At 38.5% G+C, this 144,179-nt stretch overlaps 1 protein-coding gene across 1 annotated transcript; it reads left to right on the forward strand.

Annotated features, from left to right (window-relative positions):
• Positions 1-23,747: 23,747 nt before the first annotated feature.
• Positions 23,748-97,871, forward strand: VEGFC (vascular endothelial growth factor C; the record flags this gene model as incomplete). Its single annotated transcript, XM_084263731.1, has 7 exons — positions 23,748-23,891; positions 78,451-78,664; positions 80,046-80,236; positions 89,503-89,654; positions 93,495-93,604; positions 93,842-94,172; positions 97,392-97,871. 7 exons carry the CDS (start codon positions 23,748-23,750, stop codon positions 97,504-97,506), a joined length of 1,257 nt encoding a protein of 418 aa, XP_084119857.1. The 3' UTR covers positions 97,507-97,871.
• Between the last annotated feature and the right edge of the window lie 46,308 nt (positions 97,872-144,179).

Here is a 144,179-nt window from a genome sequence, read left to right on the forward strand (position 1 = left end):
ATATCAAATTGTATATAAATTGTAGTCAATAAATAAAGTAATAACACAGATAAAGTGTATGGAGTCTATCAAAATTTGTACTTGCAAGAAAAGTGCAAGATTTACTGGTCTATAGGATTTTGTTGCTCATATTTGGCTGAAAATAAATTACCTAGCACTCAGAAGGTTGTGATGTCTATCCTGTTCTCATACAAAAGCAGCCTGTGTGCTGTAAGCCTTTAACGGATCAAATGGACAGAGAGTGTTGCATCAGAATGTCAATGTGCCATAATCATTCCCTTTGTTTGAACCCAGTTCTTGTATGGTCTGCAGTTGCAAGGCAGTCAGTGAGGAAAAAGCAGTCCCTTCATCAGGGAGGGAGGACTTAAGTCTCAGACTCTTAAGACTAGTTTCAGATAACCACATGTCCCAATAACCAATTCAGTAACCAATAAAGAGATATTCATACAACTGGGATAGCAGATGTGAAATATAATGTGGCTACTAAATAGACAACTGAAATAAATGGGTTAGGCATCTCTTAAAAGACCTTGGAATCATTTAAAATGTTTAAGCACTTTGTGTGGAGCTTTTCTAGAATTTGATGGGAGTCTTCTAGAGTATTGTATGGTACATTGGTCTCTGAGTGGGATTTGTTGATGTATAAAAGAAGGAACAGGAAACAAAAGTTACTGAGTTTTAAGAAATCCAGCATATAGTCAAAAGCTGTGAAAATTTGGATAATTTGCAACTTGAATACATTTCTTGATGGAGTTTTTACTTTTGTAATCACTCTGGAAGATTCTGTTAAAAATTTTTTACAATAATTGTGTTGGGTTTGAATTTTAAGCAGCAATTATTTTAAAGACCTAAGACTTTAAGCCTTCATTCATTATTAGCTAAACCTAATTCACTTCATTTGGGGAAAAAAAAATCTGGTTATTTTAGGTAGTATAGCTACAAGAAGCTTTAGGTGAACCAATATACTCCTTGGCACTCAAACAGGATTAACTATTCCTGTAGCATTCTTAACTGAAGTTTGTGTAGCAGTGTTCTTAACCTCTGAAGTGGAAGACTTCCTAGCTTTTCCAAGCAATTTGTTGTGGTGCTGAGGGGTTCATTGAAAATTTCTAGTTTGAATCTTCCATACAGGACCATTGCTTCTTAACTTATTTCCGTGGACAAAGAGACAATTCTTTTCAGCTTTGCAGCAGTTTTTAAAGGCTGCCATGTTCTCCTCCTGTTATCTCTCCTGGTTTTTAAACAGCTCAAACTTTTACTCATTTTTTCCCTACAGGTTAGTCAAACAAAAAATAAGAGAGTGAGCTCAGTTGTGTGTGGTGGGAAGTACATGCTCTTCAAGATATTTCTTGGTCAGAAATGTCATAATTATATTGGAATAGTATATTTCAAAGTGACACTTCCTTCACATAAAATATTATTTTGGCTCTAAAGATGAATTATGCTAAATAACACTTTATGGAAAGTATGTTTATATAAAGGAACACTTTCTGGGACTGGGTTATTTCTTATTATAGTGTCTAATTTTATTACATCTATTTAACTTTCATTTCTGGCATAATGCTGTTGACCTTAATGTTCATGCAATGAAAAGATGTACTCAGAAGCCAGGTATCACTCAACACTAAGAAATCTAATAGCGTGAGAACTCTTTTATTTGAGAACTCTTTAAATTAGTGTTCAAGAAGTTAAGAACTTTATAAAAGTCAAATACTGTTCAAGCCTCGTATGCTATCTAGTTTAGTGGAATCCTATGATCATGTATTTGTTGGGGGTTTTTTTCACATTAGTTTCTTACACGGTTTCAAATGTGCTTATCTTGATGCCAATCAAAAGTTATTAATTTCCATGTCTACAGCCAAGGCTATGTTTGTATACACTGCTCGAGTGTTAAATGGAGATTTACGTTACATTAAACAGTGTTTAACATAAGATCTTGAAGATCAAAAGGTTGTATGTGAAATAAGAGAGGATATTTTGTTACCTATAAGCCTGAAGCTAAATGCTGTACTATTTTTCAAAGAGCTTTATAAGTGTCATCAAAAACTTTATTAAGCCCTTCCTCTTGTAGTTAGATGTATAGAACGAATATTAAGTCACAAGTTGATCAACTCTGTGGATTTGCTTCCACGGAAATTAAGTGACAGAATTATAGAACTTCTTGATAACCTTCTGGTAAAGTTTGGGCTTCTAGTTGCACTTTAAAATGTAAGACATTTTAGACTACTGAATACGTAACACTAAGATGATGTTTCAAAACTCCATGGCAATATGAATTGGAAACACCTAGACAAGCTGCTATTCTAACTTGCATTTTTCTTCTGTTTCAACATCGGACTTTAACTATTTATTTGTGACCATCTAAGGGTAAAGCAGTGAAGCACTGCATTCAGCTAAAACAAGAAACTGTAAAAAAAATTGGAGATAGAGAGCTGTTGCATTTTGGTTTTTCATCTACTGTGTAATACTTCTAATTTAAGAAAAAAATAAACTGAATTGAATGTTTATGGTGACTCATACCAGCTTTGTTGTTTTAGGAACTTAGCAGCATCATTATCTGCTATTCTAAAACTGAATCATCATGCCATTGCTCAGGCATTGTTTAAAAGGCTTAAGTAGACTTCCCAGGGAGGCTCATTTCCATCCAAATCAAATCTATGGCAAGTGTAACCCCACCCTATTTGTAATGCCTGGTGGGACACTCGGGGCTTCTGTTGTTTATGAAGTATTGCAGTGCAAGTAATTTGCCTGCGTAAGAGATCTATAGCTTGAAGGTCAAAGGTCTTGATTGCCTGTGACCCAGAAACAAGAAATGTTTAGCCTTTCTGGGTACAGAAAGTTTCGCCACTTCAAAACCTTTTGAACGTGCCTGTGCTGTGCCCTTGCAGCTTTATGCGACTTTTCTCTCGACCGTCATTGTTTTTAAAATTCCTTTAAAGACAGTACCTCGTTGGGACTGCTTAGCATCCGGAAGCATGAATAAAAAAATATGTTCGCTGTCACAATCAAGCCATCGGGAGTGAATAATACACTCTCTTGATCATCTGTTGCTTTAGGTTACTGTGTAAGCAGTAGCCTAAGCTGTGATTTAAAAGATATTATGTATCTTCATCGTCTTAATGACCTGTGTACCTTTGGGTATAGTAATTAGCCTTGCTGTTTTTCCTGTGTTCCATAAAATCTCAGTTTACAAGAATGCAGTTGGCATAAATAACTTACACATTACTTGAGAAAAGAACTTAGTTTGGTTAACCTCAGGTATCTTTCGGATGCAAGAAAGGATTTTCCCAAATGATCTGGAATTTATCACTGTAGCTGCTGGATCAGGCAGCAAGGGAAATTAATCCAAAAATATGCTAACAATTTGAACACAGGGAATTTAGTACAGTCTTCTTCACAATCTTTTAACTTTTGGTTGGGATTTGCGTACGTTGTTTGTTTGATAAATACACTAACCACTCTGTGATAGTCTTTCAAGGTTCTTGGCAATGAGATCTTTTCTATGGTGACTTGAATCTCTCCCTTACCTTGGGGGTCTGTGTTAGTTCTTATTAATATTTTGGTGGAGTACTGCTTTGCTACTAAGACCCCTGCTAGAAATATATAGCCTAAAATCTCTCACAGGCTAAATAGTTCTGAAGATGGTCAGTCAAATCTCCTTAGGCCTCCAATTTGCAGGTTTCCTTCTTTTCACTACTCATGAATGGATTCTGATAGCAAAACAGGGTTTGAAGAGTGAAAACCCCATTATGTGGTGGAACTTGCAAATGGGTTAATGGGGACAGCCGGGCTCCTCATCTCTCAGTTGTTTACAGATCAAACTTATTTTCAATTCCAAGCAGAAAAGCCCTGTATGACCTTATCCCAGCAAAGAGCTTATTTTATGCAGCCATGTTGGTCTTTCTTGCTGTGTACAGCTAAAACAGTGCACTACATGGTGAGCAAGTTGTGGTGAAATGCAGTTTGGGTAAGAGTTCACGCCTGGAACCTTCTAGCGATTCTAGAACAACTCATCCAGACCTGGTGTTTAATGGGTGTTCTACAGAAATAGTGTCCACATTGCTCCAGTTACATGCTTAGTTAGCTGTTTTAGCATGCAAGCCAATTAAATTATTTGACTTAAGTTTAACTGTGCGTTCAATCTCTGACATATTTCCTTCTCAAACTTTTCATAAGCTTCTCTTCTCTTTTTTTTTTTTCCCCAACATTTTCTTATGGAGAGAGGAACTAAAGACAAGCAAGTTTCAATTTTTCAAATTTTTATATTTTCTTGGGCTGTGGTAAAGATAGGAAGAAAAAGCATTATGTGATCATAAATAGCTGTAATATATGTGAAGCAAATATGTTTAATTCATAGCTATGCCTTGTTGTAAATTATTAATAACTCAGTTCTATTTTTCCTCTGGTTATCTCAAACTTCAGAAAAATATTTTAATTAATGTAATTAGGCTAAATACCTTATTATTTAAAGTTCTACAATTAAACAGACTTTTGTGCGGTTAAACAATAGTTCCAAACAGTGGGACTGAATGTACAGTTTTATGGAGTTTTAAAAGGTTTCTGTCCCCTTGCAGCTTTTGTTATATCCAAACTGGCTAGAGGTAGCGTGACAACTGACAAAGGGAGGTGAAAAGAAGAGCTTGGGTTACAAGTCACAAAAGTGACTTGCTCTGCATGCAGTTTGTAAATTATTTACATTGTTATTCTGTTTGTTTCAGTGATATTAAGTTGTCCTTGATACAGAGAAGTCCTGTGAATAGGAATTTAATGTGCTTTTTTAACTGCATCTTATTTCCATAGCATGATGTGCTTTAGCAGTAGATACTAGTGCAGTCTTACATGGAAAAGGAAAGATGTAGAGTAAGTACCAAGATAATCAGGTTAACCATAATTCTGAGACAGACATGCTGTGTGTGCATTTACTGATTGTCACAGCTTAACTTTCATTTTTAGAGCTGACAATGTTTTATCTCATTTATACATGGCTCTTAGTCCTACATAGATCCAACTATTAATTTCCATTGAAGGGATGGGCACTTAACAGGTCAATGCTGACTTTAAATTACTATTTACTTTTAAATGAAGTTGAGTAGTCTGGTGAACATATGAGCTCCTCTTTGCTTTGGGAGATACTCATAACAGTAATGCTATTTGTTACTTTAGGAATATGACCTGAGTTCTGAGACCCAAGTAGCAAATAAACATTTGTGTCTCTTGGGAATAGTACTACTAGCCTACTACTAACTCTGGCTTATTATACCAAGATCATTGAACAGTTAGTCCTTTTGATGTACTGTGTATGTGATATCTGAGAATGAGTGAAGCGAGTGGGTGTTGCTTGGAAATGTTCTCTGTTCAGCCATAACATAAACACGCCATACTTAGTGGTCCCTAGGTAACCAGTTTCTGTCTCAGTGTTCAATCTGCAGTGTCCTGGAAAGATTGTGTAAATGGACTTAATTCTGTTTGTATTAGAAAATTATCTAGTATGTAGAAATTCTAATAATTTATTATACAGGATTCTAGCGTATAGAACCTAAATTGAATGCCTCTATTAACTCCTTTACTCTGTATACCATAGATGCTTAAGCAATGAATCATTCTAATCTTTGTGTTAGGTAGTATCCAACAAACCTAAATAACATTTTCTTTGTCTTTTAAAGACTACATCCAGTAAATTGAAGTTTATTAACTCACGAGCTAATACTCTGTTGCTTTTCCTAGCTCTCTACTCCTTAATCCTATACTGTCTTCTGGTTTTTGTATATTTATTAATGAGTTCTGTGCAGTAAATAGTCACATTATAGCGACTAAAAAAATTTCTTCCCATTTTCCATTATCCCAGACCCCTAAAATTAGAAAACAGAATGCCAGAAGAGAGTGAGGAGTCTGTGCTTAATCAGTTATATTTTTCTCGTTGTATTCTTAGTGTCTATTTACATTGTACTTACAGCCTCATGCATTGACAGTATTATATAAAACTTTTAGTTTAACATATGTTTAAATGCATTGATGTCTTATACCCTGCGATTCCCAAAAGGTAATAGCAACTTTTGACTGTTCTTTCTAGAAATAAAATATAATTTTAAAAGTTTACAATTCTAAAGTAAATACTCTTCTTGTTAGGTAGGACCTTAGAGGCACTTCAAATACCAGCCAAGAAGTAGAACATTGCAGAAATAAGACTTACTATCTGTTTGTTTGGTACTAGGACAAACTGGGTTCCTGATGTGACAGTGTATGCAGATTGTGAGTGTCATTTAAACTGTGCTTGCATGTGTGCTCCATTCCAGGCAGCTGAAAAGAATCAGAGAAGTGGCAAGAATGGCAAGCTACAACTGCCCACTTGGTAATTAATATAGCCAGAGCTCAGATAAGAGCTGGAGCTCCTAAAAAACTTGTAGGATGAATGCAATTAGAAGCATACTGAAATTTCTGATCCCATATTACTTACAACTTTGAGTGCTGCGGGCTTAAACAGTAATAAATGTTTTCCATTTCATAGCCTCTCTTGCTGAGTATTTTGATGCCAAAAAGCACTAGTAAATATTCTACATTCATACTTATACCATCCTAAAGAAGGATAATATGCCTTTCAAATCCTTGCCACACACTGTATATTGTCAGCTAGGAGACCAAGGTCATCTGATTAAAAAATAAACCTTGTACTAATGAGTAAATATTTTGTATTTCTAGATTTACTGGGATTGAAAGATGGTGAGGAATTTAAACAAACAACTTAGTTTATCAGATTTAAATGGGATCAGATCAGCAGAACACAATATGTAATAATTTGTTACCTTGAGTTTTGTAACCTAGAACACGTCTTAAAAGAGTATTTAAATCTGACTAGAAGGCTTGTGGTGGTGGTTGTTTCAGTGAGTGTCATGGTTGCTAATTACAAGTTGATGTCTTATTTTCATTAGTACTTGCTTTAGTTTGGGCTTGCAACAGACTGCATTTTCCTTGGTCAGTTGTTTCCTGCTCTTGAAATAAATTTCAAGTCAAGAGTACTTAATATTATCTTTTATGGTATAACATAGGGCTTAAAATGTCGTTGCTGCTGTCAGTTCCCAAAGATTTATGGTTTTCAGTTTAACCACAAAACCAACTGAATATTTTATCTTCCTATACAGCTCTTTGCCTATGAGTGTAACTTTCCAGAAATGACCATCAGTTGAGTTACTTTGACAGATGTCCTTGTCAGTTGCTCATCAGGCAAAACCACCTCTGATGTGCTGACTAGTACATTGCCTTCAGCCCTTACGCTTGCAGTAGTACATTCACCTTCTGTGTTTTTCTTGCCTTGCTTTTAGTCCAGTGGGATAACAGGACCAGTAGCACCAGATCTTACTCTAGCAGCAGTAGTACTGATAGCCCCTCTCACGGACCGTAGTGCCATTTTAAGTCTTATTCGCAGAGGGGAGGTCTAAATATTAGTGTGTCTTCATTTCTTTGGGAAGCTTGTGCTTATAAGAAGTGTGTGTGAGTCAGATAAGACTTCAGGAAGAAGGACTCTTTGCAGCATTAGTAGCCTATGCTGCAAATGTTAAACTACTACTTAACAAGGGCAGGCTTTGTGATATTAGCAAATTAGGCACTTTCCTTAAAGCATCACTTCATCTTTTAAATTCTAAAGCCAAGTATAGCATCAGTAACTTTGCAGTGAGCCATAGGCTTAACATAAAAAGCTGTATGACTTGCAATGTGAAAGCATTTTTGCTCATTAGTTTAGGTTTGGTTTTTTTTTTTGTCTGTTCAGATTTCTCTTGAGGAGTGCAACGATATAAGGAACTTTCCTTGACTTCATGTTTAGAAACAAAGAAATCAATGTTAAGGTTTTTTTAGGTGTATAATAGAAGAATTAAATAGGAAGCAGTGTGATTATTTAAAACTAACAAACACACAAGAACTGCATACAGACCTTTTTTTCTGTCTCTGTTATGGATGAAAGAAATTTAGAGAATGATGAAAAAGATGAGCAAATGTACAAAATTATCCTGCATGGAAAAAAAAAGCATACCAAACTAGGAACTGTCAGGGAAGAAAATAAAGAAAGCTAATGGGTATATATGGAAGGAGGTTTACAACATCCAAAGTGTAGTGAAGGTGGGTAGGGGGTTGTTTTTGTTCTGCCATAAGAATGAGAAGCATACAACAAAATAAAACCAGTGGTATTCAGAGCAAACCAAAGAAGATGGTTCTTCACGTAACATGTTATTAAGTTGTCGTGTGGTATAGCAGATAATTAAAATTTATGTGCTCTCAAAGGGTGACGGTTCAGATTCCTGGAAGAAAAATAACTTCAGAACTGCTATATAGAAAAGATAACATTTCTGCTCAAGAAGGTTTTTTAGCTGCTTCTTGCTGAGATCTACAAAATATTCCTGAGAAGTAGAGCAATGTGCTTGCCTTCATCTTCCCCAGGTACCTGCTGTTGGTCACTGTAAGGGTCAAGATAGTAGGCAGATGGATTCTGCCCAGTATTTTCACTCCACGTATGATCTGCATCTATTTCAGAAATATTTGAGGAAAATGGGAAATAGGAAAACATTTTATACTTTATGCAAAAATTTACCTCTGAGGGGGGGGAAAAGTCTTGCCTCTTACATTACTTTGTGGATACAGCAGTTTCAAATAAGCTTATGGTTTTGGTGTTTATTGATTCTCAGTCACTTCTGGTTCAAACAAGGTTTTTCGGCCAAAAAATATTTCTATGGGAGTGATGTAGGCAGCTATGTATTCTGGTGGCAGTTGGGGTAGGATGGTAGGCAATGCCTTTAGTGGTATGAGTGGTACAAGAATCCATAAACAGTTCTTAACCTATACAGGCTAATCTTGTATGAAAGCAACTATATTTTGATTTAATCAGCTAATTTTTAAATGATATATTGCATTAAACAGACTTGCATTTTTAAAAAAAAATACTTGCTTGGATTCTTTCCTGTCCTTACTGGTTTCCTTCGTTGACATTTTACATAGCTTTAATTGTTATCCTATTTGGACAACAATGTATTTCATATTCTTTTTTTTGTAAATGGACAATAAACCCAAGTTTCTAATGGTATTTGTTGTATGAGTTATTTTGCTCATATGTAATTTGATACATGCTGCCTGACTTATTGCTATTATTATTGATGTGTCTCCTGCTTCTCATTCATTACTGATTTAAGTTAAAATATTGTGGCAATATGAGAGATGAATTATTTGTTAAATAGGGAAAATAAAGATCACTTGATCTGTCAAGTACTGAGGTGTTTGGTTTTTTGCTTTCCTCTTAACTAAAATCACTTTTTTGTTGTTACTAGTTTATCAGTTTTTCTACTTTATTCCATCAAATGCTTTTTTTCTTTCTTCTTTATATTTTTCCCTATTTTTAGCAGGCAGAAAGTTGGGGGGGGGGGAGGGTTGTCCCAAATCCAAACTAATTTCAGAGAATACAAGTTCAGAATCAACCCCAAACTGTTCTCAGCTAGGATTACATTTTCTTGACACTAAATTATACACTTCACACTTTTTTCTCTGGTCAAAGCAAGGTCATTAAAATTAGCTAATATATAATTTTACAACTAAATGTACAATCTTACAAACTTGAAGTTTATGGGCTAAGGTGGTACACTGTCCCTTTCCTCTGAAAATAACAGACTCCTCTATTAGTGGTTTTGCATGAGACTGGAAGGTAGGACTACATCATATAGTAACTGATACGGGTGATGCAGATGAAGTTTTACATGAAACTAAGGAAAAGAAACTTGCCAATATGTGTGTTTGGGTTTTGATTTATGCCTTGTAGTGGCTTGCAGCAGGTTCCTAGTAATCATCTCTAGCTTTGTTCTTTGAACTTTTCATATGAATTCCCTACTTCTGCTGAAGTTTTATGACTTTTGAAACCCTGCTAAATCAGTTCTACAAATTTGCTGTGGTATTGGGTTCAAAGAGAAAGTGTTAATTTTTGTTTAAAAGAAAAATTAAATCTTAGTCTTAGCCTACTGCTTGGTATCTGCAGAGAAAAGTCCTGAGTTTATAGCCCACTATAGTCTTGCCCTCCCTCTCTGAATATATGCACCTCTGAGTTACCACAGTTTCAAATAGATTATTTTTGTGGAAGCTGTTTGTTAAAACAGTATTAGCTGCCTAGATTCTTGGATTGCTTTCTTCCATTCAAAATAAGTAGTAATTTATAAATGGAAAAGAAAGCATTTTTGTAATGACAGAATCTACTTACTGTAAGTCTCATCTTGTCCTTAAATTACACTTTCATTCCTATAGAATGAAGAAATAGAGATCTTGCTGAGTATGCCAAGTTGGAAAAGGAGCACTTCCCTTGCTTTCAGTACAGGACTGAACTTGATAAGTAATCAGAGATTGGTTTTGAAACACAAAAAGCTGGAGCTACATTGCTACCAATTTTGCCGAGACCAAGGCACTTGAAACCAAATTGCCTATAGTTTCTCTACTGTGCTGCCTGAACAGAAAAACACTAGGGATGAAACTTTCTTGGTGAGGATATTGGAAAATTTTCTTTTTTTTTTTTAATAAACTTTGGATTTTACTGGTGTTGGAATATCAGCTTTTTTTTTTCCCTAAGTAATGAGCACAAGGCTCTAAATTATATTCAGAGTGGGACCCCTTGTAATGCTGTAACTTGAGTTAGATTCACAGATAAAAGCTTACTAAATTTTTCTGCTAATTTAGTACAGCGTAGATTCTTACTTTAACACTTTGGTCTTTGCATTGAAAATAAATTCTTGCTGAAGGGAAACTGGAAAAATAATGGAAATGGAGACAGTAAATCTGTAGAGTAGGAGAAAGCCATGCTTTCAGAGTTAAATATCAGGTGCTGAAAGGGGGAAATAGTGATTTAAATCCCACATTTGCAGAATCCTTATAACTACAACTTTTCTGTATATAACCTGTCTTAAGCAATGTTTTAGCTACATGTTTTATTCACTTTATTTTAACTCTTCTGGTAGCCCGTGTTATGACTGAGAAGCAGTATTTCTTTCATGTACAAAACATTGACCAAATATTAGTGAAACTGCACACCCATTGATCTTTTATTTAAAGAAAAAGAACTGAGAGGTCACAGTAAATCTATTAAAGGTTTTCTTGCTCTCCATTAATGCAGGATGATTACAAGCATAGGAGGATAACAAGCTGAAAATTTCTGATATAAAAATATAAGTAAATATTTCATTAAAATATAAATATACTGTAAGAGTTTTAGCAACAGGCTTTCTGCTTTCCATTGGTGTCTTGTGGCCTTCTTCCTAATCTTTGGAAACAATAAAGGTGACACTGATGTATTTGATGCTATTGTGTCCGTTGTATTGGGGTGGGAGGAAAAGACGACGCTTCAGAATAAGATATTCTGTTTAAGACATATTTAGACAAACCAGGGGGTAAATCTGCCTGGGAAAATGGGATTTAAGTGTCTAGAAAACAAGATTAGCCTTTTCCATTTGATCTTTGGTGAAATCACGTTGAACTGAGATGTTTCAGAGTTGACAGCTCCTAGTGAATTCACTTTTTCTTCATGTTACTGAACTGGAGAGCAGAGGCCATAGGCCCTGCTGCCCTTTTATTGTCTTATAGCTCTGTTGAGTCAATTCTCATGCAAGAACCTGTGTTGCATATATTGAGTAGCTAAGGCTTCACTAATAGCATTTGACATTATAATAGCTTTCTAGCCAAAATTATAGAGAAAGATTAGCGGGATTCAGATCTCTGTGATTAATAGGATATGTTACTTCATGCAATCTTTTTCTTCTTTGAAGTAAGAATACATAATGCATGTCATAATGTAATAGTAATTCTAGGAAGCTGCAAAAACTACAATCTCAAGTGGGAGGCAAGAAAGGTCAATAACTCTCTTTTGTTTTAATAAAAAACAACATCAGCTTCTGCAGTTTGTGCAAAAAGGTTAGATGCTTTTTGACTTAATTCTGTAATGATGAAGGGCTCATACATACTATCACTTAAAATAATACTACTACAGCTGTGAAATTTAGTCTGTGGCAGACCAGCTAAATTCAGGAGAAAAAAAATCAGTGGAATTATCATCTGTCCATAACTTTGTAGGAGGCAATCAACATTCTAAGGAGTGATTAAAAGTACAAAGCCTCCGAGGAATAGATATTTCATGTGGAAGTTGTATCTCAGCTGGTTCTCTTTCTACTCTGCTGTTAATTCAATTGAGCAGTTTGCATTTATTGCACAAGAAAGTTAAGGTTGGTAACTGTAGAATCTCCTTATGCATAGGTAAATATCTGCTGTTTGCAATGAGAACGTATATAGAAGTATTGGGCAGAATTTTCTAAGCTGTGTCTCAAATGTTGTAGAAACCAAGTGTTGCATTTGGAGAAGCTAAACCTAGTACCTCTTAAAACCTGATACTTCTGAAAATGGAACCATTTATATAGATATTTAGCTATAAATGCAAAATACCTGGAACACAGTTTCCTTGTTTCCACGTATTTAAGTCTTGAGATACACAAAGGAAAAGCAGTTCTGTTTAAATTATAAAAAACAAATTTGGTTCCAACAGAAAGAACAGGTCAACTTGTGGGGAGTCTTCACAGATGCTTTGTTGAGAAACCATCCCATAATACACACAAAGTGTAATGAAATTCTGTGAGTTTACTACTTTGAAATTGAGACTCCAAGAAACACCATTCCACAATAGTCTTCAAAAACTGATCTGGATGCATAGTCAGTCATGTACAACTGGACCAGGATCAGTGATGATCAGCATGATGTTTCTTTGTGAGGAGATAGGTATGCAGCAAAAAAAACCTAACCCAAACAAACCACGAGGCCCAATCAGGAATTTTTGACGACTCTTATTATATATTTGCACTTGTAGAAGTCTGAAGCACAAACTTCCTTGTGAGGAGATATTAAGGCTGTATCCACTTTCCCTCAGAAAATGTCTAATTTTCAAATTCTGAGATTATTACGGTCTAATTATTTTTCTAATTGTAATAAAGTAATTGGTGTTTAAAAAGATTTCATACTGATCAAACGTGGGGGGGTTGGTCTCTCTTCTGACCTGGAATCTATTCTTTATCTTTTTGCTCCACTTCAACTTTTAGAGTTTTTCTAACTCTGCTTATTTCTAAAATGCAATTGCCTTCAGTTAATAAGTAGCCTTCTCGATCACTTTGTAGAGCACTTAACAGTCTTTATGGCATGTTTCATAACAGCAAGACTTCATCCTAGAAATAAGATATCAGAAGATAGGAAATTTGGAGCAAAATATGATTACTGCAGACAGAGGTAGGGGAAAAATAAACTTCAAAGCATCCTGCCTGGCCATCTGAAGTACAGATATTGTACCTGACTGTAAGAGCTTTAACTATGCATAATTCCCAAAAAGGACACTAAAATTTTTAATTTCTGATTAACTGTAATCTAGCTTCTATAATCTACATTGTACTTCTAGAAAAGAAATCATACAGACAGATGGTCTCTATAACTCTGCTCCCCAGGGATGGATTTTTTTTTTTGTTGTAGATTCTCAGCATGAGACTTTTCTGTCACTTTTTAGGGATCTCAAGTCACCACATACCCTCTTCCTATTATGAACAGAGGAAAAAAACATACTTTTGTGCATGTCCTGAAATACATGCCAGAGAAATGGTGAATGAGCTCTTTGGAAGAGACCTAGTGCTCTTTGACTGTAATGGGCAACCAAATACTTGCCTTTAGACTAGAACCTCAAGTCTGAGGTGGCAAAAAGGAGGCAAGCTTCTCTTCCATTTGTGTTCCTCTTTCCGGGTGCGGTTAATTTTGCTGAATATCTGCCTGCACATGACTACATTTGAAAACGATTGTAATTCTCCTTTTGGATTGCTCATTCTTTGGCCCTGTGTGAGTCAGTGAATGCTGGTGTGATGCAAGAGGAATATCAAGGCAATGGTGCCCTTGAGGCATCCTGGCTTTTACATGATTTGGGGGATTTCTGTGTATGGTGGGTGTTGGAATAAATACAGTTCAACTGATGAACTGAAGAAAAGGTCAAGCAAGCAGAAACATTTTTTATTTATTTGGTTTTTTAGTCTGTGCATGATAAAAATTAGTAGAAATAGTCTGTAAATTTCTGTTTTTAAGATAAACTATCTCTTTAATGAAAGAAAGCAGTTAAATGTGCTTTGGAATGTCAAACTGACAGCTCTGTTTTCTCAAAAACAAATTATTTGGCTTTGCATCTTAGGAGGGGGAAGAAAGGAGTTTGCTTATAAGGTCAAGTGTTGAAACCAACCTGAAAGAATGAGTAGTGTTACAATTACTCCCGCTGCTGTGAAAACATGAAGCTGACTGATGAAATAAGCCTTCTTAATTATGAACTTTGATATTGTGTGTTTAGGATAAGCTTTTGGAAACGCGCTGAGTTTAATTCCAGCTCTCTTTGACCTTGACCGAGAGCAGATTGAACTCAAAAAGTTGTTGTATGCTTACTGGCACTCAGCATTATTATTTGACAAGGCATCTGCTACATAGTTTAAATAAACAAAGGTCATGCAATAAATACAGAGAAAAACCCTTGAAACTACTGTACTGTAGTGTCTAGACTTTGAAGTTCTGGTTGGAAAAAAGGGATTACACTTTTTCCTCCATAGTTTTACAATTGAAAGGATTTTTGATTCCTATGAATATTAACAGCCTTGCTATTAATATCACTGCACGAATACATCTTTCCCATATGAGTGAAAAAGGCTGTTATCCTTTTTGGATAGATTGTCAACATGCTTGGATAAGAGCAAGAAAAGGAAAATTTGCTTATAAAAATCAGATATGATTTGAAAGAAGCTTATTAAGATGTAAAATTATATAATTACAATTGCTCCTAATTCTCTTTGTATGCTTTGACTACTTCAGTGCAGAACTGTGTACTATAAACATTAGCCTATCAGATGAACAATGCTCTTCATAGTACTAGAACTCCAAAGATCCACCAATAAACCTTTGCTTTCATTATTAGAGAGTTATTAGGAGCAACCCAAGAGCAAAGACCATATGATACAGCCCTCTGCTATCTGCAGTCCCTCATAGGCACAAGAATGCTTATAAAATTATAGTGTAGCACATATCACGTCTCTCGTCTTTGTAGCAGGCAGCAGAGCTATGTAGTTTGGGCTTTCTGAGCTTCTCTATGTTCTTGGACAGTCTGAGCTCCTTTATATCCCACAGCTGGGGCAGCTCAGCACCAGCATGTTCCCTCATCCCCCAGTCTTCCTGCACTACAGAGGCAGACTGGTACCATTTCAAAGGAACAGAGAAGGGAAATGGAAGTGCTACCAGGACTATTCTCCTCTCCTGTTCAGGTGAGATAACTGAGTGGCTCTCTAGTTACCCAAAGGGAATCCTACACAATTATGAATAATCTGCTGGAGTTGCTAGGGAGGAAAACCAAAATCTGGCTCTAAAAAAAGTGATGACAAGGTGACCACTCAAAATTTTAAAGCAGAAAAACTAAGCAAAGGTGACTTCTGTGCATCTCTGAAAGTTATTTTAATGTAGTATTCAGTTGAGGGGAAAAAAAATCAAAAATACAGATTTTTATCTGCACACTTTAGTTTTGTGGCGTTTTTTTTTTGTTTTTGGGGGGAGGGGCCTCTTTATTTTCCCTAATCCTTGTGTCTCTACCTCCTCCTCCTCTGCCCAGATCAGCTAGTGACCCTGGGAAGATGCCATTACGCTGCAGGGAGTCTTATTTAGAAGCTGGGGTTGGTTTTTCATTTTGAATACACTCCAGCTTATATTCATTATCAATAGAGAAGATTAGGTTGAGTTCCACAGCTGGAACCTGCTACTGAAAATGGTCTGCTGCTCTAGCCTTTGCACTTAAGAGTTTTATGCTGGGACAGATTAGTTGAAGTGTCCCTGTGGAGTATAGCTGTAGGTTTTGCGATGGGATAGGAATTTTAAAAATAGATTAGCCCCAGCATGCTGCCCACTTTTTCAATCAGTAGTAGCTGCTTAAATTCAAGTTACAAAGAGATAAGCAACCAGAAGGACAACGGATGTGCTGTACTGACGGCCGCTTTGCCCAGCAGCTGCCTAGTCTAGCCTCAAGTGTTGAGTCAAGAGATCAACAGGTTGTCCTGAAAGGAAGAAACAGTCAGGAACTGGTTTAAGAATGTCTCTTATTGCATAAATTAACTAATGATAAGTGGGGAGGTTAGTAAGGCTTTCACTGTATTACGGGAACTAGGATCTGTGTTGCACAGTGATGAGTGCTTAGGAAAATTAAATTTCCTGGCCAGAAGGTGAAGGTAGGAATTGTTTGTGGCCTCTGATGCAATCTGCGTATCAGTTCACCTTCGTTCTCAAATTCTCTGTCATTGCTGGTTTGGGGGTGTGTGTGGGTTGTTTTTTTTTGCTTAGCAGCTTTCGGAAAATGAAAAGATTAGGGATTGAATTTTGAATTCTTACACATCGTGAGGCTTCATTCTGGTTTTGTGCCTGGGATGTATCATTAGGTCTAATAGCAACAATAACAGTCTCAGTTCAGCATAAAATGTACAACTTTTTGAAGGGAACATTTTATGTTTTTTATTAAACAATTGTTCAGTTGAGAATAAAAGGTTCTTAACCACGTTAAGCATGGTGCCAATTCAAACTATTAGTGATGTCCTGACTGAAAATTGGTATGTAGGTTTCTTGTTTTGCTTTGTCTTATAATTCGGTGGTGTCTTTTTTTTGTTGGGCACTTTTAATAATAAAAATAAATCTGATACTTTTTTTCTGTGATGTGTATCCAAAAGCCAGATACACGCAGTTTATTTTAGTTTGGGTTTTTTCTTTTTAGGATGAAATGATTAAATGTAGTTTCACTGGTGATGGCAATAGCATTCTGTATTCATTTCATTGTAGGGTATAAAGAACACTTTACAGATTGGAATTCCTGCATGTTTTCTTCCAACCCTATCTGTTGGACTGACTTCTGGTGCAATAATGATGTGTAAATATAAGTATTTTTGTTATGACTAAGCGTACATGGTTGGAGCATGAGGCTAAAAGACAAGAACAAATTTACTCTGTGGTTTGGACCTGAACCAGTGAAAAATTGATTCAGTTTCCCTCAAAATATAAGAAATGTCCTATTGGCTCAGGCAACTATCCATCTAGACTGTCTATCTAGTTTTCTGTCTCCAAGAGTTGCAATTGAACATGCTATTTCAGGAGAGCACACAAGACTCTCTGTTTCTGCAGTCTATTTCCTTCATGCTTTTCCAGCATCTGCAGTCATCGAATTAGGTAGGCAATGTTGTACTCCTACTTCTATCTTTTTTTTGGTTTGGTTTTTTTTTTGGTGAGTATCAATTTATTGTCCCAATCTCCTTTAATTTTTCTGATCTATTTTCAAGCCTCATAGTTGTCTGCCTCCAACTTTTCTCACAAGAATAGATTTTAGGAGGTCAATACCTAGTGTATCAAGGAGAAAAACATGAACCACCAAAAAACCCCAAACCAAAAGGCAAACAAAAAAGCCCAAACCAGTCTTTCATCTCTTTTAAACTAATCTCCAACTATCTTCAATTATATGAAAAGTTAAGATGGGCCTAATCAAGAATCTCAGATCTAAATGTTCCCACATGTGGACATTTTTGGCTTTTGAATCGGTACAAGGGGCTGAGGCAAACACTAAAATTTGAACCAGCATCTCAGGAGGGAAGCTGTGACCTTCAGTCAGACCTTGCAATAGGTCTCTCACAATGCTTCTGCTAACCATAAATAATTCAGGGCACCATGCGTGCAATACACCTTTGCTACATTTACAGGTGAGATCTAGCTAGCAAAGACAGCACAGATAGGCTTGAAACTGGAAATCATTTTCATAAGATCAAGAAATGACTTTAAACAAAAAGGTAGTAAACACCTTTCAGTGTGTAGCTGTGGAAATGTGAGCACTCCGCTTACGTTGGAAGAGTCAAATCTTCAACTGCAGGAAAGGGAACATCTGGGTGGATAGGAAACACTCAAAAATGTCTAAGTTACATCTGATTGCAAGCATGTTCACATGAATCTGCTTAATGGGCCAATGTTATCTGGGAAAAACGTATGTACAGAAGAATGACTTGTGGTTCTTCTGCTCCTGTTTGTTCTGCAGAACACAGGTCAGTTTTGAAGTACCCTTTTCCAATGTTGGGCGCCATCTGTCACAGAACCCCTGCTACTAAAGATTATTCAGATGACAGTTATAAGGATAAGCAGAACTTCAGAAAATAAAAATATATGGAAAATTGCTGGGAAAAAAATTGTCTCACCCTTCCTTTCTTGTTTTAAGCAAAGTGGATATGTAAAAGGCTTTTTTCTTTCTAACATATGAGAAAAATTGATTTTGGTAAGGAAAAGCTAATAAATAATTAGGAAAATGAAGCTCATAATCAGCAGTAATACATTATTCTGGGCTTGGAAATTAATTTGTCTCAGTGCTGCTTGAAAATTTTTAAAAGATGTAATACTTCAGCAATTTGCATTTGAAGTGTTTAGCATATTCTTCGTTTCCAGAACAGCCAAAATATTGAACAGAAGGTTTGAAGCACTGAAGAAAGGGGGAGGGCGGAGATGCAGCAGAGTATGCATGAGTGGAGAAGGCTTATGCACAGAAGCAAAGTTAATCAAAACTGCATTTCTTTATGCAAATAATTATTTCTGTCATTGTTTTCACAATTATAGAGAAATGTATCTTGTATTAATTTAGGACTATTTTGGTCTGTTACATTCCCAAATTGTACTTCCAAGGAGGAAAAAAAGAGATTCTGAATATGCTTTTGATCTTGTAGATTGTCACTTGGAAGGCAATTGAACGTATATAACACAAGTGTGTGTATGTGTAGCGGTCATGCGCTGTTAAGTCCTAATATGTTTTGCTGAATCTGAATTTGTTTACATAGAGACATGGCTTCAGTTATACACAGTTTAGATTGTGCACAGTTTTCAGTTAAGAGGCAGAATAAATTTACCATCAGTCATTTTGTTGTTTATAGTCAGAGGTTATAACAATGAACATCACTACGTGGGCAGATTAATCAGCCAACAGGATGTTAAATCAATGTCCTCTGCATACCTGGCCTTGTGTGAGACCTTGCATACAAGAGGGAAGAAAAACTGTGATAAAGAAAGTTCTTAATGTAAGACATCTGAATAAAATGTGTGCTAGGGCTTTCTCCATTCTAAATTTAGGGCCTTTTTAGAGAGATGTAATTTGCTTTGGGTAATCCAAACACTTTTCTTGAGATGCTGCCTTGTGCTGTCCATTTTTGCATCATACTAACCCCTTATTATAGCAAGGGTGGTAAGGGTGTTATGTTACTGCAGTCCTCCAGTCTGTAGCACAGAGAAATTTTAATGTTAGATGCTGATAGTCTTGATTTTAACAGTTTAGAAAGAGAACTACTCAGAACAAAGAAAGCCCAATGATCCTGTAATCCCTGACTATCAACCAGTGTCAAAGGGCTAAAGACTGAGGATTCCTGTCTTGTTAATTTTCAAGAGGGAACAACTTTAAACCAAATGACAAAGAAATTTCTAGATAAAGTGCAGGTTGTTAGGTCAAGCACTGCAGAAAGTTACTTTGCAGCAGTGATGTCTTTCTAATTGAGTAAAAATATTGCCAGGATGAATAACTTTAAGAGGAAAATTAATGATAAAGCTACATTTCAGGATCCCTAGCTGGAGGCTTGGTGTAGACCAGCCTCCCATGGGTTAATTTTTACAGTGAGGATGCCAGACCAAGGTCAAGGAATAGATTTCAGTTGCTCTTGATGATCTTCAAGCCACCATGCTTTGACCCTTTTCTAGGATCATACAAGGAAACACAAGGAATGAAGGAAAGCTATTGTGCATATAATCACTAAAACTGAAATACTCATCATTGTTATGAGTATATGCTAATACTAAATATGTGTTTTATATAAAAGAGGGTTTGAGAAGTGGACCACAGTCTGAAATTTACTGCACCGTGCTTGTTCAGTAGCTAAGTCTTCTGCAGAGCTGGTTGCTCCAAGTGGATAAGCAGTATGATAAGAAACGTGTAATAAAATTTGGGATTGCAAGATTCAGTTGGCAGACAGTGCATTAGCGAGCAGCTGTTCTTGTAGTTTGGCACTGAATCTGCAATGTCTTTTTTCTTTTTTACCCTATATGTTATTGGGCTAATTTACAGTATTTACATAGGGCTTTGGTATTTAAGACACTGATCAATATCCAATTCTCCATCCCCTCTCCACTTTAAGTATGAGATGAAATACAGGGCAGCTCTATCTGTACAGGATCTAAGGACTGAAGCTGACTGGAGTGCCTTTGTCTTTTGGAATGACTCCAGAATGGTGCTTCCATGTTTTTTTGAGTTGCTGCACTCGGGGACCAATGTTTTTTACCACTGAGATTTATGTTAAATATGAATTCTACTGAAACTCACCAGTAAGACTATGTGTGTCAAAAGCAAACCATGCTATCTGTGGGTTTAACTCCTGGGCAGGCCTCTGTATGTATATTTAAAAGGAGTAAGCAAAGGAGATTTGTTTGAATCAAACAAACATTTAAATATAAGGAGAATCACATTCTCTGAAAAAAGAACACAACATTAGTGTTTGTCTCTACAAAAAGCAAAGAGACTGAATAACAATAGTATGCTACTGATTTTTCTGTCTGTTACTGACACTTTTCTGTTCCTTAGTCTCAGCTCATGTTTCTTATAGTGGTTCCTCTCTGACTTTTGGTACCACTAATGAACAGAAATAGGAAACAATCACAAAGGGACACACCAGGTATGTCTAGACACAGGAGAGGAATGTGCTTGACAGATGCATGTTACACCAATTTGAACAACTGAATGGGGGCTGGGGTTTTTTTTAATGCAAATTTAAAAAAAAAAAAAGCAAGAGAATTCATTTGAAGGAATCTTACATCCTTTGTTTGTCAGTAGTTGCTATCGTTGCCATTGAAACATAACAGGGCAAAGACCTAGACCTAGATCTCTAAGCTCTTAGGGGTATCTCTGTAGTCGTTTGTGTTTATAAGGTCAGCTCAGTGTCAGCATACTGAGTGCCACTTGGAACTTTAATTGTCCTGTAAGCTGATTTCTGCTTAATTTGGAGACAAGAAGAGGAATATTAATCATTAGGTGGTGGGAAAGGGAGAAAGGACTTTTGTGTCAGTAAAGCTTTAAATTAGCCATCTCTTACAGGATTGAAAGAAATACAGCCTGAACTGAGGAAAATCTTAGTGTTCCAGAGCCCATGCAGTATTTATTTGTTTGTGAACAAAAGATACAAAGTATCATAGATTTCAAATACTTTATTTTAAACCCCTTTTGATTAGCCTGTGACTGGAGGCACCACGATTACTAGCTTTCAGTTATGATGCTTTAAATTTGCTGTACAGAGCAGTCGGTGGAAATGGTCTCTCACATAAAAGCCTTTGATCCCATGATGGATGTTCTATGAATTGTGGGGGTGGGGGGAAGAATGAAAGTGCTGGGGAAATAAATAATGAAGCTGGGTGATATTATGATGGCACAGCAGGAGCAGTATGTTCCATCCTGTTTTGTGATTTAGTTACGGGGAGCCGGTCCTTGCACGGTGCTCGGTTAGTGAAATAATATTATCTGCGCGTGATTTGTCAGGAGGGTTTTGTTAATGTGCTGCAAAAGAACTTGCTTTCTACACCAGTCTGTGATGTTTCTGAGAGATTTTAACGTTTAAACTCAAACCAGTAACTCTGTGTTTCTGTTTAGGTGGGGTTTGCATCCTGGACTATGCTCTCTTTAGGCTTTAATCTCGTGCTTTGATCCAAGGCGCTGCAAGGGTCCACTGAAGAACAATAGGCTTAATTTATCTACACTATTTTATATCTTCATAATTGTTCAGCTGAACTCCTACCACTGTCTTCACTTGCTTACTGTGTTGTGAAGATGCTAAAAAAAAATTGTTTGTGCTATAATTGCTTCCTAGTAACTATAATTTTTGTTAATTGTAGCCCCACTTAAATTTTAGGCTTCATTCTGTTTGCAAACGAAGTGATTACTTCCTGGCATCAAAATAACCTACTTGTGTAGCAGCGAGCAGAAATACTATCTTGCAAATAAAGAATAAATCAAAAAGAACAGGAGGTACCCATAGGCCTTCTACAGCCACCTTTATGCATAACCCCTGGAACATCGTTCCCTGAATAGGTACATAATAGGATTCCCAAAGAATAACGGCAGTGTAATGTGAGTAGGTTGCCAGCATCCAGCCAGGCCAGTCAGGGATCTGCCCCCACAGTTCCTTTCCATACAGTCTTGTTACCAAAAGATGCGTTAGAGTGATGCAGGACAACATGAAAAGCTTTCTGAATACTACACGGGCTGCAATAACGCTGTTCTCAGAGCAGAAATAACAGTTCAGGAATGTAACTTCTGTCTTTCCCGCAGCTGAGATTTGAGCAGGCTGCAGTATATTATTTTATTAGCAATGCACAAGCTGTTTCTGGTTTACTGTTTGACTTGTTTTGGTGGTGGTTTTTTATTCCCCTTTTAATCACTAACTGAAACACTGTATTGATTCTGTTTTATTTAGGGCTCTGGATGGGGTGTCACTTCCGTTCAGAGGTGTCTTTCTCTAAGTGGCATTGTGGACTCTACAAGTAAACGTGCTGCTCTTTGGGGTCCTCTGTTTCTAACGAGGCAAAACCTTTTTGTCTCCAGCCAAAAAACCCCAGCAAAGCTGCGTACTCTGTCGCATGAAGCTGCCACCGCTGCTCACCAGCAACGGGCTCGGGCTAACGGCACATCTCTTGCGTGACTCCAGGCCGGCTCCGTGTGCGTTTCACCCAACCTCATCGGGCAGTTTCAGAGCCGAACGAAACCAGCCGGGCGCTGTGCTTTCCCCTCGGGGCTGGGACCTACGGCAGGCTTCGTCGCGGCGGAGCCGGGGCTCGGGGCGGGACAAGCCCCACTCTCCGGACCGCCTGTGCCTCTCCGGGCTGCACGGGGGAGGCTCGGGCCTGTCTCGCCTCGCTCTCCCGGCACAGCCCCGACGCGACGCGCCCCGGGCGGCCTTTTGTCCACGATGCGGGGCCATCGGCTCCCTGGGGCGCCAGCGCAGCGCCGGCAGCAGGCGGCGCCGCGGCGGCAGCAGCGGGAGGAGGAGGAGGAGGAGGAGGAAGGCCGCCGCCGACCCCCTCCCGCCGAGCAGAGGCGCAGGCAGAGGGCGCTTTCGCCATGCGCGGTCCCCGCCGCCGCGCACCCCCCGGCAGCGCTGCCGCTGACAGGCGTCCGGAGAGACCTCCGCGGCGGGCGGAGCCGGAGCCCCTCGGCCCGGCCCGGCCCGGCCCGCGCGGGAGGGCGAAGGCGACTGCCCGGGTGCGAGCGGCCGCTCGATCCCTTTCTGCCTCTCGCTCTCCCTCCTTCCCCCCTCCTCTCTGCGCTTCCCACCTCCCCTGCTCCTGAGCGAGTGCAGCCTCGGATGTCCGGTTTCCTGGTGGGTTTTTTACCTGGCAAACTCCGGATAACTTCGGTGAGAATTTGCGAAGCGGTCGGGAAAGTTGGGAACTCCCCTGCCGGCGTCTAGGAGCTGCTGCTACCGCATCTTTTCCATCCCGCGGATTTACTGCCTTGGATATTGCGAGGGGAGGGAGGGGGGAGACGACAGCGAAAGAAGTGGGGAAGAGAGGAAGAGAAGGAGCCTCATAATTTCTCCTGCACGCTCCCAAGCGCACCGCGCCCCGCTCCGCGCCCGCCCTGCCATCTTTGCACAATGCACTTGCTGGAGGTGCTCTCCCTCGGTTGCTGCCTTGCTGCTGGTGCCGTGCTGCTGGGACCCCGGCAGCCGGCCGCCGCCGCCGCCTACGAGTCCGGCCAGGGGTACTACGAGGAGGAGTCCGAGGCGGGGGAGGCAAAGGTAAGCCCCTGCCCCCGCTGCAGATGTCAGCTCGCCGCTCTGGGCATGCGGCTCCGAGTCCGTTTGAACGGACCGCTAGGAAATCCCACCGCGGAAAATACTTAGGGAAAGCTTCTCTAAGTGGGGGATGGTTCGTTAAAACTGGGAGGGGGAGGGGGGGCAATTTCTTTGGGGAGGATTTCTTTAAGGAGGAAAAAACCGCATGCCTGGGGTTTCAGGGTCGCTGGAAGAAAGGTTGTACGGAGAACAGCTGTATTTTACACCTGATGGGCAGACGCGGCCCCAGGGCTCTGATCCTGCCGTGGTGCTGGGGCTGCCCGGTGGGGAGCCGTCCTGCCCGCGGTCCCGCCGTTTGCAGCGGCGCTTGGGCAGAGCTCCAGCCCGGCCCGGCCCGGCCCCGGTGCTGGTAGCCGGGTGCGGTACCCGGGCAGCCTCCGTACCGGCGGAGCTGCGGGGTCCCAGCAGCGGGCTGGGTCGGGGAGCAGCGGGAGGGAGGGAGGGCTGGGAAAAGCTCCGCGGAGCAGCTGTGCGCAGGGACGGAGCGGAGAGGGAGGCGTGGGGGAAGGATGACAACAAAACCTGAGCCTTTCCATTTGTTGAGAAGTCTCTTGGAATTACTGACACTGCTGCTGCGTGACAGAGTTGACGCGAGGTGTAAGGTGACACTCGAGTCTGAAAACTTTGGTTCTGCCCATGCAGACGGTGAAGGTTGGGCTTAAACACTCAGATCTCAGTCACGAATGCTTGCAATTCTGTGTTAATTTTTGTTTGCATAGGAGGTTTCATAATGTAGAATTCCAGTACCTTGGGTGCCTGCGGTTTTGCAGTTCCTGTATGCTGATGCGTAAAAACGATGCGTGCATCGTACGTGGTTGTATAAGCATGTGGCATTGCTGGGAAGGCTTGATGTCTGAGCTTGTAACAGCTCTTACCGTCCTCTCGCTGTTAGGAAGATTTCAGACGTACTTATTGAAAGCAATCATGGCCCGTCTCATTCATTATTCATTTCACCAGAGGGGATGGGGAAGTGTGTGGATTAAAAGTTAAGCCGATATTCTGATTTATTTTTTTTTTCCCTCTGGTGCTTGTTTTACTGAATAGAAGTTTGTAAGATTTTACTGTAAGTCCATGGGATGTCAAGTTTTGGTAGTGTACACTAGCTGTACTTGTTCAAACTGTTGTAGACCATATGTTCACAGAATTTTCTATTTCTTAAATGATGTCCTGCATGGAAAAGGTTACTGACTGTACCGTAGTCTCTCTTCAAATATTTTCATTTCAGCTGAGTTGCGGTGTTCTGAATGCTAGTATGCTGTCGGTGATTGTATTGTTCAAATGTTTATAAACTATTTTTCAAACTTAAATATTTTAAAATAGGAATGAAAAGTCAATTCAGCTGGTGGCTCTTGTCACTCAGAATATTTATTTAAAAAAATGCGGGACTTAATGAAGGGTAAAATACCTCAACCTCTGTCCAGCCCATGACTGTCAGTCAGTTATTTGCTGGGTGAAGCCAGTGTTTGAATTGCAAACCCTTGAGAACAGCTTATGCTGAAAAGGTAGAAAGCATCCAAACTGGAGTGCAGTGCACGCTCAGTACCCTTCAGCTGCTGAGGTAGAACAGCTGGCAGGGAAGATGTGCTCCTAAGTAATGCTGTGTGTTCCCATGCATGTACTGTGGACAGCCTCTGTTTCTTAGAGAAACCTCTAAGGCTTCGGGAGCTGCGCTGTAGTGCATTGTGTAGAAGCACAAGTGCTCCCTGGAAAAAGGGGAATGCTCATCAAACCAAAGGGACCGGGGGGGGGGCGGATAGCATGTGTTAAGCGCTTACGTTACCAGAAAAATGTCTTCGTGACTGACTGCTAATGAGTAGTGCGGGGAGTGAGTGAGAATGACTGGATCCAAGTGAACTTAGTCTTGTTGGAAGTCTTTAGTTGTGAGTTGTTGCTTTTGCTGGAACTGTTTGAGTAAGTACTGTGCATATTTGTTGCTGCGATGAGGGAATGTTGAGATGAATGTCTGAAGTAATTATGAAAGGATTAAATAAGTAAACTGTAAGTAATTGCTTCAAGGAAAGTATGATTATATTGTCAGTAAAAAGTCATCTGCTTGAACATTCTTCACGTCAGTGAGAAATGTGTGATTGTTTCAGTTTGTGTTCATAGATGTTACACTGCTTCTGTCTTTCCATCCATATGCCATGCTGCTGCATATTAAACTGACACCTAAGTGCAGCCTTTTGGGCCAACTCTTTGCAAAATAATTACTTGTCTTTACTCATTTTTTATGCGCTTCAGCTTTAGAAAACTTTTTAGAAGTGTAGATGATGTTGAAGGTGGCCCGACATAGAAGGGAAAGCTGGGCAGAAAATAAGGGTATTAGAGTGGTGTGCAGGTGAGTGTTATGCATTAACCTTGTCCTAGAGACTTGCAGCAGTTTGGAAGCGTTACAGATATAAATAGTAGTAGCTCTTCATGCACAGCTCTTGCAAGGGCATGTTCTGCAGCAAGTGGGCACTGATAAGCTTGTGCAACACTGCTTCCCCACCCCCCTTTTTTCAGTCTAAGGGTAAAGTTCATTATTTAACAAGCTTATGGGGCCCAGATTAGTACTTTTCAGCTGAACTGTCTGCTCAGTGGGATGGGAATGAATCCTGATGAGGCAACCCCCTCGCATCTGCACCCCGCCTCTCCTCTGTTGGGCGGGAGGCAGGGTGGCCCCCCCGCTCCCTGTCTCCATCTGGGTGGCCCACTGCAGAAGACAACCTGGTATTTCAGTTCTTGCTCTGCATAAGGGAAGATTGGGGGGAGTCAGCCCTTCTGCCTTCAGAGTTCCCACAGTTTGGCAGGGACTTGCTGCGTCTCTGTCCTGCTGGCTGGCAGGGACGCTTGGAGCGGCCGTGCAAGGAGAGGGTGAGCAATGGTGTGGCACTGGTGACTCGGGGCTGGAGTTTGTTGTGCTGTCTGCAAATATTTTAATGACTTCTTTAATGTGTGCAGTCTCTAGCTCTTGTTCTTTAGATAATTTTGAATTGGGAATGTTCTGCCTACCTGGGAGGGCAAAGTATTTAATGTAAAGAATTTTATTCTTTATTGTTTGTCTGCTGAAAGCTTCAAAATGAACCAGAGGGAGTGCACAGGCAGTTATAGAAATGAAGGTGTGACAGTAGTGTGTACCTAAACTGCATTAATGCTAACAGGGTAGGAATAGCAGGAGTGGGTAATGATGGCCACAGTAATGATGACAAGGGTGTGGTAACAGTGACTGGCAAGACTGGGAGTGTTGGCTGTACCTGCATCTTCGTTTTGTGGCATAGTCAGATCTTTAGGATTATGTGACTATACAAGAGTGATATTGATCAACTGTTCTGTGCGGTTTTAAGCGGTTTAAAATTATATTTACACAAGGATTCCTATTTTTGTATTAGTGTGGGACTAGCAAAATGTAGTGGCCTGTCCTGAAATGCATCCCTGCTTTTCTGCTCTGAAAACAAGCATAAACCTTGCTCCCAGCGCTCAAGCAGTGCTAAATTGAGTGGGCAGAGAGCGTGTTATTTTTTCTGCTGTTGCTGTTTTGTCTGCTGTAACTTTCCTTTTCGTGTGTGTGTAACCACTCTGTTCTGACACACAAACACACACAGAATGATGCTGTCTTGTTTTGAAGCATGATTTATATCTGATACGATGGGATGAACATAATTAATATAACAGGTCCTGTTATGAAGACTAAGCAGCCCTTCTGCAAACATAATTACTAAACCTCAGCTGAGCCTTTTGTGTGAGTAGAGTACAATACTGAGCTCTGAGAGCTCATGGCAGTTTCTAGTTCTTGGTGTGAGTCTGTGCATTCCTGGGTATCATGTGTAACACACTTGTATGTCAGTGAGGGGCTTCACAGGATTGCTGACAAATAACTGTGCTTCTGAAGGTTTGAGGAGAGCTTTGGGGATCACTTAAACTGCAGCGTTTGGACGCTTACAGAAACATCCCATCAAAAATATTATTTTTACGCTCACTTAGGTTCAGTGTGTGTTTAAACTCTTGCATGTTCTTCAAGGGGGTGTGTCCACTTATTTTAGTGAAAACAAACCGGGACTTGTACTTCAGGCTGCTGTAGCTGAGGGTGAAGGTAATAATTCTCTCCCACCGATACCCTGCATCCAGGATTGGAAGTCTGTTGAGAACCTCGTGTTCAGCTGCTACTTTTTTGATTGTGGTCAGTGATTCATTAAAACAAAATGCTTGCAACAAAGGGAATCCAACTGAAGCCAGACTGGTGTCCTATCAAGTTTAATATCCTTGTTTAATGTAAAAAATGTGCTACAGCTGTTGGTAGAATGTATTGTAAGAAATTCCAAAGAAGGTTGTTATTTGAAAGACGTAAGCTCTTTCAAACTCTTGAGTTGCTTCCGGAGAGTTTTGTTTGGCATGGGATTGAATTTTTAGTGAGTAGGATAGATATAATTGTTTTCATTAACTATTATGAATGTGCAATACCTTCTTTTTTTATTGGGTGGGTTTTTTTTCCAACCCCTCTAATTCCACCTTGCTTCTAATGTGTGTGGTAAATAATACCAAGTTCCTATCCATGTATATGTGTGTCTGTTTCCAGGCAATAAGGGCTGTGTAAATTGCAACAGAATTTTAATTTAAAACATTGATAGCTTGGGGGTTCAGTGGGAGATGGTTTGTTGAATTCCTATTGTATACAAATTTGTCAACTTGTTTTTCTTGTTTTGTGTTTATCTGTCAACAGAAGGCTTTCTGGTGACTTAATGTTTATTTGTTACTGTGTTTTTTCCACCTCTTTGTTGCATTTCAGACTTTTGCTGAATTGCAAGTCATGTATTATTCTGCTCTTCCGCTGCAATCATTGTAATCAATCCCTTTACCTCTGTGGTATTTTAGCTTTTTCTTTTGATCTTTACTGACTTGTCTGATGCGGTTATAGCTCCTTACAAATTGCAATTGCCAGTTGAGTGGATGAATGTTTTGGTAAGATGCGCAGATTTAGCAAAGTAACCAAGAAGAAGGACAGTTCTTGGGGGCAGGAGGAGAAAAATTGCCTGATAACTGAAGGGAAACAAGAAGGTAGTAGTTGGTGTAAGTTGGCTGTATTGTAGTCTTTGAGTATGGGTGAATTCTGTTTTATGGTGAATAAGTTATCTTCCTAGATGCAGTTACTATTGGGATCCTGGTTATGCTTAACTTCAACGAAAAAGGATTTCTTGGACAATTTAATGACATTAATTGTCTGATACTGCTGTCACTGCAACTCTCTAGTACCCCTTCCAAATTAGGATCATTCAGAAGTACAACTGCTGTAGCTTCAGCTTTCTTTGACTGCAGAGTTCAGCAGACCAAATGTCAGTGAAGCTTCATGTGTCGCTGCTGTCTACTTACTAGCATTTATGTAGACAATGAAACATTTGGGGTTTTGTTCATTTGTTCTGTGGGTGTTTTTTGTTTCAAGTTGGCCAAGAGATAGAGCTGGTGAGTAAACCTTGCAGTCTGTTCAAGGAACAGGGTCATTGTGGAGACAGCAGCAATTTTAGAGGTTGAGGTACCTATTACTTCCATGTCAAATGTTAATTTTAGCAGTGCTGCATTCCAACCTATGATTCAAGTAAAAACTATTCACTGCTTTCCATACAGGCAGCTCTGCTCATTACCCTGCAAGTATGGTTTCTGCATATACAAACCTATAAAGAAATGCTGGTATTGCTTGAGGTGTACTGTCTGTGGATGTTGGGATCCACCTTCCTGCTCTGCCCACTGGATTCCTTGTTGTACAGGGTTCTTTCTGAGGAAGCATTGTGAGGGCAGTGTGCAGGAGCTTCCTTCCCCTGTGATCCAGAGTGAGCCGAAATGGGCAGTGCTGTGAAAATGTTTTCCTGTTCATGGAGCGCATATGTATCAAGACCAGGATCTGTGGACTTGGACTCATACCTGCACTTGAAAGTGGTCAAACAAAGCTGAGCTCTGGGAATGGGCCATGTAGGTGCTCTCACTTTTTGCTATATATATATTAAACTCAACATGGATGAAAGAAAAAAAATATTCTTAAGAGCTTAAAACATAAGGAAAGCCTGAGAAGGGAGGAGAGGAAAAAGGGAAAGCGTTTCTTGCCACAATGGTGGAAGTAATTGAGGTTTTTTTTTTTTTTTTTTTTAAATTCCTTTGAAAATGTTACCTTTAGAGCTCTGAACCATAGTCTTGACCTGTCATTCTTCTTGACTAACAACTGCTAAGTATTGCAAACTACATGACGTGTTTCTGACTGCTGTGAATTGGAGACCAGGAGGATGCTATGAAAGTAGGCTTCACTGGACGTCCAAGTGTTTGATTTTTGTTGCCCTGAAACCTGAAGGGGTTGTTGGATCATTCATTATTTGGTGTACTGCTGTGGATGAAATCTCTGCTTATTTGCATGCTCACTATTACTTGGAGAATGTCACTGCTACTGTTTCTTCTTATTAGTAACACAGAAGGCAAGGTAACTTGTGTCTTTCCAGTTCTGGGTGTTTGTAAGCGGCCACAGATGCACTTGACCGAAACATACTTTGCTTGATGTAGTAGTACTGAGGGGTATTAATTTTTACACCTTCTTATAGACTCGCTACTTGTGGTTAGATTAGCAGTGTAATTAACTGAGGAAACTAAGACAGACACTTGTACGGTAGTGTGTTAATGACATATGTCCCTTGCCTAGGGACAGATGTTTCCAAATCGAAGAGGAGCCTAAGACTTCCTCTTCAGCCTAGCCGCTGCCCCACCAATCTTGCATAACAGGCAGGGTGCCACTGTGGTACAAGCATGACCATTTACTTAATTTCATTTTATTCATGGGCGTCAAGGTGCTCGTGTTAGGACTTCCTTTTTTTTTTTTTTTCTTTTTTTTCCTGTAAGGACTTTAAAAAATTTTATTTCCTTTATATCATTAAAATTGAAATATTCTGTGATTTTTTTTTTTTTTTGAGAAAGTGTGACACTGATTAATTAATGGCAGGCATGCAACTCATGTTGAATCTCAGTGGATTTAGTAAACGTGGGCAAGTGTGTTTTCTAGGAAGGAAGATAGCAGAGGACAATTGTTTTTTCTTTCCAGTTGGGCGTGTTTCTGGTTGATCTAGGTTCATTTAAAAACACCAAGAACCGCAGGCTACAGCTTTCAGGAGAACATTAACAGCTGCGTAATGTCCCACTGACAGGATGGAAAGGTGGTGGGTATTGGCCTATCTCCTTTGTAAAGATTTGTTGCCTTTCATGGGGGGGCTTTGTCTGAACTGCCAGGGTGCAGAAGCGAAGAGGCAAAGCTCAAAACCGGGTTCTCAGAGTGCTTGCTGGAGTGTTTGTGATGCTGAGCTCCAGCCTTGTGTTCCCAAGTGCACCCTGAGATGTGGGAACCCAATTTGGGATGGTAGGGAGTCTTCTTGTGTCTTGGTTGAGCCCTTGAAAGTGGGCAGCTCACGGCTGCCTCCATGCATTTTTTTGCCTGCCAGCGATGCCGTACTAATAGTACGGGGCACGTGAGATTGTCTGTACCCCTTTTAGGATGTGATTCACTGTGTCTGTGCTGAGGGAAGTGGATCTGATGAACAGTCTGGTCTCGAACTGAGATCAGGCTACTTTAGAGTGATGAAGTTGTTGATAAAGGGTCATCTCTGCAGTTACAGTTCCATCCAAAGCTGTAGTGCTCATGTCGAAGTAAACGTAGCCTGTAAAACTACAGGCTGTGAAAAGTGACACATAACAAAAATGCTTTTATTTCTCTTGCCCAGAAAGAGCCGCCTATTTTTCTGATCATCAGCTGTGGAAATGATGAGGATCTTTGATTAATGAGAACCCTGCTCCTTTTCTTCCAGGTGGTTGGGCGAGCTGGGAGTTAAATCACTGCTGTAGAGGAGTTCTGACTACTTTCCTTTCCAAAATTAGCTATGGACAGGCTGATAAGGTAGTAAAACAAATGGAACCATGATCTTGGAGCAGGAAGTAGGGGAAGGAGCAGTGATGGATTTTCAGAGGGCAAGGACCATGCTTCAAAGGAAGGATTAGGTGGTTCTATTGCATCAGGTAGAACTAAAGAATTAGGCAAACTCCAAGATGAACAGTCATTACTAATCTGGATTAATACCATAAAAAGGCTCTTTGTAGTAATGAAGCTATTTGAATATCTTAGATAACAGTTTCAGAAAATTAATGAAATTTTCAAATCCTCATCTCTTACGACAGACAGGTGATCTGTATTTTTTTCTTGAGCCTTGTAAGTTGCTGGTTTACTCAGTGATTAGTTGGCTTATGGCATAGTTTGAGTATTGAAGACACACAAGAGTAGAAGAATGTCTGTACCTGGTCAGACAAAACGTCTGGTTAGCACCATATGCCATTTTCAACGCAATCCAACGTGGGCAATCTCAGTGGACAACCCCTGCTGCACAGCTACTAAACATGTATTGTGTGCCCTGCTGTTGCGGCCAAGGAGCATGATGTTTGAAACCTCACGCACAGCACATAATAAAGAGCAGTCTGTCATACCCTCACCCCCTTCCTCCCCAGCTCCTTCCAGGTGAAGGCTGTCATTTGGCCATGGGCATGTCTCTTTCTGCAAGCAGACAGTCCTGACCCTTAATAGTTCTGGTTTTACCTCCTGTCCTATTATCTGTCCTGCTTGTTTCCTCTGAGCGGGGGCTTGTGCAACATTCCACTGATTTGTGCCCAGTGGAAACAGTTTGGAAGATTGATACTCTGGTTGCTTTGTTTCTTCACCTCGCATCTGACAGACCATGTTTGGGAGAAGCTCTAAGACCCCGGTGTGCAAGCATGTACCTGCTACTTGTTCCTTGGCCAGCTGGGGACGTCAGTATGAAAGCTCAACAGCAGGCGTTGGATGTTTGCAGGGTCCCCAGGCTCATCGTGTTTTTTATAGTGAAAGGGCAACCATGGCAACATGCACCTGGCTACAGCCTTCTTCTGGCCCTTCCAGTACCTCTTCGTTAGTCTTTTTTTTGGCTGGACTTCTCTTTTTATTTATGCCCTTACCATCCAAGGCCCTGCCAATTTACAGGACCTACTTGACAACCTCCTTCTGAGCAAAGAAATGGAAAGTGTCACTACATGCTAACAGACTGTTGGCAGGAGGGCAACTTGTAGACTCCCCCTATCTCATCTTTTAAGGCAAGGATTACTTTGAGTTCTCTTATTTAATACATTTCAGTTGATTTTCTCCTGCCTGTTACCTAGGTGCTTATTTAGCTCACAGAAGCTTTTGACATCAACATGTTTCTATATCAAGAAGCTTGGCTTTGAATGGACATTCTGCTTAATAAATCTAACAGTAAATTTAAAAAGAAAAAGCTCCACAACTGGAAGAACCATTTCTTTTGCTTGTCTTCAGCCTGACACCTCTTAATAATGTGTGAAACTTGCCCAGTCCTCATCCTGGTCAAGGCAGGTAACAATTCTGTGATTGTGATTTTATCCAGTCCCCCTCTCCATTGTTGTTTTTCAGGCTAAAAGTTCTTCACTTATGTAACCTGCTTTTTATAATGAAGCTGTTTGTCACCTTTGATCATTCAACTTCATACCTTTCCTAATTCTCTTTAAGACTGCAAAGCAAGGAAGGGGGGAGAGCCAGGAGTGTACACAGGATTCCGGATGTGGGACACCACGGATGCCTGCAGGGGCACAGTGATGTTTTGTTCTCTTTCCCAATGATTCCATGTATATATTTTAAAAACGTGTCTTGACTGGAGAGAATTTTGTATTGTGTCAGACTCAAGTATGATTAAACTACATCTTTTAAAGAACTCTTCATATTTATACTGAAGACCTGGATGGGGGAAGGCATTTCATAGTAATTACTACTTCCTCAAAATTCACATGAAAAGCTGTTTCCAGGAGCTTGTTTCAAGTTGATATATGATTATTTAACCGATGTGTTCATTAAGCTTAGAATGTGTTTTTCTGCCTGCCACACGTGCACAGTGAGCGGTTTAATGGGACTAGCTATCTTGTGAGTTATAAACCTTGAGCTGTGTTTTTAATGGCCTTGATGATTTGTTAAAAAATGAGATGTGCTGTCACAGCAATCTGTGAAATATGCCAGTAAAGGTTGTTTATACCTGGTAACAATAAGATATTACTGTCAGGCAGGATTTTTGAGAGCTTGGTTATGTGCGTTAGCTAGGCACATATGATTAAGTAAAGTTATCAGGGACTTACCCATGCTTGCAGATTTTTAGATATATGTCAAGCCTAGCCTAAAGTGTAAGAATATAAGGAATACCCCACTGGGGCAGACTACTGGTATGCCTAGGCAAGTGTTCAGCTGCTGTCAGTCTCAGAAGCACGTGCTGCTCTGTTGACAAGCACTCAAGCTGCCTGTAGCTCGCTCCCCTCTTGCCCTCCTAACATCCACAGCTGTAGGTGGGGTTACTGTAAGGCATGTCCCTGTGTCTTGCCCTCGCTGTCTGGTTGGGGACATCTTGTCCTTGGATTTGTCTGGTTTCATGCTGGAGGTGCTGTGGGTGCTTAGTAGATCCTCAACTGCTTCATGCTGGGATGGTGCCAGCTTGGGTGCAGGGAAGCTGCTTTGGTTTTGGCAACCTGCAATATCTATTAAAGACTTATTTGAAGTTTGTATTCTCTACTTCTCTTTTATTAGAATCTTCTGTGTTACGCAGACACAAAAGTTATTTTCAGCTTAGAGATACTATCTAATAAGTGAGATATTGAATAAAATTGAAGTTCTTCGGGATAATTTTTTTTTCCTCCAAATGTTTTTGCTAACCTGTTGAATTCTGCCATTATTTTGCATATTCTTTTACAACTGTGAAAACTGTATTTAGCTTTGATTTTTCTTTCCTTCCATAAATAACAGGCACATGCATTGTAATACAGCCCCTAATTTTGGCTAAGACATGCTTTTGTAAAGACGTTTTTCTAATAATTGCATATTTTTAACTCTTTAACTGTAATGAGGAAGCTATTAAAGGAAAGCTTTTCCTGAGCCAAAGCAGGGTGTATTCATTAGTTAACTGGATTCTCTAGAATGGGAATTTCCCTTTCACTTTAAGTTACTGCCATGTTGAAGAATTTAAAGTAAAAGCAAAGTCTTACAAAGATGTGGAATTAATCACTTATATAACTTCCACCGATAGCTGAGTAGCAGTCGTGAAAGAAAAATTGAATTAATAAACCTTCATTTTGGTGGTCATTGCAGTGGCTGAGTTTGGGGCAGAATTGCTCTTACCCTCTGTTCCCTGATTATTTTCCCATGTCCTTTCAGAAAATCACAATTGGTTTGCAACCAGGGGCATGGTGCTCTGAAATGGAAATGCTTTAGCTGGGCTGCAATATTGGCTTCAGAGACTTGCATGACATTGAAAGGAAACAACCAACCAACCCAGCTGACAACCTCTCTGGCTTTACTCAGTGGTGATTGCAAGTGTGAGGAATTTCTGCCACCCCCTTTGAGGGCACTTCCTTTATTTCATTCCAAGCTCTGTCTGAGCTGTACCTGGGAAGGACAAATTATTATTTTAATTTTTTTTTTGTTACTGAAATTGCAGTGTGGTTTTTTTGAAGAGTTGTCTTCAAGTAATTAATTTTCTATAATTATTTTGCTGTTAGCAACACCAATATAAAGGTGTAATTGGCCATACCTTTCTGGGTCCAGCCACAGGCAGTGTGTGTAACAACAGGTTACTGCAGTGCATCTGAGCTATGGTAAATAAGCCTCTATTTGCATCATCAATGTGACAGGCCAGATGCTCCAGCCAGAAGCCCGTCCCGGTTTCCCTGGTGCTTACTCCTACCTCTGCTGGTGCTGGAAACGCTGGTGTGTGGGAGGTAAATCAAAGGTACTACCATTGGCAGCAGCACATATTTGTGCTGGATTATAGCAGTTGTGCAACAGTTGACTTCTGAGTCCTTTTAGTAATGCTCATAAAATATTTTAGGTAAATCACTTCTAGTTACTGGTTTTGCTTTACTGTGTAGAGAAATAAGTAGTCACGTACCTACTTGCATTGATTCTTTTGTGCTTATGGTATCTCCTCACAAACACATCGTCATGAACTGTGACTGCTAATTTGAACAATTTATAAAAGTGTTTTTTCTGTTTACTCTTTGCAAGTAAAGAGGCTGTTTCTGTAGGTCTTACTAAGCAAACTAATTTGGGGGTTTTGCACTTTTTTTCCCCCACTCCTTACATCTGTATAAAATTCAGTGCCATTAAAGTGAAGGGCTGGTAATACTGGACCACAATGCTAATTTAACTTGTCAGCTATTCTTCCTGTGGAAGGTGGGTCAGGATCATATCTTAAGCTCCAACTCGGTACTCTCTGTGATTCGATAGTACTCCAGGTGTGTTCTATGTAGCACCAGAGTGATCAAATTAATGGTGTCTTTTCAAACAGCTTAATTATTGCAACAAAATCCAGGCAGTTCATGAGCAGCTAAACGTACGCTGACTGTTTGCAAGCCCATCTTTTGGTGGGTCGTTATTTGTGTTAGTGTTCAATAGGGGTAGTCATCCGAAATTATTTATGTAGAAGTACTGTAATTAAAGTGATTGTGATCCCTATTAAACTAACAGAAGGACACATAGAGAAGTATTCTTTACATCCAACTTTGTACTTGAACTTTCAGTGACATGGGTTTGGTGTCTGGAAACCTTTCTCTTGCTATGATATGGAGACATATAAAAAATATTTTGCTGTCATTCCACATAAATGATATACTCGCCTTGAGCTGAGATAAATCTAGTAGTATTGACAGGCATTGTAAATCTATGCAGTATATGAATATATATGCTAGTTTGCTACCCCAATACAAATCAAGCGTTCAGAAGTTACATAATGCTAGAGGTAAAAACGGTCTTTTTTGGGATGTTCTAATACTCCTTGGGGCTGCCTGATGTTTAAGGGCATTGAAAAGATAACGAAAGTGGCCACAGTTGCATCATCCCGGGTCCAGAGGACAGTCTTTGGTGGGCATAGGCCTACGTGACTGGTTTCCCAAAGCTTAGGGAGTGCTGCCTTTTCCCTTACCTGCTTCTCGCTGTCCCAGCCAGCTCCATCCTCCTTGTGTAACATGTTCCCTGCCTGCCTGAATGGGGCTTGGTGCAGGGAGGGGGCAAGCAGCTCCAGTGCCCTTGCACATGCTCATGCTAGCCATGCTGAACCCAATTTAAGAGCTGTGAATTCCTAAGGAATCTGATCCAGCTGAAGAGATGGAAGCCCATGTCTCAAAAGACTTCTGGGTGTTTCTTGCCTGTTCGAGGCAGCATTGTGTAAATGTTAAAGTAGCTGAGGGCGGCATCAGGCTGTACCTTCAGGCTTCTGCCTTTCACTTGTGTTCCTGAGCAGCTCAGTTGTAAATCTACCTCTAGTTCCTTGCTGCTATCTCTACTACCTGCTTCTCCTCTTTATCAAACTCTGAATTGATTTGATTTCTCCCTTCCCATCATTTTAACCTTTAATTCCATTTCTCATGCAAATGGTAACAAGGAAGCTGCACCAGGCTGTCACAGCTTTGTTTCCTTTGGCTCTTTTTCTCTGCATGGCAAAGGCAATGCCAACTCTTGTCCATCTTCAGTGTGTCCATCTCTCCCTATCTCCTTCTCTAGTTTCAAGTCACAGCTTTCTTTTCCTGCTTCTCCCACTCTTCTCTGAGATCCAGGTTTAAGCTGCAGCTCTGTTCCCTCTCAGTGTCTTCCCCCCCACCCCGTCCCAGGGAAAACTGAACCTTTTTCAGCTTTCTGTTCCTTTACGCTCAAGTTTCCCCTCTCTTTGCTTTCTGCTCTGGAATAACTGAGAGTACACAAAAGCAGCTCACTGCTGTTGCTTCATGAACTGCTGGTGGTGAGAGCTATACCTGCACAGCAAGTATTGTTCAGCAGCTTCAGGGAATGTGGACTGATCATTCCTTAAACCTTTTTGGGTTTTAGCAGAGCAATCTCCCAAAGTCTTTACTTCACATTCATAACCTGTAATGCTTATTTGTTGGGCAAATTTTACAGAAGATGATAAAATATGCTCCTGAGGCACCCGTCACTTTTTCTTTCTCATCACTGCAGATCATACTTCCCTGTCAGTTTAAGATGCTACAAATCTTCATTGAGCAGGCTGTGCTATTTTAATGTGGATGAGAAACAGGCATTAGGACAGCTCCCCAGTGGAAAAATCAAGCTTCAGGTTAAAGTCTGTCAAAACCTTTAAATAAACAGCTAGAAACAAGGTCTTGTAATAGGAAAACTTGGAGTAGTTCCAGCTGAAGTTAACTACTTAAACCCATGCAGTTCGGTAGTGCTAGCCTGGAGAGTGTTCCCATTGCCCACTTGATTCTTCCTGCCCAGCACAGTCCCTCTCTGAGTGCCAGTGGGAGTATGCAGGATCAGCCTGGGGAGCTGAGTTAGGAACATGATCTGAGTAACAGCTTGCCTGAGGGGAAGGTGTGAGGGAGTACTTGCTGGGGCCACTTTTTTGGTCTTGTTTATTGCTTGGCATCCACACATGCTTGTGTCTGCACAGGAGATGAGGGCTCATGGGAGCACAGAAATAAGCAATTGGGAGTAGAAAGGGTAGAGGTGGGGGTTTTGGGTTTGTTTTTTTGAGGTAGTCTAGGACATTTGTTGATCAATAACTTCAGATCACAGCGGTACTGGTAACTCAGCTGCAAGGGGCTGATTTTCTTTTTACTTAGTAATGGCCTATGGAAAAATAGCCTTAGAGCAGAATGCACCTTGAAGGAGCCAGTAATTCCTTGGAAAACACTTGTGATTATTGGTTGGCTTTATCTCACTTTATCTGCTTAAAGGTTAAGCAACTGAGTCACGCTGTCTGGACTCCTGTTGTAACCAAAAGGCAGAGACGGGCAAGGAATACTTGATGTGACCCCATCAGCCACAGTTTCAAGGTTTCTTCAGAAATTTAAGATTTTAAAAGTTACCGCTTCTAGTGGGCATACTGATTTGGGGGGTGTGTGTGTGTGTTAAATGAGCTAAGTGTATGCATGCCTGTTTATCTTGTAACTATTCGAGTTATGTATTCAGCATTTTCCATATCCTATTTGCTGAAATTGCGGAGGGATTTTTCTTAAGTCCATGAAACTTTTGTCCTCAGAGCAAGCTCAAAAGTTTGCTGAAGTACTGAAGCTTCGCACAGCGTTTAAGTCTCGTTGGTTGGTGCTGAGTTATAAACAGTAAGTGGCCAAGGGAGAAGATGAAAGGGATAAAGAAAAGTAGCAGCAGCAGGGAGAGATGGGAACTGCTGTCCAGTTATTCCTACAGCTTCGGCAACATGTATTTAGAAAGTAAGGTTTATAGGAATGCTATATAGCATATTCTATGCTGAGAGAGTCTAAAGTATATTTCTTTTTTTAAATTGTGTGTTAGATCAACGCATCTGATACCTACCACCAGCTGTTGATTGTGATTCCTGTTCAGTGCTAATACAGTGGAATTAAAGGAGAGATAATTTTAGTGTGGAATTTCCTGAGGTCATATAGTTTTATTTTAATGTATTGTTCTGTGTCCAGATACTGTTGCTTAATTTAGGTCTAACTATAGAGTATACTGGTTCCACCCTTTTATGTATAGATACACACATGCACAAAATATGTCTGTATCTATAGATGTACATGTAGAACCTTTTAAATATGTGTTAGTATTTAATGGGTTTTTAAACCATCAAATAATAATTATGCTATACCTGAAGTAAAATTGCTCAATTTTTTTTTCCATGAAATAATATTTTCTAACTTTATGGTTAGCTATAGGTCAGTTACAATTTACGGAATACAAAATTGTAAATGGAAAATTTTTTTAAATGGAAATGGAGTCTGAAAAATAGTTATTTATTTCAAATTTTTACTTTTGGGGGGTTTAACGGCATATTTATACACAATGCCTAAAACTTTCTTACCAGCTATAACAAGTGGAATGGAAAGACTCTCATTACAGACTGATAAGCCATTTTTCAGGAGCTGGTTATTATGCTTCTTACAGCCTTGATGAGAATATCATACCTAAGCCTATGTTGGCAGTATTAACTTTCTATGTTTATCATTTTATAGACATCAAGGCTTTAAGTCTTTACACTTGTTTAAGTATTCTATTTGAGTCTAGTAGTAGAGTGCAGCAAATGTGTGTTTTCAAGAGAACACGTGTTTTTAGGACAGAATTGTGTATTTGTTTAGAGAAGCCTTTTCTCACCGTATGGTCAAATCATTAGTTTCCTTTCTATCCTATGTGGACAAATAGACTGGGCTGAGCAAATTTGTGCTCCTTTCACTTAAAATATTGTTTTGTATCATATATTACTTCATGAATGAAGTAGAAGTAAGCAACTTAGTAACTTTCCTTTTATTAATCTGGTATCTCTATTTTTCCAGGCCTTTATTTCCTGAGCTTTATAGATTGAAGTACATGCATCATATTAACTTGTTCCATAGTTTATTCTGTAACAAAATGAGACTGTTCAGAAAAGTATCTTTGGATATACTCAGAGACCTTCATGGCATTGCCAGTGAATCAACTGCCTAAGCTCTGCTTACTGAGATGCTCAAGTTTGGGTCCCTCTCACTCCTGCTTCTACCTGCTTGCTTTATCTTCATCCTTCTTCAATAAATGTTATATTCTGAATGGAGAAGGGAGCCATGTTTCTCATGCTCGTTTCAGCTGAGTCAGGAGTGTTTCATAGCTACTCTGTTCTTTTCTTGTATCTGCCCCAAACTGCGAAGCACAACATACTGTCCATCTCTGTTTTAAACAGGAAAAAAAAGTGCTTTTAGTAGACCATGATTACAAAAAAGCGCCTTGCGATTTGTATTTGGAGTGCAGGTCTTTGCCCCAATGCTCCAAGCAATAGTTTCATACAACATAGGACAAATGAGGAGCACTGAATGTGACTCCCTGTGTTCCCCATTCATGTTTTTATGACAAAAGGCTGCTTAACTTTGTTAGGAAGGATGTGGCAGTGAATCAATAAAACCCTTTACATCAAATCTACTAGAGTGCCTTGATTTTTCAGCATGGTAATCCTGACCCTGTCAGGCCTTGTATTTATGATTGGCAGAAGCAAAACTTTAGAGAAAATGTCTTCTTGAAAGCCTGGAAACTTTAACTTAGAGAATAGTTCAGCTGTCATACCGTGCTAGTTTGAGTTGCCATAGTAACAAATTGTAAGCGTTTTATATGGCCTATAAAATGACAACCTATAAAGATAGGGAGGGCAATAAACAAACATATGTTACTGTTGCAGAAGTACTTACTATGTCATTGTTATCTGCTACATCTCACACAAATAATTTCTTTCACCCTGATGTAGTAAAATGCTGGCAGCCCCAAATGTCCCAATTCATGAGTGCAGCAAAATAATGAGACTTTAAAAGTGGGATACTTGAAGCAAATCTGTCATTTGCCTTTGAGTAGCTAAGATGGAATATAATTGTTATGTAACTATAAGACTAAATAATAGAAAGTAGTACTAAAAGAAAGATCAAAAGAGGACTGGGAAAAGCACATGGAAATCTTTGGAAAAGAGAAAATGTAACATGGCAAGCAGCGTAGTGGAGATTAAAAACGGAAGTCAGTGAAATTGTTGGTTTTTTCCCTTTTGAACTGTGTAAGTGCCTAATCTTTGGAATAACCTGTCAGTGGAAGTAGTGACTTTAGAATCTATTTTTATCGTCAGGTCTAGATGCTCTTGGGTAGGAGCCTTCATGTTTCTAAGGTGTTCAATTCAGTGCTGAGTAGATGAAAACGGCTGTTGTATGCGGGAAGTTGGAGTACATGATCTTTGGTGCACCTGACCCTCCAAGCAGTTTACCTCTGTACAGGCATATATAGTATCGCATGCCAAAGTCCTCTTCAGTCTGACCACAAGTATAAAAAACTATTGTAAATGCCACGCTGAAGTCCATCTGGGTTAGTATTTCGTCTGGTTGTGTTGTGAATGCTGAAGGACTGGCTGGAGACCGGCTTTTGTCCAGTTTTGTACCCTGGCTTTCATCAGGCAGCAGATGAGAGCTGAGCCAGGGTAAGTAGCCCACCGAGTTTATTATTCAGCCACATAACCACTCTAATTTTGCTGAATTCCTTTGTTATGGCTGCTTATAGCTTTTTACCTTCACAGTTGTCCAAGCTGGTAAGTTTGAGTTGCGCTGTTTAATTGAGTCTTGGCGGGAAGGTCAAATTTCCCCTCCTCCCCCTTCTTTATTTTAAACCTGATATTTGATTATTTCTTTGGTTTTCATCCAGTTCTTGTTTTGTAAGAAATAGTATATAATAAATATTGCCTCTTAGAATTTTACACTTACAGCTCTCGTTCAGAAACACTTTGACATTGTGGGTGTTCTTTGACTGTCAGATCCTCTTCTCATTTTGAGGTGACGTGATCTGATTAGCACATGATGTGAGAGAAGACAAGGAGTTAAAATCATATAAGACCAAAATGTAGCTGTTTTCTGTCAAATCACCTGATAGCTGGCTATCTTATTCAGGTGACATACCAGACATGACTTTATCCCAAGACATGCTCATACGTGAGTACAGTGGGTGTCTCTCTTCATTGTAATAGCTGTGTAGCTCAGCACCTGATGGGAGATTGTGTTCTGCCTCTTCCATGTCCTTACTTGTCCTCTTACAAGCACACATGCTGCTTTCGTGTGAGTGGATGTTCATCCATCATAAACTGGAGCAGGTATTATCATGGCGTGCCCTGTTTCTAGTTAAGTCAGGAGAGAAGAGTAGTAATCTTTTCATAAACGTTATGACAGGGAACAAGAATAATTCGTGCAGCCCCAGCTTGCCTTCATTTATATCTGGAAGTATCTGAGAAAGAGGAGAGGAGGGAGGAAGCTGTAGCTACGTGCAGAAGGAATTACTTTAGAGAGCCAAATCCAGTCAGTAATTTTGGGCACCTCGGTCCAAATGACCTTTCTGGCTTTGGAAGAAGTATTACATTTTTTGGAGTTTCTGTCGTTGCTGTGTTTTGTATAGAAGCATATGTGAAAGTTTTTGAATTGTGATTGCCTCCAGGAGTTTTAAGTAAAACAGTAAAAGCTCTGTTTGAAGATGAAAATAAGATTTGGCACTATTGCTAACAGGGAAAAAAAATAATTAAGCTTTCAAGCAGTGTATTTAGCCAACAAAGGTAATTTATTTTATGCTAAATTTAAATGCACTGCTTTTTCTAAATAAGCATGCTAAACAACCTGGAATACATTTTGCATATCAAAAATACGTGACTGTTCTGATTTGTTAAGGAGTTTTAAAAACAGTAAACTAAAGTTAGATCTATAAATCTAAGAGTTACTTTGGCTTGTGTTCTTTTATTTCCTCAGTTGTATATCTCAAATAAATGTATTAAGTCAGTAGTTACTCAGGGCTTGTGCTAACGTGAAAACAGAACGCGATCCATGTTTTTGTCTGAATCTGCAGATTTATGTGCAGATCCACGTGTAGAAAGAACCAAAATACATAGCCAGTATCTTCAGTACAAATCTTTAGCCTTATTTTTTGGGGTAAAAGACAAAGGGTCTGATCTTCCAGTGGCAATGAAGGAGGAGAAGGAGCAATCAAGCTGCTAAGGGCCAGATCCTGTGAACCAGGATGACCACGCTCAGGATATCCGTACTTTCCCTCTGGGCACTGAGCCCTGGGCAGCAGCCTACTGCCAAGCAGCACAGTGTGCTGAATCGGGCAGCTGGTGACACTCGCTGGGTGGGTTTGAACTCCTGTCTAAGCTGTGATGGAAAAATGGATCCCCATTTCCTAGGCAAGTGTTCAGGACCCTAAACCATAGCAAAAAGGGGTCACTGCTTCCTTCTAAGTCTGTCTTTTACACGGAAGGGCCAGTTACAGCTTGCACAAAATGCAAGCTTGTCAAGCTATGGGAAATGCCTTCAGAGTGTGCCAACGTAATCAGCTCCCTGGGGAGATTTCTCTTGGGGACCCTTCCATGTGAGTTCAAACTATGTGTGTGGTGAGTGCTAGGACATGCTACCTTTTCACACTGGTGAGCAAGCACAGTTAAGTACGGTGAAATGTCATAGCTGAGGGTATTGAGCATGGTTAGAACAGGCAATGCCAGATCAGTTTGTTATATAGGTAAATGTAGGCAGATTGAGTGCTGCTTAGTGTGGCAGGTAATAGAAATGTTAGATACGTCATTGGTGTGCATCAGATGTTTCTTACAATAGGTCAGAAAAACTCCTGTTATTTTTTGCCATCTGAGAAGGGCACAGAATGTGTAGGTGGGTGCAGGGTGACGGTCAGCCTTAAGGCCCTGAAATGCGAGTTCTGTGAAACAGCTGAGTAAATTAGAGCTGCTTTGAAACTTCAGGCCACAATAGCTGTGGTATGGAAGTTCTGCTGTGGGCATTTGTCCTCCTCCTTTCATTCCCTCGCTAAGAGGCTCTACTTGGAAACCCTGTAGCACTTCGGGTAAAACACTCCTACCCAAGAAAATGCTCCTTTCAGCTAGTGAGTCTCCGTCCCTGCCCATCAATGCAGCTGCAGTGTCATGTACAGAGGACACACTGGGTCAGACTAATTCCCTTTTTGGGAGGCAGTGGGCACCAGCTAGCAACTTGAAAAATATGTAAGAAGCTAGTCTTGGAGAAATCACAAGCAGGGTAGTGAGGGTTGTTGTAATTCTCTTCTTGTTTATGGGAAAAAAAAGCCACAAATCCCCAGAGTGATTCTCTGTTATTCAGTCTGTGAGTTTATGTGTGTATGTAAGGCTGTATTAATTGCTACAGAAAGTGAAGACCCACAGAAACGATTTTTGCTTTGCTTCTGTAATTCTCAACAATTGGCTGCTTAAGAATCACAGTGGGAAGGGAGGGCTGAAAAGCAGTTCGTCGTGAATTTGTCAGAAGGCATCTGTGTTTGCCCCCCTGTTTAAGATAACGAAATGGGGTATTTCTAGGCATGTAGCTTGGGCAGGATGGATCTTGGGGAAAGCCTGCATGGTGTTTCTTGGAAGGATTTTATCCATGCTTAGTTCTGTGTTGCAGCATTAGTACACAAGTAGCAAATTCTCAGTTAACGCATGTATCATTGCAAACTTACCTCCACATTTGTTTGAATTGAAAATAAATGTTCTGATTAAATGTGTCATGTAAAATAGGTGCAGTGAAGACAATGCCAGGCTTTCTTAATTCGTATCTCTCACTGCTGGTTTGAAGGCCTCCTTTGAATATTCAGGCTTTGAGTAACAGCTGCCATATATGCTTGGAATGCTGGTTCCACAAAAATGCTTAAATATGCAGCACGTGGAAGTATATTTCTGAACTCTGTGTATGTAGTGTTGGAGATGTAAACTGCAAGCTGGTAACTTCAGCCCTTTTCTGCCGGCAGTTCTAACTCTGAGATATCTATTCCCACTTTAAAATTACCAGCTACACTTCTGTAGTAGAACTTTCTCGAGCTGATGACCCCATACATGAAGATCATTAGTTCTCTTGGTATTTTTGAGCTTCAAGATCTGATTCAGAGTTTCTAAAGTTAGTGAAAGACATAACAATGGCTTTAGTAGGCTTTGAATTAGTTGTAGTGTGTGTGTAAATAGTTGTTTTAGTGGGACCAAAGTGTGTACTTCAAGATCATTAAAAAAATTTAAAAATACTGCCAAGAAATTCTTTCACCATGACTTGAAGTGGAGCACATTAATAGCATCTGACCAATGGTATAGCAATATGTGAAAATATAAGGTTTTTTTGGTATCTGTTAATTTTAAAAGGCAGTATAGAATAACTTCAAGAGAATTGTCAGGGTTTTTTTCAGTCTACAGAAATGCAGGCATCCTTAGAAACTGAGGGATTTGCAAGATTCTGAGCAAAGGAATAGCTGTTGCGATCTGAGGACTTTAGCATGCTTGTTAAGAGTTGCATTTTGAACGCAGTCCAGCATCTTTAGGCATTAAGCTGAGTGCTGTGTTAGAAACTTGGTCACCCTGTCTTGAGAGCGACCAGGGAGAGGGAACAGCTTCAGAGGATAATGTAACTCATGCAAATTCTAAATTAGCTCCTGGAAGTTCTCTCTGCCCTGATTAAGAAATTGGGAAATCTCAGATTATGTAGTGCCTAAAGTTAAATGGAATGCATGTGTTTTTCAAAAACTTGTTACAAAATCTTCATTTCCCTTAGTAAAGGTCAGATTTATTTCCTATATTGCTTCTATTGAAGGCAGTTGTAAAAATATTGACCTTTCATGACTTGGATACAATTTTTGTTTGTTTGGGTTTGTGGGGGTTTGGAGTCTGTTTAGGAATGTGGGTCTGCTGTACTTGGATCTCACTATGATGGAGCTGCAAAGGCATCTCTTAATCACCGTAAGCTACAACACTGTATCTTACCTTCCGCGTACCTCATCTCTGAGAGCAAAGATCCAGTAGCTTAAACATTTGTTTTCACAAAGCCCAACTGAATGGTTTCTTCTGCTACTGGAGATAGTTGAGTCAATGAGCAACTTGGGGTTTTACCAAGATAAAGAGTTTTAGACACTCTTACAGGGCCTCTCCATGTTCTTGTCTGCTTTAGTTCTGCACCACTACCATTTAGAGAACTTTGGAAGACAACGAAGATTTTTCTGCTTCCAAATGGCTGCTGAGATGGAAGTTTGTTCCTTCTTCCTCAGATGGAGCTATGAAACCACGTTCCTTCACTCTACTGTTCCAGACTTTGTTCCCTCCTGAAACCTCTTGCTATGTGCCTTTGTTTCCCTTACTACCACGCTAATGCAGACCCTCAAGCTGTTTCCACCTGTCGCTGAAAACAAGTTAATTTGATTTGCAGTCTTTGGTTTATTCTGTTGCACCTTCAAACAGTAGTCTAAACAGAAAAATCTAGATGATGTCCTGGGAAATGGGTACACTGAAATGCAACAGAGCTGTGTGGACTTAGACTGCATCTTTAGTGCAGCCACTTTTAGTTAATATTACCTTATCGTTTTCCATATATTTGCTTTTGTGACTTTGTTCACTTTTTTTGGGTACGGATTTTTTGTGTAGATAGCTGACTCACCAGCAATTTATATTGTTTAAAAAAAATGGTGTTCTCTGTTACTTTCAAAACAAAGTCTTTAAAAGCTCAAGTCTTCTGAGAGCTTAGTGCCTCTGCACTCTCACTAATACCTATCATTGCTTATGTAACAAGTTTCCAGCTATTCCGAAATGAAAACAATAATATCAGGAAGAAGTTTAGCTATTAGCAGTATGCCAAGCAAATGTCCACAAACAGGTGGTAGGGATTGCACCTTTTAGTTGACTCAAATCTATTTTCATGCTAGCAGAGCTTTCATTGCTGCTTAGCCAAAACTTACTGAGTTAGGGTTTTGTTAAGTGCGATAAGTAGGAAGGAAAATACCTGTTGGTCAGCTGTGGGAGTATGCCCCTTGAAAGGAAAATAGTTTGAATGTTTAAACACTGTGTCCTGGCAAACCTTAAAGTTTTCTACTGCTGAAGGTTTCTGTTTGTGTTCTTTTCTTCTCACCACATCATATCTGGCATGACTGGAAAATTGTGCAAGTTAGTGACTTCTTTTTAAAATGCGATACCTGGGTAATTTTCTTGTCTGTGCTAGTGCTCACTTAGCTGCAGTAGTGCAACAATTATTGCAATAATAGCATTGTTAGCTGTTATTTACTTCTTTCAGTGGGATTTATCTGCTGCTGCTTTACCTCCTGAAGTAGTAAGAGCAGAACCCTGCTTCAAAGGGCAGAACCCTGCTTCAAAGGGCAGAGGCAGGCAGAAGAGCAATGTCCCTCGAGCCCTTTCAGCAGTTCTGTGTGGATCCCTGTCCATTTCACTCAAACAGTTGTGGGCTGTAGTGTGGCTGTTAATATGGAGGTTTAAAAAAATACTATTTATTTGTTTAGACCAAAACCACAAGGGGATGCATTTTGCAGTATAGTTTCTTGCATGCAAAAAAAGAGGTTGATCTTTGGAGCTTTGCCTTTTAATTTATCTAGAAATGAGCTAGAGTTAAGATTCGATACGGAGTTGTTTCAGAGACCGTTTAAAATTGTGCTTGAGGTTTTTTTAACTTTACTTTTACCAAGTGCTTTAAATAAAATTTGAATTGCATTCAAAGTGCGACCAATAATGATTTTGGGGTTTTTATTCTCCGTACAATTAAGTGATTTATAACTGAGATCAAATGTTTTGCTGTTTTGACATATTAAAAAGTTATAAATGCAACTTCAGCCAGAGCTGCAGTGTTAGTGTCTTTATTATAGGGGAGAATTCTTCCTGAAAAGTCAAGTACTGTAGTTTTTTGACATAATTATTCTGAAAGATGTTGACTCTATTTTATTTCCATGACAATTCAGAGTTAGAATAATGATTTGATTTCAGTATTCGCCTTCATATTAAAGCCATTATGTGATGCTGAGTATATTTTGGTGGGATTGATTCATATCTATATAAATTCTAGAACTTGTGCTGATCAAAAAATTGTAGTATGGTAAAAGCATCTTAGAAAACTAAACTATGCATTCAAATGTCTGATTCAATTTTCAACTCTTGAAATAAAACAACTGGAGTGTTGCTGATGCTATGATTTAAACCACTAATGGAATTTAATACATTATTGTGAAAGAAAGCTACAGAGTTCCCACAGATGTATTCTTGATTATTAGAAATCTAAAATTAGTGATTTGGCTGTCTTCAAATTACTGATCGAATGAATATTGAAGAATTCTCATTGATCATGGTGGTTAATTTGGTTCTGCTTACATTTTTTCCCTCTTGTGGTGATATGTAGGAAAGATAAATTGTATCCCCACACATATGCTAAATGTAAATACAAATTATTGCTACATTCTGGGCTTATTTAAACAAAGGAGGTCTATAGCAAAGGCTCCTTTAAGTGCTCCTGTAAACTCCCTTGAGGAGATGACTAACTGTGGACTCGGCCCATGAATTATTGCAAACAGCAGCAAAGCTGAATGAATTTGGTTAATACCCCTCGTGTTATTTCCTCTTCTTACATCTTCCACTTCAGATCACTTTCTGTATAATCAACAGGCTGAAGACCTTTGGGAGGATGGTAAGTCATGAAGGCAGTGCTTGTGCTTACCATGTCTCAAATGTAGTTCTCTAGATTCCGGCATCCCTTATACATGCTTGGTTCGTCATCTACCAAAGCTAGTAAATATTTCATCATCGATGTCAGTGAGGTTGGACCAAGATTCTGCATTTGTATAGCAATCTCTTGTTCTTTAAAAGCTGGTCTCTCTAATTAGAAGCTTTACTTGTCCAAGTATGGGATGTGGACTCCTGTATTGTTTAGAATGATGTACCAGCTTACGTATGGTGGGGATTTTTTTAAGAGTAGGAGGTATGATTTCTGCTTCTGTGTCCCTGAGCTGCCTCACTTTATATGAAAGCAAGATGGTACTTATATATTACTTAATATTATCTTTTACTTTGTATTTCACCAAAGTAACGAGATTCGTGTTTTTCATTACTTAAGGGCACGACGGTACCTCATTATCTTAAAATATCTTATTAAACAAAATAGGAAAATAATTTTAAAGTCATGCTATAAATTCTTTCAAGATGTTTAGTAAGTTGTAATCATTCTAAATGCAGAGCTCTAACTTCAGAATGATCCCTAGTGTTGCATCAGTAGAAATGTTGGTGTTGAGGTGTATACATTAAGAATGTATTGTTTCATGGCTACATTTTCATCTCCTTCTAAAGAAAGTAAAGGGTTTTGTAGAGGATCAATAAACCAAGCAACTGTAGAAGTGTCTTACACAAAAATCTGGCTTCTGCTGAATGCCTGCATGATGCAAGCTAGAACAGAGGGTCATTTTGTGGCTAAACTGTAGATCTGTTTTTATGTAGACCCAGTGCAGGGACTGGTGGCTCATATCTGAATTCATGAATGGGAAAAGGAGACAGACAGCAGCAAGTGGTCTGCAGGCTGAGAGGTTCCATTTCCCTGCTGTGGCTCACCTTGTATACTTTTATCATCTTAGAGCCTCAACATGTTTCTGCCTGTTTTCCTGTTCACTTTTATATATGCTTATGTGTTGTTACACGGCTGGAGTGGATTTTGTAGTCTGAAAGTCATCATAAATTTTGCATAATTAAATAAAGCTTCTGCATTTTAAATTGCATTACTTTTCCTTGTGAGACTGGTGCTGCAACTTGAGCATTTGGAATTGATTCATTAGTCACAAGAAGGTCTCTTCCTCCCTTACTGTCTTTCTTCTCCCCTGTCCAGGTGGCAATATGATAGGCAAGAGTGCTGATTTTGGAAGAGGTGTCCAAACGACATTTTGTGACTGCAGCACAAAACAATAGTTAGAAGGACTTCATATATTTTCAGAATGAGATTTTGTTGGCTGGTTATATCCAATGCATTTAATGAAAATATCCATTTACTGGATTATTTCTTGTGCTTTTTTAAAGCAACTGCACTTTCCTTCTAATATGTATAAAACTAATTACATACAAGGATGCTTTTTCAAACTCTCACATAGAGCCTGTGTGTAGCTCTCTGTGTGAAGTTTGAAGGAGTATTTGGTCCGCTGAATCTAGTTGAAGCCTGTGAATAAAATAGATTTTGAATCAGCGTGTCCTTACTTTGTTACATGTACTTTGGAATACTTATAACAATTTTTAATAAGATACGCTTTTCTATTTCCATTAGAGAATCTTGTTTTCATTCCTTTCTGTAACTATCTGTGGTGTTACAGTTTTGCCACAAGGCTGGCAGCAAAGCAAGGCACTGACTGACTAGATTAAAGGTAAATGAGAAAAAAAGCCTTGAAAGATCTTTGTAGGGGACAGTAAAGGGAATACCCTTATGAGACAATTAGGGAACTTTGCTTATTTGCATAGATCCCTGAAAAATTTGATTATTCACCACAACTCTTTCTTAGCATTCATTTACAGCACACAATATTAGATGTCCATTAGTATTTGTCCTGGATAATACAGATATGGAAGATGGTTTATTTCCTGCTTTTTTTGTATTTAGCTCTTTACCTCGCCTTAAGCTCTTCATCTTTAGACTAAACAATAGTCCCTTCAGTTTGTTCTTTGTAGATGTTAACTTGTGTTCAGCTTGTGACTCATAGATGGTGTTTCTGAAGAGCTGCTACAGAGTTGGAACTTCTACAGTTTGTGTTTGTCCGGTTGAGTATTCCTGCTTGAAGGATAGAAATTAAAATATCCTGAAGAGTGGAAGTCTCGTAAGAAAATATCATAATCTTTCTTTTTCTTTGAGTTTCAACTGAGTTCCTTTTGAATTCTGATTCTGGCCTCTAAAGTTTTTACAGCCTGTTGCAAAGTAGTAAGATATATATTTTCTTTATATGTCCTTCCACCATGCCCATCCAGAGCGATAATCTTAAAGAACACAGCTGTGTTCACTTTGACTGCGCACCGTTGAGAAACAATGTAGGGTACAGTTTTCCAACAGTTTTGCTTCCCTCTTTGTAGTAACTTCCTCTAGACCATATTTCCTGCGTCTTAGAATATCAAGGAAAAAGTCTTACTGAAGTAAAACTAAATTACAGAGTGGACAAGTTGGGGCTTGTAATTCACTGTGAGGTCACAAGCTTTCCAAGAAAACAAGGATCAAGCATCTGAGCTGGCAGAAAAAAGTGACACAGATTTAATATTTTTTTTTTTCTCAAGAATAATTGTAAGAGGAAGTGCAGCTCCATGACAACTGTTTCTATTTCTTGTAGCCTTTAATCAGAGAAAAGGCCAAGTTTGCTTAGTGCTATCTTTTAGTGGGTCCCTTTGGCCACTGGACTTAACAAAATCATACATGGGCTAGGGTCATGGAAAAAATCCCAAACAAACAAAAATATGTTTTATACGGATGTTTGATGTGCAGCTATAGCAGGGTTTGGCTGCAGACTTTTATTATGCCAGAGAAATAGTGAGTTTAGAAATACTTATGTTCCATCTAGCAGCAGGGGCTATCTGGGTCTAACTGGTGCCTGCATTAGCATGCAGGGACAGTACAAGTTTGGGAGAAGGGTGCTGGGAGCAGTGAGGATGGGCTGTGGACTTGCAGGGACAAAGTCTGTCTCTTCCCCGTGTGAAAATGTTAGAATGCTGCTTAATTCCCATCCAGAGGGTTTATCTGAACTCCTCTGACCCCTACTGCTGCTTCCTTGTGAGAATGAATAATTTCCCTATTGTAACAGAAAAGATGATACTCAGTTGACATGATTTGTGCATTATGCATAGCGGTATCAGATGTTTACAATCTCTTGATGGGTAGAGGGTGAGGATTCTTCTACTTTTCCCACTCTCCAAGAACTTGTAAATAGCTTGTTTGTGTATTGGCTGCTCTGGTGTTTGTGCTGGTGGAGTTAAGCCTGGAGTAGGAACTCTGGTTTTTCCTTTCCAGTCTTCTGAAACCAGCAATCCTCCAGACTGGTTATCCTGCTCAAGGATACCAACTGATAGTTATGCTGTTCCTTCTGCCACAATTTTAGGGAAAACTAGACAAAGTCATTTAGGAAAAAAAAAAAAGCATCCAGATTAATGTGCAGGAGAACGCTTTCCCCGTTTTAGTTGCAGCTCCTTGTTGTGTAGTCATGTCAGCTGCCTGACTGCAATTGACTTTTTTAAAATAGAGCAGATTAAAAAATATACGTGTTGTTTCAGCACAATCTATCAGTAAGCTGCTCCTCTCCATTAGATAGGAGAGGAACTTTCCTTTGAAGGTTAATGGCCTATTCAGTTGAAATCTATTCCCTCCTTCACATTCTGGACTGAGCCCTTCCATGTAGCTTGAGTCAAATTTAGAAATGTTTTGCTCTTGAGTGGTGTTTCTATCCTCTGTACTGAAAATTGCGATAAGCACATGTCAGAAACTTTCTGGACAATCTGTTCTGCTTCATTCTTTCCTTGGCAGATTGGAAAGTTAAAGCACGCTTATTTCCCACTACTAATGTCCCATACACTGGGGTGGGTGGACTGGAGGGGCTGTGTCCTCCTCTTCATCTTTCTGTGGTCCTTGCTACCATCCTTATTCCTCTCAGTCTTGCAACTATCAAGTTGCAGAAGATTGTTTATAAACAGTGTGTGTTGTAGATAAAACAGTGTACAAATTGGTATCTATTGTACTACAGCTGTGACCAAAACCAGCAGTACTTGCTGGTAGTCTGTTGTACTGGTGCTGTTTGTCCTGTGAGAGTGTTCTGGGCAGCACCCAGTCACTTGGCTTAAAAAGAAAAAATAAAATCTGTAAAACCAAAACAAGATAAATTTGTGACTGGTAAATCATTTGAACTGATGAGATGATAGAGGGCCAGGTTTAGAGCTGCACCGCTTTAAGCTAACAATCTGGTCTAGGAAAGGAAAAACAGCTTTGTGTTTATAGGGACATAAGGTAGATTTATCAGAGTTTGTGTTGCTGGTGATTGATGTAGTACATAGACATAATAAGTACCAGCTGTTCCTCCTGCATAAATCAGAAACAATAATATTTCCTTTTATTTCAGTGTGTACTGACTTGCTTGAGTTCTTTTTGGTATTCAAAGGACTTTTTATTTACAGTTACAAGTTAAAAATATATCAACACAAGTGAGAGACACTGTGGCATAAGATTAATGCAACCTGAAAGTAACATCACAAATACCTGCCTATTACCAGGGCTTGCCATCCTTCATGAGCAATGTCAAAAACATTTTTCCATCTCTGCCCATATTTCAGAAATATGCATTTCTGTCTTTCTCCATTAAAGTTGATGTTTGTGGCTGCTCGCATCACTTGGCATTCTAGACATGTATGGAATCATGGTGGTTTTGCATTGTTAACTGAACTCAAAGATTTCACTATTTTATTCCTTTTATCTCACTTTCAAAGTTCCTGCTTTGTCAGCAACTGTTAAGTAAGGGATTTACATGTTTAGCATGAAAAAATCTAGAAGCTCAATGTGCTAATATATAAATCTTATGAGCTAAATTTTACAAGTAGTTATTGTAAACCCATGAATTACCCCTTTTCTTTACTCCTTAAGGAGAGTGCATTTCCTTACTATTTCTTTAGAGTTTTCTGTAAGTAACAGGTGTATTGATAAATGTCATGTGTGATGTAACAGGGTCTTTAAAAAATTGTTACATGTTTGCACAGTGTAAATGGTCGTGGACTGTGTAAAATGGAATGAAGTAAAGCTGAAATAAAACACTTGTTCAATATGCATAGTCATGTAATGCAGCAAGTACATTCCTGCAGCTTGTTAAATCCAATAAATGAGAGTTATCAATGACTGGTATCTGCCTTTATAGTTATCCAAATGAACAACTGGTGCATGGTGACCTTTGATAACTTAATTATATTTAAGTTGCTCTGTATGGTTCTCAGACGGGTTTAGTTAATAAAAAAATAATTCTCCTTGCTGGCAGTCTCACAGATAATGCATGTCTTATGCTGGGTTTGACCTTCAAGTTATGTAATTTTTGTCTTTTCGAAATGAAACCACACTGCTGCCTGTAAAAGAAGACAGGGCTACTCTGTTTCTGAGTGTGACAAGTGGCATCAGTTCCCTTAAAACAGCTTGCTCTGTTCCACCAGTGTTTAAATTCCAGGCACCAATCCTGCTGACATGTCTGTGCTATACATAATGCAAGTTTCACTGAACTGTCAGCTCCAGACTAGGGCAGGACAGATAGCATGAAATGGACAATACTTACTTTCCATTTGCCTTTGAATTGTCTTTTCTAATGTAGAATATGTGGGGGGAAAAAAGTTTTCCTGTTGTGGTGGTTTGACTTTCTCCTGTTCTGAGAAATTAACTAAAGCATTTTTATTTGTGAAAACACACAAAGCTACCATTGGCCTCTTCATCTGAAATGCCAGAATATCATATTATTTTATTCTGTCATACTAATCCATTTACTTTTTCAAAAGTTTATTACAAGTCAGAGGTTCTACCACTTCAGAATGTAAGCTGAAGCTTAATTATTTCATGACTTGTGCTTTTCAGAAATATGTTTCCTTTATTTGACCCTCAGTAACCCTTGAAAGACCTAAGCACAAGTAGCAAGCTAATTACATGAATTGCTTTACTGGAACTTGTTAGGCATTTTCTGTTTATACATTAATGTAATATAAATATAGCTATGGCAACAAAAGCCCTTGGGGCAAATTTATGTCCTGAATAACCCTGTTCGAGTGACCTCAATGGAATTACTCAAAGTCAAGACAGAATTTAAATTGGAAGAGCAGATCTTCAGCTGCTGTAAATAGTTTGAACTCAACTAAAATCAGTGTAGCTGTGGTCACAACAGCTGTAAAGACAGAATTACACCTTCAAGTATATTTTGTCTGTGTTTTTTTCATTTGCAGGCACTTCTAGCAAAGGGGTCAGGATGTCTTTTTTCTCTATAGCTTCAAGGCAAACAGAATTTATCTGTAGAAGTAATTCTGATTTTAGTCTAGAGCTGTTATAATGTTATACAACCTGCTTTTGTCTGAATTTTGGAAAAAAGTCTTCACGGAGTGATGGGGAACATAGCACCTTTTGGTCTTGCATCTTTGGGTTTTTCTGTGTCTTTTCCTGTGCAGTGATTTAGCTTCAAAAATGCTTTCTCTAGTCAAGCAGTTTATAGGAAATTATACTTGACAGTTATATGGTCTTGCTTAAGAGTCTGTAAATGCAGGAATAGGCACCAGGCAATCTCTCTTTGTATTTCATAGCAGCTTTGTTTCAAAAGTTAATTTAAAATAGCGTCTAATCTGTACTCCAACCCAGGGATGTGTCTATCACTTTGCTTTAACCTTGGGGATTACCTTCTTCATTAACTGGGAAAAAAACCATGCTCAGTATTAAGTCTGGATGACAGCGGCTTCACTATTGGAAATTTGGATTTAGAGTATTTTATTTACAAGGAGACAGGAGTGATCTGCAATTTTTATAATAGTATAACAATAACCCATGAACAGCAGTTGTTTGATATGTTTTTCAGTTTAGTGCTCAACACTAACATTGGTTTGGTATTTTGGGGGTTATTTTGGTTTGTTTGGTTTGGTTTTGGGGTTATTTCTGGGTTGGATTTTTTTCAGTACATTGAAATGTGTCTCTTCCTCCTCTCAGATTCTCTGAGCTAACTATAGGGGTCAATAGCATCTTGGTTTTTTAGTGACCTCCACTCACTAAGCAAGTATTAAGTTACCATCAGTCCCTTGACTTGCTGGAAGAGAGACAGCATACATTTCTTATAAACAGGAGCCTGCAATGAGACTCTCATTGCTCTCTAAAGCTTTTCTGAAGGCTTGACCAAGGAAGTGGAATTATAGTTCAGGATATGGGGCTGGTGATCATCACTGAGCTCAGTGTTTCTGTGTCTTGCTGGGCAATAGTGCCAGCAGAACTGAGGACTTGCCTCAGTGTAGGTTTAGGATGTGTTTTCAACTCTGTTGCAAGCCATTCTGTGCCTCTTTTGAAGAGTTAAAGCATCTGCCCTTTCTGCTGTTCTGTGGTGGTGTAGCAGAGTCACCTTTCCTGAGAACCTTTTCATTGTATCATGGTTTTAGACCTGCATGCAGTTCGGCTTCAGAGGGATAACATTGGTCACTTCCAGGTGCTAGAACAGAATATTTTAATTGAAGTGATCTACAAGGGTCATCTAGTCCTATTTGCCTGACCCCTTCAGTGCTGACTGTAAGATAAAGCATGGTGTTAAGAGCATTGTCCAAATGCCTCTTAAACACTGACAGGCTTGGCACACCCATCGGCTTTCCAGGAAACCTGTTCTAGTGTCTGACCACCCTCTTGGTAAGAAATGTTTCCTCATGTCCATTCTGAACATCCCTTGGTGCAGCTTTGAACCATTCCCGTGTGTCCTGTCACTGAGTACCAGGGACAAGAGCTCAGCACCTCCCTCTCCACACCCCCTTCTCAGGAAACTGTAGAGACCCATGAGGTCACCCCTCAGCCTCCTTCTAAACTAGAGAAACCCAAAGTCCTTAGCTATTCCTCATAGGATGTGCCTTCCAGCTCTGTCACCAGCTTTGTTGCCCTCTTCTGGCTACATTCAAAGACCTTCACATCCTTAAATTATGGGGCCCAGCACTGCACGTGGTACTGAAGCTGAGTCCACACCAAAGTTGAATACAGCAAGATAATCACCTCTTTTCACTGGCTGAGCCTCTAGTTCTGCAGAGCTACTCTCCAGCCACTCAACTCACAATTTGTATTTGTTCTGGTGATGCTCCATTTTAGGTGCAGAATCTATCATCTGAACTTAATCACAGAATCATGGGATGGCTTGTGTTGGAAGATACCTTTATGATCATTGAGTTAAAAACTGTGCCATGTGCAGGGACACCCTCCACTAGACCAGGTTTCCCAAAGCCCCATCCACCCTGGTCTTGACCACTGCAAGGGAAGGGACAGCCACAGCTTCTCTGGGCAACCTGTGCCAGTGCCTCGCTACCCTCACAGGGAAGAATTTCTTCCTTATATTTAATCTAAATTTGTCCTTCTCCAGTTAAAGGCAGTTATCCCTTCTATCTCTATACACCCTTGTAACCAGTCCCCCTCCATCTTTTATGTAGGTCCCATTAGCTACTGAAAGGCTGTAATAAGGTCTCTCTCGAGGCTGAACAACTCCAACTCTCACCATGATGCCAGTGAGATGATAGCCCAGCATGTATGAGCATGTCTCCAACTCCTCTTTATTCCCATGCTATGTACACTTGTGTGGAGGCATTTAAGTTGGGCCCCTGGTGAAGCTGACCTACTGGCTGGAATTCCTTTGTACTTCACTTCAGGTATTCTGCTGTGATCCTTTGTCCAGGCTCTGGGCTTTGATTGCATCAAACGGTTAGGAGTGAGAAAGATTGAAATTCCTTTCCTCTGGCAATGTTAATGGTCCTCTTTGCCATCTTGGCAAGCCTATGACTGAAGATGCTCCTCTTCTTCCTCTTTTCTTTAGAATTCATCCCATTACTTATTACCCAATGCTCCAATCTATCTAAATGCTGCAAGGCATCTTGTCACTTGAGAGACCCAACAGCACCTCTGAGCTAGGGGTCCTGTGTCCCCCATCCACAGTGATCACAGGCAAAACAATGAAGTTGGGCATTCTCAGTACTGCAATCTGTAGATATCCCTAGAGTAACTTTTAAATGAGGTTGTCGGAGTGCTACTGCAGGGTAGCTGCACCTATATGTCTGTTCTCTCAATCCAAGATGTTATTTTCACTTTTTTTGGCATATGTGTTTCTGACTGAACATGCTAATGCTTAGACTTCTACAGCTTTTTCATCATTTTAATTTATTGAAGTACAGCTTTCCCAGAATTAGCAATGCTAATTTGAAATTGTGATAGCTGACAGGCAAACTGCTGCTTTGTCAGATTATCTGTACACACTTTTTAATTAATGTTTTCTTACTGGAATGGAGAGGGATAAAACCAGATTTTAAGAAGGAAGAAATTTGTTGGGAGAAAAGATTGCAAAATTTGGATGACAGACAGAAAAGTACTACCAGCAGATGGTCAAATCTGAGGAAGAACTCCAAAGCAAAACATAAATCTTTGGGTTTATAGGCTGTCAAGGAAGAATTGCCTGCACACAGACGCACGCGATTTAGGAATCTATCAGGAGTCGTCAGAGCTCTTCATGCAGACACATCACTAAGGCATCACTGGAACAACTGTGATGGGTGGATATGATAAGAGAGGCAGGGAACAAAGGGTTGGCAGCTTCCCTTTACATGAAGAAGCAGTTTGAGTGGGCAGGTTGCTTGTGGATTAGGGTCAGAGGTGGGGCTGGTATGGTGACATTATGGTGGGCAAATGTAACAGATCATTTGATCAGTATGAGAAAGGGGACAAAACCATATTTAAGCAACTCTGGCACCTTTGTTCTTAGCTAAGCATTGCTGGAGTGCAACATCCTGAGGTGAGGAAGTAGCAGAGTACTCATCCTAGACTCTGAAGCAAACTTTGGTTTATTCAGGAAACTGGTAAATGGGATCCTTTTGCAGGCGGCATGGTTGTACCATGGGGAAGTTTTGCCTGACTAATTTGATCACCATCTATGATGAAACTGCTAGATCTGTGAATGAGGGCAGAGAAATCGTTTTCATCTACCTTGACTTCAGCAAGGCTTTTGACTGTCTCCTGCAGTATCCTTGCATTCAAATAGGTTGTTACAGTGTGGTTGGTTGGAAGACTGTTCCAGAGTGTAGTTAATGGTTCATGCTCTGTAACTTTTCAGTGACTTCTGGGATCTGTCCTATTTTGTTATGACAGTGCACCGTCTTGGATGACTGGAGGTGTGGAGGCACCTAGCCAATAGGCTTCGGGGCAGGATTGGTGTTCAGAGGTGCCTAGGTACGCTGGGGAAATGGACTGCTAGGAACCTGATGAAATTCAGTAAAGATAAATGCGAACTCTCTAACCTGGGATGTGAGAGCTCCATGCAGTGGTAGAGGCTGGGCCCGGCTAGTAAAGGGACCAGCTCTACAGAAAAAGACTTGAGTGGACAGTAAGCTGAATGTGAGCAGATATTGTGCCCTACCAGCAGTGCAGGCTGATGGTGAAACAGGAGATAGCCAAAAAGTGTATGGGGAAGGGAGAAGTTATTGACGTTATCTCTGGAGATAATTAAACATCAGAATGAGTTTCTTAGAGAGGCTGTACATTTTTTGTCTTTGGAGGTTGGATCAGATGGCTATTGGAAGACCTTTCCAACTCAAAAAATTCTGTCATTCTAGGAGTAGAAAGTAACCAGTGTCAGACAGCAGTAAGCAAATAAACAAATGAAAAGAAATGAAACCCAAACCTGCTTCCATGCAGACCCTTTTTTTAAGATGAAATAATAATTTATTGGAATGTGCTGTATATTTATAGGATGCTAATACACCGAGCTCTTACAATCTAGGTGTTTGGTTCGAGTTACTAGTTTACACAGACTATTATTTGGTAAGGGAGAGGGGGAGGCACGTAGAGAGAAGCACATGTATTCCCATTTTTAGAAACCATCAAGTTAATTCCCTACATTCCAGTGGGGAATGTGTAGATGTCAGAAATGTGAAAAAATGTCCAAACCTTGAATGTTGCAGTAAAATTGAGTTATTGTTCTCCAGTTTCCAGGGTTATTTTTTTTCTATTATTTAAGCCTGATAAGGAGACTATTTTTCTACTGCCATTTACCCTTACAGTATTGCTTATGGGAGTCTAATTTCTGTGATGATATCCAAGGGAATGACATAAGAAGGTAAAACACTGCTCTTGAGTCAGTGTTGAAGGAAAGAGGATGACTTTCCGAAGAAATAGATGTTAAATTTGAGCATCCAGGGGAAGGATGGTGATCTATTGAGAGGAGTCCCATAGCACGCACTCAAAACCAATGTGAGAGACAGAAAAGGAAGCTCGTCCATTGTATTGTCGTTTCTTTAAAAATGAAATGTGAATCAATGTTGTGTTTTCATTCGTTGAGAAATTAGAATTTGTCTGTGTAAATCTTGGTGGTGGTAATGCTCACCTGTCTTTCAAGCTGAAGTAACTCCTTTGTGGGATGACATTTCCCAGATCCTGGCTTTCTCAGTCTGCTCTTAACATCTGTCTTTCAAGTGCAGACAATGTAATTAATAGCTTGTATTATATTCTGTATGTTCTTTTTTTTTATAAGCATATGTGTAATAGAAGAATGTATTCCTGTAATAAATTCTACCAAATCTTGTTCTCTAAGAGAATAAGCATTAAGAATAAAGTGTCCCCTTTTAGAGAGTGCAGTTTTCAATATGCAGTTCAACTATTTGTTTATGAAGAGGCCTTTGTTCTCTAGGCTTTCATTTGCACTATTGAATTCTGGATGCTTAGAGCATTGCTGATACATTGAAGCAACTGTCTGATTAATTTTCTATTTTTCTGCGTGGTTCTGTTCCTTTAAGGATTCTTTTTAAACCTGTTACCCACTATCAAGTGACCTTATGTGCGTTTTAAAGAGACAATTTTTTGTAACTGCATCCCAGAATCTGGATTTTTAGTATAAGCTAGAAATGTTGGCAGTGTTTTGAAAGTTTGACTTCTAAATCCGTGTCTTTGTACCACCTTTTTTTCAAAGAAGCTAAATACTTTCTTGTATTTGCAAAATATGTCCTTTTATGTCAGGTACGTGAATAGTCATAAGTAGCAGCCACTCAAATTTCAGGTTTTAGGCTACATTTACCTATTTTAGCAACATTTGGGAAATACTTAAAATGAAATTTGTATTTCCCTGTTCTTCAACTCTTCCCACACGTTGTCTGTCCTTTGCATAACAAAAACGTTTCCATGTGACCCACTAATACATCTGAAATCATGAAAATGTGACTCATTAATTTATCTGTGATAATCCGGCCATTGTGGAAGAGCACATATACACCTATAGATTTGGTTCTGCTGTTCAGACTATTGCTGGATTTGACAGCGCTGCATTGCCTAGTTAATATTTCTTTGGAAAAAAATTGTAAGCGAACTATTTATTTAGGACAATGTGCTGTATTTTCTGCCTGTGTTTATGCTTTCTGACATTGTTTCTTTCTATGATAGCTCATACCGTCTGAGGACCAGGTTACGTATATATCCTGAGGCCATGGCTTTAAATGAAATGGTAAATCAACACCCTTGCAGTATGTTATACCTCCTGATGCAGGATTTTGTTAACAAGGGTAACTTTTGCCTTTAGTTAGCAGGTGTAACACCTTTTATCAGGAATGTTGGTATAGTCAGTTATCGGGTGTTTTGGGTTTCTCTTTTCCAGAAATTCTGTGTTTTCAAGTTGGATGTATTAATAACTAGGAATAATTCTACCTGTCAGAAATGATGGCCGTATCAGAGAACTGAGATGGGGCTTTAGTGAGTGTGATCTCTTGTATTGCTGCTGGGCAGAGCTGTAGGAGCTGATGGCTCACCGTATTCCTTCCTTCCCCACGTATTACTTGCAGTTGCTATTTGAATGCTGAGTTTGAGAATAGTATGGTGAAATGTTGCTGTCGATGGAAGGAATGTCCATCTGTGTTCCAAAACTACCTACCAGGGTGTTTAGCCCTAAGAAGGGTGCTGAGTTTGACAGTGCTGGAGTCTGTGGGCAGAATTGGTAGGTGTAAAGAGCACTGATGTACAGATGGTCTGTGTTGAGAGTCAGGTTTAATCTTAAAGGCCGCTGAGAGGAGTTGTAGGCATCTGTCTTGTGTAAGGAATGCTCTGAGGGAATGCTGGCATTAAGCTCAGGAATCCCACTGCATGTGGTTGCAGAGAAGAGGGATCTGTCCTTAAATGACAAGTATTTGGTAAAAATCTGAAAGAGGCCAAGGATGGAAAAGATACATCTGGACACTTCAGAGGGAAAGTATTTTCTGTTCTGTCTGCAGGCCGCAAGCTGCCGTGGCTTAGCGCAGGCTTTACTGAAAGAAAGTCAGAATAAGCCACACAAGAATTTCAATTCACGGAAAAGATAAAGTTTAAGTTTGCTTTAAAGATGGGCACTTACTTGGCAGGGCTACTTACCTTCCAAAACCTGGATTATTCAGTTCTGATTCATGCTCTCCCCGTGTGTTGCTTACGGGCAGAATAACAGGAGAACACATCTCTCATCTGAATTACAGCAGTCTGGCCTTTGAACCAAAACAATCTGCCAGTGCTTTGCAACCTCCCTTGTTTTTATGTGACCAAATACCCTGATGCTGAAGCAGCATTAGAAGATCTTGTGTAAAGCATCTGCTGATCTCTGCATCGTCTGGCACACAGCCGTGCATCCTACTGCTGCTGTACATGCCACGGGGGGACAGGAGTACGATGGCCAGGCTGGTGCTTTTAATCGCTGTTTCTGCATGAGGTCCAGACCTGATAGCACCTGTGGAGTGAGCCTTGAAGCAGCCACCCAAACTTGGCACTGAGTTCTTGTCCCTGATTTATCAGTAGGAGTCAAGTGCTCTTTTGCATTTAAAGTAAATAGCTGATAAAATCTCCTGACCAGCATGTGCTTTTCAAGCATGAAAAATACTGGTGTGGATGTCGATTGGCAGTGGCTGTTTCACACTGCATTGAACGTGATGTAACCTTGAAAGCGGACCCACCCCGTTAAATAATAGCCTGACCCCTGGCACAGTGATACCAGAGAAATTACACACGGTGAGCAGTGATGATACATCTTCTGTTGCTCACAACTACCTGGTGGCTTTTTAACTGGATGAATATGCTCTACCCAGTGTGTCGCTTCTGTTAATGCTTCTGATTCTCATGTAACCAATTCTTCATCTTTCATCTGCTGCTCAAAAAAACACTCAAATGACAATGAAATTACACCGCAATGCATGTATACCAGAGGATGCAAAATAACTGTAGTTATATGTTTAGTTGGAAAAACATAGAGAAAGGTGTATGATTATTTTTCTCTTACTCCTAAAATGCTGTAATTTACAACTGTATGTAAAAGAGACTTTGCTAACGTGTGGGAGTATTTTCCTTTCGTAAGAAGGAAAAAGAAAAACATCAGTCTGTGACCTCCCAGCTTCTCAGTCTGTGGCACACAGGTGTATTGTGTTGCTCACAAATCAGAAATGAAGAGTTAAAGCTGAGGCAAACAGAGACGTTTGATGTTGCCCAAAGACAACACAAGCTGGAGGCCACTGACCTGGGTAGAAACACAGTCTATAGGAGAACTTATCTGGCCTATCTTTTTTTTTTTTTTTTTTTTTTTTTTCCAAAGCATTTAAGATGTGGTGCTGAGGGATATGGTTTAGTGGTGATTGGCAGGTTAGGGTGATGGCTGGACTGGATGATCTAAATGGTCCCTTCCAATCAAGACAATTCTATGATTCTACCTGGACAGCTCTGGTTGGATTATTTTTGTTATTTTGCTTTAAACAGTTGCAGTAGGAGAAGCTGACTCCTTGATGTGTAAAGTGTTTTGGCATTAATGCTTTTTTTCCGGACAGAAAGTTTAGAATACAGTTGATTAAGGAGCTTGAGGTAGTTACATTTTCACGGACCCCCTGCCTGGGACGCAGTGCTTAGCAGAGGCCCATTTCCTAAAAAACTACCTGGTATGTACCTTGAGAAACAACAGAAAATCAATACGGATCAATACAGTTGTTAGACGAAACTGTAGCACCTTGAAGCTACATGAGGAGTAACTGTGTTGCAAATTGTATGTGTTGTCCTCTAATTACATTGAACCCTTTCACTTTCCTGGGAGTCCCTTTGCAGGGCATTACTTTGGGAGGCATTGGGAGCTGAACAAGGCTTTGAAAAAGGTTGTGCCATGCGTATCTCATGTATATGGCATTTCTTAAGGAAGCAAAGATTGTATCTAGGTAGCCTTTGTGGACTACAGCAGAGATCAAGCTCTAGCTCAGGCTGCTTGGGTATGGATTGATCCTTGTTGATGCTGCCCTGAGCAGGCTGATCATGCATGCATGGCATAGCAGTTTATGGGTGTGTGTGGGAGGGGTGTGTGTGTCTGTCCCAGCTCCATTTACCATCTCTTGTTTTGTTGTTTTGGAGGGTCCTACAGCTCAGATGGATATTTTGTTGGTGTGTTTTGACCGTATTTTGTTTTTTCGAATAGACAAAGGGTGTGTTTCAGCCCCCTGGAAAGGTGTTAGTGGAGCATAATGCTCTGGGAGGTAGAAGGAAGGCTTGTAGCTACCAAAACAGCTGGGATGCGCTGGAGATGAATTTGTGGCATTTTATGTTTGCTCTGTTTGAAGCAGGCCCTTGAGTGAACTGTCCTGTCAGCTGGGTCTGGGTTTCCTCATGCATTCAGCTTGGATGCAGAAGAGACCAACAGGCCTGAGCGTTGAAATTCCCTTGCCTTTGAGTTGTACAGCTGGTTTGATAAAAAAATGATAGCGTGAACTTTTTCTAGATTGTGCGGTTTGCTTAACGATGAAAAAATGTTTTATGAACATATGTTGTAGGGTAAACTAAGGAAGGACAGCAGGCCACCTGATGTAAACATCTCAAAAAAAAAAAAAAAAAAAAAACAACCAACCCAACCTTGGAGTTGAGAATTAAGCATACAAACATGCTTTGACAGGCAGAAACGTTTAGAGAAGTCAACAAAAGCTGCTATGGGCATTGGTCAGATCGTCTTAAAGTCACCAGACTGCTTTAATAAAGAGCTGAAATGTAACCAAGGATTCAGGAAAAAGACTTTGGTGTAGGAAAAATACAGTCTTTGTGTTATAACAGAGTGACTAATACGGTAGCTAGGTCAGTAGGTTTTGAAAGCAAATCAGCATGTTTGAAATGAAAAATAATAGCAGCAGTGGGACAAATGTTGGCTACTGGGTAACTAATTTTCTAAGTCTCATAGTGTTGACCATGGAAGAGCAAAAGAAAGTCAAGTATAACAAACGGAAACCAAGGCTTAAGGCTTTGGAAAGGCGAAAGATTTAAAAAACTCAACATGATATTTAAGGGTAGTAAAGTTACAGTGACCATAGGGACTGAAACGTGCCGCACACAGTGATGTATAGATGCAATACTTAAGCTAGGAGGCGAAATCCTGTAATCCTCACTAAACAAAAATCCCATTGAAGTCGGTAGAAGATTTGGGTGAACAAGGAATGTATAACTGGGCAATTAGAGACAAACTTGCAGCCTGACCTTGACTGGGCCTTTGTGCCTGTGATTAACTGTACCCAGAGCATCTGGGCACATTTGTTTAAAGGCACAGTCATTTTAATGACATCTCAAAAAACCCCACCATTATTCCATAGCTAAGGTTCTAACCGATCCAAATGACAAATGTAAATAATTGCAGAGAGACATATGAAGGCTGTACTTAAAATCTGAGTCCTTTAGAAAGGCAAAACTCTGGATTCTTTGTTTCTTCTCAGCAAAATCAGGAATTCAGTAGATACTGTTCTAGTTTTGCCCCAATTAGGGGTAAAATTCACCAATATAGTGTGACAGTTAGGTATCTTTTTAGACTGTTTAAGATAGTAAGAGCAATTATTGGTTGGGATATCAAAAATAACCTCTAGGTAAAAGAATAAAAATATATACCAGTATCTGCTATATATACTTTTAAATCTACATTAGTAACTACTTTCCAAATTGTTTAAAAGCTATTTTAGTATGAAACAAAACGTTCTTTTTTTCGATCCTGGTTCAAATAAAGTTGAAAATAAACTAAACGCTTTCTTTTGAAACAAAATTTAATTTGGCATGCCAGAAATGTCATTCTCAGTGCCAGTTACTCTAATGAGACGTGTGTTGCCTGTATCTTAATCTACGTTGCTTGAAAAGAGCTGCTGTCTCAAAGCATTGAGGAAATGGCAGCTCTCAGTAAAAGAAACGCGGAGGAACAGACAGAAGTTGTCTCATGCTCTGGTCCTGTGAATGGTAACCTTGGTCACTACAATGTGCTCTTGGTATTTATAAGTCTATGGCCAAAATTCCAATTTCTAGGAGCGTGATCCCTGGGTGCGCTTCATGGCACTGGCAGTAATCTGCTGTGGGAAAAAGGCAAAAGGTGTCCTTCTCCCGCATCAGTTTTGTGTGCATGTGGCTCCATCGTGGCTTTGTATCCAAATCCTTGTAAATCATAGAATCACAGAATGTGTTAGGTCAGAAGGGATCTTTAAAGGTCATCTAGTCCAACCCCGCTGCAGTGAGCAGGGACATCTTCACTAGATTAGGTCGCTCAGAGCCCCATCAAGCATGACCTTGATAATAATCACTGCAGACTGATTTGGGAAGTGGTTGATATGCTTGAAAAAGCGCTTCCTTAAGGGTAGCTGGTAGTGCCACAGAAGTTCTCTCCTGTGTAAATTCTCCTACCTAGCACTTCATTCTGCTAAAAATCTCAAAAATCCCTCTGGAACCTTATATTTTGAGGAAATAATATGGTAAGATCTATATAATTCAGAAAGTCTAGAGTTCTTCACTTTGATCTTGTTGTTTCTTCCTTTTGTATTAGAGTCTGGCACCTTGCGATGTGTACCTTAGCTTCCGAAGAAGAAAATCCCAGGGTGCTCTGAGCCTGGGTGCTAGGTTGCACTGCCCTGGTACTAATCAACCATCACTCCCTAATCTCTTTCCACCCTCACTCCTGTTTTCACCTCACAAACCTGATCCCTGGGCTCGTTTACTTAAACTTATGTTTGAGACTCTGTGACCAGGTGGATACAAAGTGCAGTATGACAAACCCCTTATTATTTTGCCAAGTAACTGTTCCGTTCCGGGAGCAGATAAAAAGCTTAATGTGAGAAAACAGTTCAATGTATGTGTTTAGCTTAATTTAAACATCTTCCTTGCGTCGTCCCACAGGCTTTGAATAACTAGAACCTCTGTTCTCCTTTCTTCTGCTCTCTGTGTGCCTCATTTAATATATATAATCCCTATAAATCCGTTTTCTTTTTCATTAGTTTCTGGGCCTGGATAAGAATGCAGGCAACTCAACAAAGTGGTAAAGGCCACGTTTTACTTAATGATGCCATCGTGGATTTCAAGATACAATATTATAGCTTCTATCAGGGATTATACGTATTCTTGTGGTTAGGTGGAAGTTGATAGCTCAGGGTATATACTCTGTGCATCAGTTCTGGCAAAAACTTATTTCTGCAGTCAAGCCTTCTTCAAAAAGTCTTCTGGTAACATAACTGTGTTCAGCACTGGATTACTCTGTGTCCTGTCAGTATAAATCAGGATCTAGTTTAATACTACTGATGGTCCCTGACTCCCTTTAAGTAATGTTTCAGTATAATACGCTATTCAGAATAATTTAAGCCAAAAATAATGGGCAACGTGTATTTCTTCTGAGTTGGGTGCATGAAAGGGAATTGTGACCAGGTCTCAATCTAGTTCTTGGATTTGCTGTTCTCAAGGATTCCTTTGCTTTTCCCTATCCCTCATGCCTTGCTGACAAATCCCTTAATACCTGTCAGGTTTTACATGGTACAATAACCTTCAGTGGTACGCAAGTGTTATTTCTCATTTGGTGATCAAAACCCCTTGGTTTTTATTTTCCTTCCCTGTAGTTCAGAAGGGAAATGACAGCTCAAGAGATGTTTTACAAGGTAATTTCCACAATGGGCTGGCTCCTTGGCAAGATAAAGTTGCGTCTTACATTGTTTTACCGTGTCTGCAGAGAGTGATACCTCGCCTGCCAATGGCAGTACCTGAAAGCATGTGGCTGGTACAGGCTATTCCAGCATAGGAAGAATAAAGCAGTGTTTTTCCATGCCACACTATTCCATAGTTTTCAGATGTTGATGAGCAGAAGTATTTACTTGGCTTCAGCTAATTTGCCCTTAATGGAACATCATGGCTTTGTGTGGGGGTGAAGGATTTTGTTACCATCCTTTGTTTTTAAAATGCTTTCCATGTAACGTTGTACTTAAAAGCTTGAAAATAATTCTTCTTCGCTTTGTACTGTTTTAATCCATTTGGAATTTTGGGATTAAGCACTTTTCTCCGTTGTCTTGCTGTTTTTTTTTCCTGCAGCATCAAAGGGCAAGGAAAAAAATATTGTAGGCTCAGTGTCTAAACAAGTGGGTTTATTTCTATATAACTTCGCTGTAAGATCTGTCAAATGGTGATCCAGAGGAAGTTCCACACAGAATTTAGGAAGGAACAAATTTCAAACCCAGATTATCAGAGTGGGCGGTGAGTAACAAGTCCTGTGTACCTGCCCTGGGCTGACAAAATTCAGTCTCTTCCTTTTGCCTGTATTAGCAAAGAACCTTTACGTAAAATATTTGGGTAATGCTTTGATAACAACAGTAAAAGCTTCTTCTGGTATTTTGTTTATTAATCTCCCAGTTTAATACCCTGGCTACCAAGAACGCGATGTGTTAGTCTGGTGCATTGACACTTATTAATGACTTGTCTAAAATGAAATGAAGAAACAAGGTGCTAAATAGCATAATCAGAGAATAATCTAACTTTAATGGCCTCTGCTTAGAAACTTTAAAGCTTAATAAGATGCACAGGTTTCTAAGAGCCTTCTATTTATTTTATTTATATATACAGAAGTTTTTAAAACAAAGATTTTTGCAATAGAAATTGCTGTGCTTTAGTTTCCCTGTTATGCTTTAGGTTTTTTGTTGAGTTTGAAGTAGCATTTCGTGTTTATAGCTGGAATATTTGTTGAAAGAGGCAATGTGACAAGGTAGGTGGTCTTCTAATTAATATTTCTGTACAGATCTGTAAACTGTGTAAGGCTTGTTTAACAATACAGAAATTGTGTCCCGTTAGATTAAGGCATTTGTTTAGGAATAAAGTTCAGCTTTTTCTTTGAAATCCAATTGATCTTGTTTCATGGCCTGCGAAATTATTTATTTCAAGGACTGCTTTAAAAGTATAATTGATTCAAGAAATTTCTGTGACCCGTTGCTAGATATTTAGACCACAGATTAATGCCATTGCTCAGGGCTTCAAGTAGCGATTTTAAAAACTCGGTGGGAAGTGACTTAGTAGTGAGAATAATTCTACAACAAGGGTGAGAGGGGATCAGTTAATGTAATCTTTCTGTCCCTTAAATGGCCTCAAAAATTCAAGAATAACCAAAAGCATTGCACTGAAAATTAAATGCTGCCATCACAGTGAGGACAGCCTGTATGCTTTAGCCTAGGCCTTCACCATGACTCTGAGAACGCTCAATTTCTCACCACAGCTCATGGCAAAACCTTTCTGTAGGTGTGGGTGACCCGCAGGATAGAAAACACTACATAAAACCCGGACCTGGTGCCTTCCTGAATCCTATCACTCTGCACGTAGCCAGAATGCTTACTTCTCACTAATTAAGGTCTAGGATGTCTTTGCCTGGCACACCTACTGTGCTGGAGCAGTGTCTCAGACTGGGCTGGCATTCACGTTAAAGTAAAGGGCTTGTCCTTTACTGTTCCATTTAGTGAATCTCCGCTTGATACTGAGAAGCAGTTTTAATTCTCACTGCCTGTGTCACCTCTGCCCTGGTAAGAGTTTTCTGCAAACATTTTCTCCGTACTGGTTTGCTTTTACCGACAAATCTAATGGCAGTTGCTAATAAAGGTAATTATAATGCCAGTGAAAGCACACTAGAGACTGAAAGTAAATAGCCTTCTTATGAAAGGCTCGTAGTTTATACTTGTATACTGATTTTAATGAGAGGTGTCTAACTGTTGGAAAGAAAACAGAAACATGCAGGGCATTAAAAAAACCCACAACAGTAATATTCAAACCATTAAAAAAAATGCCTAACTGGTGTTTTATTGTTTTCTGAGAGAGTAAGATCTTACAGCCAGTAGGAGTTGAATTTCTAAGTATTTAAGTTTTCAGAACTACGTGGTTCAGCTGCTTCGGTTTTGGCTAAAAGTTGCTTAGAGGTCTTTATAAGAACAGCGTGCTCCTTTTCATGTCACATTCTACAGAACTGCCGTGTGGCATCAGCCCAGATGCCTCGCATCTGGGCCGCACGCAATTGGCACCAGTGGTGGTGTTGCAGAAGGCACTAGCTGGCGCGTTCGTGCTGCTAGCAGTCTCCTTTCCAGAAAATGGTTCTAGAAGTCTGTTAGCCACCTTGATAACCCAGTAATTGTCACAGCATTGTCCTTTCTATTTACTTTATGAAAAGATTTTACTCACAAATGTTTATCCTTCTGGTCACGCGTCTAGCCACAGTGATCCTTGCATTGGCCACAACTGATTGCACTATCCGAGGATGACCAGGAAGATAATACAGAAATCTCATCTGATACAGATTGCACTGCCTGATGTCTCCAAGATTTAATCAGATGTAAGCCTTCTGGCAGCAATAATCCAAATCCTGATGGTTCCCAATCTATTTGTAACACTAACTGGAAGCTGCAGTATGAGCCTTTGAACCAAGTGAAGAATGCAGATGCACTTAAACAGCAAACCGTTCTCCCACAAATTTCCATGACTGCTGTGCAGCCTTTGACCTTCAATCTGTGGCCTCATCTAATGTGAGCTCCTGAATAGTGAATCGTGTCTATTGATAACGGGCTTGATTTTCGTAATTTCTTTTGCAGTTACAGCTTGCTGTGTTCAAAAATAGTCTGCAGGGAGTTAGGAGCACAGGATGAAGATTACTGCTGTGCAACAATGCGAATTTCAAAGATCAGGCTGAAGTGCTTACAAACCTTTTTTTGTTACTACAATTCAGTTGTGAAATTGCTTCAAAAAGTATTGTGGGTATTCAGGCTCTGGCTGAGGTGCTAACAACCTCTTAGAATCACAGAATATGCTTGGTTGGAAGGCACCTTTAAAGGCCATCTAGTCCAACCCCCTGCAGTAAACAGGGACACCTTTAACTAGATTAGATTGCTCAGAGCTTTATCAAGCCTGACCTTGAATTTCTTCGGGGTTGGGGCCTCCACCACCTCTCTGGGAAACCTGTTCCAGTGTCTTACCAGCCTCATAGTGAAGAGCTTCTTCCTAACGTCTAATCTAAACCTACCGTGCTCTAGTTTAAAACCATTTCCCCTTGTCCTATCACTGCATGCACTTACAAACAGCCCCCACAGCTTTCCTTTAGGACCCCTTCAGGTACTGAAAGGCTGCTGTTAGGTCACTCCAGAGCTTTCTCTTCTCTGGGCTCAACAAACCCAACTCTCTCAGCCTGTCTTCACAGGAGAGGTGCTCCAGTGCCCAGATCATTTTCATGGCCCTCCTCTGGACCAGCTCTTACAGCTCCATGTCCTCCTTGTGTTGAGGGCTCCAGAGCTGGACACAGCACTCCAGGTGGGGTCTCACCAGAACAGAGTAGAATAGATGGTCAGAATCACCTCTCTCGATCTGCTGGACACACTTCTTTTGGTGCAACCCATGATGTGATTGGCCTTCAGGGCCGCAAGTGCATGTTGTTGGCTTGTGTCCAGCTTTGTGTTCATCACCCCCAAATCCTTTTCCACAGGGTAGCTCTCCACATCATCCCCCAGCTTGTACTGATAATAAGGATTGTCCCAACCAAAGTGCGGGACCTTGTACTTTTCCTTGTTGAAGTTCATGTAACTTGCATAGGTCTGCTTCTTTATCTTGTGGAGGTCCTTCTGGATGACATCCCGTCCCTCTGGCACGTCTACCACACCACTCAGCTTGGTGTCATCTGCAAACTGGCTGAGGGTGTACTCAATCCCACTGTCTATGTCATTGGTAAAGATATTGAACAATGCTGGTCCCAGTATGGATTCCTGAGGGATGCCACTTGTCACCCCTCTTCCGTCTGGACATTGAGCCATTGATCCCCCCACCCCAGATGTGACTGTCCAGCCAATTTCTTATCCACTGGACAGTCCACCTATCAAATCCATATTTCTTCAAGTTAGAGAGAAGGATATTGTTGAGGACCATGTCAGATGCCTTGTAAAAGTCCAGGTAGTCTCAAAACTCCTTTCTATCAACCAGGAATTGTGCTTACTGATATCTGTTTCCATTTCTACGCACACGTGTATGTGTGTCTAGATTGTATGGATTTCTCTCATGGCACTGTGACAGTAATGTCTCTAGTTGGATCAGATATCATGTCCTAGGCAATGTCTTAACTGTCCAGGCTCATAGAAACCTTGGAGAACTAACCACCTAAGATGAGCTTCTGAAGCTAACAGAGCAAGGAATCGCTCTAGTAAGCAACTAGAATGATTTCTCTCTCTGTGCTTCCCAGAGAAATTATACTCAAAACAAAAAAAGGATATTTTCATAAGTAATTCTTATTGAATGTATGAAAGTACTGGCATTTTATTAGGGAACATTGAGAACTGTTCAGGAATGCAGGTACTTGAGGAATGAGCGCCAGCCAAGAAGCTTCAAGAACCTCAGTAACAGCTAAGTGTTTGACTGAAAGACCAAACATAACTTCCATTGTACAAATCTATAATCCTGAATAGTTTTTCAGGATTTTGTAAGAATATCTAACTAAAATATTGCCTGAAAAATACTGACTTGCATAAAAATTGTGTTCCCCTTAAAGTGGAAATATTTCAACTCTCTACCTCAGCTTAGACATCTGTACTTCTCAACAGGAGAGCCATGTTACGTAACATAAGCTAAGGATGATTATCTAACAGTTTATGCATATTTGTTACTGAAAATGTTCAGGGCTTAAGGAAAAAATGTGATGTGTAATGTAGAAGCAAAACTTCTGTAGTCTTAAGGTTACCCTCTCAGGCAATGTCTTTTTCTTTGGTTTTAACAAATTTTCTTTCAAATCTCTCCCCAGAGTCATTCAATTTTCCTTTTCTATCCACTTTGTATGTTCTTCTCTCCATGTCCCCCCCTCTTTTTTTGTTTTCTATTCCTGGTGGTGTTCTTGGCCTTTAAAATGCCAGAATGAATAGAGGTCCCTTAATGCATGATGTAGTTCAGATTGTTTTATTTACTTCATACTTCCATTCTTAACTTATGTTTGCCTGATGTCCTTTATGAGCTCTTTGGAACAGAGACCAAGTCTAATCTCTCCGCTGTTCTCATGATATATTGATTTAGTTTAAATTAACTGTAGTGGTTTTATTTAGGCTAAGGTGAAATTAAACCCTGTTCTCCCTGTTCTGTAAGGCCCTGCTTTGTTACTATACCGAATGTTAAGGTAAAAGTTTGCAACCATGGACAGTCATTCAGTTTTACTAGTGATGAGTTTGTGCATCTAAAATAAAAATCAGGGCTGTTCTGGCATGGTTGTAGAGGTGGACAAAAAGGTGAATTTAATTCCTAACTATGGCTAAGATATTTAATTAGGGTATTTTTTTTCTTTACTGGCATCAGCTTTCAAAAAGCCAGCACTAAAAAGCATGAAAATGGCAATAAAGCACCGTGCAAGTTTGTGTATTCCTCTCTTTTGCGATATTTTCATTTGGCGCGCTGGGTTTTTGGACATTTAGACCAAACTACTTGATCTTGAATACATTTCAGTCAGTCAATGAATATGTAAGTGTATTAAAATCGAGGGGTTTGTGGACCGCATTTTCCAATTAAGAATTGTCCACAAAATCCTTGAAAATGAAATGAGCTGACAACTATAATCGGAGCAGATGCGTAAAGTACCATTATAGCACATTGCACCATCAATTATGTGTCAAGCATGCTGCCAAATATTAAGTGTTCTGACCTTTGCTATTAATAATAGAGGCAGGCACTGGGGATATGCGAAAGACAAACAATGTAATGCGTGGAAAATCTATTGTAGAGCTGGTTTTGTTAATGGATAGAGAGCCTATTTGGTATCCCACCCCTGCCCTTGAAAGCTATCATTTTAGGAAGAACTGGACATACCATTTAGTGGAAAGCCATATTGTGCAAAACATTCTTTGATAGACTAAAAGGTTATTAAGTTAAATAAATAATATTGTGAGCATGCTTGTCATAAAGCTTTTCTGTTTGGCTTTTGGTATTTGTATTTGTTGCTTCCCCTCTTTCTTGGGCAATAGTGTGGATGACGTGGAATGAAACAAGCTTGTTGTTAATGTGTTCGCCATTTATTCTTGTATTTTTAAACTGATGATCATCTATCATTTTACAGAGATTGACTAGCTAAAGGCGTAGTCACCATCTTTCTCCAGAATATAGCTTTGAGTGTGTTTAGGTGATTGTGCAGGACAACATTGACAAGTATGTAAAAATGGCAAAACCAGTAGAACGGCCAACCAGAGGGCAGCAATAAAGCCTTACCAAGCGAGTGGTGCTGTGTAAAAATGAAAGGCACTAAGCCCGACCCCTTAACTGACTTAAAGGAACAAAGAAAACATGGGACAGGGAAAGCTCCTTCCTCTGCAGGCACTGGTGGCACTGGTTTCCTGCTTCCTTCTTGGAGTAGAATGTAGATTCCAGAAAGGGTTTCCAGTAGAGCATCAAGCAGTTGGTCCAGGATTGCATGTGGTGTGCACCACAGACAGTTTATATGAAAAACAATTAATTGTTTTCATTTATGAAAAAGCTTACATTATTTCTAAAAGTTGCGGTTTCTTTTATCAAATATTTCTTAATTTTATTTACTGTCAGACAATAGAGTAATTAGTTAGAGGGACTTTTAATTTGGTTTTGGTTATTGCTTTTCTTTAAATTTAATATTACATTTGGGAATAACTAGCTTTGTGACAGCAACTGCATCTGCAAACAGTATTTCTTTCCAAATTTCACTAATCTGGGCTTGCATAAAATTAGTGAAAAATCAGGGCTTCTCTGATTTCTAGTATATTTTTGTTGATGTTACTTTCTTCGTGTCTCATAAAATCTGAATAGATTTTGAACTCTGGATTTTCAATAGAAAAAGATTTTTTATATTTTAATTTTATTTCCCAGTGTCCTGTACTGAAAGCCAATGCACAATTAAGAAAGAATAGAAAATTTGAAATTAAATATAGGGACAAAAGCAGCATACTTTGTGAAATTGAGCAAAAATTTAGAAAGGTAATTTGCATTTACAGAAGCAGTTGCATACTTCTCAGAAAGTTAGAAACTATTTAACAATCAGCTGATGCTTTCACTGTATGCAGAACACACTCTTCTAGTTTGATATTCACGTCAATGATAACTTTTGACTATTGTACAAAATTAAATCACTCCACAAACTCCTTATTATTCTTTAAACAGGTTAACACAGATGCGAGTAGTTGGCTACAGTTCAAAAGTACCTGCCTTCTGTAGATTTAGAGTGAATATCTGGGTAAAGATCATTGGTCTGTGTGTCGGGTAATATTGGTAACACATTGATGAATAAACTTATGTTTTCTGTTCCTTCCACCCCTCCAGCTCCTGCGCACTACATGTATTTATATATAACTGTGTGTGTATATAGATGTACATATATATACATGTATATATACACACACTGTATTTGTTATACATACATGGGTTTCCTTCTCCTTTTCTTGCTGAATTTGGAGAACAGAAGACAAAATCTCTCTAGTGATCAAGTTGGTCTTCCCCAGTGTAAGTTTGAATTGAAGCCAGCTTTACAAGCAAAAGGCTTTATTAAACTAAGCACAAGATAAAAATGAATCATCACTACTGCATCAGAGTTAGAGAAGTGATTTTATATATCTGCATCAGAAATTATTTTCTGTTTGTTTGTATTAAGTGAGCACTTCATGTTGTAGGTAATGCTCTCTATCCTTCGTGGAGCATTCTGGCCCATGGAATATCCAGGAAGAAATCCGTTTGGAAACAAAGTGCTGTATCCAACTTAATGAAGTACTAATGAAGCTGTCTATTTATACATGGCTTGAATTTTTTTTTATACATATTGTATACATGTACACTAATTTTTCTCTCCAGTTGGAAAAATGTGACTTCATTTCCTGACCACAGAAGATTCCATCAACACACATTACTTCTGACAAATGTCACCTCTTTCCTGCTCCATAACCAGACTTCTGATCACCTAAGTAGTTTTGACTCCCAGTGCTTGTTTTTGTGATGATCTAGGCCTGAACCTTGACTATCTGAAGCAGCGACACCAGCATTTTGTCTGTAGTGGGCTGCACAGGCTTTGAGAGGATTCATTGAAGGCTGGCGAACCTTTGCTTGGATTCTCTTTTTGTGTCAGCCATGTAATCTGCTGGTGCTGCCTAGGATCAGCTCCTAGGTGATTAGTTTCCATTCCTGTGCCTGTAATGTTACTGGCCTGGCATCCAGCCTTGTGACAGGATGTGCACACTGCTCCCGTGTCATGACTGCCCGTGCCACGCATATTCCCATCACGTGGGCGATCTGCGATGCTGGCATTTACCGCACTGGTGCAGCGAGTGCTTCCCGTTCCTCAAGGGATGTGCTGCAGCACTCTTAGGAAACAGCCTGACAGGGGTGAGGCTACTCAGACCCTGCTCCTCTCGCCTCTTGAGAGAGATAAAAGCAAGCGGACGGTGGCCAAATTAGTTGTTTGTTCAGCTTGGGGTTTGTCTGTGACCCACTGATTGAGAAATTGTGTGGCATCCCGCAAGGAGCACAGGGGTGGCGGGGACCGAGATGCTCTGTGTTGCCAAGGAATTTGAAGGCAAGGCCCCGAGATACTGCCTGCTGGGTGGCTGGGGTCAGGGATCACCCTCCTCCCTATGGAAGCAAGGAAGGAGATGAAGCCCTGACTGGAGACTGATAGCTTGGTTGGTGAAATCTCCCAGGACAAAGTCTGTCGTTGTGACACTGCGGTTAGTGAGGCTCTAGTGAAAACTTTTTTTTCCCTAAACTTCGTAACAATTTGGTCATATAAAATGGCATTGAAATCTGCGCTAGCTTTGGTTCCTGTGCCTGGCAGTATTTATGGACAAGAGTTCTGCCTGCCTTACCCTGGGGCACTTCTCCCATGTTTGACACCCAGGAAGGAAATTATGTGCCAGCACGTGTGGGTTTGTCCCCGTGTAGTGGTTTGGGAGGCAAGGGGCAGGTTGGGTTCGGGTGAGCTTGTTCAGGCCTGGCTGCTATACTTGTGTAATGCTCAAAATCAATAAATCGAAAGAAATTTTCATTTTTAAATTTTTTAAAAAATGCTTTTTATTTTGTCAACTGGAGTTTGATAAGGCGTCTTAATTTTCAATTTCCATAGCTTCCTGTTTCTGGTTTTAGTTACACATGTTTTACACTCACAGCCTAGTGTTTCTTGGACTACAGCAACACTGTGGTGCCTGTGGTCAGCTGCTAGACACTGCGCGACGTGTCCCCTGCATTTTGTGTCTCACACTGCCACCTAAGGGCCACGTAGGCTGGGAAGGTGGCTAGAGGTTCTTCAGTACTTAATGCCTTTCCCTTTGAAAAGTCAGCAGTTCGTGGGTGAGAAGGGCGGGTAGGGAATCACAGCAGCCCTTCCATGCAATATGTTGTTTCATCTAAGAAGAATCTTCCAGATAAGTCGGTAACTGGAACGTAAAACTGAGTGGTCGTTTTTTAAGGAAAACGCAATTGCTATGAGTTTGTGTAAAAACAGCAAACAAGAAAGGAAGATTACAGGGTTTGAAGCTATTCTTGAAACAAGGAGTGTAGTGCCCGGAGTCCTCAAGAGTTCCAGGGGAAACAGTGGTGGGGGAGTGCGTGGTTCAGGTTCATAAAGGTAGCAATGTACTTGACTCCCGCCAATTGAATGATTAATCTTTTACAGGAAAATTTGTTTATTGAGATTTGCACTGTAAAAGTACAAAGCACAGTGAATTATTTTCTTCTTTCTTCTAATTTCACCATTTTTGCATTTCTGGGTGTTTTGATTTTCCTGGAGTAAGAGAAAATGGGTAAAAGTTTGGTGTTATTTTAATAGTATGTGATATTAAATAACATGAACTATGTTTAAGTATTTTGGGGCTTAAGCATTCAAAGTTTTACCATGAAAACGTTTTTCTTTCCAGAATAAAAAATGTCTGCCTTTATTTTATTCATCTACAGTCGGCACTTGCGTAGGCTTAACTCTTTAGCTCCTTTCTCACACAGATGTTTGGAGCTACAAGTGTAGTAAAGAATTGGTGGCAGCAGTGAAACATTTCAGTGTTTGTCAGTATAGCATTGTTGGCCCTGACTGACAGAAGAGGTTTTTGTAATGAGGACCCCTTTGAACACAGCTTAACTTTACAATGTTGGAGGTTTTTTTCAGGCTAGTTTCCAGCAAACCTTGTGTAATAGAGAAAGTAATTAATCTTGCGTGTTACTTTGACAGGCTCATGCAAGCAAAGACCTGGAAGAGCAGTTGCGGTCCGTGTCCAGTGTGGATGAACTCATGACGGTGCTTTACCCAGAATACTGGAAAATGTTCAAATGTCAATTGAGGAAAGGAGGTTGGCAGCAAAACAGGGAACACTCCAGCTTTGACACCAGATCAGATGATTCCCTGAAATTTGCTGCAGCACACTATAATGCAGAGATCCTGAAAAGTAAGTACAGGGCACAAAACACATTCTAACACCTGATAAATTAAAATCTAGAGGCTTGTCAGTTGTGTCAGAAATATTGTGACATCAGTGAACTACCCTCAGCAGTTCGGTTTGATGTAACAGCTATAAAGTAAGATCTTTTAAAGTCATCCTTCCCTAACAAAATTGCTCCTCAGAGGGAGTTTTGGTACATCCCTTGTGATACAGACTATTTTCTTAGCTCAGTACATAGAAGTTAAGTCAGGTATAGGGAATCCTGCTTTCTGGAGGCTGTTTTAGCAGAAGTCCTGATTAGCAGAAGGCAAAGAGGACACGAATAGTGGGGTTCACGGAACATTTTCTGCTTGTTTTCTGCAATGCGTCATGGCTGGTAGTGCTTTCTTCTCTTACATGCTACTGCTTCAGGAGGCCAGACAATCCATGTGTAGCTTTTTCCTGTTACAAGAGGGCAGCTGTCATGATGTTATGCTGAAACCAGAACAAAACCAGCTTTGAAGCAAATATGCCGATACGCCTCAATGTTTCAGGTAGCCTGCATAAAAATATAACTAGCTTGCAGTGTAAGCAAGTGCTTGCAGGCAGAGGAAGCAGGATTTATATGCCAGAGGTGGGTGGTTTTTTACATGATGTTTGAAATCACGTAGCTTGATACAGCGTGTAAGGTAAGTAAGATTTCCATTTTCTCAGAGTAGCCTACCAAAAAGTGGCTCCAAGAGATAATACAAAGCCTGTAAAGTTTTAGCCTAAGTGCTGGCAAAAGGCTCTCCAATGCCATAAAATGCCTGGGTAATCTGGGTACAAATGTCATCCTTCAGATTAAATCATACCATGTACATAATTGCTAAATCATAAACTTTTGCTTTAAAATCATATTTTTGTAGTTAACTGAGTAATAAGCATGTATTTAAATTAATTTCACGTTGTGTAGGCAACAACTTTCCTGCTTTAATATGTGATATCCAAGTGAAAAAGGGTGTTTGGGTCAGGTGAAATTACGTTCCGGAGATGTGCAGCACTACTTTATGCTTCACTAGAGGGGGGGCTTACCCCGGGCAAAGGAGAGGGACGTGTACAGCTTTAGCTGTGGGTGTCTTAAGATCTGCCCAAGCTTGGTAGGTTTTCTCTTGGCTCCGCTGTGACTTTGCCGCTGCTTCATGACAGTATTTGGGACCATGCTGAGGAATGATTAGCTAGAAGTTAACATGCAGACATGTGCTTTTCGCTGAATGAAGGGTGTGACTCTAGCAATGTGTATTCTGGATGTAAAGTTAAAAACAAACACACACGCACAAAAATACCCCAAAGCCTACTGATTTACTGCAGGAGAGTGTTGTTTTAAACAGTTATTTTATAACACGTGAAATTCCCTATAACTTGGCAGGTATTGATACTGAATGGAGAAAAACTCAGTGCATGCCACGTGAAGTGTGTGTGGATGTGGGAAAAGAGTTTGGAGCAACTACAAACACCTTCTTTAAACCCCCATGTGTATCCATCTACAGATGTGGAGGTTGCTGCAATAGTGAAGGACTCCAGTGTATGAATATCAGCACAAATTACATCAGCAAGACAGTAAGTTCTTACGATTATTACAGTCCAAGTGCTCCTTGAAAATCCATTTATGATCATGCATATTTTAAATCTTCTTATTGCTGCTGTAAGGAGGGAGAAAAAAAAACCCAATCCAGAATATATATTGGAAACACCTGAAGAGGAAGAAACATTTAACTGCCTGGAAGAACCATTTAACACACTTTTCCCCAATAATTTTCTTCTTTTTTTTTTTTTTGTCTTTTTTTTGGGGGGGGTGGGGAGCGCGGGGAGGAATCACGATGTCCATTCTCAATTTTGAGATTATCCATGAAACCTAATGCTATCTTTTCTTTTTTTTTTCCCCCTTCATATACCATTTGACTGCTGTCTGAGGCAAGGACTGTGGAAAACTACCCTGTAATTTTACTAGTGAAGACTGGTTTAGGACACAGGCAAGATACATATTGCAAATAAGGCCTTCTAGGAGCTGCACTTTCCCTGTAAAAAGAGATAGCAGTATAATGTACCCACTTATTTTGTTTTACTGCATCTTCCTCAGGTCTGTGTGAGGTTTTTATTCTTCAGGTTCAGAGCTAGTGATCAGGCAGGAGTGTGCAGAGATTGTGTTGAGCCTGTGAGCTGCCTTTAAAGGGAAGGCATACATGCCTAATTGTGGTTTAGGTAGCTATTTTCTTTCAACATTTTTCTCAAAAATCATGTAAAAATAGCCATGCCTCAAAATGTTTGCTAGGGTTTTTTGCTTTTGTTACAGTATTTGGTAAGATTTTTGTTAGTTGTGGGGTTTTTTTGCTATTTACCTCTTTCTGATGCTTTGATTAAGATGAATTTTCTGGTAAATCTTGCTTCCTTTTCAACTGGTTTCTCCTAGTTGAAGAGGTAGTGCCTATTTCTAAGGAAGATAAACAGCTGTATAGCCAGCTCTAAAATCACAGCCTATGCCATTCCTTTATCATGAAAGTTTAGTGTTCTGAGCCTCCTTGAAAGGGGATTAGGAAAAGGGGACATAAAATAGGGGGAACAAAAATTCCTCATTTCTTTAAAATACATTTTCTGTCCTCGTTTCTCACCAAATCTGCCTGACATGATATCTTCTACCAAGAATTTGCAATCCTAAATTTAAGCTGGTGCTAGACAGCCACTCAGCACAGGAATATATAACTGAAACAGTTTAAGGAAATCTACAGTGCTGAGTTTGTTGAAGGACATAGTTATTCCCACAAACAGCTGTTGCAATTCCAGTTTCTCAAAAGATGCAAATAGAATTTTCATGTTATAAACACAGAAATGGTACCTTTAATGGTCTTTGAACACCATCTTAGATTGGGGTGAAGAATCCCTTTTTATCCATCTTTGTTTGTGGCTGTTGAGTGAAGCTTTTTTTTTCTTTTTGCCAAGAAGAAAATGTTTAGAACTGAGTTTCTAAGTTCTTGATGTTGTTGGTGATGATATGATATAGGAGTAGTTAAAGCTTCAAGAGAGACTGAAAAGGAGAATATGTTAAAGAACTTGTCAGAAAGAAGAAAGAGGCAATAGAGTTGTTTTGTTTTCTTGCCTAGTCTGTAAAAGCAAGCGATTTCATCTCTGAGTTTTCTTTCTTGCTTCTGCTTTCCAGTTTTATCTGGTCCTTGACAGAATGCAGTTTTAAAATACCCTTATAAAAGAAGAGAGCTATAGCTTTATCTCTTCATCTGTCATCTTCTCAAATATTTTTAAAGTTATGTGACCATAGCTTACCCTATATCAGATGAGAATTAGGAAGAAAAAAATAAAAATATTGGATTCAAGACCCTTCTGTGGAATTCAGGTACCCTACACACCTATTTTTATTATATTTTTCTTTTATTTCCTGAATTAAATGAGAATAAACGGGTAGTAACCAGGCATCTTTCGGGGTTTTTCCATAAATCACCATTTTTGTAGCTTTATTTTTGGTGCCTAAATTGTAAGATAATAAAAATGCTTAATGGGAAATGAACTTGTCAGCTGGAGGCCTTACTTTGAGGGGAAGCCCTAGCACAGGTTCCAGACAACGAAACCTTAAGAAAGTTGATATCAGAGTTCATCAAAATTTATTAAAGAGAAAATAGCTAAGCATAGACATTATTTTTTATGCAGAGCGAATAATTGATTGCCAGGGGAATGGACTAGGCGAGATGTTCCCACATCGGCTTGTGGAACACATTGATGGTCCAGAGATAGGTCAGAGGTTCTCTAGTTCAGGCTGTGTTCTACCTTTATACCTACTTTTCTATTTGTCTTTTAATAAAGTTTTCTGGTTTCCTTCTAATATAGTATTTCCTGGACCCCCGTTTCTATATTTACTAAGGGGTGCTTATATAATCATGATTGGGATATGAGACAGTTTTTTTAGTGAAGATGAGATACAAATGAAGACATTTGAGGGCCCCTTGGCTAATTCATAAAATATAGTAGATCATCTTCATCATTATAAAATGGTGAAGGAAGGCAATTTTTCTTCATGGGTTCCAATTATACAATCTGTAATAAGTTGTAGTTTAGACTTAATACTTCACCCTTGTTCCACTGCACCAGCCAAAATTTAAACAGCAGCATAACCTACAGACCTGAGCAGCACCTTCTTATGCTTGCATTTTCTGCCTCCTAGGGACAGACAGGTAGATAATTAAAGAACTTTTCTGGCTAATACAAAGGAATTAGACCACTCTTACAATCGCGTTTGCAACTGAGAGCAACACTTCTTTCCTGGACTTTCATTCTTTAACATGCCAGGTTCTTTAAATCATTGAAAATCAGACCTAGAGCTCAGCATGATTTTAAGCTAAAAAAAAGCCCCCCCCAAAACCATCCCCCCCCCCCCCCCCAAATAATCTCCTAGCAGTCTGAGTGCTTGGCTAAAAGCACTGCCAGTGGTGTACAAAGTTTATCCATGTATTTCTCCTCACTGATCATTTAAAAGGCATGTATTTTTGATTCATTGCATTGACAGCTCCTTCTTTAAACTCCATGCCACACCTTCCAGAAAAAATATTGATTCCTATATAAAATATTTCTTTGCTTCAGTGGCTAAATCAATTCATTAAGCACTATAATCACATGTGCCAATATTCATTGTGTCAGCACTGATAAAATTATTATTAAACAATCCAAGGTGTGACTTTCAGATCAGAGTGAAGGAAGCTTAACATTCTTGATACTTCTCAAATACAGGATTTATGAATGTTTTTTTTCCCAGATTGACATTAACTACGTTATGCTCTTCTGATGGATTGTGATTTGTTTTGGCAATCTTCCCTTAAATTGACTGATGCTCAGTTTCCATCACTTGTGATCTCTGCGGTTCCTAAAGTGTCAGTAAGGGCAGCCAAATATAACCAGTTTAACAGAGAACAGTATGCCTAGAAAGGCTTTTAAGCTAAGGATATAAAATTGTTTCTAGACTTCAAAATTCTGAACATCTCTATACTGGGAAGAATAAAAATAAATAATTTGAAAAGTGGTACATCATCATTTATTTTACTATTTATTATAAGGCTGATGCATGATACAACAGGTAGCTTACCTGATGAAACACATTTCATATCTGTTTCACACCCTTGGGTTCCTTATTCTATCATGTTTGAAGCACTTTTTTCAGAAATTTTAACCAAAATAAGTTTGGAAGTTATACTGATATATCCCTCACTATTAATAGCACCTACTATATATTACAATCATCAGTCTAGCATAGAAAAATGCATGGGAAAAGGCTTAAATGGTAAAAGTTCAAAACTGCTGAAAATTCTTGTGACACATACATCTCCAAACTGTGTAAAGGAACACCATGTACATCTCAAACATGACAAACAATTTCAATCTGTTAACTTGTTTCCTGTGAGAAAAGTTCCTCTAAATATAATTTCAAACTGCTTGGAAAGATGTTTTCCCTTGAGGGACTATTACTGTAACCATGGAACAAGAAGATTTAGGATCTTCACATCAAATGATCTGAAAAAAGCCAAAAAATCGTCCATCCATCCTGCCAGCCAAGAGGACACATGGAATGAGATGGCTCATTGATATCTGCTCATTGTTTCCCTTCAACCTCTAAGCAAGTACCTATGGGTGGGGCCTGTACAGTACAGCTGAGGGACAGGCTGGTGCTGCACTACTTAGCATCAATCTTTGTAACTGCTGTTGAATTTCTCGTGTCATGGAACCAGAGAAGAGCTGCTTAATTTATAATGAATTAGAGAAAAAAACCCCACAACACAATTACACCACAAAACCAAAACCCAACCAACCATCTTCCCCATGGACCTCTGTTAGAGAATCCACCACTTACAAAGGTGGGCTATTTCTGTGTCAGATGAAGTTTGGCTAGGTTGAAAGACAGAAATGAAGTCTTCCTGATGTTGGTCAGTGGAAACTACAGAAAATACAAATCCTGATAGTTACATATCCTTAAAAAATAATTTAAAAAATATATGTCCTGCAACCAAAACTTTGTATTAAGCCATGTAGTATCAATGACTACCATAAAAACTGTGTGCTAAAACCATTTAAGCCACGTAGTGTACAAGGCTCTCAAATTTTTAATTAAAAAAAGGGGGCAAAACCTATTTTTGTATTCGCACATAATCTTGTTCAGTGGTAAACAACTCTCAGTTAAGCATCCTACCAATAAGATTATCCAACATGCCCTGTTAAAAATTCTGTTGACATTCTCAGCCTGCCTTTGCTGTTCTTTAACAATATGGATTCAAATTTTCTCTGCCAGATGCCTGACTCTGCTTGATGTGTTGTTTTTATTTTTGGTTTTTTTTTTTTTTCTCTTTAAAAGCTCAGCAAAAGTGGTGGTTCTGCTTTTGCTTAGGCCAGAGTGAGTAAGGAGTGTACATGGCTTTGTCATCACAAACAAAAATTGGGATATATATATTTTTTTGTTATCTGAAAAAATGTTCAAGTTCCCTCATTTAAGGGGAAGGATATGATACTTGTTTGTATTATGAATGTGTGTGTTGCATTATTTGAGACAAACTGTATACTTTTACATGCTAAAAATAGAGCTAGGAGGGAATAGGAATTATTGGGAAACCTGCATTTCTTTGTAACTAGAACACTTTATAAGTTGGAGCTGAACAAGAATATGAAGCAGTTTCAGATCTGGGTACCTAAATCCCATCTTCTAGCAAGAGCCTGTCATTGGTACGCCCACCCATTATCTTGAGAAGGAAGGAACCTGGTTGATCCAAAAGTAGCTGGGACAAGATGTGTGTGTGCCCAAATGCTAAAAATTATGCTGTGGAGCCCAAAAAGAGGGAAGAGAAATCAAGCTTTGTGGGCAGGCTGGAACTTTGGGCTCAAATGAGGGGAGGTTGGCATGGTGAATTCTCATATTGGGTGAAGATCTCAGGAAACAAGGGCTGAACGCAGTACTTTGAAGTATTAGTTATGGTGAGTGAGAGTGGAAGACCTGCCATCTGGCTTTCCATGATGAATCAGCATTAGACTGGCTGAATGGCATGTGTTACATTCTTATGAAATGCATTAGCTGTGCATGGTCTTCAGCTGTTCTTCGGTTATGTGGAGGTTCCATTAGGATGTGTGAAATTGATTGATACTAACAGCATGTTACCGATATATTTACAGTAGGAGCTTCTGTAAGAAGAGGTTAGGACAGTGCTTTGTGATTATGTGTGGGGTTTGGGCTTTGTTTGTTTGTTAAGTGTAACATGTTACCACATTCTGCTTCTGTGGTGATCTTCTGCTGGTTTCCTGACAGTGCAGTGCTGGTAGCACAAATGTGTAGGACAGCATGGCAAGTTGAGTCTAATTTTTTTCTTTTAACTTTCGAGGTTTTGCCTCTAACTCTAGCAATACTAATTTAACGTACTTTAATTTGCTGTTTAATGGACTCTTTTTGGAGATGTGAAGCATCAAGCACAAATATAAGCCATCTGATCTCCAGAAAGAAATACCCATGTGGGCAATGTGTACCCACAACAGCAATGTTGCTAGAAAAGAAAGGGGTAAAGAACCAGCCTCATACACAGATGTTATGGTGTGTTTCTCTTAGAAATATCCTTTCTAGCCAGGGTATAGAATTATAGTATGCTAATAACATGGCAGACAAAAGCATAGGAAGAGCTAATTAATAATTCCAACCCCAGGATTTCCCTTCCATCATTTCCATTAATTAAAATAGATACTCTTTTCAAAATGCTACTTCATTTTTCATCCTAAGCACATTCCAAAAGTCAGGGCTAGAAATGTAATACCAAATATAATGCAATCTGTAACATAAAGAGTTGGCTTAGTTTTTTGACTTTATGTATAAATAGTAACTGCTGTTGGGTGATGTAACATACACTGCTATTCAGATAATGCAGTTGAACAAACTGAAGGTAATTCACTGAAGCCAAGGAAGCTATTCTACATTTACATTGTTTAACTGGGTTTTTTGTGCATTGCACCACTGAAGCGTCAATGGGAATTGTCTCTAAACCAATACCTTTCACAGTTTAAATGAAAGGATAAATGTGAATTAAGATAATTCAAGTTCACCATCATTTCTGCTCACAATTGGTATGTCTCAGCTGTTTTAGTGAAACCTCATTGCACTTCTGAAGCCGAACAGGACAGTTGTGCTGACAGGAACCTGTTTTAGGAGATTTGGAATAGTAGCCATAGTCCTACGCTGCCATCTCACGCAGTCTGGAGTCAGCTGCAGTTTGGTCCATGCAAAGAATCGCATCACTAGTTCTGCCTCTAGTGAGTTTTTACTTCAGCTTCAGAGAAGCAAGCTCAAACTGTCATAGGAGAGCAGAGAAAACAAGATTCTATTCACACATGTAATACTTTTTGTTTGGCACCTCAATTGATACACGTTGTTTAAGAATCCATTTGCTTACAAGATCTTTAATATAGTAAAGGCTTCTGCACCTGTAGATTCTTAGCTGTCCAGATTTCCAGGTCTCAACAGCTGTATTGTCCTTTTGAAAGCACAACATGTTTAAAAAAGTACAAGTCTTGCATAGCTTAGTTTTGTCACCTCATTAATGATCAGTATTTTAAAGATACCCAAAGAACTCTGCTGGGTTGTTTTTTCAAATCCATATTGTATGCAGAGATGAAAGCTGCTTTTCATAAACATGGTTCTTTCTGTCTATCTACAACACATCCTTCCTTCTCTCCAAGTTAAGTTAGTTTGTGTGTTAAAACAAAACCTATCACGTCCTTCAATGAAATGGAGATAAGTACATGAAGCTATTTTCATACAGCACATTCGTATGAAAATGATAGCTCTGGGTTGTGATTATTGCTCTTTTTGGATGAGGCATCTTGGTAAGAATGCCTTTTGTGATTAATTTAAAGGAACTTTTATAATGGTTAAAGGTAAAGGAGACAGTATTGGCTTGGAAGCCAAAAAGGATTATGAGTCTAATAAAAAGTTGATTAGAAAGTCTGTGTTGAACCTAGTGAAACCCCTGAGGTATGTCTGGAGATAATTAGGCATTCATTTTTTTGGTACCGAAGTTTAAACTAGTCATGTACTTGTGCCCTTATTAATGAGTCAAGACCAAAATTTTAAGAATTTTGCAGCTGGAACAAGAATCCAAAGGTTAATGTGCTTTGGCTTCTCTCATCAGAGAAACTCTTCTCATGAAACTTTTCATCATAGCTGCCTAGATGGATAGGTCATTTGTATCAGTATTTGAAAGATGCAGAAGAACATTTTGATTTTCCTTGTACCGAAGTAAACATGTATCAGTTTGCATTTTTAAATTCTAGTGGGGAGGGGGGAACATGTTTAAAACCATTACAAGGGCTGTGCTGATCTCCAGGGCATGAACACCGGCGCTGTAATCCTGTAACAGCCCGCGATGCAAACACAATACTCTCACCATTTCAGTTCCCGTATGGAGGCACTTGCAATGTTAAACTGTTTGTAAAGATCCGGTCACAAAGCGATGTCAACGTTTGTTTTGTAAAATTGATAATACCTATCAGGGTGCACGATGCTTTATGAAATTTAGTATTATGTTGCATAGTTTGGGTATATCAGTACTTGGAGCTTTGGTTGCACAGGTGCCCTTTCAGCTTAAGGGTATTCGGTGAATACATCCCACGCTGCTGCCCCTGCCCTTTTGTCAGCAGCCAGGCCTGCCTCTGTACTTCAGTGCAAGGCCGTCCTGTAGATCTGCTTCATATTTTGAAGCATTTAAAGTTGCTAGTATTTTCATCACATTTATGTGCTGCCTATATGACATATGATAAAGTTATTGGTCATAAAGAAGCATTGCAAGCGAGTGTCAGATACAAATTAAAGTCTGGTGTTTACAGTCTCATTCACTGAAGCTGGAATAACCAACGAGCATGGTTTTAAAGGTAGCAAAGTACACAGAAGATCTAAAAATGTTCTTAAATGTATTTGGAAAAGTGACTAAACACCTAAAAGGCGACAATGCACTATTACCCTGTTAAAAATACCACCCAACAAAAAAGTCTTTAAGACTTTGATGTGAAGTATTTATCCTAACTTTTCAGGAGACTATTGAGATGTGAGTCTGGCAGTGAAACCTCCTTATTTTGATACATTTCATGACACTGAAATCAGTGTCCTTGTTTGTCTGTGATCACCTGTTCAAATTTTTCACAATGTATTGCTGAAGTTGTTGTCTTCCACCAGTTGGAGTACGTTTCCCACTAAAATTGGGATTTTATTTATTCATACACATTATCATTAATAGTGATATTTCTTAATAGCCTGGGAAAATTAATAGTTCAAGGTGCATTCCATTATGGTAACTGTAATATTTGCATTGATACAGGTGCTGTAAAGTCAAAAATACAGTATGCTGCAGTTCAAAACTTGTTCTTCCAAACTTGTTTTGATCTAAGTCCAACATATTGCTGTTTTACACAAGCTTTTGTAATTGTGCAACTGATGCGTTGTCGTAGCTCACCCCCTTTTTTGAATTATTCTAGTTTTCCAGCTTTCTGAAGCACCTTCCAAATGTTACATTTAAATTTTTTAAAAGGCTGCCAAAAGGAGTTCTTGTACATTTTTCTCTTTTAGCAGAAGATAAGAGTTAGAACAGCAAACAGGCACGTAAAAGGGTTTAACGCTAAAAATGCTGTTTTATTTATTTTGGATGTAATGATTATTTTGCTGTACAACTGACTGTGCCTCTGAATGATGGTCGAGAAGAAAAACCTAAACTGAAGCTCTTTACAGTTTTTTTTTTTCAACATCCTTATATTATTTGTAGCTGTACTGTTGCTGATCTACAAAACAAAGTTCTCTGCTTTCCCTTTTATAGCTGTTTGAGATCACAGTGCCTCTCTCTCATGGCCCCAAACCTGTAACTGTCAGTTTTGCCAATCACACGTCCTGCCGATGCATGTCCAAGTTGGATGTCTACAGACAAGTTCATTCTATCATACGACGTTCCTTGCCAGCAACACAAACCCAGTAAGTATGAGACTTGTCGTTCCATTCACATAATGAGCGAGCCTATATAATTAGATTTAAAATATAGCTGGAAGCTTTCATGATTAAGATAGGTGAACTTAAATATGTTAGTAGTAGCAGAGTGCTATTTGCAGAGGAGCTAATATTACTTTATATGTAGAGAACATTATTACAGTAATTAGCAGAGTATGTTTTTATGCAGTGGATAAACTGGGACCAGGTAATATAAAAGTGAAGAATAATGTTGTTTGTGAACTTGGTTTCATGGAAAGAACTAAAATGGAGGGTTAAAGGAATAATCTAGAAAACGAACTTTACCAAAAAAAAAAAAAGCTATCCAAAATCCTGTTATTTTTCAGATAAGGAGTTGACAACATTTATCTCCCAAACTGTATTTTCCTTTGTTGTTTGTTGTGGGTTTTTTTTCTCTAAGCCTGTTTTTAGGGAATCTTTGACTGCAATTCTTTTTTGACACCTTCATGTGCCAGAAGTGAAAATAAAACAGAATGTGAAGAGGAAGAAAGGTTAATTAACAGTCCACAGAATTAGCGTATTGACTTGTTTGGTGATTTTTTTTTGAATGAAAATAGTCACAGAAGAAATCTGGCACTGAAGCAGGTGTTATTAAAGCACTTGAAGAACCTCTTTCTTTCATTTAGAGGACTGTGTGCTGATCTCATGATGTATAAGCATTTAATAGGCAAAAAATACGTAACAGACTAACAATTGCTTTATAGAAGAACCAGTGACTAGGAGCTGGACTGGAATTCATTGTAGACATTGTTAATAGGGCGAATGAACAATGCAAAATGCCCAGAGGTGTAAGCTAGGTAGTTTTTCTCAGTGTTTTCGTTCAGTTGAAACCTGGATGTGTTCTGACATGTTGCACCTGAGTACAGATTATATTCTGTTTCAATTCAAATTATTGAATTTTTTCATCAAAACATTGAATCATAAGCAGTGGATTAAAAAATTAGGAAATCTATTAATAGTTTAATTGCATAATTAACAGATTAGGAAAAAAATCAAACCCCAAGAGTCAGTAAGTCAAATTACGCTGCCTGTTGGCAGCTCTTCGATGCTGCCCGATTTAAAAGCAGCTGTAGTTACAACTTCAAGGGTTTATTCTAGCGAGGAAGCATCTACCTGGAGTTAGAGGGAAGTAAGCATATGGATACATGACCTCAGAGTCAAGGATTCATGCTTCAACAAATGTAAGACAGTTAGTACTAGATCAGAATATATACAGGCTTTTCCTATATTTAAGTACTGGGTTTAAGTTGAAAATCTATAGCTTTTTGGAAGTAAATAGGAAAAAACCAAACAAACCAAAACCCCAAGCAGAGTGCTTCTGGAATCTAGAAAGGAAAGATATTTGCATGTCCCTGGAGGTTTTCAGAATCCCACAGGTTGGGTTTTTTAATTTCTACTAAAGTTATCAATTTCTTTTCAAGTTCTTGTTTGTCCTTAACGTTTTTATTTATTGGCTTGAATGTTAATGAACCCCTTCTAAAGCCAAAATTCGGGAATGTGTTTTCTTGTCACAGTGGCAGATCTGCATGTGCATGCTCATTAACAGAAATATTGTAGTGAATTTCTTGTTAGATGACTGCAAAGCCTAGGAGTACAATCTCTGGTTTTAAGGTAGTAACACTTAGGATCTATTAAGAATTCAAGGCTGGATTACTCTGTTATGCATAGGCGTATGTTAAAAAGGGGAGAAATAACAGCTAAGATGAATACAAATAATTGATTTCAGGGTGGTGGGGGTTTTTTATAGAAAATATAAAAATATAAAAAATTTCTGCACAACTTTATCCTGAAAATTAAGGTCTAGGTCTTCACTTGTTCTCCCCTTTTTATTTTTCCTTTTTTTTCTCCTAAAAAGCAATAGCTATCTTCATGTGCTTGCAAAGCTGAGATGTGTCAGTTCATGTTAACTAGTGTTTGAGGAAACCTCCTTGACTAATGATGACTTCAGTTGTAATCTATTTATATAGAATGTCATCAAGACATGCAGCTGAGTAAGAAAATAATCACTATTTGAGACCTTTAGCAGTTTGGAGAGTGGCCTTCAATATACGTAATTCAGATCCAAGTGTCTATAACGACCTTTCTTCCCCATGGTTTGTATATAGGTGCTTGCAGAGTCGATGAACATATTGTAGATGTGGTTTTTATGCAAAGTGTTTTTGTCTCTCTTTTTCCTAGCCTTCCTGACCTTCCTTCCAATGTTACAATAAGTCATTTTAAAGTTCCAGCCATAAAACTACCACTACCTCCCCCCAGATTGTTTTCTATACCAGTGAGCAGAACACAGTTCAGAAGCAACCTGTTCCTTTTGCTTGGTGTCTCTAACCCTGATGCTAAAAAATGTACCATTCTCTTGAAGTTGTGTGGTAGCTCTGGTTTTGTATCAACATTGCCTTTTCATGGGCTCAAGGGCACTTGGTGTTTTCTTCATACTGTCATCCTGCCTTCCCTTTGTAGGTAAACACCCCTGTCTAAAGCCAGGCTGCTCCAGGTGTGAGTTGCTTGGGACAGGTATTTTTTTAACAGAATACAATAATATGTCTGTAAATTGTCTGTACCATTCCTCAAGCAGAACCTGGGGGCAGGCAGAAGAACATCGTGCCAACTGAGGGAACAGAACAGAAGTGAGATTGTTAGGGGAGTTAAATCAGGAAACACCAGATTGATGAAACATGAGGTGATGCAGGGTGATGTTAAACTACAGCAGTCATTTGAGAGTCATTTAGTGTAGTGGAGGGAGTGGTAAACTTGAAAGATGATCACGGAAGAACATCCTAGCACCTGCATTTTTGAACGCATGAGTAATGGTGCTCAGGGGAATGGAAAGTGCTTAAAATATGTAATGTGTGTGCTGTGTTAACAGATGAGGATTTTAGAAATACTACAGAAACAATGAAGAAATGGCACAATGTGAGTGCATGAAGTTAGGTATGGCTTGTTAAAATTTATAGTATCACCTGTGGAGATAAAGCAATTCCAAACAAGGAAGAACATATAATCCAGAAATACTCTACCTGTGACTTTCAGTCATTCTTTAGAGAGACTGATTGCTGTTAAGATTCTTTTGCTTCCACTGGTACCTCTACCTTGACTGCAAAACTCTAGCAGGTAACAGCATTAAGCAGTTAAATTGTTTATTGTGTTTCATGTTTAAAGTGAAGAGGCACCACTGTTGAAGTCCAAATCTTCATATTCCATCAAGCTGTCCAGGGTTTGATTGCCTGATGGGAAGGAGGCAGTTAGTGTCACAGAACTTTCACATAAAGGAAAAAGGAATCTGATAGTTTAATTTTGGTTTGGAATAATTAGAGTTATGTCTAAAGCATTCATTCAGAAGCTATTACCAGCTGTCTTTTGATGTCTATATGTGTGAAAATGTTTTTGGGCTGCAAAAATCAATGTAGAAATCATGCCTGGTACCACCTATATGGTATTTGGCACACAAGTATTTTATACGCTAGTCTATTTTCTATGTATGAGGCTTATATGCAAGAGTTAGATCTGTTTCCAAGCTATATTAGGAAAGTAAAAATACCAGTTTCTAGAAGTTAGCAATAAAACTTAAGATGTGAGAATGCGTCTTCAAGAAATGGTTGACAATTCCTGTAGTCAGAGAATCTTATCTCCTATCAAATCTGTTAGTAGTTAAAAATAAGATTGTGAACGGGTCAAAGCTCTTGAAAAGGGTTTTGAATGGAGGAAAACAAAAGCAATTAGCACCTAAGATCAATTCTCTTGGTTTGTTTTTTCCCTCCCCCCCCCCTTAATTCTTATGCTGGTATACAAACTGTGTACTTTGTTCCACAGGTGTCATGTGGCAAACAGGACATGTCCAAAAAATCATATCTGGAATAATCAAGTTTGCAGATGCTTGGCACAGCATGATTTTGGTTTCTCTTCTCACCTTGGAGATTCTGGTAAACACTTTTATTTAAGTGATTAATTGTATTTTCATGCTCTGATTTACCTAAAGGAGAAATTATGCACATGAAAAATAAATAGGTAAATCGTTATTGACACTATTACTGGTGGTTGCCTGTATTTATTTGTTCTTAAAACACCTTAAAAGGTACAAATTTACTTAAAAATACATAATACTTGTATTATATATATTATACTCTGATAATTGTGCAACTTCTCTGCTGTGTTTCTAGACACATCTGAAGGATTCCATATTTGTGGACCAAACAAAGAGCTGGATGAAGAAACCTGTCAGTGTGTCTGCAAAGGAGGCGTGCGGCCCTCAAGCTGTGGACCTCACAAAGAATTAGACAGATCATCGTGTCAATGCATGTGCAAAAACAAACTTCTCCCTGCATCCTGTGGGCCTAATAAGGAATTTGACGAAGAAAGGTGCCACTGTGTATGTAAAAAGACCTGTCCTAAACATCAGCCGCTAAATCCTGCAAAATGCGTCTGTGAATGTATAGAATCTCCCAATAAATGCTTCTTAAAAGGAAAAAGGTTCCATCATCAGACATGCAGGTAAAAACTTTAGCCCTTTCATTGTGTTTAAGGCATAAAATTTTGGGTTGTGTCAATAGCTGTCTTGTTGAATTGCCTTCTAGCCTTAAGTAAATTGTAATCTCTCTTCAACTCAATTGTCTGCAACCTCTTCTATGAATTTTTATAACCTGTAAGAGGAAACTACCAGGTAGAATAAGCATATTAAACCGTGTTTAGTTTCTTGTATTCTTACTTATACTTCATATGTTTTTTTTCTTTTGATGTAAATAAGCTGTAAATTCAAGCTCTTTTTTTTTTTAATGCTACGTAAAATCCCACTCACATTTTCCTCAGAAACAAATATTACAATTCGGATAACTCAAACCTAATTAGTTTTCAGGGGTTGGTTCTGAAGATACCATAATCCGTTTTCACTTGCTAAATTTTTGCATATCCTTCATTTCACTCAACTGATGCTAAAGATTTATGAGTATGCTAAAAGTCTTGTAGCTCTGGATGAATTCTATGAAGAATATGAAAAAAATATATAAAACCATAAAACAGACTGCCCACATTCATATTTTTAAATGGGATTTGGTCAGGAAGAAAAAAACTCTGCAATTTCTTTATAAATCACAGGAGCTTTTCCTTCCACAACTGTTACACCCATAATGATAGCAGTCTATATATAAAAATGTGAATGAGTTTAGGTAAGGAAAGTTTGCCTGTACAGTGAATTTGCTAAAGCAGAAACTATGCCATTTGGAGCAGAAAGATCACGTTTATTTATGGGAATAAAGTTTTATGTCTGCAGAGGAAAAGAAACCATCCTGATTAAGGGAGCTTTATAGCACATTTAAAAGCTGCAACGCTACTGTAGTGTACAGTTCCAGCAGCTCTATGCATAGAAGCCATGTATATTTTAAAAGAACATTCACAACTGAAAGAGTTGGGTATTTGAAAAGCTAAGAAATGTCAGAATCACACCACATCACAATTACTGACCCTAAAGAGAAAGGTGGCACTGACTCACCCAGCATTACAAACGTTGACTGCACATCTGTCTTAGCTCCAACACACCCAGATTGTCCTCGAAACAGGCATCTGTCATGTGAAAGCACTCCACCCAAATCTTTTGAAATACCTGGTCTATTGTTCAGCAGAGTTTCCTAAGGAAGCCACATTTATATAGTTACAATGAGTTTGCTGCTATTCACCCTGTGCTATCACCTAAGTATTTATTTCGGTCAGTTTTGGCCAGGCCAGATAACTAGGCACCTCAGCTGCAAAGGATTTTAGAGGAGGTGAGGGGCTTGCTTTCGCTGTTGAAATGCCTCAGATGAGGGTAAGACTGAGTAACCCTACCTTGACCGCCGCTGGACACAAATTCACATGGGAGAGGTGCTTTATAGCAGTCTCAACTGTAGGTTAATGTGAAGTTCACAGTTCACTAGGACATACAAATGAACTCTTAATATTTAATGATTACATGACTGCTTTTCATTTTGTGCAAGGTCATAGGTGGGTGGAAGAGTTTGGCTTTGGTTTTCTGTTTCCTTATCTTATTTCATTCTATGATCATTCAGTACATGAACTAGTCTAACTTCCATAGCAGACATGGACAAGAAGGCCAGGAAGTTCAGTGCTTCATCCATTGCATGCTTGCGGGGTACCTTTTTCCTGAACAAACCTACTGCTGGTTGCCCATTTGCTCAGAGTATTAGATCCTTTCACAAACACGTGCAAGACAGTAAAGTTCACTTGCTTACTCGAGTGATTTTTGTTGCCTCTTACCACTGTTTCCAAACTTTACTGGGCAAAAGATCAGTACAGCTTTAGAGATTTCCTTCCATGAGCTGTTGCACTGATCTCGAATTCCTATATTAAGTGGCACAAAATAATGTTACTCCCTTAATTACAGAGACCACACTGGTGAGATAATCTACAGTTAATGACATTGAAAACACAGAACAAGATGTGACTAGTTAATAAATGTCATGTTTGTGGTCTTCCTCATTCCTTATTGTTTTCCTCATAGCCAGGTTCATTGGTTGAACTAGCTGGCTCGAATTAATGTAACTGTAATCCAGACCTCCTATCATAAACAGATTATTGCAAAGTAGTAACTTGATATCCAAAACAAGCACACAACATATTAACTTATCTGTAACAATAATAAGAGTAGCCACAAGCCTGAAACAAGTATTACCAAGGGAAAAGGACAGTGACATTGCCATAATATAGTGTAATGTACTGTCTTTGAACTGAAGTAAGTATGAATTATAGTAATAGGTCATAATATCAGTGCTTCACAAACAGGCACACATTATTTAAATACAAGCTTTAAGTATAGCTGTGCTGAAATTTGAAACATATACTTTTGTCTATTGACTCACTGCCAGCGTCTGAAAAAAAAACCAACCCAGACTTGTACTTTGTCTCCATTATATACCAGAAAGTATTTAGCATTGTTATCATAAGGTTATTTTAGGTCAAGTTCTTGTTTTAATAGAAAAATAAAATAGGAAAAGGAAGAGTTCAGGGACAACCACAGATACTATCTTTGTATAACTTCTATTTTTCAGTCAAGGAATGTGTGAAGAAAATTTCAGCTGTATTTTATGTAGATGTGACTTGTGGCTTAAAGTTCTATTTCTGATACACGTATTTTAATCAAATAGAGACTATTTCTGTTCCTTTTCCTTTAAGAGTTATCATAAGCATGCATACTCTGATCTATTGCATAGATAGGTGCCACGTGAAGTGTAGTTGCATGGATAACTGGCCTCAGAGAGTGGCTGCAGGAGTTTGCAACTCAAAGGACATATGTTCTCATTTTCATGATCACAGTCACAGTTTAACGTACATAAACAAATCTTTCTCGGGCTTGTTGCAGTAGTGAGACACAGTCCTGGGTAAGAAGATGGTAAATTTGATCATTGGGTGATTCTGGATTGCCACCTCAAGCTGGCAGCATGCATAACAGGCAATTTAAGTGGAGAACATTATTACTGTACTTTCAAAGTTAAATTAGAAAAAAATTACAACTTCAGCTTACAACACAACTATACCCGGCCAGATGTTAAAATATTCATGAGTGTTTGTTGTAATAGAGTAACTTCTCTTCAATAGCATTTATTATTCTTTCATTGTTTTTTGCAAAGAATAGTCCAATTCAAAGTAACTGCAAGAACATGATAAGCAGGTTGCTATAAATGGATCATGTTATATTAATGTCCACTTTTTTCATGTCTTTAGTTGTTACAGACCACCATGTACAGTCCGAACGAAACGCTGTGATGCTGGATTTTATTTTAGTGAAGAAGTGTGCCGCTGTGTACCCACATATTGGAAAAGACCACTTATGAATTAGTGAAGAGAGCACTACTAGCTATTTTGGTGTACATTTTTCCATTAGAACAAAAGACCAACAGAAACTTTGCTAATATGTGGAATTAAATGTTCACCAGAGACCCTGTGGGGCTTTCAGAGACGGACGCATTGGGCTTTTCTCAAGATGTGGAAAGCAAATGTAGAAAATAACTGGCTCATATTTTGTAAAGAACTCGATAAGGACTTATTTTCTGCCAATGACCAAACAGCCTAGGTTCTCCTTCTTGTGATTTTTTTTTTAAAGAGATAATGACTATATAATTTATTTCCACTAAAACCATTGTGCAGCATTTCTGTTTATAGCAGTAACAATTGTTAAAGCTCACTGTGATCAATATTTTTATATCATGCAAAGTATGTTTAAAATAAAATGGAAATTGTATTATATAATGGTGAGAATGTTTAATCTTCTGCCTATAGAAAGGAAGTAAGAGTTCAGCTTTATTGTTGGAGTTGGTAAAAGGGGGGAAGGTGGTTAAAACTAAGCATTTTTATGAAAGAAAGGCTTCAGACATTTTCTCATACTTTTTATGTGTGTGTCATCTGAAACAGAAAGGGTTATACTTGCTCTTTCATGACCCAGGGATATTTTGATCTCTAGACTGAAATTAGCAAAGCAAGTACAATTAGTAGCTAATTAAAACATTGGCAATTGTGTAGATTGCCCAAGGATAAGGACTGCATTTAAAGGACAGCAGCAGCTATTCACATTCTAATATGTTCACCTTTTATTTTGTTTCTGGTTAGCATTCCTAAAGAATACTGTAAAATAATGTCTATTGAAGGATATCAGCATTAAAGTGGAGATACAAGCCATGTTTCTTCTTTAGTATTACAGGCTATATTGTAAAGTTTACAACTAAATATTTCAGACTGCTTTGATGCACTTTACTCTTTCACATAGTTGATCAGATATCTTGATTGACAATGTATGCGTGTGCAAAAGTACTTTGAAGGAAAAAAAAATACAGTTTTTATTCCAAGGGGAACTTGAAAGGACTTCCAGCAGTCTGGTATGGATTAGCATAATCTCTACATTAAAAAGCTGCCACGCATTCTCTTTATTAAAGAGAATGCAAAATTGAACATCTGCAATTACAAGAGGAGGTAAGATTTTAATTTGCATGGAGAGATCATTGTGCATAGAGAAATCTACTTGGAATATTTCAGAAGCTGGAAGGATGTTGTTAAATTATAGGAATTTCATTGGGTGCAGAAGTGGAACAACCAAAGCTGCAAAGCAAGATTTTTGTAACAGTAGTGGGCAGATACACAAAATTTTAGATGGCATTAGTCTGAAGGGCTGGTCCTAAGCAGCTGTTCTGAAGAGAGTTATTAATGAAATAGCATTGTTATTAATGAATATAGTTATTAATGAATGGTGGGGGGTGGCAGGAGGTGTGGGGGTGCAGTATTGCTTTTCTAGATTCTTCTGTTCTTAAAATTGAATAAAAGCTACCTTTAATCTCTCTTTGGGCTGAGGCAGTCTAACAAGCAAGCAGGGTGAGGGGCAGTTTTGAGAGTTCACACTTTCTCCCTGTGCATCTAGCAGCCCAGGTGTTCATCCTAAGAGGCCAGCTGTTTCTCACCCAAACAGGATAATAGGTTGAAGTTTAGGCGTACAAGATTGAGGAAAATCTTTATTTTACTATATTGTCTCAGCAATCAAATGCAGGTAGAACTGCAAAACACCATTTTACACTGAAATACAACTTAATGCTAGTATAACAACAAAGAATTCCCATTGGTTGGATTAGTAGTTATTGCAAATCAACAGTGTCTAAACTGGTAGTGTCAATCTAATAATGAGAGGTTAATATTCAAAACTTCATTCAGTAGTTCCAAGCATCCACTTACACATGCCAGCTCCTCAAAGGAAGCATAGAGTATCTTAAGAAATCAAAGAAATTAAAGTACATGCTTTAATGAAGACTTAAAAAACCCCAAACTATAGGTGAAGCTCCCAAAATAAGCTTTTTAACTTCTATCAAAGCTAACACTGAAGAGAGACATTGAGGAAAGGACAAGCCAAATTTGAAACCAGGACTAGAAGCTAAGCCAGCCACTATCCACTAGATAAAATATGTAACTTGTGGTTAAAAAGGAGGGCACAAGTGAAGACAGAGCCAAACTGCTCTGCAACAATTCTATGTAGATTATAAAAGCATGTGTTACAATGCTGTGCAAATAAAAAAAAACCCTACTAAATGGAGCAATGCTCAATTTACATGTCTGAACTGTTTGAAAATAGTTCATGAAAACAGAGCTAACAAAACCATTCTTGTTAGCAGCGGTTTGGATTTCTGCTGAGCCTGATACACTCTAAAATCCTAAAACCCATCAAGGTAGGGAATGGAAGGCAGGGAGTTTGAAAATAAGAGCACTGAACAGGAAGCTCCAACTTTATTGTGAACATCAGCATTCCATAAGAATGACTTTCTCAAATGCATTTTTTTCAGTGTCTTAAATTTCCAAGTATGGAGACTTCTGGACATAAATTATGTAAATCCCTAAGTAAAATTAAGATTTAAGGAAAACAAAGACCTTATTTCTGAAAGTTATCTATAAGGTTTATTTCTGAGCAAATGACTGGCCAACCCTTCTCAAAGCTATGCAGATGAGTAGAATAATCTATGAAAGTAGTTGATAGCATTTTCTGATAATGAGGTTCTGCAATTGTGCTTTACATGAAAATAGCTCTTTTAAAAAAAGCATTATACACAAGAACACACCGAACACTAAAAGTCATCTATATTTAAGCAAATGTTTATCTGTGGAGAAAGAGTAGTGTCATAATCTGTGTAGCAGGTCTTCATTTCCTATTATATAATGTAGCTGATAGATTTATGCCATTTTCAGTTTAAGTGTTATTTGATTATAATCTCCTTGCAATTTTTATCTTCATTTCAAATCTCAATTCCGTATTCTTAGAACATATAAAAGGGAGACTATACAGGTGAAAAGGTGACCTACAAATACAGCTGCTAATTCTTTAAACAAGTTATTCTGCACTAACTAGATTAAAAGTTTATATTATTTGTGTAAAAGCCCTGTACCTTCTACAAAAAAAACCCAACAGAGTGAGGAGGTGGGTGGGAGAGAACCTAACTGCAGTAAATCACATGTAATAGCAAACAGACTAACGCTTGCATTTCATCAGGAATTTATTGCAGAGTCTGTACTCTTTCAGTATTGTACTATATGGAGACCATAAATTGTGCAGAGTGGCTCCTCTCTACCTGTATTAACAGAAGGATGTACTACCTACAGTACATGGTGTTAGTTCCCTGACATGTTTGTTTAATTCCTATTGAACAAGATAGTAATCAATTCTCTTACTGCTATTTGCAAGCATGAAATCTTGCATGTGTACATATCAACGTGAAAGGCTCCGTGTCAGGATTGCTTTCAATATTCTCATTTTTAATCTTCAGATCTCAGTGACAATTTTGGATACCTTCGAATTTTAACATATATTTCTCCCTGATTTTCTGGAGTTACAACTAGCTGTTACATCTATGCCAAAAGCTAGGAATGGGATAATGGAAGTAAACTCATCAACAGATTAGCCTTGGGAATACAATATACTATTTTAAATATTAGGTAATTGAAAACTATATTCTTTAAATATTAATTAAAAATTAAACTATTATATAATCATATCTTGTTTGATTGTTTAAAGGTTATCAGGTCCCAATTTTCAGAACTTCTGTAATTTTGTCAATGGTACAGTAATAATTTTTAATATTGGAGGATTTTTACTTTCTTGGATAAATCAAAATAATAGTTTATAGCTTATTTAATAGCTTCTGTTTGTTCTCCTTCTCTTTTCCTTCCTCATTTCAGATAAAACTTCTGGGAAAGAACACAGAACAACCTTCTCATTGAGTGATGAAGCAGTAAGATCAAATGGACCAGGTATACTTTGTTGTTTTTGTTTAATAAATATGAAGGGTTAACAAGGACTAATGAAATTACACTCATTTAGTTCAGGTTTTAAACTCCAGATTACATTAGAGTTCTTAAAAGCTCTGGATAGACTGAGCCATTTTCATAGAATAACACACTGGCCTCGTTTTCTCTGTTCTCATGTAATGAAATCTGAACAGTAGCAAGCATTAAGAGGTCACCAATTTTACAATAGCACAGTTTCTAAAATTTCAGCAAGTTGTTACTATAAAAATGTATATTTTATCTACAGTCTGAAGCTAGGAATCAGGGGGCTTTATGCTAGAGAATGTACTGAATTAGAAAACATAGCACGTTCCAGAAAAACATACCCCAAAAATTAAAACACAATGCTTTGGTCTCTTGTATAATCATTGCTACTTGTTGGGAAACCACTAGGGAGATTTCTGAAAATTGTATGTTACCATATGTTTCTTTTTCTTCTCAGCAAAACACTGTCATGAAAATAAGACCTAGTGGAGTCAGGTATTTTTCCTGGGTACTGTGTCCATTCCTGAGAGACACTGAGCTTTCAACTGAGTTTCAGCAAACTTTTTCCATTCTCTGCATTTATAATCAGGTGCGTGTGGTCATTGACCTCTTCCCCTTTGCCCCCTTTCCCAGCTTAAATTCCTTCTCCTAGATTTCTGGACCATATCTCAGTCTCCCTATAAGAACAGCCGTATTTCCCTTTCACCCTTTCCCACTTATCACTGTTAACTCTTCCTTTTCCCTTTTATAGCTAATCTCTCACTAAAAATGGCATTGCTTTCCCTTCTATTCCCATTAAGACTACTTTGCTCGCTCTACTTTAAGTCCCATCTTGGTATGCTTATTTAATCTTCTTGTAGTTGTCTAGAGATACACTAAACTATGCGTATAAGAAAGAACAAATGTTAAAATGAAGTCTGAAACATCACTGTCCAAGTATGCAAATCCCATCTGCCCAAACAAATAATAATAAACAAATATTTCAGTTGAGAGCCTCCCAAAGCAAACTTTCAAATAAAAACAACAGATGCAGAAATTACTCTAGCAAATTACAGTTGAAACAAAAAAGGCAATTTATGATATCATCCTCCCTGTAAAAAACCCACAAGCTTTAGTTCCAGATGCAGTCTGATACTGTACTTGTACAGTTCTCAGCTATTTGTATCGCTGCATTTTGTAATTAAATCTGGCCTTATAATTGCATCTGTGTTGGTGTTTCATTCACAGTGCAAAGAAAAGCTAGGGCTCAAGGGCAGGTGAGGAGACTTCTCAAACAGACCTCAAAAAACCTGAGGTATGAGCTTTTCCTTAGCACTGATGTACCCACTTCTGTGATTTATATCGCTCTGAAGACAGATGGAAGTGTAGTCACAGAATCCTCCCCAGAAGGATTATGCCATTTTTAAGGACAGACAGTATTTCCCTTCATAAGATGCATGTGCTTTTCATGAGCCTGCACCCTGTCCATTGGTTTGGAGGCGCAGAACTGCCCCATCACAGAACACTTTAGACTCAGTATAGTCCATGGGTTAATATCAAAGTAGATACTATATTGCTTTCAGTTGCTCCAGTTAGTTTTAACAAACCACTCTAAGAGATACTTATTTTAAAATGCAGCAAAAACCTGCTATTGAAGAACTAAAATACCTTGGACTTGCATTGGTTTCAGGAAAAAAATAAAACCTAAGAAAATCTAAAAATATGAGCAGACACACCACTTGGAAGATTATCTGGGATTAAACTCATGTAAAATTAAAGTAAGCTTTAAAAAAAGGCAAATGCAAGTATTTTTCTGAGGCTAAATCAAGTCAGTTACATCCTTCAGAGAAAGATGTAGTACTAACATTTACTCGCATTTCCAAACTATGGAAAAAATGCTTCATGTGACATTAAGAATTTATCAACTGTACTTCCCCCAAAATGACTGATTTCTAAATGTGTATTAAGTACCTATTCATGTCATCTGTGGGGCAATTGTAAAAATGACAGGACTTCCATGTGTTTATTTACAAGGAGAGCTGGGCAGGGAGAAACCAGATGAGGTTCAATAAAAGCAAGTGTAAAGTCTTTCATCTGAGAAGGAACAACCGTTCGTTTCAGTACAGGCTGGGGGATGACCTACTGGAGAAGAGGTCTATGGAGAAGGACCTGGGGATTCTGGTTGATGACAGGTTGGCCATAAGCCAGCAGTGTGCCCTGGGGGCTAAGAGAGCCAATGGGATCCTGGGGTGCATCAGGAGGAGTGTGGCCAGCAGGTCAAAGGAGGTGATCCTCCCCCTCTACTCTGTCCTGGAGTACTGTGTCCAGTTCTGGGCTCCGTGGTATAAAAAAGACAGGGATCTCATTGAGAGAGTCAAGAGAAGGGCTACAAAAATGATTAAGGGCCTGGAGCATCTCCCCTATGAGGAGAGGCTGAGTGAGCTAGGGCTGTTCTGTCTTGAGAAGAGAAGACTAAGGGGGGATCTAATTAATGTCTATAAGTATCTTAAGTATGGGTTGCAGGGGGAATTAGCTAGCCCCTTTTCAGTTGTCTGTGGAGACTGGACAAGGGGCAATGGATGCAAGTTGGAGCACAGGAAGTTCTGCACCAACATGGGGAAGAACTTTTTCACAGTGAGGGTGACAGAGCACTGGAATAGTCTGCCCAGGGAGGTGATGGAGTCTCCATTTCCGGAGATATTCAAGACCTGTCTGGACGCCTATCTGTGCAGTATGAGCTAGGGAGCTGCTTTGGCAGGGGGGTTGGACCCGATGATCCCTTCCAACCCCTATGATTCTGTGATTCTGTAATGTTTTAATATATAATAAATATATAAAAATTGCTATTATATACTTTTGTAAGATTCATACTCAGTTATAGGTTATAATTTAGAGAATCAGAAAGTTAAAAGTTCATCTCTTCATTCAGCACATTAATAACACATTATATTTATACTGGATTAATGTTAACATGCATCCAGATTTTACAGATCTTGAATCACAAGTCTTGCTATTGAAGGTCTGCCAGTTAGCATTTCCCTTTATTACTTACTTGTGATTGTTCTTTGAAACGTCTAGGAAGTATATTCTATGTTCTCTAACTGTAGCTTATTCTGAAAAATACCTCTGAAACCACTGGTTTTATTTTAGTAACAAAGAAATGACAAAAAGCCCATAAGCAACCAGCAGGTTACTAGAACTTTACCTTTTGCAGTTCAGTTATTCACTCTGTCACTGGCTGGCATCTTGCAGAGCCCTGTGTGTGCAGGTTCCTAAACAAACATACTCTCCCTGAGGAGTTTCAAGTTGGGGATGCGGCTGGAACCACCAGTGCTGCTGAGATCCTGCCGGCTTCTGTGACTTAGGTAGGGCAGCTTCTTTCACCGCTTCAGCTTAGCCCGAAGATCATGTCTATTGGACTGGTGGCTTCTCAAACTCCTATGAAGAAAAATCAATACTCAGGAAAGCAAAAATAAATAAATTATTAAATAAATAAATATGCCTCTTGGCCTGTCAGGAGAACATCAAGACGGGGTCGTCTAAAGGGAAGTCGAACTCATTACATATGCAAGAAACAGCTTCTTGCTGACATCACTGATTCTTCTGATTTTAATGTTGTTATTCATTTTAATGGCATTACTGTAAGACAGAACAGTCTTCAGCAGAGCAAGGACATCAAGCACTCCTGTTCCTTACAGGTTGTTCCAACATTGCTCAAGGAGGGAAGAACTATGTCTACTCATGAACATTTCACCTGAAAACTCTTTACATGTGCCAAATAGGCAACTACAGCTATAAGAACTCCACAGCTCGAAAAGACATAATCTGTAACTTTTGTTATTGTTTTTACACAACATGAAGTGACAGTCATCTACTACATCTAATTCTTGTTAGATGTTCAAGAGAGTGAGCAACACTGCAAAGCCTCAAAGCATGACTCATGGCAAAGGACCGGAAAAAAGAGAAAATTAAACATCCCACCGCTAATGAAGTACTAATTATGATCACGTGCATTCAGTACAGTCCCCCCCACTGATGGCAGAAGCGCTTTATACAAAGTTCAGGAAGTTTTAAAACAGATTTAGACCAAGTTGTGGTTGACCATCACTGTGAGCAGTACCTAAATCCTAAAACCCTCATTCATTTGCCCCCAATTCAGAGAAGGCAAGTTTCCAAAGACAGTTGCTATGCAGTGCCTATAGTGCAGCATAACTCTATGCCGAAACTCCATCAGGATACATAAACCAACAACATTTCTATTTACCTTGTGAAGTAAAATCCGGTAGATATTCAGAAATTACTAATTATCTTTATGCCCAGAACATCTGAAAGAGGGTCTTTTACTCCCTTCAGTTTGAATTGTTCTACCTTGTATGAAATGGGTTAAAGAAAAATTGTGTCAGAAAGAGAGAATATAATATTCTAAACTACTGTTGTTGATGTTAAAATGAAAGTCCTGGATTCCAGTGCTATTTGACTATCAATGTTCTTGTAACATACCAGCAGATGTTAGAGAAGGGACTAAACTGTCCTGGATGTTATCACTTGCTCTTGCTTTGTAGTTCTGCAGACTTGACAAGTACGGAAATAAATTGTCTTCATCTAGTTCATGTGACTAATTCCCATTTCTCACTTTTGGCATGCTTCTCTTATCTAGGACTTGACATGTTTTGTTTTCTTTGACTGAGAAAGACCTTCTGTTGTGAGTCGCAATTGTTCTACAATGTACAAAGACTCCTCCACCTCTTTTTGTATTTTTGCTATGGTTACACTAAGTTGTAGGGTGAATTGACACAGTCAGAACTCATTTATACTTAAGTTTCCAGCTGCCTTGCTTGGTGTGCCTTTGATTTTTTTAGAGCATTTCTTGTTTTATGATGCTGTTGATAGGATTATTTAATACTTTCAATTAAATATATAAAGCAATAAATTTCCATTTCCTAAGCTATTCATGTTGAGTCAAGTATAACCACTGAGAGGAGTCAGAAAAGCATTTTGAAAAAAAAAAGTCTCTTCAACTTGAGTAGTTTAGAATCTACTAAAAAGGAGAATAAGACAGTAGTAATCACTCATTAATAAAAGCCTGATTTTATTTCTTTTTCTTCAAACCATCCAGGAAAATCAGAGATCTGAAAGTCAAAATACTGTGTTACTTAGACACGTGAAGAGGCTGTTGATCCCTGAGATCGGTAAAACTCAGGCTGAGTCCCTGTTTGCCATCAGTACAGTAATGCAGACTCATCTTTGGCTGATTGTGATACCCTCCCATGAGTCCTACTTATAACTGCCCTCTGTGCAAATCTCAGTGGTACGGTACAGCTGCCAGTTTCTGGACATTTTGGCCAGTTTGCACAGTGAGCACTGTATCTACTGCTAAAGCTACAGCAGAAGGTTTCTTAACATAACTTTCATAAGGATTGATACCCACCTATACAAGCCAAGAGCGCATTTTGTTGTGGTGCTTGATGTGAAAGAGGGAAATGTACTCATATTTTCTGTGTTTATCAACATTATCATATCTTTCACAACAGTCATTCTGGTGGGATGTTTTGAAGTAATGAATATTTAACTTGTTTCTCCAGATGTGAGAAAAAGGTAAAAAGCTGAAAATGTATTTTCAACCTCTCATACACTTTTACAACCAAAAAAAAATTACAGGATTCTCAAGGAATGGGCAAGAGATGGAGTCACAGAAGCTAGCAGTTCACTTACTGGGCTTCAAAAATACTTAACCTGACTTTGTGTAAGATAACAGAGATCTACATATGGCCCATAAATCTATTTTAAGCTTTATTGCATTGTTTCTGATGAAGCTATCTGCTAAATGAGAAAGCTTTTTAATTTGATACTATCTTGCAGTAAAAAGCTATCACTGCATTAATAATACGTTCCACTTGCCTAGCTTCAAAAACCCATACTGCATCAAAATTTAGCACTCGTGTCTAAATTTATTCTAGCTGAAATCAAGAAAAAAGTAATTCTATTTCAAAATCAAATACAATATTCTAGAATTGATGAGTGCTAATCCATCTTCCCTCTAAATCCCTGGAAGTATATTTTTCCCCTTTAACCAAAATGTAACATTCTCAGTTTTTAATTGTACTGTGTACATCAAATTTTGATTTTACACCAATGAAAACAGTCCCCAACCTAAATTGTCATCTGCTAAGTAGAAAGCATTTTCATAAGCAGAAAAAGTTATTCAGATAGATCCTTCCAGCAACTGAGATACACTGTGTATGAAAAAATCAAATATGCCCTTAGTGCACTTAAATAGTGTAAAAGTTAATTATTTTTTGTTAGTTAGAATTTTGATAAATCCTGGTTTGCATTTAGATTATGCCAAATATTATGCATTCCTAACAAACAGACATCCAATCTCCCTCTCACGCCAAAATAAAACTTAGAAAAACAATGTTATTCTCTAGAGATGCTTAACTGCAAATCAGAGAATAAGTTTACTGCAAGGTTTGCATATTACTCAATAAAATCATGTTTCCAGTGCTATTACAATATTTGATATATTTTCAATAAGTGAAAAGAAACAAAAAAGAAACTGATAGACACATTGAAAAGTAAAAACAATAGAAGTGTCTTTTTGCTCTTTCATAAGCCTTTTCCAATCAGGATTAGGCTGATCTGTTCTCTAAACAGTCCATAAACAGTAGAGTAATTCCCATGGCAAAACAGAAATAAGACATATTCTCTATTTCACTGCAATCTTTGGCAGGAATTAAAAGTGCTTGAAGTACTGCATGACCCGCTGTTAAGATCTGGTATCCAACACCAGTGGGACAGATAGTCTCGCTATTCATCATATATTAGACACAACATATATAGCCTGATCCCCTACAACATTAACCATACAGCCTCTGACCAACTTTTCTGACCCATTTCTGTTCCTTTCCCACAGCTACTCTTTCTGGAAGGAGTGCTAGTGCCTTCACAAGAGCAGAGCAGTCTCCTCCCCTCTGGCCCAGTTAGGTTCATGCATCTTTCCACAGGGAACCTTAAAGCCCCACATTCCTACGCACCCTACTATGAAGCAAAGTTCTTCATTGATTACAAAACCTTACAGATAATTTGCATTCAATGCCACACTCAAATGCCTGACTAGATTCCTACACAATCTCAACTGTCTGAGAGAAGGTACCCACATCTAGACAAATCCACATCACAGGGCACTTCTTGAGAAAGGGGAATGGGTGTCTTTCCACAGATCAGTAATAAAAACATTTTTTCCCCCTTCTCATGAGAGTACCAGAACTGTAGCTCAGGAAGCTGTGTTTTGTGGATTTGGGTTTTTTCCTTCCCCCTGCTTTTGGTTGAAATCAATGATTTCAGTGAATCCACACATAGAAGTCGGTCTTAGATTCTGACATGCTTTAAATAGAAAATGGTTTGTAGGTGGAATTTCAGGTACAAACATCCAAGTCAAATGAAAAAATGCTTAATTCCTCTCCTAATCTATGGCTAAAAAGAGATATCATCTTAAGTGGCCTCAAAAAAGTATGCTGAACTTTATGTTCTTACTTACTGTTTAAGCAAAATAAAAAGAAAATTATTATTCCATATGGAACATAACAGGTTTACTAAGTATCTTGAAAAACACCCTGATAAATTCTTACAGGTACATATTTAGACAACCACAGAAGAAACCAGATACATATTTAGATAACCAAGGCAACTTGTATATATTTCTATAGATATAGATAAGATGTAAGTATAAATGTATATGAACAGGTAAGTGGTGTATAAAAAATATATATACATATGTATATGTATAAGTATAGATAGGGTAAAAAAACCCAGAGATTTGACTTTCAAAATTAGGGGAATTCTGGGGGAATACTTCTGTTGGACTGCTTCCTATTTTGTTAGATAAAATACAATTACAGATAGAAACAAAAATAAACAGATTACCAGGAATAACAAGTATCTCCAAATACAGTAATGCCGTTACATTAGAGATGACAAGACTTTCCCCTGAGAAAAGAACTGGACCCTATACTAGGTCTTGGAAATTATCAGTCTTGCTCTGGTATTGCAGCATTTCCCAAACCTTTTCAAGTGTGCCCCTCTTTTCCTGTGATGCACCATTTCCTCCCAAGTACATACTATAAGTGATTTAGAGAAGACATATTTATATGCCTACTGTTATATAACCAGTAAGAGAATTACATGTTTAGCTGTTGGGAAGAAAGTATATTTTATGTAGCATTGCTCGAAGCTAATTTTATGTAAAAGTTTCTTTCACCTTCTAGCTTCACCACCTAATTTTTCATACACAATCGTTATATGGTGATTTATGTCCCACTGTTATCTCTGCAGTCATCATCTGGTTCCCTGTGGAAGATAATCTCCCTGTTCCCAAAACTGAGACTGGGTGCTGCTTGCCTCATGACAATACAACAGCCAGTGTCATGCCATGCAACCACTTTACTTCTGTAATAGTAAGCTGTCATGAAGAAGGCCTGAATGTAGCATCACATAGTTTCTCTCCTAATCAAGCAGCAAAGTCTCAAAATTGAGCTCAGAGATTCAGAGCTTTAGCTAGTTACATTGCAGGACTGATATTTACATCTCCTCTAACCAAACTCTCCTTCTCTTTGGAAATCTGGGATAATGAAAATACGAATCTTCATACTGCTCTACATACAGCTGCGCCCACTTTAATTATTGAGCAGCAGAATCTCAGTTCTGTTCTCTTAACAGAAAACTGCTAAATAATGGATGAGAAAAAGTGCTCTGCGAGTGAAGTTCTACCTTCCCAATTTCATTTTAGGTACTAGTTGCAGAGTACATCTGAACACTGAAAGTTATGCCATTGGGCACAAAAGTCACATTTAAGTGAGACTGATTAACTTGATTATAGGACATAGATACACTGACAAATTAATAGGTAGTTTTCATTCTTTTCAGCAAATGGCAGTCTGTACAAATATTTCTGAGTTCATTTACTTCCCAAGTACAAACTTGCATCGTGATTGCTTATACAGGATATATAATTCCAAACGTCTTTCCACACAACATGGTAAAACTACAACTGGTGCCTGAAAACAGGAAACATTATTGCTTTGGATCAAAGCCCTCAGTGTTTTTTTCTGGGGTAGGAACATAGGAAAATTACATGATGTTATACTCTGTTCATTAGTATAACGTTTGCACAGCAGTCAAGTAACCACCTATTCCCAAATGAATGGCTGTGCCAACAGCTTTTTTTTTAATGTTTGAGCAAAGGAAGCCTACATCTTAATGTTTCAAATGCAACACACTATCCATGACTCACATACCCAAATCTTCCCCCACCTTGTCTGGAATAAGGCTATGCAACACTACAGCCTGAAAACACACCGTGTAAAAAGCAACATTGCACAAAAGGATCTGAAGGTCCAGGTGGGCCACAAGTTGAACATGATCCAGAAAAGTGCCCATGCAGCAATGAAGGAGGAATTTTCCAGAAGGAAAGGAGAGGAGATTGCTTCTCTTTGATCAGCACCTGCAGGAGCATATTTGACACGTACCCAGTTTTGGACTGTCCGACAACAACCTAGACAAACTCAAGGGCTATCAAGTGGCAGGCCAGGGAGAGGGTGGCAGTACACAAGGTAGGGAAGGAAAGGCCTAGGGAGGTGAACTTATTCTTGAAAAAGATTAAAGGGGAAGGAGTATGTGTCCGACCACTCTCTCACACTAGCTGGTGGATTGTAAAGAGGAGAAATACAGTCAGACTCCTATTGCAGGTCCACGGAGAGGACAAGATACAACCATCACAGGTCACAGCAAGGGAAAATCATCTGACTAGGTAATATCTCTGTTCATACAGGATTTCAATACTCAGCTAGACATGGACATGGGCAACCTGAAATCACTCATGCTTTGAGCAGGTTGGATTAGATCAGTTCCCAGGGCCCACAGACTCTTTGTCTAAGAGTTTATGAAAAGTAACCAGTGCTTGAGTAGAGAGATTTCTAAGTACAACTTGTATCTCATTATTTATAGTATCTCTAACAAATACAGTGATCTAGGGCAGGAAGAAGATGGGAATGCTAGGCAAGTGAACTGTGTGAAGACAGCCAGGGATAAAAATACCAGGCTACTTTGTCTCTTCCCTTTCTAGTAAATTTAATGAAATAACTCATTTTAGTAACTGGTAGAATCCTAAACTCCCTGCATCTCAGTGAATGTTTTATCGAAATGAGCCTACTAGGGCTACATCTGCTAAAACCACACAGCACCTCAGTATATTTTGTGGTTATAGTTGATGTCTGTAACCAAAACTTAAAAACACAAGAGGCCTTCCTTGGTCCAAAAACCAAAGGGAACGGTTTCTAAGTACCTAATCACTGGTGTTTCACAAAAAATCGGCTACTTGCATGACAACTTCAAATTTAATATTCAATACCAACTTGATATCTAATTTAGGCTAAGTAAAAAAAATAATTCCAGAGTAAGGAAAGTATTTGTCCCGTTGCTGTTTCTACCTAGGGCTCCTCCAAGGTGGAAGGTTCTGTTTTGCAAATAAATCTCAACAAAACTCAAAGCACTATTTTACTATAAAAACCTCTCTTTTTTTCAGTTAGCCCTACACCTTCCATCAGAAAGATTCTTGTACAGGATGTGTGAGCTTTTTAAAGATCCACAAAAGTTTTATTTATACATAAAACCTCTTAGTATTGCCGCATTATGTTCACTTACAGTTTTCATTCTATTTTCCTATTTCTTCCTCCTGTTTTTATTTTCCCCACAGTAATGAACATCCTTGAACTGCCACATCTTTTCTCAAAGTAAGTTTTAAAAATCCATTGGTCTAAAATTTTGTTACGTTCCTACCCAAAGATGGTTTCAGTACATAGTTTTAATATGGTTTCTTCTCCACAGTACTTGCTAAACTTCCAAATTGTAGCCTAGAGTGACCACATTAGTATTTTTATGGAAATAGAAAAGACACCTCATGACAAATCCCTAGTCTAAGAATTTTCTTTTATAGAACTTTTCTTACTAACAACCTTCCCTGCAACTGACTTTAATCCCACGACTAATATTTTGAGTCAATTCCATCATTGTTCGTATCTCCTGTTACACCTGAGAAGGCATTTGATCTCATACAATATGCAGCAGTTGCTATTGTTCTAAAAATTGCCTCTATTGGCTTTTCTGTGTGAACAGTTTCTGAAAATTATGGTGGTTGAATCTGTGGTCAAGTCAGTCGTTCTGAGAAAGCTCATAAAATCCCAAGAGACTTGCAAAGAACAATCAATCCCTACATCAGGAAGCAAAAAGGAAGTGCCAACCCAGTGGAAATTTATTTATTACACGTTTGAAGTCTGCTGAAATAACAAAATGTGGGACTTAACGGTCAAACAGGGCATATACAGAGGCAGTGGAATTAAATCTTATTTTCAACAAGGGAATGGTTTTCAAGTAACTACTAAAATGGATTTTTTTAAAAAAAGTAATTCCTATAAAAGTTAAAAGAAAAAGTAAATGTGATCATATAAGCTACATTAGGCATCGGTGAGAAACTTTCCTTGAACTATATCCTTGCAGGAAATTGGCTAAACGTAGCCCCTTGGCGCCAAGGAGGTCGCGAGCTCTGCGTCAACGCTAATTCATTTTTCATGACCGCATTGTGTTGGGAAATCCCGATTCCCAGTGCTGAAGTGTAAAACAAGGCTTTGAACTCTATGGGATTGAGCATATGATATGCCAAACATGAATGAAATTTCATTTCCCTGAAACTGTAAGGAGTGTTCCATGTATCCATTATTATTTTCTTCTGCAAAAGTTCCGGACAACTTGTTCTTCTTAAATTCAAGTTACATTTCTAATGAAAATATATAAAATGATGCAATTATCTTTTTTTGTTTCTGAAGATATCACCCAAACTGAAACTTTCTAAAAGCAAAAAATGACCTATAACAACCTTTACAGAATCTATTAGTGGCAAACACAAAAAAAGCTAATTCGTATTTACAAGAACACTACTAAAACAATCTAATCCAAGTATGAACACAATAGAGACCAAAGCCACACAACCAACAGGCTTTGCCCTCAAGTCAAAGCTTCCATTTAAGCCATAACCTCTGCTAAATAAAAGCCAATCTTGCATGCAAGTCCTGAGATGCTGAAAAAATAGATAAAGGTATTGCAACAACTAAATAGCACTGTTTAAAATCTGCAAGTTCTCAGTAGAAGAGTAAATGTGACAAAGAAAGAATATGGGAAAGTGTTCTCAAAGGTTCATCATGCTTACAGCAACGCATCCTTGAGCAGGCAAACTGCAGCACTCTCTGCTAGCACTAATATTTGAGTGTGCGAAGCTGTAGGTTACGTAGCATATGTTGCAGCTGTGGTTAGCCAAATCAGAGACAATTTTTGAGAGATTCTATTCAGAGAGGAAAAATTAAATTTTCACCCAATATGCAACTACCACACATGGATAGACCCAGACCAGAATTCAGGACAGTGTAAATCTACTTTACAGATTTTCAAGTCTTTGGAAACCCTCCTTGAAACGTCCCACCAGCTCTTCCACTGCTTCACCTGCTCCATGCATCAGTATTAATGGTTTGTCTAGCCAGAGCTGTGCTGAACTCTCTCTAATCTAATATCCCTCTACAAAAGGGACTGGGAATGGCATGCTGCAAGAAGCCACTTAAGTCACGTGAGTCAAATTCTCTCTGTGCAGACATGGCAGGTGGAGAGCTTTGGAGGGTCACACCTGAAATGGCACACCAGGAATACTCCTTCTGCATCCACTGCCACCCACAAAGCAGCCTTCTGAAGTGATTCTTGCAGAATTTGGAAACAGATTGGTTTAAGCAGCAGAGCAGAGAGAGATTTAGAGGAGATGTAAGATCTTTTCCTAGTACCAAAACGCTGTAGCAGAGAGTGTGGTAGGAAATAGTTCTTTGGGTTAGGACATATCTGAATCATTAGCAATGGGGAGGGTTAATTCCTGACCCCCACCAACAAAAATAAAAGGTGATGTGTCTTTCTGTCCTTTATGTGGTGCTTCCATATTGGCACACAGGTAGTATCAGGATTGCCACAATTTCAGAACAGACTGAACAGTAGCTCCCAAAGCCCCAGGGCTTTCCCTATATGGCATCACCAGAGTCAGTGCTAAATTTTATCTGAATGCAAACAAAGCAAACTCCACTACTGAAAACTTGACTGAAATTATATGTTCAAGGCAAACCTCTTTCTACCCAAAAATGTCAAAAAAGCACTTAGATTTACAACAGGTTTGAAGATAACATCTTTCAGAGGGAAGATTATGGTACAGTCTGTGTGGCAGTAAAAACAATTTAGACAACACCTGCAAAGAAGAGTCTAAACAAAATCTACCAGAACAATTAGCACAATTACAGTATCAGAACAGATTCCTCAAAAATGGAAATAGGAAAAATTATCATCCAGAGGCTGCTTTTACTTTTCGAGGTGACCCAAGACTTTTGCAGTAACAATGTTTAATCCATGAGGCTCTCAAGTCCTTCATCAATACCTAGTATACTTTAAAGGTAAGGAAAGCACCCAGGTTTAGCATAATGTGCTATAGTTATATTAAAATCGATCTATTTTCTATTTATTATCACAGAACAGGTAATTTTACAACTATCTGGTAGCACAGCCAACAGCTTTTCTTGAGAAAACCTCCAGGCAAACAGACCAACCAAGGAATTGTTTTGTTACTGATTGGCTGGCTTCAGCATATGGAGTGGGAAAAAAAAAGCGCTAGCAGAGAAGGCATCGTGCATTTGTTTGGTTTGTTGGTTTTTTGGGTTTGATTGTTGGTTTTTTTTTTTTTCTAAGATGACTTAAAAATTAAAAAAAAAAAAAAAGAAATAAAAGTGGGTGGCATCTCAGCCCTTAGTTAAAATGTTCTGAGAGCTTTTGTTGGCCAGTCCTCTATCCTCTCCTTTCTCTGAACACAGTTGGCTAACAGTATCTCTTTGGAAAAAAAATCCTAGTAACATTTATGTTTGGTGGCTTGTGAAAAACAAATAGTTGTTCAGAGCTGTTGGCATTTTCTATGGCACCACTTGAAACACAAGGTGAATCCTGACTTTGGAAACAGATTTTCTCCAAGTCACTGGAGAACATGAGTTTCTCCCTGTATTCAGTGCAGTAACTTCCACCAACAGCCAACATTTCTAATGCATTTACAAGAGCCTTTAATCCCACTTCAGGACTCATTGATTGCTTCTTGCTTTAGAAGCAGTAGAGTTACTGCTCCAGTGTTTTGAGGGTCAGAGATATGCTTTCAAATGAGAGCACTGGAAGGCAGGTTGTTTCAGCAGACAAGCAAGAGTCCACTTGCTACTATTTTGCATCCTATTAATTACCCAAGAATCACTTTCATAGAATCATAGAATCTTACGAGTTGGAAGGGACTTTGGCAGGGGGGTTGGACCTGATGATCTCTCAAAGCAGCCCCCTAGCTCATATTGCACAGATAGGCACCCAGGCAGGTCTTGAATATCTCCAGAGATGGAGACTCCACCACCTCCCTGGGCAGCCTATTCCAGGGCTCTGTCAGCCTCACTGTGAAAAAGTTCTTCTGTATGTTGGTGCGGAACTTCCTGTGCTCCAACTTGCAGCCATTGCCCCTTGTCCTGCCTCCACAGACCACTGAAAAGGGGCTGGCCAATTCCCCCTGCAACCCATACTTAAGATATTTAGAAACATTAATAAGGTCCCCCCTTAGTCTTCTTTTCTCTAGGCTGAACAGCCCCAGCTCACTCAGCCTTTCCTCATAGGGGAGATGCTCCAGGCCCTTAAACATCTTTGTAGCCCTCCTCTGGACACTCTCCAGAGTCTTTTTTTATACCAGGGAACCCAGAGGTGGACACAATACTCCAGGTGGGGCCTGACCAGGGCAGAGAAGAGGGGGAGGATCACCTCCTTCGACCTGCTGGCCACACTCCTCCTGATGCACCCCAGGATCCCATTGGCTCTCTTAGCGCCCAGGGCATACTGCTGGCTTATGGCCAACCTGTCTTCAACCAGGACCCCCAGGTCCTTCTCCACAGAGCTCTTCTCCAGCAGCTCATCCAATTTCAGGAGGCATTGTGTTACAGTAAGGAAATGCAATGCCAGCTCATCACACAGAACACAACTTTCAACAAGAGACCAGCCCAGGAGTTTATATAGCAGCCTATGTAATTGGAGTGAAGTTCCCTGCAGGGTTTCATCCCCAGAATCAAATTGACTGAGCAAAAAGAAGTTTGGGAAACCATGGAACAGCAATTCTTGTTTCCCCAGCACAAAACAAGCCATAAAGCACACCACCAATCCACAGTGAGTTTGTGTTTAATGCAAAACTGAAACCACAATGATCGCTGCCTGTGCTGAAGACATACGCCTTATCCTTAAACAGCGTTAGTGAGAGAGATTAGAAAATACCAGAATTAGAAGCTGTCTAATCAAAGGTTACATTCATTTAGGAAGATACAGAATACTACTTTCCTTTCTTTTACCCCTCATCCCAATTTCTTAATATTTGCTACCAGATCTGAAATGTCAAAAGTCTTGAAAGAAGCTATCCAGTTCCTAGGGATAACCCATTAGGAGTATGTTAGTAGGGGCCAATACAGGTTACCTAACACAAACAGGTCTAGTTATCTTCTTATTTATGTATCTAAAGAATCTTTTTTGTTTAGTTTCCTTGTAAAGTCTGCTTCAGCCTGAATTCTGGCAATTCTAACCTCTTCCTACTTTCTCTGACCTACAATATACTGCTCCCTTTTATGCTTTCTTTAGGGCAGGAGGGAAAAGATTCTCAGGTCGCTACTCATGCAGATAAGCCTGGAGACCTTCCCTACAAGGGTGATGTGGTTTTTTTCTTTTGCACTTTGGCTTGAAAGCCTTTTCTGCATTGAAGTCCCTCATCAGGGTCATTAAACCAGTACTTTGGAAATAAAATGATATTAAACATCATTTTGCTTTTTTCATATTTTCATCTGATATTTTCATTGCTTGTTTTACCATGTGGAAATACTTTGGAAGAACGCATAGTTAAGTAATTAATATAATTTCTTGCTGTACACTGAATATATGTGTAAATATTCATTGCCTTTTGTCACTCAAGAAATATTTTATAAATATAAGCATTACTAGACACATACACATTCACACACTGAAGAAAAAACAAACACACACATTTTGTACGAAGCATTTGAGCACACACCCATACTGCAGCATAGCTCTCTACAAATTCAGATTACTTTTTGATCCCCCAGACTTAGAACAAGATGCTTATTCTCCTTTAAGTAGTATATACAATTTGAAACCTAAGCAGAATGTGCCTCTTCAAGTTAATTACTATACTCAAGGGCTGCCACACACGCATATAGTAGGTCAGACATAACGCACATTAGGTGTTGTCCCACATCCCAAGGATGTTATCTAATGTGTCAACGTGGCAGTTTTTCTTTTTATTAGTCCCTGGAGTTGCACCAATTTTGACAGCTGCTAAACTCATTTTCCTTCATTTAAACTGTTCTAAGACAATTATCATAGAAGGACAAATCCTGCTTGGCTTCATAAGGGAGAAGGGCTTTGCACAGACCTTTTAAAACATGATGAAAGCAAAGGGATCATTAAAATTCTCTCATTTGTTTTTTCTTTCCATTCAAAGCAAGCCAAAACTACCCAAGCACTGATCTTTGCCCCTCTTCCTCCCCACCCCCCTCAATATTTAGAAGATAGCTGACCTACAAAAATTACATATTCTGACAGCTGTAAAACTGTGAGGACAAGCTAATAAGTATTTGTTTAATTAAATGTCTTCTGAAGATAACTACAAAATCAAATCATTAGTGTAAGCATGAAAAAAAATCTCTTCTGAGGCAATCACTTACCTTTAAAGTATAGTTGATATTTAATGTGAAATTTATTTTAAAAGGTAAATAGAAGCTATGTTTTGTGCACCATCTTGGCTTTTCCACACACCTCATATGTGCTATGGGATAGATGTTGGAAAAGTCCCAAGAACAATTTAAGAATCCCAGCAGTAGACCTTTTGTTCTTGAAAGTGAATAAAATGAGAAGAGCAGGGAGGAAGGATTACCTCAAAGGATGCTGTCATTGCAAGAAAAGGACCACTACATTTAGCCAAGATGACTTGCAATATGCATTTCAAAGGATGAACTGAGAAGACATTCATCCTTCCGGAGAAACTACCATCCTTTCAGATAAAGCAGCAAACAGGGAATGCAGTTTAAAATGCAGTTAGTGAAATTAAGCAGCTGAACTATTATCATAAGTAAAGCTGTACAACATTTGACATTAATTTCTTTCAGGTAAAGGAGTCTTTTGAATTATTATCTGGAAGCAAATAGAGGTTCACAAGCCAGAATATAAAGATGTTGCATATGCCATCAGAGATCTTACTTCCCCTCCCATCTTCACCCCACAGAGCTATTAAAAAAACTGATATTCACATGTGAACTCATCTAACAGGATGCTCTCACAAAAATGACAATCCTACTTAAGACAAATTTCTACGTGGAATGCACCTTAAAAAGCTTGCAGACGTTCTGAAAACAGTTCCCGCTACTGAGTCACCTTCTTCCAGCATCCTGATATCCAAGAATGCAATTATCCTCCTCGCAGGACTGGCCAAAAAAGGACACAATTCTGTGTAACGTATTTCTTTGCAGTGAGTGAAACTTCATGTACTTCCTAAACTGTAACAGGGAAAAGATCTCCAAATCCTTGCTTGTACATAGTTTAGTAAGTAAAAACAGTGAGAAGTTCATCAGCTCTGTTAAAAATGGTAAGATGATAATTTAAAGCTTCCCTTACTCACTCCTACTTTCTTGGAAGCAGTATCATAGAATCATAGAATGTCATGGGTTGGAAGGGACCCCAAGGATCATAGAGCTCCAACCCCCCTGCCACAGGCAGGGACACCAACCTCCAGGCCTGAATCTACACAAGGTTGCCCAGGGCCCCATCTAACTTGGCCTTGAACACTTCCAGGGATCGGGCATCCACCACCTCTCTGGGCAGTCTGTTCCAGCACCTCACCACTCTCTCTGTAAAAAACTTCCCCCTAATATCTAATCTAAACCTATCAAACATGATTTCCATGTATTTCAGTCTGTATCAGAAAGAGAAAAAATCATGTGTGCCCATTGAGGAATTTAGGGGTAAAAAGCTCTACCTGGTGGATACCAGAACATTTTCTGGTGTGATGTAGAATTGGTTTTGACTGGGAGAGATTCTTTTGCAGTTTTTTGTTTGTTGGATTCTTTGTTTCCCAGTAGGGAGGGGGAGGAAGGAGTTACAAAAAACATAGTCAAAATATTCTATGTGGCAATACTGATTACATTCAGACTGATGAAAAACGCAGTTCAATTCTGATAAAAGCGGATTAATTTTGTATTTTTATTTAAGCAGAGATTATTTTCAAAACATACGTAAACTATTATTTCATTATAATTCCATTATGTTTTCAGTTACATTCTGAAACACTATGATAACATCATGATAGCATCACTAAACAACAGCATGGAGAAATTATCTGCAGGTGACAGTCTCGGGCTAATGGCTTAACAGCATTAGCAGGATCAGATACTACATGTGTTGCCTTGTCCAGGCATATTTCTCACCCTATAGCTGACTTCTATTGAAATGAAACCTCACGGCAAATACTTTATTTCATTGCCAACAAGACTCGTGGGAAAATGGACTAGAATTGTCCTCTTCACCTCTATGACTTAATGAAGAAGTAATTCAGCATGCTTGCTTGCAAAATACTGTTAATATTAGTTCATAACTTTTATCTAATGTTACACTGTAGCCTTGCTGAACATTCACTCAACAACACGGTAGCAGTCACGTCCTGAGATACTGTCATCTTGTGGCAGAATTGAATGCAGAGTCCAGGCTATTTTAAAAGGCTTTACTTTAGCAGCTCCCTTAAAGGCATTTCCTTCTATTGTCTTCTGAAAGCTATGTCAATCCTCCATTGTTCATCAGGGACTAGGTTGACAGCATAATTTTTAAATGTGCCCAAATTTGAGTGTTGCCGTCCATTTTCAATAGCATTTGTGTTCCAAAGTGTTCAAATACATAACTATCAAACCTGGCGTTTCAGTACTTGTACGACTATGAAGCCGCTTTGGAGTGTTACATGGCAACAAAGCATAAGTCAGTGTTGAAGAACAAATGACCTGTTTTCCAAGGCTCAGCAACCCAGTGTAGCATGGGTCAGGTGTACACTACTAGGTGTAGTAGTTTCAGTACTTGTACGACTATGAAGCCGCTTTGGAGTGTTACATGGCAACAAAGCATAAGTCAGTGTTGAAGAACAAATGACCTGTTTTCCAAGGCTCAGCAACCCAGTGTAGCATGGGTCAGGTGTACACTACTAGTGTAGTAGGGTCAGGGTTTTTTTTTTTCCCAGCTCCACAGTACAGCTCCATACACATGTATTTTTCACAAGAAATACTTCATCCAGTATTTACATTGAGCTACACCAGCATCATCACAAATTTGGATTAATTTCCCATACTTTCTAATGAAGAGAATATAGTTCAGCTCCAGTGCAGGATGATCATGTTTGCATTACAGATTAAGTGACATCAAGTTATTCAAAAGAATCAATCACTTAAACACATCACTAACTGTATGTAGGTTGGTTGGGGTCCTTACAATTGCAAGCTTAATGAATGACACTTTCTCTTTATATCAATAAATGAGATCTAGTGAGAGGTTAAAAACCACCAATAGTTCATATAATCAAAATTCCTCAAGCAATACATCTGCATTTTTCTGTCACTTGGACTGAAATTATCTTAACTATAGCAAACCGAAAAGATACATACCAGTCAGGAGACTATAAAGAGTCAGCCAAAGCTCCTGTATCATTTCATCTTTCGGGTCTTACAGTTTTTATCCTCTTTCCTTCTACCTTCTTTCTGTTCAGAGGAACATGTACCTGTTAGTTTATAATGACTGTTTCCTATCACTAGGAATTAACTTGAATTTATCTGTTTTCAGCTGGAAATCTAAGAGTAGATGCATGTTGCATCTTTAAATAATCAGTTCTTCTATTGTTTAGTCCTAGAAAATACTAGTTTAATACCTGGTTAGAGAACTACTCTGCATAAATTACCCACAATGCTGTTCTGCATAGAACTGTTGTACATCTGAAGTGGTGTATACTGTCATATTCTAGACGTGACAAAAGGATACCTATTTTTGCTTTGTCACAATTTCTCTGTTTAAAAAAAAGAATAAGGCTACATAAGTTCTTATACACAGAGCTGTGGGTATCTATGTGATTTTTTTTTAAATGCATGGAAATGCTTAATTTCTCACTCTTATTTAGATGACACCTACTATCAGTCTCAAATGCTAAGAACTTGTCATACTTGGGTATCTGCAATGTAAACATGCAGGGATGCCTTCCACAGCATCTGTAAGTATATTTAAGTTTTGTTGCTATTACCAGGCACTGATTTTATGATTAGCTTGAAGTCTTATTCTCCCAGACATCACTTTGTGCTTCAATGCAACATTTTAATTTCTTATTTTATGTTTACAATATAAAGTTCATAAAAGATTCCACAAACTGTTGAATATCTAGCAATATTCTTCCTCATGTCCATGTCATAAATTATCTTGTTCCTTTTTTTAATATCTTGAGACTTTTTTCTATATACAAGGAACAAAATATCTCCAGTTCTATCCCACTCTATTTAAACTGGCAATCTGCACTTGCAAGACATCATATGTATAATGACAGGCTATATACATATATGTTACATAGACAGAAAACATAACCAGGAAAAGGGAAAAAGCAAAGTAGTAGAAAGAATCTATAAGTGCCCTCAAGTACATTCCCACATGTTAAAGCATGGGTCACTCATCCTCACATAATTCTCAAACAGAAAAAAATTAAATGTAAAGAAATATTTAAATAAACAATATAGATATTTGATAGCCCTCTAAACAATTTATTTATCTGCACTCACCACAGATAATTTCATCTTGCTTTATTTTCCCTTATTGCAATTTACAGCCAACTGATTTCTGTATTTTCAAGTAGAGTTTTCACCATTCAAGTCTTCTCTCTTTTTATTCTAAACAAGCTGAAGTTCTTACTTCATAGCATTGTGCTTTAGAAAAACACGCTTAGAGTTTTCTAGCTTTGTTTAAAACACAAATGCCATGTGACATGTTTTACATGTAACCCTTCTCTTCGTATTTCCCACTATGCCAATATGAAGTTTTGCATTCCACCTACTTTATTCTACTAGCCCCATGATTTTTCTCATTTAGGTGTACAACTTCTCCTTCTATCATGTATTGCTGAAATATTTTCTTCCATTCTGGGAGGAGTGGCTGACATGCAGGAACACAGTGCTGCCATTCAGCGAGACCTGGAGAGCTGGGCAGGGAGAAACCAGATGAGATTTGACAAAAGCAAGTGTAGAGTCTTGCACCTGGGGAGGAATAACTACTTGTATCAGTACAGGCTGGGGATGACCTGCTGGAGAAGAGCTCTGTGGAGAAGGACCTGGGGGTAAATGACAGGCTGACCATGAGCCAGCAGTGTGCCCTGAGGGCTTAGAAAGCCAATGGGATCCTGGGGTGCATCAGGAGGAGTGTGGCCAGCAGGTCGAAGGAGGTGATCCTCCCCCTCTACTCTGCCCTAGTCAGGCCCCACCTGGAGTATTGTGTCCAGTTCTGGGCTCCCTGGTATAAAAAAAAGACAGGGATCTCCTTGAGAGAGTCAAGAGAAGGGCTACAAAGATGACTAAGGGCCTGGAGCATCTTCCATATGAGGAAAGGCTGAGTGAGCTGGGGCTGTTCAGCCTAGAGAAAAGAAGACTAAGGGGGGACCTTATTAATGTTTCTAAATATCTTAAGTATGGGTTGCAGGGGGAATTGGCCAGCCCCTTTTCAGTGGTCTTTGGAGGCAGGACAAGGGGCAATGGCTGCAAGTTAGAGCATAGGAAGTTCCACACCAACATGCAGAAGAACTTTTTCACAGTGAGGGTGACAGAGCAGTGGAATAGGCTGCCCAGGGAGGTGGTGGAGTCTCCATCTCTGGAGATACTCAAGACCCGTCTGGGTGCCTATCTGTGCAATAAGAGCTAGGGAGCTGCTTTGGCAGGGGGGTTGGACCCGATGATCTCTCGAGTTCCCTTCCAACCCCTATGATTCTGTGATTCTGTGATTTTCAAAAACAATTCTAATCTCTCATCCTGTATGTTTTGTAGTTTTCTCTAGGTCATCATTATATACAATATCTTTGTTACATTATCAAGCCATTAATTAACATCAAGTAGCACCAGATTTGAGATAGATGATTGAAGAATACTATTCAACACATCCCCATTACTGCAGTGAACTATTTCATCTTACAATGGTAGGAAATCCAGATGCTGATTTATTACTATTTTATATGTTCCTCACTGCGTATTTTTAGTAAAATAATACTTATCATTCTAATTACAAGTGGTTAAACTAAGACAACCTGCGCTGATTCTGAAAACAAATAGCAACATTGTATATGTCTGCCATTAATCATTAATTTATTCCTTCTTTGCATTTTAATATTTGATTGCTGGTACATACTCTGCAAGAGGAGACATCTATGGAAATTTGAAGTATCACCACAGAAACAGTCTGAAACAGCAAACAGTGAAAGAATGAGTAGGATCCTCATGGATGCCTTCCAACACAAGGTATTCTATGAAAATGACTTTGTATCTTGTAAAAGCAATTTGCTTTTATTTCTCAGATCCAGGGTATAAGGCTAACAAAGACCAAAATTTTAAAATAAGATTATGGATCTGTCACATTTTTCACACATTTACAGATATCCTAAAATAGCTATCCAAGAACAGAGCTGTACCAAAATCTCTTCACATATACAAAAGTAATTTTAATATTTTAAACCAGAACATTAAAGGACTAGAATACCAGAATCATCTAAAGCATTCTGCTACAAAAAAGCCCAAATAAACCTGCAGACATCTATGTTCCAGTTTTGGCCTAAAATGGCTGCTAGTTTTTTAAAAATAAAATTCATATGGATTCCAGCCTGTTGTCAAAGACCCTAGTTTCCTTGCAGATCAAATACAAGATGGAATAGCATATGAGTAGTACAAGTGTACTTTGATATTTTACTTCATTATTTCCTAAATTGAAGAATATCTTAAAATCTAGTGAAAAAAAATAATCCTAGTAGGGGGTACATAACTGTGCAATCATTCTAAATATTTGTGTAGGAAAAAGGAGTTCTTTTCCTAAAAATACGTGTTTGATCCTCAAAGAGAAGGTACAGACCTTTTGTTTATGATCAAACCTGTGAGCAGAAAGGATTATACTAACATAAATTTATCAGTGGAGGGGTGACAATTTCCCTGCAGAAATGTATAAGAAAACATATATAGGAGAAACCAGCTTTGGTATCAAGCGACCAAACAAACACACACACACACATACAGTCAAGTAAAGAACTGTTTCTAAGAATCAAAATGTATCATTAGACATGTATGATTATACTCCAAAACAGTTTTAGAAAAAGACACAAACTACTCTGATTCCATGCATGACAGGGTGACAGTAGTCAAAGAAATGTAAGTTGTGATCACAGATTCACAGAATTGAAGTCCTCCTATTAACTAATGACTTCTAACAAGATTAAATCAATGCAACTCTTCCCCCTTTTCATGGGAGCCCAAGAAAAATTTTTTAAAAATTAAAAAAAAAAAAAAACACCAAAAAACCCAAAAAGGAAAATCACCCCAAAACTCCCAGTCGGAAATAGCACGCACAACTTTGTTGAAAGCAGACCACTGCTAAGTAAACCTTCGGAGCCACTTTGTAAACAGCCAGAAACATCCAGTCAGTTTTCTGTAAACAGCCCAGTCACGCACCAGCTGAAGACGGCAGCCCGCTGCAGAAGCCTTGGGTTGATATTTAACAGGGTTACATTTTAAACCAGCAAATACTCACAGCACAGACCAGAAAATTCTTCAAAAAATAAGCCATAGCCTGTTTTGATTTGGTGATGGCTTTTGAGAGCTTCACAAGACAGAATAGATCAGAGAAAAATTTAAAAAAAAAATAAAATTCAGTAGATCTCCTCCTAAAATATGCCAGGCCCTTTTATGCAAATTCCATCCTTAATCCTCACGAATACGCAGAAAGATTTTAATTCACCTGAAGTTTGCAACTCAGGCAAGAGATATAAATGCAAATATTTATGCCTTCCTTGTTTGCTTCTTTCTGCTTTACACATACCCCCACTAACATGCTTTGAGAAGGAATTAAATGATTATGTGAATGTTTTCCCTGACCTTCAGAGACCTAAAGATTTAAGACTTGTGATACTCAAAGCAATATTACATGTTTTACTAAGGAAAGTCTCCTACTTTTGATGAGCCTTCTTATTTTTCTTTATAAAGTGAATGTATCACCATCACTCCCACAGGAACATAATTCAGTTTAACAACTTAGTCTTTTAATCCTGTCTCTCTGCACCTTAAAAATAACCTAAATTATTGTAAATCTCTCAAAGTGCCAAAAAATACAGATTTGGCAGACTGTCCACAGTTGAGATCTAAGCTGCTCTTGCAGATTGCTCTGTGAAACTCTGAGAGCTCCCAAGCTCTTTTAGGTTGAGAGGCCATGTAAAAATGAAAAATTTCAGCAGAATGTGTACACTCACATATTTCTGTACATTGTATATTTTCTGTAGAAATAAATTTTTTAAAGCTTGTTCTCGGTTTCACTGGTACAAAGCAAAACTGACACTGTAGGACTTCTACACTAAGGGCTTTTATTCCTTTTTAAGTTTTTACAGATGTAAGATCAATAAATCTCACACAGGCTGACTATTTTGCAGTAATGATGAGTATTTTTGATAGGGAACATAGCCTAGCCCAATGCTGAGTTTCCATAGTTCTTTAAAGAATGCAAGAAGAATTTTCCAAAATCTGATAACTACTAAAGAGAATTGAAGAGATCTAAATTTGAAAAGCTAAAGATTAATACTGAAGTTATTGAGAAACTTGTAAAGTATGGACTTAAAAGCAGGAAATTAAAACTTTCGAATACCTACAAGCTAGAGGATAAGGCTGGCTAGAGTACTTTAGGAACTTTGATATCTTCAATTAGCATGCAAAAAATGATAGGAATTTTGTTATGGCATGGATTCTGAACATAGTTTTCCAAACCCAAATTCAACAGATTTCTATAGAACTACAGATTTTTTTTTCTGAGAGTTAAACCTCTAATTGATTTTTTAAGTCTTACCATTCTTACATTAATTTTAAGTTGAAAAGATGTAATGCCACTAGGCACCTTGACAAAAAAACCCAAACAGATTAGGTCATTAAAAATTATTCTCAGGTTGAAATGATATTGCTTGCATATCTGGACTCTTACTAGCCAAGCTAACAATTTAAGTTATGAATTATAAACAATAAGACCTTGGGGTTTTATTTGCTTTAAAAGCCAGCATTACAAGAATATAACTCTCATAAACTACTTATTTGAGCATTTTCAAAACATGCTATGTCTTAAAGTCACACAAGTCATCTTTGGTTTTATCTTATTAGACCTAGGGGGAGGGGAGGAGGCAAACAGGAGAGATGGAAAACAAGCTGCGCCTAGTTTCTCTGGTTTTGCTTGCTTGCACCTTTGGCAGGTTTTTCTCCACGTATGCCAACAAACTAATTGAGAGCGCGTTTGGTAGCTTTTACTGAAGGTTGGCAATTGTGGAACATCATCATCTTTGGCAGGAAGAATTCCATAACTTTGGTCACACCCCCTATAAAATTTACATCTTCCCAAACCCCACTGTATCAACTAACTATTCTTTTTTCCAGTAGAACATTAGTATAATGAGATATAACAAAGCTAGATGCACTGTAGGGGATGAAGTCTGATAAAGTTATATAAAATTTAAATAAATTTAACCTTTGAAATGAAGTGATACCTGTCTCTTACAATCTCTATTCAGCCTTCATTTTGGAAAAACAAAACCAGAGGTCTCTCAAAAGTAAGAGAAAAACCCTGTAGCTGCCTAACTCCAAGTATGGATGAGTTTACTGCTTCAGCAAACAGAAAGAACTTTAACCTTTTATCAACTGAGAGAAAAGCACACGGGACGGGAAACTAAAGCTAAAAAGGTTTTGGCAAAAATCACATTTTTCTGAGAACAGCTATGGAACAAGGAAGGATGCAATATGAACTTTTCCAAATTAATCAGAGAGATTTTTTTGTACGTTGCTTTGCTAAGATGCTACCAGTGTACCAGTAAAAAGTACTATCTACAAGATCCTTTTCAATCTTAATTGTATTTATTGTGTAATCATAAAATTATGAGATATGACGATCCTTTGTCTACATAAACTGATAGCATCTTTCTCATCTCAAAATAGGTGTTCATTGTTTTAATTTCCTATAGGGAAGTGGCATTTCCTTACCCTGGCATGCTATACAACATGAAGTAACAAACCAGCTCATTCAAATTATCACAAGTTATCTAATTTTCCTCATCTGCTGAAATTAGCCTCAAGATGTGATTAAAAAAAACCCATAAAACTTTTATACTTTCTGAAGCCAGAGAGTGAGAAGACAAGAGGTATCTGTTCCTGCTATTAAAATAAGAGGAAATTTTAAATTTTGTATTTTTATTTTTAAATCATGAGTCTTGTGTAAATTCTACTTTACAAAGAGATAGAGAAAAAACCATGCAGAAGCATTTTATACTGTCTCATAAGTAAGGGTGCTCAAGAAATTAATCTAACAGACTACAGTTCTTGGTGCAACTGTAGTTGTCCCATTGTAACTTGCCTGAATCACAATAATGAGGCATCTTCACTATGATCACGGTGATCCACAGAAGGGGAGCCTGGCAAACAGATGATATGGAAGCGAGAGCTACATGACCTCAACTCTCATGAAGCACCGCAATAGCTTAAGGAAGCAGATTTTACACCCACTCAAAAGAAAGACATTAGGGTCTTGTGGTAAACTGAAAGTAAACATTTTGTTTCAGAGACACTGACATGAAGATTTTACAGTTTCAAGCAGAAGCAGCTTTGCAGGTAGGAGAGACCATGCTCTGAAAAATGTTTGTTTTCTATTTATTTACATGTCTGTCACACACATATTGTGGAATGGAAAAATATACAAGCCTTGACTTACTTCTGGGACTCTCACAAAAACAATGGAACTCAGGTCACTTAGATGCTTATGGATGGAGCCTCCTGGTACGTAGCCAGTTGAGGTTTTTCCCACAGATGGATCAACATAAAACCTCACAGGATTTCTCCAGTTAACCTCTACCACAGCAATTCACTCAGGAAGAACAATACGTATGATATTCAGCTTCATTTTCATGAACCTATATGAACTTAATAGCCTTAAAACTTCTATTATTCTTTCAAAATCAGTTGAGTTAGGCAGGCTGATTCAAAATTTATCATTAAATAAAAAGAGCTTGACAAATTTTATTTTGTTTAATATGGAGTTTGAAGTAACAGAAGAAATGATGGAGCATGATTACCTTCTGATTAGAATAGAAAAAATAAAATGGAATTCAAGACGCCATCCAGTTTTCAGTGCAGACACCTATTGTGAGTTAACTGTAGAGTTTCTACTTAAATTTTAAAATTAATATTTTTCAGAAATTAAATAAGGTGAAAATGCCATTACAGAGGTGAAACACAACATACCCTAATAAATAAGGGTAACAGGTAGAACACTGGATAAAGCATGTTTTGATAGAACTGAAAAGCAAATGTAGGAGCAAAGATTTCTCTTATATGTTTGGTTGGCAGTATTTGTGTTAAAACCATCTTCAAGAATGCAAAAATAATCAGTGCTGACAGCATGCTAAGTACTTCCAGCATTCTATCAATTCCTCAAAATTTTTAGATTTAATTAAGATGAGTTAATCTCTGCAATATTTGCCTACCCAAAGCTAAGTCTGTCTGATGATAAACCTTTCCTTCTCAAGGGATGTCAACATGTAACTAGCTTAATATGGGACACTTGAGAAGAGCTCTATTTAAATAACCTAAGAAAAATCTGATATAGTAAAATAATATATGACTTGTGTAGACCTAATGAAACTATGTTCTTTTGCTTTGCTTCTAGGGTATGGGTTCAAACTGTCTACAAATGTTAATTTAAATGTTGAACTGAAGTGCTCTTGCATCTCCCCACACCATTCCCAATTTACATCATGACTAGAGATTATTTCCAGCTGTTACTGATATGTTAATAAATCTGCTGTGAGTACATGCTCTTTTTATGTTAAGCCATACACATGCACACACACACAAAAAGGAACATGGGTAATATTTCCATGATAATTTCATTCAGCCCTGCAAGGACCTTTTCTCTTTGAAAGTTGTACTCAGATTTCACTCTTTTTACTCTACAATGAATTAAGTTGCCACATTAGGTATGCCAATGGTACAATACTAATGTGAGTACTTTGCAGTGCTGCCAAAATGCTAGGGTTGTTGCATCCAGATTACAATCTAAAATGCCCATCCGTTTGTTGTTCTATAAATTGTTCAAGTTTACATGGGCTAAAGAAACACCTTACAGGTTAAAAATTACTAATTTCTTTACATTCAAATTATGCCAGTCAAATCAAGGAATTACTGTTAGTCCAGGTCTGCTTATTATAAGGGAAAAAAAGAAAAATCACAGAAAGAATATTATAGAAAAAAACATGTTCAAAACACTACCTAAAAATTAGTCTACTCACTTCCTAGTATCTATACCTTATTTTTCACGTTATTTTGCCCTTCATTTGGGAGAGGATAGACGTTTTCAATAGAAGCTGATGACTGCTTTCTTCTCTAGGAGATGTGCGATGAAGTTTTCTTCCTCTCCCCCAAGGCCTGTCCAGCACTATGTTGATGTACTTTCTACCATGCTCTACATATTGATGACATTATTCTATTCCACACTACAACCAAATTCACTATGTATAGCATGTTTAATTAAAACTATTCAGTATTTCCTGGTTCTCTTTGCAATACCTAATACCGGTTTTGACCAGTCCCAAGGCTGCATTTATGAGGCACCCAGTGACCAACCCCATGGACCATAGCACTGGATAATTTAAAATAATTCATTGTCATCACTGTCCCCTCTGCTCTACGTTTTATTCTGAGGTCACTCATAACTTTATGACATTATTACCTATCGTTAAAATATACATAATGGCAAGCACCATACCACAAAATTGCTAGGCAAAAGCTAGAACAAACCATTCACAATCATCTTGTCATTATGCAATTGCTGTAACAGCTAAACAAATTTAAAAAAAGTTCCAGGAAGACTGAGACAAGGTCCAGACAAAGCCTGATAAACCTATGGCTCCTACTGCCAGCTTACTAGAAAGACCCTTGGCACTTTCTAGCAATGGCAAGACCTTATATATGGGGCTACAGAGTTGTAGCCTGGATAGTACTGGGAAGCTGAATCTGGTATGTTCTCCTGTACTACTGTTATGCTTGTTCCAGACTATGCACAGTGTGGTTCATTGTCACCGTTACTTGTAAAGTGGCGGTAAAGATTGAAGGTAGAGATTATGATGTTCATGGTTAGAAGATTTTCGGCAAGATATCCAGAATTTTCCCAAAAAGTATACAAAAGAAAGAAACCCCATGTCCAAACCTTGTTCCTAAGTACAACAAGAATCAAAATCTATTTGATTTATTTCACTAGACAAAAAAAAACCCTCAAACCCAAAACCCAAATCACCAGAAAACCCCAAAACCCCCAGAATTTTCCCAAACAAAACAAAAAAAACCCATGAAAAATAAAACCATGCAGTGTTGTCCTACCAAATAAAAGAGCAGTGGTAGAATCTTATAATATTCAAAATTTCAAAAGCATTAGGAGATCTATAAAAAGCTAACTACAACTAGTTCTACTTTATCAGCAGGAGAGCACCAACGAAACCCGTTCAGCAATTGCTGTTAGGATTACAGCACCACCTAGTGAGCTCTGGAACTGCTCCTGAAATGATTTTTTTTAAAATTTCTGACTTGTGTTTGTCTTTGGAATTCAAGTTAACCCCCTATTTTTTTCTTTATAGTTCTTGTAATTTGTATTATAAAACTGCAGTCTGAGTTTCATTAAATTCATGGATTTCGATCTTAGGAGAACATCACTGTAGGAAGCATTAAGGATTATTTTACTAATTCCCATTCCAGTGCCAAGCAGGATTTATTCCATTGCCTAATGAAATGATCTACAAGATCCTCTTTGCCTCTGACCTTTTTAAGAAAATGAACCTAATTTTCTACAGACATGGAAGGAGGAGCCTGAGCGCAGGGACTGATAGCCCAGTGGGAGGACTGGCTACCTGCATATGCACCTGAATGGGGACTCTCCAGGTTGCCAGATTTGTCAAGAAGTGAAAGTACACCCTCTTTTTTCTATTTATCCTGAGCATTCTGAGAGACCATAGAATAAACCCCATATTGAGAAATTAGGGGGTTGTCCCCTGCAGAACAGGATAATCCTAGACAACCCCGGGCACAATTTGAGAGTGATAACTGATAAATTACCTTTTTATATAGTCTTCTCTGCTTGCAACGTATATGCAAGGGAGGACCGTGGAAGGTATGGATAGGGAAAGAAGGTTAATTATTTACATACTTATCAAGAAGTAAAAACTACTAAAATTTAAAAAGGAAGAACAGACACAGTAATTGAGCAAGCCTCTGAATTTTCACATACTTGTGAGGTCACAGTTCAGTTGTGCCACCTGACTGTTTCCAGATTTGAAATGGATGTATCGGTGGGGTTTTTTGTTTGCTCTCCATGAGAGAGACTGGTCAAAAGGACTGGAAAACAAACATTCCAAGCACAACTGTGTATGCACTGTTTAAATATATTATTTAAAAAAATAAATAAATTAGAAGTTAAAAAGACCCATTGAAATCTAGCATAAAAATGCTAATTTGATGTTGTCTAGGCTAATCGATGCTGTTGCAAAAGGAGACTATGCTTATGACTGCATGAGACTTTTCATTGCGTTCCTGTCTCATACAGTAAGTTTATTGCTAAACATAAATGCTGCTCAAAAAATTATTTCTCCTTACATTATTTATGTAGACCTTTGCTCCTATACTGTAGATTATTTAAACCCAATACTGAAGACAAATGTAGTCAGCTTTCTGAATTAGGGGTTTTGCCTTGAAGAAGGGAAAAAACAGTTAAAACTGGTAGGAACGACTTATCTTTGTACAATCCCTCTCTGATTAGACCACCTTTCCAGGAAACAACATATCCTTCTAACTGATAAGCTGTGAGTGGACTATAATGGGACTAGTCTCCTCTCTGTGGTAAATGGGTGTCTCTGCACTGAAAAGATTAAAATATTTGATGCACAAGAGACAGCCCAATCAGGTGACCTAACAAGAAAGCCATTTCCCATGGGAAGTTCTGATGTCTTATTCTTGTTCAATGTATCTCACATGAGCTTATTTTCAATGCCTCTAAGCAAATCGCTCCAAGGATGGCTTATGAAGGAAATCAGAGACGTGGTCTCCTCCATCCAATAGAATTTATTTCATTACAAGGCTACAAAGCTGAAGTTCTTCAACTTTCTCAAGAATAAACATACGTCATTTACTAAATCTTAAAATAAATAAAGAACAAAGACAGCCCAAATATGTAAATGGAAAATTGCAAACCTGACCGTAATTTCATTCATCACAGTCAGCTTTACCCGCATTACTGATTTTTCATCACTGATCATAAATTTCTGGAGCAGCAATATTCCACCAAACTGTTAGATGCTTTAGTGTAAGGGGGTTTTATACATTTCTAAAGTTTATAGTAGCAAGCTAAAACAAGCCTGACTTTCATAACCTAGCAGGAACGCTGAATGAGAATTACAATAGCAGCACTTGTAATTCAGATTTTAAGAAAGGATTCTAAGAAGTTCATGAAGAGTTTCTCCTGTTTTTTTTTTCTTTATTGGACAAGTAGCCTAGCAGGTTAAGGAATCATAGTAAAATATAAAACCAAAATCTAATTAAGTTTCAGTCTTACCAGAAAAATAAAAACCTGTATTATTTACGCATAGCACGTACTCACATCTGGCTTCAATTACACACTGTACATGTGGTTAGCTGAATGGTGATCTCTCCCAACTCTGCAGACAGTAGCATGACAGGTTGGCTATACCTAAGGTGGTTACCTCTGTGTCCCTTCACAGACAAAGGAGAGCACTGAAAGGGTGTGTTTTGTTTTACCAATTTTAGAATGAGATTAGTCATGCAATAGAAATGTCTGTTTCTTTCTGCTGCATATAAATCAACCCGGATTACCAATTCTAACGATGGTAGCTGTATTATGGATATCAACAGTTGATTAGATAAATCCCGAATCAACTATCTTTTCGCCTAGTGCCATTCTTACACCACAATTAGCAGTTTTTCTGGCTTGAAAACATACATCTGTGGCTTGAGAGCAAAATGTCCTAACCAAAACTTTTACCTTAAACATTATTAGTGTTAGAAATATCAGATTGAATCTAGACTTGTCAATAAAACTAGTAATTTTATGGGCTTTTTTATTAATTTAAAATATTAATCTCTGGGAGCTGTATGCACAATCCTTTGCTGACAATATTATTGGCATGTTACTTTGTCCTACCATGATTCATTTAAATGATCACAGAACAAAAACAGCAGTACCTGGTAACTGATAGCTGATTTGCCTAGCTTTGTTTTATTTAGATGTACTTATAAATAAATAAATATTAAAAAGTTAAGAGGTCAATTGATTTCAACAACCCATTAGTATTGAAATTTTTAGTTGTCTTTTTTAAACTACTCTGTTCAAACATAAAGGAACATTCTCCCAAGAAAAACAGTATTAAAAACATCAACACATTTTGGGAAACTGAATGAAAGTCATCCTTAAATTTTAAAGCTGAAAAAATACAAGGGTTCAGAACAGTACTGTTTTTTTAAATATATCAATGTTTGGGAAAAAGAGCTCAAGAGATATAAATTGTATTAAATATTTAAAGACCATTTTCTTTACATTGCTATCCAAATTCTAATTAAATTAAGGATTTGAAGGAAAAGAATTGTCTGGAGTAGTAAGTAGGTTAAGATGACCAGATACTCAGAAGTTGATTGGTAATAACTTCTAAATCATTAGACAATATCTTTCATTGAATATCTGCAGTAGGAGTTGTTGAGATGTGAGAGGAATAGTGATAAGAAAAAATACCCATTTGGAAATCCTTATTTAAATTAAGATGTCATAAACTATGTGTTGATACAGGAGGGTGGAATCAAACACTAGCTTGTTTTTTGTTTTGGGTTTTTTTTTTAACATGGATTGCAGAAATATCTGGCTTGTGGCAAGGCACCAAATAAAGAAAAGTAATGAATCAATCTAAGGAAACTGAAGCAAAGACTGAAAACAGCTGTACGATCAAAATCAAATCTAGCAGCAATTTTTATCATGCATAAATGAGATGCATACACACAATAAGCCCTGGAGAACACATTCATCAAAAGAGACAGCAGACAAAAACAAAGAAACAGACGTAAAGTGCAAGATAACATTTAGAATTATTTGTGATATTGTGATGATAAAATATTCTCTCAAGTTAAAATAAAATTACATCCTTCAAGGAAACAGGCCTTCCTATTTATATGTCATCATATGGCATGAAATCAATTTTTTTTCCATGGAGCCATGAGTACAAAGACCACTTGGCAGCTCAGACACTTGGCAATATTCAGCGGTAGCATATTACAGTGGCATATTTTAAGAACCACTAAGGCCCCAATTTTTCTTCAATTGTATTCATTACAGATAAATTAACCATGAAATGTAATTAATAAAAGCTTTCTGTGAGCCTTCCTCCATCAGAAGATGTGTCTGCTCTCTGAATTTCAACTAAACCTTTCAAGGGGAATAAATGAAGTTTAAAGAGAAACCATCTTTCCTTGTATACTATTAAAATATTGGAATAAAAATTTCTCTGCTTAAACTATTGTTCAGTTCCTCACAGATACGGGAGTTGTGGACAGGAACCTTCTGGAAGGTAGTGGTGTTGCACTGAAATACAATTACCACATTGCAGCAGCTTTCACTGTGGATATGCAAAAAACCTGCTTTATTTGTCCAGTCATTATTAAATTATTTTTCTAAACACTGTTAAAATTATTAACATTATTTTCTCCGTTTCAATGGTATCTACAAGAACAGACCATGTATGCATGTCAGGAGACTCAAACAATAGGGTAGGAATGAAAATTCTGTGGTTAATAGTTAAATTCCTTACAGATGCCTCTTTCTAGCATATCCATATGTTTGATTTTCCCTCTTCAAAATTAAAAAGCAAGCCTAGTTGCCTTAGAGATAGGTTAGGTACAGAATCAACTAAAATATAGCATGCTTCAGGGAATTCACAGGAAAAATGCACTTAATAAAAGAGTTTAAGATTAGTTGTGCCAATAGCCCACCCAGTATAAACATATGCTGGCAACTGAAGATGTTATTGTTTCACTGCCTTTACTATATAACCTATTTTTTCCCTGAAGTATTTTTTTAAAAACTGTTTGGTTACATTGCTAAAAGACTCATCATCTGTAAAGACTTACTAAGTACCTGCTAAAACATGTTTTCACATGCATATCACAATCATTATTGTGAACAGGAGCTAAGAATTAATTTAGAAATACAGCCTGAAAATATATCAGCGGGAAGTGTATTCGACCTTCTGGGCATGTGAACATCGGTGTGAAAAGTTTCTCCAGGGCTTACGAGAATTTCATATAAAATGAGAAAATTAAGAAATTAAAAAGCTAAAAAAATACTATTGCAATCAAGTACTACATGAATAATATGTAATTCAACCTTTAAAAATCAAAATCAAACAAGCAATAAAAATGTATTAAATATTTATTAAATAAAGTCCAAGAATATAAATGGTACAGCTTTCTTCTAAAGACTTTGAGTTAATTCCCTCAAGGATGCCATTTACTAAACAATTTATTCACATATTTCTTATTTTACCTAAATATCAAATATATTTGGCAGTGCCCAAGTTCTCTTTGATGGCCTATTAAGCTTCCACTGAAGTCTTCTTGTAAAAGTATTCACGAAGACAAGATATAGAAATACCACATCATTTAAGCATAAATGATTTATTTTTTTATAAATGTAAAATAATAATGAAAAATTGATGAGTCAATAAAGTCTTTAGGCCCTGGAAGTGAGATTGTGCTGCGTAGAGACAGATCAAGTCATTGCTGGTCTTTGTCCTTATCCATACCACACAACAATAGGCTTCCTTTTGTTATTTTAGTGAGATGATGCAGCCTGTGAAATTTTGGGGGCTGTGTTAGTGAGGTTAGCTTGGGGACAGCTATTATTATTAAATATTAGGCTAGGGGTCTGGTTGGTGTAGCAGCAGAGTTCAACCTGAGGATGTTGAATACAGGAGTAACCTTCCTACTGCCTTGCCACTGCCCACGTACACTAACATGATCCTTCTCTCAAATAAGTAAAGGTAAAAGAATGGACCGTTATCCTATTTTTTTTTTCTGCATTTGGAAGCTAAGATTAGATAAGAATGTTACAACTATACCTAGGTGATCCACCAATTTCCACTCTTTTATGCAAGGCCTTGCAGGAAACCTACAATTCAAAACACAATTTTAGTGAGCAAAACCTGGTGTGGTTTATATAGGACAGAAACTAAAAGCCTGTATTTTACCTTTTAAGGCACTGCACATTAATACTGAGTTTCAAAGTGCAAGACACCTATAGCACTCCCTTCTCAAGGGAGGAGACTCCAGTTGTATTTCACACCTGTCATTTGGCTTTCTTCAAAACTCATCTAAGAAAACACCTGTTATTGTCCCCTATTCCAAACATGCACCTCTGTGACCAAAGATACTTTCATAAACAAGCATGAACTGTTGTAATCATCTTTAAGATGGCAAATAAGAAGGAAAAAAAAGCCCAAAAAACCAACTGTATCTCATATAAGAAGAAATTAACAATACTAAAAAGGTTTTAACTACTGTAAGCCAGTTTGACCAGCTTGCAGGCAGACACCCTCAACTAAGGAAGCAGCTAGATTTTGACATTTGCCCAAAGATCCTTCCCTGCCAACCTTATCTGGGTTGCAACTGAGCCAGATGGCCTTAGTCCAGGGCTTGTAATCAGTCAAATGTAAAGGAAGGCAACAGTTTTAACTGAAGAGGAAACAAAACAAAACAAGCTTTAGGAATACTAATGAAGACCAGTGGTAATGGTAATCCATATCCATCCATAGATCTGCTGTAGTAGTTGAAAAGATTTAAAAACCAACCAAACAAAAAACCAACCCAAATTTTAAAAAGCCAAACAACAACAAAAAATCAAGTTATGTCTGTTGCTCTGAACATTTCTAAGGATGAGGCTTTTGGAAGTATAAAAATAACTGCCTACAAACTACCTTCTATGAGGTCTCAAAGAAGAAAGAATGGAACTGTATTATAGTCTTTTCTCCTCCATCAAAACTCTCAAAATCACAGGAACAGCAGTTCCTGACTGGTAGGGTTGACATTATTAATAGCCATCTTTCAGCACTATAAAAGTGTATGTCTAAATGGGCACAATGGGCACAGGGAAAAGTTTATGTTAATCTACCTGAAATATTTAACTTAATCCAATATGTTACATTTCATTGCAGTTTCTGTTAGGATAAATTGAAACTTTTTCCCCTTTCCTGCATTTATTTTCTGTTTTATCACAAGAATAAAGTGTTAAATACTTGCATTTTGCATTTTTCTCTGCATTGTTAAAAGTCATCAAATTTTCTTTGAATTCTCCCTACAAAACATTCAAAGGGGAACCCTCTTTAGATAGCACTACATGCTACAGAGTCTAGTTAGTCTGTCCCATGCCATAAAGAGACAGGAAACTGACCACTACAAATAAAATCCCACTGCAGATTTAAATAGAATCACAGAATGGCTTGAGTTGGAAGAGACTTCAAAGATCTGAGTTCCAATGCCCTGCCATTTCCATTGGGCAGGGACACCCTCCATTAGACCAGGTTGCCAAAAGCCCGATCCAACCTATCCTTGAACACTGCAAGGGAGGGGGCAGCCACAGCTTCTCTGCGCAACCTGTGCCAGTGACTCATCATTTCTCATCGGTCACATAAGGTATGGATCTGATTAATATTTGGTAACATCTGTTTTTACAAAGAGAATCTAGAATATTCAACAATCTAGGACATTTTTCATTGCACATGATACCCACATACTTAATTGTGAAGTAGACTGAGACACTTGTCATTTAAAGATATCAACAAATGAAAACAATCAGAAATAGGTCTCAGATTCACACTCATACTGCTGAAAACGTGGGAAGAATACTTATGAAAGTCTTTTAAATATCTTTTAATTAGTTATAATCCCACAAAATCAACGGATCAAAAGTTTTTCATAAACTCCAATTTATAAATACTGTTCTGCAGGCTCCAGCTTGTATCAGTATGCATATCTGACATTTCAACTGCAACAAAAAACATGAACAGCACAGCAGGCTGTTAGTCTCAGACAAGTTTTCCTAAGACAACATATACTCTTAATATTTTCTGTGACTTCGAAGGAAGATCATGATTAAAAAAAAAAAAAAACAAACCAAAAACAAAACCACCTTTATCTTTGAATAGATTTTTGCCTTTACAGCACAGAAATGTGAGAAGATTCACCCTGGCATCAACCACCAGAAAGACAACTTCATTATCTTCTATTTCAACATATCTGTTAAGAAAAAAATTCCTTTACCAGATATATTCTACATCTATTTTAACCCACAGACCACATCCTATATCCTCACGTGAAATACTTGTCAAAGGCAGATAAACTTTGTGTAAAGGAGGCAACATTTAAAATATTTTACAATTTCTACATAGGCAAACAAGTTTTGTGTTCAATAACAACTTTATTTTCCATGACAATTTTTTTCACTTTTAGGCTTGCATTTTACCCCTACTTCGATTCTCCCTGCCTGCTTTGCCTTTTTACCTCTTGGAGCATCATTTCCTTTCTGTCTTCTCTTCAGATATGTTTCAGCAATAGATTCCCCAGCAAGCAAACTGGAGTAATAAGCATTAATAATAGAAATCATTAATTTACCCCAAGTAACTTTTTAGTTTCCTGATTTATGTACTTTTCCAAGATGTAATATCTGGTGATGGGCGTGCTGTGAAAAGGTTAAGAGAAGTTCATCTCTTTCTACTTCTGTTACACACAGAATTTTATGAGGGACTCTCCCAGGTTGCCACTGATATGCATCTATTTAAGTAGAAGGCACATTACACCTTGAAAGATCAGTATCTTTCAGGAAAATTCCCAGTCAATCATTTAGCATTTTCCCATAGCTATATTCACCCAGACAATCCATTACAAAAGTCAAAGGCTATAAAAGTCTCATTTTACCAACTTGAGCTTGGAATTGATCAAGGAACAACACACCCTTTCCCTTTCTTATTTATTTATTTTTGAAGCCCTAAACGCCCCACCCTCTAATTCCCAGAAAAAGAATTAGACAATAGACTTTCAAACACTGAAGAAGTTTTACAGATATATAGAGCCAACTGTGTGCATTTATAATTACCTATAATTTCTCAATTTATTTATGGATTAAGTTAGTTACCACCCTAGTGGGGATTAAGCTTCTCAATTCAAGCGTCACAATAGCCAGAGAGAGCTGCCAAGTTCCAGTATAATATTCCAGAGCCAAGTTTATTTCAAAATTTTTTTCTACCATGGTACAAGCAAGTTAGACAAACTAACTATATCTAATTTCAATATCAAAACTGATACAGCATTTTCTGAATCTGAAGGTTTTAAATTATGAGGATTTGAAGCAAGTCAATATACACAAAAGTATGTTTTTCCCATTATTAAATTGTTTCTGATTCTTAAATAATCATCTGTGTTGACAAAATTTTCTGAAGCAACCCACAACAACATTTTGTTGCTATCAAAGAGAAAAATCTAGTAGAACAGAATAGAATAGGAATTTACTTTTCTTACTCAGCCGTAAAGTTGGGCATAAGAATGGCAAGGAGAAATTTTTAAAGACCAAAATATTCTAAGGCAATAATTTCCTTGTTTTTATCACTCAGAACTGCTTTTATTGTATTTGATTAGATGTTTCATAAACAGTAAGAGGACGTTATGAGTAATTTTTGTTAGGTCTCAAAGAAAGGATAAGAAACTCTGACCAAAAGTGTAGATCAAAACAAGCTTGTATTTCCATTTTTTGGAGTTTTTCTTTCACACTATTCATATTGAGATAAGCGCGTGTGCGTGTTTAAGATATTATGAGGGAGAATCAGCCTTAGTCTGACAGCCCCTCAAACCCTGAGAGACATCCAAGCCTTGAGTCTTTTATCAGTACATCTGGAAGTGAGTAGGAAGTACCAGCCCACTGGACCTCCACCTATTACTTGTTTGACAGCTGTGAGTTAATGTATGAGCAAGCAGACAATGGGCAAACATGATGGGGTCATCCTTAATGCAGATAAATGAAATCTGATAAAACACAGGATTTTACAAGGCTGCTAATGAAGGCACTCAGGAAGTAATGGAAGGAAGACATGCACCATACAGGGTTTTCCACCCCCCCACTTTCAAATGTCTTGCGACAGGACTTAAAAATTTAAGCCAAACAATTTTCAGGTAACTCCCTTCAAGGCTGGAGGACAAGAGAATATGACATCCCGTTTCCTTCTACTCTCACAAGTAAAACCCATAGCTCAGTTCCTGAGGGTAGAGGTCTACAGAATACAAAGGAAATGAAATGAGATGTCAGCCAATTTAGTTATTAAGCCTTAGTTTTCCTAATGATTATGCTTATTACAGTCAGTTAAGCAGTGCCATATTCTTTGGGACTGTCTTGTTATATCAATATTTCAGGTGCCATAAAATGACCAGACCAGCTTCAGTGAGTGACTGACTTTGAGAGGCTACTCCAATATTGCCCAGTGGGGGGGGGGGGGGGGGGAAGAGAAAAAAATCTTAAGCAAAGGTTTATCCTTCAATAAATTGCTGATAAAAACCCAGGAACACAACAAAGGGCACTTGTTTATTTGCACACATACTAATCAAGGACTATTTTCTAAGGCTGACATGTAAGTTAGACTGCTTTGTACTTCAATAAAACATCATAAACTACTAAAGTGTAATTAATGGCTTTCAACAATACAGTGATCGCTGTTGCTGTAGAGTATTTTTTAAATCTTGTAAGTTTCTTCCAATGATGAGAAGAATATACAGAACACAAACCAAAATAATGAAACAGGACTAAGAATTTTTATATCTAACAAGTCACTTACCCCAGAGTAGCCTAGAGTTTATCTGTATTTAAGATGGGACAAAACAACTATTTTAGAATATAGGGAATATATTTATATTAAATAACATATTCATATGTACTACAAATGCATTTATTCTATGTGTGTAATTACATGTATATACATGAATTTTGATTATTAACAGAAAACCTGTCTTACATTTTACATTTGTAAAACAAACTGAAGAAACCAAACATTGTCGTCAGCTACTTCAGTCCACTGAAGCTGTTAGAGTGAAAGATCCTAATGGAATTAAAAACACCCAAGTGAATCTGAACTGAAATTAAAACTAAGTTAATGTAGTTCTTCTGTTTTTTAGGCTCTATCTTAAAGTCTGAGTTTTATTTTGATCTGATATTTGCTTGCAAACAGGCATGCACTCTAAAAGGAGTATTTGATTTTTCTATACATTCACATTTGATTATATTCAAGATTTATCTTTCACCTGTTACTCTCTGGTTGATTAGGTGTTAGAAGACACCGGTGGTTTTGATGAAATAACTATTTTTAAAACCATACCCTGATTTATACGAAATCTCTATAGATGCTTATCACTTTGATAAATGCCAATTCACATCTAGCAGTAAACCAAGATCATCCAGCAAGAAAATATTTATTTTTTATAAAAAAATATTGGGGTGGGGTTGTTTTTTTAACAAACGTGTAACACGTATGTCAAAATGACTAGTTTTATTAAAAAATATCATTTTGAAAAATTCTTCCTATAGAAATAAGCCTGAGTGGAAAAAAGTCATAAAGTGACAAATCATTTTATACAATTAGTATATGAAATCATATCCGAGGATACATCTGACATTCGAGCATAATTTGCATTTCAGCTGTTGAGCCAACCCAAAGTTTTTGATGCTTCTTGACCAAAGGAAGTGACCAAAATCTCCTACAGGAATCTACAAGAGGAACTCACCATAACTGGCTCTACCACCTGATGAGTACATGTGTTCTCAAATAAAATGAGGTTTCTAGATTAAAAAAGTTACACCACAGAATCATTCAAAACACTGCTGTAACCTGTCTAGGACATGCTTATGAACATTTCCCATTCTGCCCCCCAGCTGCACCAACCATTACTTTGTTGCTGATGGTACAACAGTTACTAACACGTTGCGCTCTTAAGAAGTAATTCTTTACTAATTTCCACTTTGCTCATATCTGGAGAAAGAAGCAACATGGAAAAAGTAACAGAATAAACAAAGAGGAGGAAAAAACCCCACCCCACAAAGAAAAAGACTGAAGTCTGCAAAGGAGAATGTGAAGGACCACCAATGGTGATGCATCAGGATGAAACAGTTTCCAGATATTAACATTCAGGCCATGTCCTTTCACAAATTCAGTTTTGTGTTTTCTAACAGTTTTATAATATTCTTCTTAAGCACTGGTAGAGATCTCAGTGTTGAGGCCAACTAAGATAAAAGCTAGATTTCTGAAAAGATACCTAAGGGACCAAATAGCTATAGTTTGACTGCTGTTATAAATGACAGGTATTTGTCAGGTACACATAAAGAACTCCCATACAGATTTGGGGTTTAGAATTTCCTTCACAATTTTGCCTTAAAAGGTGCATCTAACAAATGTTTTCACATCATTGCTTTTGAAAAGAAAAATACTTTCTGTATTCTGAGAATGCAGTGTTCTAACAACTACCTTCACGCACCTTTTCAGGGCCACTCAGACTTCCCCTAAATTTAACTTAGCTAATTTATTCAATTAATTCAGATATTTTACTTTCTTTCTTTGAAAGGTCAACAGAACAGGTAAGTCAGTTGTGTTGCTATTGTTGGTTAAGTCTGTTGTTACTATGTAATTACTTTTTTCTGGTTTTGAAACTGTTCTATCTCTTCTCCCCAAACCAGCAGTTCTGGGGCTCCTGCATTCAGGTCAGCTGTATCTTTGTGAGTGGACCAGAGCAGAGTAGAGAATCACTCGCACACAGCTTAGGCTGGTCTTTCCAAACACAGGCACTAAATTCATCTGAGCAACAGAAGACAATACCAATCTATACAATTCAATACCATCTCTCAGATAATATTAGCCTTTGTGTAAAGGATACTTGGAGCAACAAATTACTGAAGCGTTCATGCCAGCAGGCATCAGTCTGTGTTGGAGCAGACTTTATGGCTGAGGCACTGCCCTAGCACATGGTGTCCAGGAAAGGGGACAGAGAACCCCGGAGTGACACTCCATGCTAATCTGGAGAGTGGCAAGATGTTACTAAACTTCACAGCTCCTTCTGTGCATGTTGCTGCTCTATGCACTTCACACTACAGAGGAAGCTCCAGTTAATTTCAGCCAGCTTTCTCTTCTGT

Source organism: Gallinula chloropus (assembly GCF_964237585.1).
Source record: "Gallinula chloropus genome assembly, chromosome: 4".
Classification (NCBI taxonomy): domain Eukaryota; kingdom Metazoa; phylum Chordata; class Aves; order Gruiformes; family Rallidae; genus Gallinula; species Gallinula chloropus.